The sequence below is a fragment of the Haematobia irritans genome, chromosome 1, assembly GCF_050003625.1.
Source record: "Haematobia irritans isolate KBUSLIRL chromosome 1, ASM5000362v1, whole genome shotgun sequence".
Lineage (NCBI taxonomy): Eukaryota > Metazoa > Arthropoda > Insecta > Diptera > Muscidae > Haematobia > Haematobia irritans.
In genome coordinates, this window is record NC_134397.1 from 180,106,568 (window position 1) to 180,250,746 (window position 144,179).

Consider the following 144,179-nt stretch of genomic DNA (forward strand, 5'->3'; position numbering starts at 1 on the left):
CAACGGAAATAAAATGTTGAATGTTTTTTATTGAAATTGCTTAAACTTTCCAGTGTAGACTTATAACCTTTAGTTCAAAGACATTTCAAATTTGTACGATACGTTTTGAATAAATACCAAATTCTTGAATTACTCCTAGTTTAAGTCGCTATTGTGAATTGTTAATATTTAAGAAACTCAACCAACTCTTTCCTTTTTATTTCTTGTCCATAATATCTCTTGTGAGAGATGTTCCACCACGGAATTTCTCCTCTTTGTTGAAGATCCCTCGCACCAACGGAATAAACACCAGTCCTCAATATACAGTCCACTATTTATTCGGACATCGGCACAAAGTATCCGTCTCTGGAATTGGAAATTTTGATATAAAATAAAATTTTGACAAAAGTTTCTATAGAAAGAAAATTTTTCTATAGAAATAAAATTTTGAGAAAATTTTCTATAGAAATAAAATTTTAACAGAATTTTCTATAGACATAAAATTTTGACAAAATTTTCTGTAGAAATAAAAATTTGACAAAATTTTCTATAGAATTAAAAACTTGATCAAATTTTGTATAGAAATTAATTTTGGACAACATTTTCTATAGAAATAAAATGTTGACAAAATTTTCTATAGAAATTAATTTTTGACAAAATTTTATATAGAAATAAAAATTTGAGAAAATTTTCTATAGAAATGAAATTGGGACACAATTTTCTATAGAAATAAAATTTTCTATAGAAATAAAATTTTGACAAAATTTTCTATAGAAAAAAATTTTGACAAATTTTCTATAGAAATAAATTTGACAAACATTCTTTTCCTCTGTTGGTTAAGCTACACTTGTAGTTTAGTCAATGCATGGTTTTAAGCTGAAATCAAAAAAACAACAACAATGAAATAAAATTTTGTCAAAATTTTTATCTTCCCTAATTTTCGTATATTTTTGAAGCAATTATTTGATTTTGTAGTAATTCATCTATTCCCTATAATGTCCTCACTAATTATATTTCCCATTGGGTGCTGTAGCATCAAACAGTTCAATCCCATTAAGATTAGGTTCGCCAACACTACCAAACATGTTGTGACTATTGGCCCCCCAAACCCCACACACAGACAAAAAATAAAACAAAAACAAAATAACACAGCAAACCATTCACAAGGGGTATGTCAGGATGTGCAATATTTATTGTCGGTCGGTTGTTTGGTCATAGAGATAGTCGTACACTGTTGCCGTAGTCATCGTTGTTGTCGTCGTCGTAGTGTATCGTTGTATCGTTTCTTTATATATTTTTTTTTTGTTTGGGTTTCTGTTTCGTGTGTGTCTCGTGTTAATTTTAGATTTAATTCATTTCATTTCTGTGACTGGTGCAAACGGGTGAAGTTTGGTTTTTGTAAGTGCGGAACAACGTCGATAGCGCGCATATCCCACACACAACACCACTACTACAACCACGAAGTGTAGAATTGCTTTTTGCCAAATTGTTGTTGTTGTTGTTTTTTTTTAATTTTTCCCCCCTATGTGAAATCATTTAATTAAACAAAAAATAACATACAAGCATACATATTTATGGGGAAAAAATTTAATATCAAAAGTGAAAAACAACGAATAAAAGCAAATGAAATTAAAAATCTGATATGAAATAAATGTGAGTGTATAAGAAACATAAATCAAATCCAAAACAAAAAAAAATGTTCCATACTCTTCTATGAAAATTAAAATGAAAAAAAAAAATTCGATTAATGTTATAGAGAAGAAGAAATATATATATGTATGAGTGTGTGTCTAGTTTGTGTGAATGTGACCTCCTCAAAAACATATGTAACTAAAAACGTGCTACAAATCCTTGAGGGAAAGGTCGTGAGATTAACCACTTGTAATACCGACTATTCGTTAGTTTTTCGGCCTCTTCATAAAAAATAAATCATTTGTCAGTTCAAATGTCAAAAAAGAGAAGTGGAAAATTCTCTACAAGTTGTTTTTTATGTTTTTGTCTCCCATGACATATTGCAAAAAATATCACGTTTTTGGAAAAAAGTAGAAATCCCTGAAAAAAAAATGTTTCTAAAAATTCTATGAATCAAAAGTGCAAAGTACATAGAATAAAGTTGAGTTTAAAAACCGGGCGGTGCCTTATGAGCAAGCAAAAAAAAAAAAAACAAATATTAATAAAATCCAAAAAAAGAGCAACAGCTAAAAGATAACAACAAAACAAACAGCAACAATACCAAAAGATACGTGTCGTGGTACGTTGAATATTAAATGCCAACCGCCGCCATCACATAGCCAAGGAGCCGCTCTACGCCCGCCGTTATTCTCCCCACACACAGTCCCCACCACACACCCCTTCTTCATACTATTCCTGAACACCAACCATCATAGCAAACAGTCAGTAGTCAGCAATAATAAAACGCATGGAAAATTCCAAAAGTGAAATATTTCTACAAGTAAACAAGTTTTTTGTTGTGCTTGACTCTGGCTGGCTGAGTAAGACAGCAAGAAATATAAAAAAAAAAAAAAACAAAAACAAAGTAAAAAGAGCAAACAACGGGCTGTCTGTCAGGCAGGCAGACAGGCTTGTTATTCTCATAGTTGAACAAGATTCGTTCACCACATAAATAACAACTCAAAAAAAAACCTCTACACTTTGTAGATACATACATACACACACACATTTATCACCAAACATATGCGCGGATGGGTGGTAGAGTGTGTATATGGAATTGCTGGGCGATGTGGTGTGTTGTACTCTGATTGGAATTATAAAACGATCACGTTTTTGTTAAAGTGACAAAAAAACCTGTCAAAAAATACCAAAATAAACAACCAAGTGTTTTTGTTTTGTTTCGAAATTGTGTGTGAATTTTCGTAAGACCTGAAAAAAAACGACTTATATTAAGTAAAGAGAAAGAGAGCGAGAGCGAGAGAGAAAAAAACAAACAAAATGCCTTTGCCTTTCAGAAATACGTGTGCAGGGATCACCGGATTTTTGATAAGAGTTTCACGACACGAACTTATATCTGTCACACACACACAAACACACTCCCAATAGTGAACAAACAAAAAGCAATAGCAGCTCACTTCACACAATAAACGCGTAGCCGTTATACATCAACATCGTCGTATCATTTCGGTGTTAAAGCCGTTTATTCGTAGTTGTTGTTGTTTTCTTTCTTTCGCCCGTTCTTTGTTTTGATTGAGAGTGTCTGAATCGTTATATATGTTGTTCTTGTTGCTGATTGTAAAATACTTGTGAGATCTTTTTACCACCGACCGCCCGCTTCCTCTCTGTCTCTCTCTCACTCTGCTATATGTGATAATAAAAGCCACTATGTGAATGAAGGCAACAAAAAAAAAAAAGAAATGCAATAAACGTAATTTTGTTTTTAGAATTTCCCAAGCAATTGAGACCAGTGCACTGTAATTAAAGAATTTATGAGATAGTCCAATACAATGATGATAGCCAGTGAAAAGAAATTTAAATCAATTTAATATGGAATGTGAAAGAAAATGAAATTTTGTGATGAGGTGGAATTATATCCGTTTAAAAAATACTAAGGAAAATTAAAAAAAAAAAAAATAACCATGAAAACAACTAAATCCATTTTAAATTTTAGTGCCTTGACATTATTTACATACCCAAATAGATATTATTCAGAATATAAATTATCTGTCATTTAAAAATGTCTTATAATATATGCCCAGTGTGACCAAAAACTCTGTTTTGGTCATCAAATTCACGGGGGGACTATAGACATTATATTTTCCGACTAACTGTAAATCCCTTCCTTAGTTGATTGATAAATATTAAACTGAATACCCATTTCGTTGAGAAATTTCTACCATTAAATGAGTCAGCTCTAAAGCACCCTTTAAAGAAGTTTTCCTTATTTAAAACGAATTTTTTATACCCTTCACCACTACTGTGGTATAGGGTATAATAAGTTTGTGCATTTGTATGTAACGCCAAGAAGGAGTAATCATAGACCAACCTTGTAGTATACGGATCGGCTTAGAATTAAATTCTGAGTCGATTTAGCGATGTCCGTCTGTCTGTCTGTCTGTTGATGTATTTTTGTGTGCAAAGTACAGCTCGCAATTTTAGTCCGATTGTCCAAAAAATTGGTATAGGGTCCTGTTTTGGTTCAAAGACGATCCCTATTGATTTTGGAAAACATCGGTTCAGATTTAGATATAGCTGCCATATATATTTTTCACCGATCTGGTCATAATTGGCGTGTATATCAACCGATCTTCCTCAAATTCCGTACATCCGAATATTTTATGAGTCTCGAAAAACTTGCAAAATATCAGCCAAATCGGTTCAGATTTAGATATAGCTCCCATAGATAGCTTTCGCACGATTTACACTCATTTGCCCACAGAGGCCAATTTTTTGCTCCGATTTTGTTGAAATTTTGCATAGGGAGTAGAATTAGCATTGTAACTATGCGTGCCAAATTTGGTTGATTTGGATATATCTCCCATATATAGCTTTCGCCCGATTTACACTCATATGGCCACAGAGGCCTATTTTTAACTCCGATTTAGTTGAAATTTTGCACAGGGAGTAGAATTAGCATTGTAGCTATGCGTGCCAAATTTGATTGACATCGGTTCAGATTTAGATATAGCTCCCATATATATGTTTTTCTGATTTCGACAAAAATGGTCAAAATATCATCATTTTCCTTATTAAATCGCCACTGCTTAGTCGAAAAGTTGTAAAAATGACTCTAATTTTCCTAAACTTCTAATACATATATATCGAGCGATAAATCATAAATAAACTTTTGCGAAGTTTCCTTAAAATTGCTTCAGATTTAAATGTTTCCCATATTTTTTTTTTTAATTGTGTTCCACCCTAGTGCATTAGCCAACTTATATTTTGAGTCTATAGATTTTGTAAAAGTCTAAAATTCTGTCCAAATCGACTGATATTTAAATGTATGTATTTGGGACAAACCTTTATATATAGCGTCCAACACATTTGACGGATGTGATATGGTATCGAATATTTAGATCTACAAAGTGGTGCAGGGTATAATATAGTCGGCCCCGCCCGACTTTAGACTTTCCTTACTTGTTTTTTATTTTTAATTTTTAAAAAATCAGAAAACCAAATTTTCACCTTTAGTTGGAAAATCCTAAAAATTAAACTTTTACAGTATTTGTAAATTGCTTTTGTTTTTTTTTTCAAAATTTTAAAAAGTCTACTTTAGCATATTAATATCAATATTTTTCACTTTCGAAAGAAAGGCTGGGAAGAAATAAAAAATTTGAAAATTCCAAATTGTATCCCAACACAAAACTTCTTCTTAATAATATTAATATAAATAACTATGTTTAAAACAAGTGTAAAAAATCGGAAATAATTAAAAACATCAAATCAACCTTCAATTTAAAGTAAATAAAAACAAAAAATCCAATTAAAAAATACCAAAAAAAATTATTACAAATATTTTAATCAATTAATCTTTCTATAAATTCTATTAATATAATATATTAATAATTATTTTTACTTTCCTTTATTATTTTAGTGAAACCGCCAATCAATTTTTATTGAAGAATTTGCATTTGAAGCAGAAATTGAAAAAGTGAAATTTTACCAAGTGAAATTAACAAAAGAAATGTTATGTTTTCAAATCTAAGATTCGCTATTAAGCAAAACGTGAAAGTGTTTATTTTCTATAGCAAAAAACTTTTATACATTGGGATATTTCAATAATAAAAAAAAAATAGAAAAGAAGATAAATCTACGTCTTTAAAACAAAAACCAAAAACGGTGTTAATCAAACCACCCACCTTAAGTTGTTTTCTTAAAAACAAAAAAATACCCACCACCAATAATAACAAAAACAAAAAAAGAAAATACAAACATATATATTTTGAATTAACTTCCTTCACAAAAAAAAAAACAAATACCACAGTCTGCAGCAGTGTTTTATATATCCGTTAGTCACCAGCAACAACCTGTTGTTTTATGTATATGTGAGACAACTTAAAAGAAATTAAAAACAAAAAAACATATATACACCAAACTGAAAAAGAAAATCCCACCTACAATAACAACAAAAGAATCTTGATACAATTGTATATACCAAAAAACAAAAACTAAAAGAATTTCTCAACATTCCATTCCAAACAAAAAAAAAGAGTAACTTATTTTATAACCTAAAGACAAAAAAAAATATTCTTTGATTTATCTGTGGTTTTACCATTGACTCCAATCATTCTTCAAACATTAATCAAAAAACAGCATAACCATTAACGGAGTCAACTACAATAACATTACTAGCGCTAGCTTTAACAGCAAACGCCCAACACAAATTAAAAACGAAATTATGGAACCCTATTGGGGAGAGGCAAACGGACATGCTCCGCATTCTGTGAAATATGAGAAGTAAGTTTATAATATATTGTGATAGTCTTAAGATATATTCTCTTTCTCTCTATGCATATTGCTCTCTTTTATGCGATGTAGTCTCTACATTGCTCTAATATACCGTTATGAATTCACTGTTTATCATCATATCGTGTACACAATGACATGTGTATAGATGCTTACAGTAAATTATGTCCTTAAGAAAAAACTCAAGGTCGACGAATAAGCAACAGCATAGGCCTTTCGTATAAATGATGGAATGTCTCAATTCAAATATGTATATGTATGTGTGTGGTTAGCGCGTAACATGGAGTAACCTCAATCCATAAGGTGGTGACAACTATTAGCTGATGAATGCAAAGAGATTACTCAGTAAGTGTGTCTGTAAGGCATCAATTGTGGATAACAGTGGCTCACTATCAATTTACAGTGGATCAAAACGATTGTGAAAAATTTGGAATAAAATGTATATTCCGAATTCTTGGAAATTAGAATAAACAAAATTCAATTTTCATAATTTTAAGCTCAGGATTATTTTCTATTAAAGCATATAGTTTACAACAAAACAGGAATTTCGTTTGTCTAAAAATTCGTTCGGGAGGAAAGTAGTTTTTCTTTAGTGTAGAATTCAAATCCCCTTTATAGAAAATTTGTATTTTATAACCCAACCAAACCAGTGTTACCAATAGTTTTCTGACTCTTCTCCCCAAATTAGGACTCTTTCGTTCCCAAAAACCTCCAATTTAAATCGAAATTCCTCAAAAATCCCCAACAAATTTTTGAAAAGTTTTTATGAAAAAAATTAAGAGATAGGCTCGGCGGTAAAATATCGGTAATAATTTAAAAATTTAGAAAAAATATATAAAACGTATGGTCATACCAGCTTGCGAGCAGCAATAAAATCATATATTTATGGACGAACATTTATTTCTAAATACTCAAATAATAAAATGGTACATAAATATGAAGATGAACTATCTTCATAATTTCTACATTTATGGGCTATATTGTCCAAATCAGTGATGAACACTGATGGGAAGGCAACATTTAGGCCCGAGTCCTCACGAAATGATTTCAGAATGTAGAAAAATGTCTAACAGAGTAAAATTACAATTGAATGCTTGGGCCTCCAAAAATAAAATCATGTGTCCGTTTCTAGTCCAAAAGCCTTTGTATCTTTTTAGAAATGTAGAAATAAACAGAAAAAATCCCCACAAAAAATTCCCAAATTTATGAAACTGCCCCACCAAATCCCTAAGACCCCAACTCAAAATGTTCATCCCCATCCACGATAAAATATTCCCAATTTGGGGAAAAATCCCCAATACTGGGAAACACTGCACCAAAACTCTAGGTTATCAGATTCAAAAAAATGTCATTTGATATTTTCTAAAATTAATAAGACAATGAACCAATTAAAAAAAAAAAACACATCAACTTTTATTAAATGCATTTAAACTTTATAATTGGTCTAGGTATCGTGATTTTAATGGTCCGCTGGCAATTGTGTGTTGTATTAGAGAACGGGTTGGGGTAAAACAATAATCGAATGTTTCATAACATGATTAATTACTATTATTTACATTGACGTCAATCGAAATGTCTAGTCTTAATTATATTAATTAATATTATATCTAGTTGTAGTTGTTTTTATTAAACGTGACCCCTTGAATTGACACCAGTAAATTTCCATAATAATAAAATCTAATTGAAAATATTAATATTCAAGATAATAAAAAAAGTGTAATTTGAAAGAACACGAAAAACTACTAAATATAAAGGACACTTTGCAATCGTATATAGGGAACCATGGCTATCATGTTTTATTTGCACATAGAGCTTCATTGATTCAATAGCAGACGGGGGGAAAACACCACACCGAAAAAATATTGTCATAAGCTCAAAGAAATTTCTTGTCTGTCGAATGCAATTTCTGCCTAGCATAGCAAATAAATTTTTCTCTGATAGAATGAAAACATTTTTTTTAATTCGATGACGAAATTAATGCAATTAAATTTTTAATTGAAATGTCTTCAACCACGAAAATGATAGTATCAATCACAGGTTTATTGCTTGATTAAAAAATTAATTGATTTCAAATATTTTTTTATTTACTATTTTCTGTGTACACAGTTTTTTTCGCTTGACCAAATGTCGATAAACTTTTCGTTTTAGGCATTTCGTCCTTAGAAGAAACGAGATTCGATTTTAAAATGTTTATCATAAAATTAAGAGAAAATTCTATTGAATCAAAATTGTCCTAAAAAGCGACACATTCAAGGAAACATTATTTTAAAGAAGCTGTTTTACTTGAAATATGTCATAGTTGAAGACTAATGGCGATTTCGATTGGGAAAAAAGGTGCAACATTCTCCAAAGTGATTGCTATATATGAAGGACACTGTCATAGATTTTGGATCCTGTATCCCTCACAATATTATGAATTAACAATAACTTTGGAATGATACTATCATTTAGGCGAAAATACAATGAGGGAAAAAGTAGTGTAACCCCAATGCAACATATTTTTTGCGAATCGAAAACGCCCTAACTTTAATTTTAAGTTGCGGTTAACATGTGAAAGAGCAAAACAAATCAAATCTGAATTCCCAGAAGAAGTTCCCTATTTTAATAGAAAATTGCATCTAAAATGTATTCTTACTGCAATTTTTCTTTTGCTCGGCCGATAAAGCTGTCGCACGCTGCATGAACTTGGCTCTTTGGTCCATTCCCGAAGAAACGCAAACTTGAAATAATGGGGACACTATGACAACCTTACTCTCCAAAATGGCTCAGGCGCAAACTTCTAACGGATTTGGAAAACGGTTGCCACTCGTGAGAAACATAATCTACGAAAATTTGAAGAAAATTTTACCAAAAATCTACCAAATTTAAAAAGACCTTATTTTGAAAATTTTAATCAAATTTTTAAGGTTAGTATGAAAAACTGTTTTTTTTTGTTTTGAAAAAAATGTTTTAGTTTAGAAGTTTATTTCAGTATTTGCAATATTTTATATTATGAGCTAATAAGAGACAATTTTTTTGGAGTATAAATATCAATTGAATGCTAAATGTACAAAATTTTAATTTTCTTACTATAGAAAATTTTATTTCTATAGAAAATTTTATTTTTATAAAATTTTATGAAAATTTTATTAACATTTTATTTTTATAGAAAATTTTATCAAAATTTTATTTCTATAGAAAATTTTGTCAAAATTTTATTTCTATAGAACATTTTATTAAAATTTTATTTCTATAGAAAATTTTATCAAAGTTTTATTTCTATAGAAAATTTTGTCAAAATTTTATTTCTATAGACAATTTTATCAAAATTTTTTCCTATAGAAAATTTTATCAAATTTTATTTCTATAGAAATATTTTGCCCAAATTTTATTTCTTTAGAAAAATTTGTCCAAATTTCATTTCTATAGAAATTTTTGTCAAAATTTTATTTCTATAGAAAATTTTGTGAAAATTGTATTTCTATAGAAAATTTTATCAAAATGTTATTTGTATAGAAAATTTTGCCAACAAATTTATTTCTATAGAAAATTTTGTCAAAATTTTATTTCTATAGAAAATTTTGCCAAAAATTTTATTTCTATAGAAAATTTTGCCAAAAATTTTATTTCTATTGAAAATTTTGTCAAAATTTTATTTCTATAGAAAATTTTGTCAAAATTTTATTTCTATAGAAAATTTTGTCAAAATTTTATTTCTTTAGAAAATTTTGTCAAAATTTTATTTCTATAGAAAATTTTGTGAAAATTTTATTTCTATAGAAAATTTTGTCAAAATATTATTTGTATAGAAAATTTTGTCAAAATTTTAGTTCTATAGAAAATTTTGTCAAAATTTTATTTCTATTGAAAATTTTGTCAAAAATTTATGTCTATAGAAAATGTAGCCAAATTTTATTTCTATAGGAAATTTTGTCAAGATTTAATTTCTAAAAAAAATCATCTCAAAATTTTATTTCTATAAGAAATTTTGTCAAAATGTTATTTCTATAGACAATTTTATCAAATTTTATTTCAATAGAAAATTTTGTCAAAATTTTGTTTCTATGGAAAATTTTGTCAAAATTTTATTTCAATAAAAAATTTTATTTCTTTAGAAAATTTTGTCCAAATTTTATGTCTTTAGAAAATTTTGTCCAAGTTTTATTTCTATAGAAATTTTTGTTAAAATTTTATTTCTATAGAAAATTTTGTGAAAATTTTATTTCTATAGAAAAATTTTATCAAAATGTTATTTGTATAGAAAATTTTGTCAAAATTTTATTTCTATAGAAAATTTTGTCAAAATTTTATTTCTATAGAAAATTTTATCAAATTTTACTTCAACAGAAAATTTTATCAAATTTAATTTCAATATTTCTAATTTTATTTCTATTGAAAATTTTGTCAAAAATTTATGTCTATAGAAAATGTAGACACATTTTATTTCTATAGAAAATTTTGTCAAAATTTAATTTCTAAAAAAAATACCTCAAAATTTTATTTCTATAGAAAATTTTACCAAAAATTTTATTTCTATAGAAAATTTTACCAAAAATTTTATTTCTATAAAAAATTTTGTAAAAATTTTATTTCTATTGAAAATTTTGTCAAAAATTTATGTCTATAGAAAATGTAGCCAAATTGTATTTCTATAGAAAATTTTGTAAAAATTTAATTTCTAAAAAAAATTATCTCAAAATTTTATTTCTATAAGAAATTTTGTCAAAATTTTATTTCTATAAGAAATTTTGTCAACATTTTATTTCTATAAGAAATTTTGACAAAATTTTATTTCTATAGAACATTTTATGAAAATTTTATTTCTATAGAAAATATAAGTACCTCTCAGTTGGAGAGGAATATTATACAAAATCTAACAAAACATCCGGAATTCTACCAATCTACAAAACAGTAAAAAAATCTTCCATTTTTGGTAGAATTCTATTAACTGTGGCAACCGTAATTGGGAATCGGAAATTTTGGTGGACATTGTACGGTAGATATGTAGGCAAGAAACTCCTTTTCAGCCATTTTTGGTTGATGCCTGCTACTAGGGGGATGGGGCTGAGTTCTTTTGGAATGTCCGTGGCCGAAATCTGCGCCTGCCCAGGGCTGCGGAGAGCGATCAATGGCCGTTACGGCGGCCCACACCATTAACATCAGCGGCTGAGTTCTTTTGGAATGTCCGAGGCCGAAATCTGCGCCTGCCCGGGGCTGCGGAGAGCGACCAGTGGCCGTTACGGCTGCCCACACCATTAACATCAGCGGCGCTTATGTTTTGGTGGCCTATCGATATGACTTTTTATATGACTCCTTTGCTAGTTTTTTTAGCAGTATTAGCAAATTTATTCACAATAGATGTTTATTATTAATTGGAAGTTTCACATAAAATAATGAGTAAAATCCATTTGTCTCTAACACAAAATGCCATCATATTTTCTGTGTGTATAAGCGCCTTTAATTGCTAGAATGAAAAACAAAAACGCTTAGACGCGAGTATCAAACCGATTTGCTGAGACGTTTGATAACAAAAGCGTCACAGAGCCATACATATATATGACTTTTAGATCACTGACACATGTACATATGTATGTATGCATGAGTGAAATCTACATATGAATGTATAATCAAAACAAAATACCATATTCATAACAACTCACGTTTTTTTATATACTTTCGCCCTCCATAAGCAAACAATTGTGTTTCGCACACACACTCACACATACATATGTATACGTTCAGTCAAAGCTACCTACCTTACGTTATTAAATAAACGCTAAAACCCCAGCTATAGTAGACCCACCATTAGGTGTTAAACAGTTTTTTATTTGTAATATTTTTCTTAGTATAAGTTCGCCATCTATGAGTCCCTTGTCCCCTGCCACCTACATTTTCATTTTATTGCATTATTTTCTAATAAATATGTTTACACGTTTCTATAGTCGTTGCTAGAAATTTCTTGGTGGTATAAATTATAATAAAGAATTCACAAAACAGCAAACTCACACACAATTAATGACAAGCAAGAGCAAGAAGAAAATATACAACAAACACAAAAATAATAATAACAACATCGTATGCCGACAATAAAAACAAAATAACGAAGACACGACTCAAATTCGCTTATTTTTAATTTACGTTTCTTGATAAAAAAAATCCCCTCGCTTTGTTGCTATGTAAGAAATGTTGTGGGGATAATTTTGAGTGTTGTGCACTTGGAGAAATTTGTGTTATTGCTATTATAAATCTAGCATTAGGTATTAGATAAGGGTTGCCACACTATATTCGACTATATCAATTAACAACAATTCAATACTCAAAGCTGTGATTATAGCGGAAGTGCAAAATAAGACAACCCTGGTAACAACACTCTAATACTAAGATCTCACTAGGCACGAAATCTCTTTAAATTCTCTTTACAAATCTGGCATCTGGTGTTCAGACTGCAAAATTATCGGTTTTAACAGCTGTTTTTCATTTTTCTAAAGAAATAAAATTTACCATAGAAATAATTTTACTATAGAAATACATTTTTAACAAAATTTTCTATAGAAATAAAATGTTGACAAAGTTTTCTATAGAAATAACATTTTGACAAAATTTTCTATAGAAATAAAATTTTGACAAAAATTTTCTATAGAAATAAAATTTTGATATAATTTTCTATAAGAAATAAAGCTTTGACAAAATTTTCTATAGAAATAAAATTTTGATAAAATTTTCTATAGAAATAAAATTTTGATAAAACTTTCTATAGACATAAAATTTTGACAAAATTTTCTATAGAAATAAAATTTTGACTAAATTTTCTATAGAAATACAATTTTGACTAAATTTTCTATAGAAATAAAATTTTGACAAAATTTTTTATAGAAATAAAATTTTGACTAAATTTTTATAGAAATAAAATGTTGACCAAATTTTTATAGAAATAAAATTTTGACCAAATTTTCTATAGAACTAAAATTTTGACAAAATTTTTTGTAGAAATAAAATTTTGACAATTGTTTTTAAATAAAATTTAGACAACATTTTCTATAGAAATAAAATGTTGACAATTTTTTTGGATAAAATTTTCGATAGACATAAGATGTTGACAAAATTTTCTATAGAAATAAAATGTTGACAAAATTTTATTTCTAGAGAAAATTTTTTTAAAATTTTATCTCTATAAAATTTTTTGTCAAAATTGTGTTTATACAGAAAATTTTGACAAAACTTTCTATAGAAATAAAATTTTGACAAAATTTTCTATAGAAATAAAATTTTGACAAAATTTTCTATAGAAATAAAATTTTGACAAAATTTTCTGTATAAACACATTTTTGACAAAAATTTTTATAGAGATAAAATTTTAACAAAATTTTCTCTAGAAATAAAATTTTGACAAAATTTCTAAAATTAAATTTTGACAAAATTTTCTATAGAAATAAATATTTGACAAAATTTTCTCTAGAAATAAAATGATGACAAAATTTTCTGCAGGAATAAAATGTTGACAAAATTTTCTACAGGAATAAAATGTTGACAAAATTTTCGATAGAAATAAAATTTAGACAAAATTTTCTATAGGAATAAATTTTGATAAAATTTTCTATAGAAATAAAATTTAGACAAAATTTTCTATAGAAATAAAATTTTGACAAAATTTTTTGCAGAAATAAAATGTTGACAAAATTTTCTATAGAAATAATTTTTTTACAAAATTTGCGATAGAAAACAAAATTTTACAACATTTTCTATAGTAATAAAATTTTTAACAGAAGTTTATATAGAAATAAAATTTTGATAAAATTTTCTATAGAAATAAAATTGTGACCAAATTTTTATAGAAATAAAATTTTTACCAAATTTTCTATAGAACTAAAATTTTGACAAAATTTTTTGTAGAAATAAAATTTTGACAATTTGTTTTTAAATAAAATTTATACAAAATTTTCTATAGAAATAAAATTTTGACAAAATTTTCTGTATAAACACAATTTTGACAAAAATTTTTATAGAGATAAAATTTTGACAAAATTTTCTCTAGAAATAAAATTTTGACAATTTGTTTTTAAATAAAATTTATACAAAATTTTCTATAGAAATAAAATTTTGACAAAATTTTCTGTATAAACACAATTTTGACAAAAATTTTTATAGAGATAAAATTTTGACAAAATTTTCTCTAGAAATAAAATTTTGACAAAATTTCTAAAATTAAATTTTGACACAATTTTCTATAGAAATAAATATTTGACAAAATTTTCTCTAGAAATAAAATGATGACAAAATTTTCTGCAGGAATAAAATGTTGAAAAAATTTTCTACAGGAATTAAAAGTTGACAAAATTTTCGATAGAAATAAAATTTAGACAAAATTTTCTATAGGAATAAATTTTGACAAAATTTTCTATAGAAATAAAATTTAGACAAAATTTTCTATAGAAATAAAATTTTGACAAAATTTTTTACAGAAATAAAATGTTGACAAAATTTTCTATAGAAATAATTTTTTTACAAAATTTGCGATAGGAAAAAATTTACAACGTTTTCTATAGTAATAAAATTTTTAACAGAAGTTTCTATAGAAATAAAATTTTGACAAAATTTTCTATAGGAATAAATTTTGACAAAATTTTCTATAAAAATAAAATTTTGACAAAATTTTCTATAGAAATAATTTTTTTACAAAATTTTCTATAGAAATAAAATGTTGACAAAATTTTCTATAGAAATAAAATCTTGACAAAATTTTCTATAGAAATAAAGTTTTGACAAAATTTTCTATAGAAATAAAATGTTGACAAAATTTTCCATAGAAATAAAATTTTGACTAAATTTTCTATAGAAATAAAATGTTGACAAAATTTTCGATAGAAATAAAATTTTGACAAAATTCTATAGAAATAAAATTTTTACAAAATTTTCTAGAGAAATAAAATTTTGACAAAATTTTCTATAGGAATAAAATTTTGACAAAATTTTCTATAAAAATAAAATTTTGTCAAAATTTTCGATAGAAATAAAATTTTGACTAAATTTTCTATAGAAATAAAATTTTGACTAAATTTTCTATAGAAATAAAATCTTGACAAAATTTTCTATAGAAATAAAGTTTTGACAAAATTTTCTATAGAAATAAAATGTTGACAAAATTTTCGATAGAAATAAAATTTTGACAAAATTTTCTATACAAATAAAATTTTGAAAAAATTTTCTATAGAAATAAAATCTTGACAAAATTTTCTATAGAAATAAAGTTTTGACAAAATTTTCTATAGAAAAAAACGTTGACAAAATTTTCGATAGAAATAAAATTTTGACAAAATTCTATAGAAATAAAATTTTGACAAAATTTTCTATAGAAATAACATTTTGACAAAATTTTCTATAGGAATAAATTTTGACAAAATTTTCTATAAAAACAAAATTTTCGATAGAAATAAAATCTTGACAAAATTTTCTAAGGAAATAAAATTTTGACAAAATTCTATAGAAATAAAATTTTTACAAAATTTTCTATAGAAATAAAATTTTGACAAAATTTTCTATAGGAATAAATTTTGACAAAATTTTCTATAAAAATAAAATTTTGACAAAATTTTCTATAGGAATAAAATTTTGACAAAATTTTCTATAGGAATAAAATGTTGGCAAAAGTTTCGATAGAACTAAAATTTTGACAAAATTTTCTATAGAAATAAAGTTTTGACAAAATTTTCTATAGAGATAAAATTTTAACAAAATTTTCTATAGAAATAAAATGTTGACAAAATTTTCGATAGAAATAAAATTTTGACAAAATATTCTATAGAAATAGAATTTTGACAAAATTCTATAGAAATAAAATTTTTACAAAATTTTCTATAGAAATAAAATTATGGCAAAATTTTCTATAGAAATAAAATTTTGACAAGTATTCTGTGATTATTCTGTGATTGTGGGAATGCTATCATCGTGACTGAAGCAATTTTAATAAAAAAAAAATAATTCGGTCAATTAATTTCGTGTTTGAATTAGAACAAAAATTTTTCTATGTAGATTTCCTATCTGCATCTAGTTATTGTTTCTCAATTTTTTTTCGCATACACAATTGATTTGCACGTTATATAAACCTATGAAGTGCAATTACAATAAATAATATAGAAAAAAAATAAATCGAATTAAAATCAAATTTTCTAGTGAAGTTGTTAGCAAACCATAAACCCCACACATTAATTCAAGCTTTTACTTTTTTTAACGAAAAAGCAAAATTCGCTTATATATTTGAACTCCGGATAAATAAAATCATTTGTACACATATGAATTTGTTTGCGTGTACTGAAACCACCTCGAAAATAATTGGGTCGAATGAGCTATGTTATTTTGTTTATGTAGCTATAAATTATTTCTTTGGATTGATTTCGACTTCCAAGAATTATATATGGTCGAAATAATCTTTAAAAGTGTATTAGTATTCTTGGGAATTCTGAAATTGATATGAGATATCCGAGATATTGGTGTACTTTTGAAATTTCTTTGAATTATAATGTTGAGACGTCATTTCCGTAGCCAAGTCTGAAGAGCAGATAATCTAGTGCTAAACCAAGGGTTTTTTTTTTGCACCAGGACCCTTTTTATTCCACCATTTCATTTAGAATAATATTTTGAATTACTAATAAAATAAAAAAAAATAAATAACAAATTAATATTGTTCTTGTCCAAAATAAGTTAAATATTCATTAGAAAATTAAGCTCTTTATATTATATAATTGATAATAATTTTCTTTACACTCGTTATTGTGAATTGAATTTATTTTATTATTAATTCACAATTCACGCAAGCTTCCTACCTTCCACTCTTAAATGCAAAATTCAAATAAAAATATCAAGTATTTTATGCAGTAAAAGCAACAACTTAACTATTTTGATAGATAGCACACTATATATTTGGCATTATCGGATGAAAATTGTAAAATTTAACATTTTCTTCATTCACAATAGTAGTTTACTGTGAATAACTTTCAAATAGAAACTAAACCAATATAATAAGTTTTTGCATAAAAACATAATGCATTTAAAAAAATCTAACTATGCCATAAATTCACATTCATAAACTTTCATGCTATGGTTATCAGGTGTTATAAAAACACGACTATCCCGTAGCCTGTAAATCAAACTTATCTCTTATTAGTTTATGGGAATTTTTCGCTGTGTACTTATTTCTATTCAATCATAACAAAATGAAATCATGTGCATATCAAAATGAAAGCACAGCAGAAAATTTTATACACAAACAAAATAACATCTAAAACGTGTATCCCATTATATTTAGTAAATTAAATTTTTGCCTATTTTTGTAAAATGTGCATTCGCACACTTGCTGCCATGATTCAAACTATTCGTAGAGATCTATTCAACAATTGGTCATCATCTAACCAATAGACATAGATATTTATATAGTGCTTTGTTTGATGATTACATGCTAATGAATGGCGTTGTTATATGAATAGGAAAAACCTCTTATATTCACGCTTAAATAAACGTGATGAATATAATTTTATGGATTTTTGCTCTATGGCTTAAAGTGTAAAGGCATTTCCCTTTTTAAATATGGATTTAAGAATAAATGTGACTTTATAAACACGTTTTTCAATTAGGCAGACCATTTAATATTTATTCGGGCATTTGAAAGTTTTTGGAAGTGATTTCGATTGTGATGGTATAAAATGCCATAATATCTTTTTCGAAGAGATGAAGACATTTGTAGCGATAGTTCTAATATATCTTTGCAGTGTGGCCAATTCTTACCGCGGCCAATAATTCCAGGATTGCATTTTGCCAAATTAACGGGGTTTTAATTCACAATAGCATTTTATTGTGAATTATGAAAATACCAAAATTAAAAAGTCTTAAATCGGAATGATTGGAATTAAGCTCTATTGCCAACAATTTATTATCATTGTTTAATTCAATTGCTAATATAAGAAGTACGGGATGATTGAACCAATTTCAAATTTTGAAGAGGCGTTCTTCATCAATCATCAGTATAAGAAATTGTTTTTTAGTTTTCTTTAGCAGATTATTGTGAATAATGCATATAAAACAAATCTAGAAAATTATAAAGTATAATGAGTGTATACCAATAATTTAATTTCATTTTTATTAGATTATAGAAATCTTTTTTTCTATATTCTATGGCCAAATTAGTATTAAGTTATTGCGAAATATGAGTATAATAAAATTACAGAATGTGATTGTAATAAAATAATATATATAAAAAGACGTCTCCTATTTTTTAAGTGTTTTTTTTTTTTGCTTTGTAGTGAAGATAAAAAAAGCTCGAACTTAATGATGATTTAATAAATGTTGAAGAATTTTTGAGATTGATTAAAACCAAGTTGTGCTACGTTCAATGAATTTTGTTCTACGTGAAGATATTCATTTAAAATCAATAATAAATAAACCCCAAAATCCTAAAATAACACTGGCAAAAATATCGCTGTTTGCTCGCTGTATACTTGAAGGAAACTTTATTTAATTTTCTCTTTGACACTTTATTTTATTTTATTGGGACCTTATATCGTGGAACTCAATACTGCATTGGATCGTTATTAATTACATTATTAAATTATTAACTTATCAATATAGCAACTTTTTTTGTTTATAATTTTACGACACTGAATTGTCTAATCGCTGATTTAAGAACTCCGTAACTATTGTGAATTATCAATTCACTTCGTGGCAAGTTTTCTTTAAGTAGAACTTGTCACCTACTTCAGAGAATTATAATTATACGACAACTTAATAAACTGAATTAAGACTCTCTCTCTCTTCTAATCCCCTCACTTTTTCCCATAATACATCTTTCTCCGAAATATTATGTTTGACAAAAGATTATTGCATTGAATTGCTCTTCTTCTTGTTGAAGCCCCACTCCCATACTTACTGGCCACAAGCACTCCCATAGTGAGTACAAGGCATTTATCTTCTGTTGACTCACTCTCTACTTACACCTAATCTCTGAGTATTACCTTTTCGTTTTACCATACATTTAAAGGTTTATTTCTAGCAGCAGAATTGCATTATACCATACGTTAATTATCTATTAACGTTTGATTAATTTTTGCATATCATTTAGAAAAAAACGTTTTCCTTTATAAACATGTATAGGGACTAAAATTAAACCTACGTAGTTTGATGATAGGCGTATAAATGCTTTGTCCTTGTTTTTGCATCTAAAAATAACTCTCTGAGAAAGAGAGAGCGTGATTACGCCAACAATACATAGAGTCTTCCTTTTAGTATTTTTACGAAATCGTATTATTAGTACATTTTGGTATAGTATCTGTGTGTGTGTGGGTGTGCGTACGTATGTCAACACTGACGCTCAACTATTGTTCACGTGAATATAAAATGTCCTTTAGAAGGTCGACACTGACCCCAAACATGTTCGAATATCATTATTTTGGTGTCTGATATCTACACGGGTATGTCTGTATGTATGTGTGTATGTGTGTGTGTGGGGGGGAATATCACTTAATGTATCTTCGTGTATCTATTCATACAAAATGGCCATTCATTTAAGTATTATTCATTCTCTCTTTCATTAAAACGAATTGGGCTTTGTTGGCATCTCTTTTTGTGAACATTCGAACCGCAATTCAATGCATTATTAGGTAGGTAAAAATAGGTATAGTATTATTGCCTATTTTTGGAATTCTTACAATTATCATGATTTATAAATAATACTATAATGTACTTAAAATCTATTTTTGTTTTATTCTTTAATTATTAATAGCTAAGTATTATTATATTTCGTGGTATTTTAGATATTTTTCTAGCTTGGATTGGATATATTTTTATTGCCGCTTGTTATTTATTTTTTTAAGTAATTTTGTGTTGTTTCATTTTTTGTTATTCTTTTCAAATGGGTCATTGTCATTTTCATTGAATGAATCTATACAAAAACACAAATACGTATCTGATTAATGCACTTAACGATATGAATCATTCATTCATTAACGTTTCTAAGAATTTTTAAAAATTTTAAAGAGAAATCAACATTCGCTAAAAATGATTTATAGATATCTACTTGTTGTTTGTATTGGTATAAGAAATGACGCATTAAATAAATAGAAAAATGTTGTTAAATATTTAATAAATACCTGTACTCTTAATGATGTAAAGCGACCAGGATATCATGCCGGTAATGTTGGGTGGATTAGGGGTCTTCTTTTTTTAAACGCAATATCAATTTATTGTAACAGTAAATTGAAAATAATTTTTGTTAAGTGAAATAAGTAAATATTCTCTACTAAAATTAGGAATAATAGCATTTTCTATTAACTCTTTAAAGATTTTTGTATATTAAAATTTAATTTAATTACGATGATTTTATTTAAACCGGGTTGCATATTTTTAATAATTATCTGAGTCTTTAAACTATATCTTTAACCCATTCCCTGCCATTGTACTCGCTTGAGTACAGAAAATTGGCAACATATAATCTCACAGAAATGAAATTTGTTTCTTTATGTCTTTTATATTTTTTAACTAAAGTTAATATATAAATGAATAATTTTTATACCCTCCACCATAGGATGGGGGGTAATTAACTTTGTCATTCCGTTTGTAACACATCGAAATATTGCTCTAAGACCCCATAAAGTATATATATTCTGGGTCGTGGTGAAATTCAGAGTCGATCTGAGCATGTCCGTCCGTCCGTCCGTCTGTTGAAATCACGCTAACTTCCGAACGAAACAAGAGTCTTGAAACTTGGCACAAGTAGTTATTGATGTAGGTCGGATGGTATTGCAAATGGGCCATATCGGTCCACTTTTACGTATAGCCCCCATATAAACGGACCCCAAAATTTGGCATGCGATTGCTCTAAGAGAAGCAAATTTCATCCGATCCGGCTGAAATTTGGTACATTGTGTTAGTATATGGTCTCTAACAACCATGCAGAAATTTGTCCATATCGGTCCATAATTACATATAGCCCCCATATAAACTGATCCCCAGATTTGGCTTGCGGAGCCTCTAAGAGAAGCAAATTTCATCCGATCCGGCTGAAATTTGGTACATGGTGTTGGTATATGTTCTCTAATGACCATGCAAAAATTGGTCCACATCGGCCCATAATTATATATAGCCCCCATATAAACCGATCCCCAGATTTGACCTCCGGAGCCTCTTAGAGGAGCAAAAGTCATCCGATCCCATTGAAATTTGTTACGTGGTGTTAGAATGTGGTCTCAATGAAGCACGCAAGAATTGATCCATATCGGTCCATAATTATATATAGCCCCCATATAAACCGTTCCCCAGATTTGATCTCCGGAGCCTCTTGGAGGAGCAAAATTCATCCGATCCGGTTGAAATTTGCAACGTGGTGTTAGTATAAGGCCGCTAATAACCATGCCAAAATTGGTCCGTATCGGTCTATAGTTATATATAGCCGATCCCCAACACACAAAAATTGGTCCATATCGGTTCATAATCATGGTCGCCAATCGAGCCAAAAATAATCTACTAATATTTTATTTTTATAGAAAACATGGTCAAAATGTTATTTCTATAGAAAATTTTGTCAAAATTTTATTTCTATAGAAAATTTTTTCCAAATTTTATTTCTATATAAATTTTTTTCCAAATTTTATTTCTATAGAAAATTTTTTCCAAATTTTATTTCTATAGAAAATGTTGTCAAAATTTTATTTTGTCAAAATTTTAATCGGCCTTTTCAGTTTAATCTATACCACGTATGGACTATGTTGCCATCAGCAAGTGTTACCGCAACCCAAGTAATTCGATTGTGGATGACAGTCTTCAGTATAAGTTTCTACGCAATCCATGGTGGAGGGTACATAAGCTTCGGCCTGGCCGAACTTACTGCCGTATATACATGTTTTTTTTTATGGTCTTGGCGTGTAAACGGATAAAGAGTTGCCAAGACCATGTCACCAGTACTGCCAAATTAATTTTTTTCCAATCACGATAGCACATTATTGTGAATATTGTTTATTGTGAATGCAGTAAAATTAGGAAAAAGCTTTGCAATGTAAAGTAAGTAGTCACTCTATGATATATTAGAAATATTAAAATCAACTTTAGATTTTTATCGTCTACGCGATTTTTGACCTTGATAACAATCGACTTTTTACAGTGACCAAGATCGACTAATCGAACTGTATCGAACAATTCGAAACGGCTAATTTGAATGGAAAAGGAATTATCATGGAGTTTTTCTATGCTGAAAAGTCAAAAGTAGCGAAATCAACTTTTCAAAAATTTCAGAAACTCGACTTTTAAAATTTTTAAAAATCGAAAAATCGATTTTTTTGTTTTATTTGGAAAATCGACTTTCCCAAATTTTGTACAAACCGAAAAATTGACTTTTTGAAAAAAAAAAATCGGCATTCCCAATATTTAACAAAGCCCTGAGGGACTAGAAGAAAACACTGTAACCGTCTATAGAGAACATGTATGTAATTCCCAATATTTAAAAAAGACCTGAGGGACTAGAAGAAAACACTGCCTATAGAGAACATGTATGTAATTGCGCAACAATGACATCAGCTATTTAAATACGAAGATGACTATTGTGAATCAAAGATACGTCACTTTATGTACCCAGCAAAAAAAGCGTCGCCAAAAAAGTATTGAAAATGTTCTTTTTGGATCAGGAAGTGGTGCAAATTGGCGCAGAAGCGATGAATTTAACATGGGCTTGTCCACCATTTCAGTTGCCATTGCACTGAGTTTGCATCACTTCTTAAGGTGTGATGCGAATTCAGTGTTTTGGATGTGAATTAAGAAAATATGTGATATTTTGATAAATAAATAAATTTTAAAATTTTTTATGATTTTTAATGCATTCTAACGCTTGTCTGCAAGGTTTGACATCAAATATTTTCAAAAACTTGCAAGTTTTCTTGAATGGATTTAACATTTTTTCAGGCATAATTTAAATAATTTGTATCATTTTATTAATTCTTAATTTTTTAACCTGTTTGAAACAAACAAAAAATTTAAGTTCCCGTTAAAAATATGAAAAAAAGCGAGTTATAAAAAATTGTCTCAAATGAACTTCCTGTGCAGTTAAAATAAAGAACATCTTTGGAAGAACATTTTTTAAAGTGTTTTTAAAGTTGTGCCTTTAGAAGAACTTCCAAATTTTTTGGCTGGGTAAATTCAACCTGTCGAGATTTCCACTGATGAAATTTTGTGGATAGAACACCAGTGCAGCGAAGTTTTGGGTAGTTCATACAATAATACAAGAAAAATGAACTAAATGTCGAAAATCGACTTTAAATCACAATAGGCGTCTATGCCTTAAATCACAATAGATTTCTATTGTGAATGTACAATACACGAAATATTAACGAAATGCATCCATAAAGGTCGAAAATCGACTTTTTGAAAATTTTAAAACATCACAAAAATCGATTTTTCAATATTGGAAAATGTCACAAAGTAAATTTTTGCAAAAGTCGCAAAGTAGACTTTTGAAAATCTACTTTTCGAAAATATCGATTTGTCTACTATGTTAAACATACCACATTTTACACGAATATTATGTCAATATTTCATATATAGATTTTGCATTTAATATTACTTATCTGGGGCTTATTTACTCGCTGCAATAAAATAAGTCAACAATTCCAAATCACAAGAGAATTATATTGTGAATGAATAATGCAAATAAACTGAAATGAATACTTATATTTTTTATGAACAATAATTGTAAGGGGATTAACAATAAATAATAAAAGTTTCATAAAGCCTCATTTAATATTATTTCAATGAAGTTAAGGTCACAATAATAGACTTTCTTAAAAAAAATTAATAACATTATTGAGGAATATAGTGTGGTAATTTTAAATTTTTGTCAGAAAATATTATAAAATATATTTTATAAAGGATGATAAACAAATTTCAACATTTTCGTCAATGCTATAAATCACAATAGAAATCTATTGTGAATGTATAATACAAGAAAAAAATTGAAATAAATTCATTTTATGGCAATTATTTTACAGGGGTTAAAAATTAATAATAAATGTTTCAGCAACCATTATTCAATTTTATTTTAATGAACTTCATTTTTTTAGCGAATACATAAAAGGTTGGCTGATAAGTCCTCGGTCTAACAAAGAAAAACACATTTTTTTGTCAAAATTCGCTTTTATTATTCAACATAGTTCCCTTCAAGAGCGATACAATGATTATAACGACCTTCCAATTTTTTGATACCATTTTGATAGTACTCCTTCGGTTTTGCCTCAAAATAAGCCTCAGTTTCGGCGATCACCTCTTCATTGCAGCCAAATTTTTTCCCTGCGAGCATCCTTTTGAGGTTTGAGAACAAGAAAAAGTCGCTGGGGGCCAGATCTGGAGAATACGGTGGGTGGGGAAGCAATTCGAAGCCCAATTCATGAATTTTTGCCATCGTTCTCAATGACTTGTGGCACGGTGCGTTGTCTTGGTGGAACAACACTTTTTTCTTCTTCATATGGGGTCGTTTTGCCGCGATTTCTACCTTCAAACGCTCCAATAACGCCATATAATACTCACTGTTGATGGTTTTTCCCTTCTCAAGATAATCGATAAAAATTATTCCATGCGCATCCCAAAAAACAGAGGCCATTACTTTGCCAGCGGACTTTTGAGTCTTTCCACGCTTCGGAGACGGTTCACCGGTCGCTGTCCACTCAGCCGACTGTCGATTGGACTCAGGAGTGTAGTGATGGAGCCATGTTTCATCCATTGTCACATATCGACGGAAAAACTCGGGTGTATTACGAGTTAACAGCTGCAAACACCGCTCAGAATCATCAACACGTTGTTGTTTTTGGTCAAATGTGAGCTCCCATTTTGCACAGAGCTTCCGCATACCCAAATATTGATGAATGAGGCCTTAAAGATATCACGTTCCTTTGATATCTTTAAGGCCTCTGCTATCTCGATCAACTTCATTTTACGGTCATTCAAAATCATTTTGTGGATTTTTTTGATGTTTTTGTCGGTAACCACCTCTTTCGGGCGTCCACTGCGTTCACCGTCCTCCGTGCTCATTTCACCACGCTTGAATTTTGCATACCAATCAATTATTGTTGATTTCCCTGGGGCAGAGTCCGGAAACTCATTATCAAGGCTAGTTTTTGCTTCCACCGTATTTTATCCCTTCAGAAAACAGTATTTGATCAAAACACGAAATTCCTTTTTTCCATTTTTTTTACAATAACAAAAGTTGCTTCACAAAAGACGCTCTGTCTCACAAACTAATTGACTTACAAACGTCAAATTTTGACACGAATCATTTGAAGGTTGGTACTATATAAAAATAATATGCATTGAATACTAGCGGCGCCATCTATGTGTCAGACCGGGGACTTATCAGCCAACCTGTTATTTTCCTAATTGTATGATGATTAAAATGTTGAAAAAAAACAATTACGCAATTTGGTCAATGCTTTAAATCACAATAGAGATCTATTGTGAATGTATAATACAAGCAAAATGGAAATAAATGCATACATTTTTATAAGCAATTATTGTATGGGGATTAACAACAAATAATAAATGTTTCAGCAATCCTCATTTTATTTTATTTTAACGAACTTAATATTACAGTAATAGAATTTCTTATAAAAATGATTGATAGTGTACACACACAAAAATTTTCAAAAATTCAATCACGAAATTAATTGATCCAATTAATTTTTTAATTGTAATGTCTTCAAGCACAGAAATGATAGTATCAATTAAAAAATTAATTGAAAGTCAATTAAGAAATTAATTGATACAATTAATTTTTGTAATTGATTTCTGTTCCAATTAAAAAAAAATATTGAATCAATTAAATATTTAATTGAAAATTTTTTTAAAACTCAATTAAAATTTTAATTGGAAAAATTTTCGTGAATTTTTTTCTGTGTGATAATTTTAAAATTTGTTTGAAAATAAAACACTTTAATAGTTTAGACTTTAATATAGTTCATATTTCATGATTTTATTTTTATTGCACTCACCTAATTCTCTACTCGTATAGCAGTGGTGTAGTGTATAACAGAAGAATTTGTTACCTTTTTTTATTTTGGAAAAAATTATCTCTGAAATTGTATTCTGATGACGATAGAGTATCACGCTTTAAATTTCCACTGATATCATAGGTGGTCTTATCAAGAAAGGCAATAAAGGTTCTTATTTATGATACTCCTTTCGAGTATAGATACGCCCGGTTGTGTATGCCTTAAGTAAACACAAATCTGTCTGATATTGAAAATGTGTACTACGTCAATGGAAAAATGTAGTACCCTGCTGCATAAACTCTATAATATGATGTTAAAAGTACATACGTAATATATTCCAATACATAGGTAATATAGATTGTTATTTATATTTACGTATATAGGTAAACACACAGAAGAAAACAAACTTGAATTTATGATATCAAGTCATGCGATTTTTATCACAAAAAAAATTCTTTAAAATATATTTATCAAATGACCAACATTAATTATATGCGTATTATTGTGAATAGAATAAAATGCAAGGATTTATCAACAATTATGAGATATATAGCATTCATATCAATATTCAATTTCAACCCCAGAAAAAAGACAACGAAATTTTTTATAGCCGATTTAACTGTATTTTAGTTCATGCAAATTTGTTAATTTAAGTTTAATTTTGCCAAATGTGAGAAAAATTTTCTTATGTTTTATTATCTTTTGCTTACTTTAATGACGTGATCTAAAAATGAGAAGAAAACAAGTATATACGGCCGTAAGTTCGGCCAGGCCGAAGCTTATGTACCCTCCATCATGGATTGCGTAGAAACTTCTTCTAAACACTGCCATCCACAATCGAATTACTTAAGTTGCGGTAACGCTTGCCGATGGCAAGGTATCTTAAAACCTCTTAACACCATCTTCTAAATTGTATGTAAGTCCATACGTGGTATATATTAAATCAAAAAAGATCGATCCAATACGTATATAATTCAGTTTGACAAAGTAGACATAAAATTTTGACAAAATTTTCTACAGAAATAAAATTTTAACAAAATTTTCTATAGAAATAAAATTTTCTATAGAAGTAAAAATTTTGACAAAATTTTCTATAGAAAGAAAATTTTGACAAAAATTTCTACAGAAATAAAATTTTAACAAAATTTTCTATAGAAATAGACTTTTGACAAAATATTCTATAGAAATAAAATCTTGGTAGATTATTTTTGGCTCGAGTGGCAACCATGATTATGAACCGAATAACATTTGAACAAAATTTTCTATAGAAATAAAATTTTGACAATGATGAAAATTTTATTATGAACCGAATAAAATTTTAACAAAATTTTCCTAGAATCATATCATAGATCATATAACAATATCATGTACCAAATTTCAGGCGGATCGGATGAAATTTGCTTCTCTTTGAGGCTCCGCAACCCAAATCTGGGGATCGGTTTATATGGGCGCTATACATAACTATGGACCGATGTGGACCAATTTTTGCACAGTTGTTAGAGACCATATACCAACATCATGTACCAAATTTCAGCCGGATCGGATGAAATTTGCTTCTCTTTGAGTCTCCGCAAGCCAAATCTGGGGATCGGTTTATATGGGGGCTATATATAATTATGGACCGATGTGGACCAATTTTTGCATGATTGGTAGAGACTATCTACCAACACCATGTACCAAATTTCAGCCGGAACGGATGAAATTTGCTTCTCTTTGAGGCTCCGCAAGCCAAATCTGGGGATCGGTTTATATGGGGGCTATATATAATTATGGACCGATGTGGACCAATTTTTGCATGGTTGTTAGAGACTATCTACCAACACCATGTACCAAATTTTAGCCGGATCGGATGAAATATGCTTCTCTTAGAGGCTCCACAAGCCAAATCTGGGGATCTGTTTATATGGGGGCTATATGTAATTATGGACCGATGTGGACCAATTTTTGCATGGTTGTTAGAGACCATATACCAACACCATATACCAAATTTCAGCCGGATCGGATGAAATATGCTTCTGTTAGAGGCTCCACAAGTCAAATCTGAGGGTCCATTTATATAGGGGCTATACGTAAAAGTGGACCGATATGGCCCATTTTCAATACCATCCGACCTACATCGATAACAACTACTTGTGCCAAGTTTCAAGTCGATAGCTTGTTTCGTTCGGAAGTTAGCGTGATTTCAACAGACGGACGGACGGACGGACGGACATGCTTAGATCGACTCAGAATTTCACCACGACCCAGAATATATATACTTTATGGGGTCTTAGAGCAATATTTCGATGTGTTACAAACGGAATGACAAAGTTAATATACCCCCATCCTATGATGGAGGGTATAAAAAGTTTTATACAAATGAAGTACACAATTTTACTAAATATGAAAATAGTTCATATTTTCCTAATATGGGTGAAGTTTACTTAGTTTAGGTTAGGTTATGTGGCAGCCCGATGTATCAGGCTCACTTAGACTATTCAGTCCATTGTGATACCACAGTGGTGAACTTCTCTTTACTTAAATTAAGTTCATAACTTTTTCAAATGAGTACATTTTTCTTAAATTGTGTCTGTCTTGAACTTCATATTGCGCTAAAGACATTTTAACAATTTTCAATTCCATTTTTTTTTCTTCCAAAAATTTTAATTTTATTAAACAATAGAAACAATTTATTATTTTCAATTTTTTTTTTAATTTGACAAAAATTATTAACTTATTTTTACCATGTCGCAATTACTAAAATATTTTAGTTAAAATTTTCTAATATAAACCTACATTTTTTTCATGGTGGATTCTTGTGCATTGGTGGATTTTTGTGCATTATATCTTTAAATGCATTGTCAATTATATTTTTAAGTAAATATGTGAGAATCTTAATTACCGTAATCAATATTTTTTTAATAATTTTCAAATATTTTCTTAAATAACCTTATATTTTAATTGGACTAAGTATTTAATTGTATCAACTTTTTAATTGGAAATATTTTGCTAATGTTTTTTTTCTGGTGTAGATACTTGAGTAATACTTGATTACAAATAATCACCGTCCAAAGTATAAATCACAAATATGCAATACTATGAAAAAATTGTTATAAAATAAAAATAAAATATTTGTGAAATGTGTGCAAAAAAAGGTGTCACATACAAAGTGGGTAAATGTCTCGTGGTGAAATGTGTATGAACGTGTGAAAAAACAAAAACAAATAAAATTATCAGTGTGTTGAACTCACCAAATTCACCAAAGATCTCGGGTTTGTCGGGCGATGAGGCAATTGTTGGGCAATGACATTATCTCTATCTCTCTCTCTCTCTCCATCTTCCATCAACTGTTAACAGTTGTTTGCAATTGAGTGGGGGAGATGTTGTATTGAGTTAACTGTATTGCCTATGTTATATGAAAAAAAAAATCAATTGTCTCTCGTTATATTCGATTTCGGGATCTTATTACCGCCATCATGTGAGCTTAACAGGAAATATAACTTGTCTCAAATTTTACTAACAGTATAGTTTTGTGTGAGTGAGATGTCTAGTGCATTGTAAATAATAAAAAAAAAACAAACAAACATAAGAAAATAATTAACAAAAAAGAAAATGTGATACAAAAATAATCATGTTTGTTTACTTACACAATAAAGATAAGACATATTTACTACGAAATATATATGTAAGTATAGCTACATATATATGTACATGCAAGTTATAAATCTATACTAATGTATGTATATACAATACCCACAGGAGGAGTGGTATTTGATGATAGTATAATATGCTTGGATGTGTGTGTGTGTGTATAGAGCGATAAGTAAGAAATGCTCATCATTGTTTCATTTCACAAAGAAAGGAAATAATGTTTTAACATTTTCAAGATATTTTTGCACCTTGTCTATTTCAAAGGGGCGTAAATGCATATTTTCAATTTGTTGCAGATTTTATTTGAGGAAATGCATTGTGATTCCGGAGCATGTGATTCATCTCAATGTCATACAAAGTCTAAATTTATAGTTTTTATAGATTATGGTAATAAAAGCTTTTTTTTTGTTTCTTACCTGGTTTTAAAAACTCGCATAGACATGACGTACTCTAAAATAAAGTTCAAACATGTTATATTTTAGTTAACAGAGCTCTGTTAGCTGTTAGAATATGTTAATAATTGAGTGCATCTGCACCGAAAAAAAGTGAACTGTTTTATAGGAAGAATGAACTACCACGCAGGAAAATTGAACTAAATTTTACTCCACATTTTGAGATTTCCACAAAGCGTTGTTAAAACCAGGAAATTTTAATGTCCTGTTGTACTTCTTAACTGCAGTTCACGAAATTACATCATCTCATAGAAGAAAAAATTAACTAAAAGTAAAGAAGAAAATCATTGGCGCCAAATCATGACAATTTTAACCATACAGTAGTAGTTCATTCTTACTATTTTTGGGAATCGTACGAAAATTTTCTTTTGTTTTAGTTCATATTGAACTTATGTGTACGGTCATTGAACTCTATACTCACGTTTAGTTCGTAAAATTTTTGATACATACTTAAAAAAAGTAAGATTTCATTAAGCTGTGGAAAATTTCGATAAAAATAATAAAATTTAACTACAAGCAAATAATTTTTTTCCCAATAAAAATAAGTTAAATTTAGCGTATGTTTAACTACGGAAATTTTTTTCTGTGTGAGGACAAAAATTTTAAAATAATGTGCAAACCTGTTATATTTTACAGACCTCTTTTAGCCGCTAGAGTATGTTAGCCTTTAAACATTGCTCTGTTAATTTTTAATTCTTTATACAGATAAATGCTATCCAATTCCGATGGGAAAACATAGGTTTAGTTTTGAAAATATTAACTAAAATATATTGCATGTGATACAAATGTTTTAATAGTTTTAGACAATTTAAGAAAATTTCGTATTTTGAAGAAAAAAAAATTGGAATTAAAATTTTTAACAATTTCCTTAACCCATTTCCTATACATTGTACTCGCTCGAGTACAGAAAATTGGCAACATTTAATATCGCAAAACTTTGTTTATAAATGAAATTAGGCAACGTTTCTTTTGGTTTTTTTGTTTTTTGATTTTACGTTTTGTTTATTTTTTTATATTTTTTAACTGAAGCTCATTGTATATATATAGATGAATTTAACATTTTTGTTTTTATTTTAAATTGTACTAAGTTCAAGACGGACATAATTTACACAAATTTACAAAGACTGTTTTTTATATGTTTGGGTGTAAAAATTATATGTTTGGAACTCAATTTTTTTAACACAATATTTTAAGTGCAAGCATAGAATGTTCATAAACTAGCATAACATGTTTGGGACATATTTGTTAATATGTTAGAACATATGTATTATGTTTGTTTGGGACATAAAATGTTTGTAAATATAATATGCTTGGATGCAAACATATACCAATTTAGAAGCAGGCTATAAACATATATGTGTTCAGAAAGAGGGACCTAGAGAGTAAGCTGCAAGTAAAAGAATGGAAGTAACCAATTGGCGCCATAAAAATATATCCACACAAAGAAAATTTCATTAATTTTTTTTACTACCAGGGTATGCCCTAAGGTTAAACATAATATGTTTGAACAATACAAACAATATTTTGTTTGGACCAATCCTGAAAATACGTATGCTTGAAGCAAAATGTGTTTGGGGTATATGTTACAGAAGCGATTTTTTTTGAGGGTGTAGGTAAAATGTACTAATTTTACAAAATTGATGCACTATTTTGTGATAATTTCGAATTTATTAATTGATTTGAGTTAAACATTTTTTTTATTTTGAGTTCATGTCATTAGACCTAGGTGGGAGCCACTGTGATGAAATGGCCCACCTTATATATAAAGGGTCATGGGTTCAACCCCAGTTATGAAATGTTGATGATATTTTTGAGGGGTTTAAAGCTTCTCTATGTGGTTTCAGCGCAATGTCAAACGCCGTACACACTCGGCTATAAAAAGGAGGTTCCTTGTTATTGAGCTAAACAGAAAATCGTATAACACTCAGTGAGAAGAAGTAAATAAATTGTGCTTATTTGCCTTTTGTAATAGTCCCGTGAAGGACTAAATGAAAACAAAGTACAGAACATATACAAAATTACCCAAAACTGGCATTAGAAAATAAGTTAAATTCTATACTTTTAAAATATAAACTATTCAAATAGTATTAAATATTTATCGTTTCGATTATTTCTTCAATAATTTTAACTTCAATTTATTGAGAAAAATAATCACATTAATAGCCATTGTGAATGATGGAAAAGTTAGGCTTACCAAATACAAATCTGGCAATACTGGTGGAATTTCCATTGATGAGTTTTTCTGTATACCAAACTACCAGAATACAGGCCTAATATGTATAAGCAAACCAGAACCAATCTGAAATTAATTACATTAATTAATAGACGACTTCTTGGGGAGGGTACAATTAAGTGAATTCGTATTTAAATTAATTATCTTTATTATTTGTGTTTTTTAGTTTTATGTTTCAAAAAAATTTAGAATTAAAACGAAAAAAAGAGAATAACATACAAAGAAAATGTTATATTTCTTAATGTGAGAGTAAGATGTACGACGTCATCATTGTGTTTGTGAGATAAGCAACGGAGTATTGAGGGCAATGCTATCAAAGATCATCTCAGTTTATGTTAACATTATAATGTTAACATACATAATAACATTTAATTCTTAACATGAATCACGTAAACCGTGATAATGATTTTAATGTCTAGGGCTTTAATTAGCATTGCTTCGGTATGTAATTAATTTAAATATTTCAAATATAATTTTCACTTGATTTTATTACAACACAATTTAAATCATGAAATGTAATATATTGATATTAAAATGATTTTCTTTTGCATTAGTTCGCATTGAACTTATTTGTATGGTCATCATCATTTTTATAAACCACTTTTAATACATAAAAGTTTTTGCTACGTTCTTAGAATAAAGAAAACTTCCTTGCGTTGGGAAATTTTAATTAAAGTCCTTTAAAACCAAAATCAATTTTTAGCAATCAAAATAAGTTAATTTTAGCATCAGTTTAATTATGGAGTTTTTTTCCCCAGTGTATTGTTATCAAATAACCACCATGGAGAACAATTAATTATAGAACATTGTATATATCGTCATAGCATTAAAAATGCAAGCACGTATACTATGCGCCACACCATCGAAGCGATGGTAACAATGTACATTCATGTCATTCAACACGCATTCAATGCTCACTCAGTCATCATCATCATCAGCACACAGAGTGTAAAAATTCCATAGGAGTCAAGCGGCGCTCTAAGTATCGCCATCACCACCACCGCTTCCACCAAGTAATACTTAAGAAATCTTTATTCTAATCTATACAGTATAGCTTTATGGTTGTCGCTTTACCGGACGGTCTGTCGGTCGGTAACAGCAGTTCATTTATTCTCATTGCATAAATATTGATTGTGCTGGGACTACTCGGCGGCTGGCTTTTGTTCGAAGTTTAAAAATAACTCACGGCACACTTGAGACAACGACTTCAATAACATCAAGCCATCAACCAATGAGCCATCATCAACTTCATTATCATGAAAAGCAAGTCGTTGAGTAAATAAAAAATAAAATGTATATATAATATAATTTTAGGTATTCATTTTAACGATCAAATGTTTCTCGAAAAGTGACGAAGAAAGTGGAATTAAAGGAATTAGTGGGAAAGCATTATGTATGGGTAAAAGCTTAAAAAAAGTGGTTTGGATCTCTCTGTCGTATCACGGAAAGATGACCTTTTGTAAACCTTTGCTTTATTTATGCCATTGCAAGAATAAAAAAATAAACAAAAAACACATTTTTTAACATTTTTATTACTCTTTTATTTTCTTTTCAAATATTTTTTTAAAATATTATTTTTTATGCTATAACAGTCTCAATTTTATTATATCGGTATATATATTTGTATTAACATATTTTTCCATTGACATTAAAACTATACAAAACCTGATTGTAAAAGCATACAAATGCTGTGCGATTTCTCTCAATGTGAGACTAAGATTGAGATGCACGAAGTTATCTTTATATTTATGAAATAACTATTTTATTACTGAGAACAATGATAGCAAGCATAACAGTTCTGTTTGGCAATACAAATTTAGAACTAAAATAAACAAAAAACACATTTTTTAACATTTTTATTACTCTTTTATTTTCTCTTCAAATATTTCTTTAAAATATTATTTATGCCATAACAGTCTCGATTTTATTATATCGGTATATATATATTTGTATTAACATATTTTTCCATTGACATTAAAACTATACAAAACCTGACTGTTATAGCATACAAATGCTGTGAGATTTCTCTCAATGTGATACTAAGATTGAGATGCACGAAGTTATCATTATATTTATGAGATAACTATTACTGAGAACAACGATAGCAAGCATAACAGTTCTGTTTGGCAATAGAAATTTATAACTGAAACACTTAGTTACTATCGGCATACAAATGTCTCTCAATGTGAGAGAGAGAGATGAGATGCTATCATAGTGTTTGCGAGATAACCAATTTTTTGATGGAGAATAACGATAGTGACATTTAACATAGATCGTCTCAACTTATGGTCAAAGATAATAAAAGAGGAAGATGGGAGATTGGCTTGCGTCATACCAAATGTTGCATTTACCAGATTAGTTTAATACATGTTTGTAATCTTTTAGTTGTTTTTTGTTTTTATTTTTTAAATGAAAAATTAAAATTTCGTAATGAAACAATGTTAAATTTTAGGCAACAACAAAAAAAATTACATTTTCCCCTTTATGGAAATTTATTTCGTGCTCTTAATTTCGTTTTATTTGCATTTTAATGCTATGTCAATACTTGTCGTATACGCGTTTGGCTCGAGTATTAAACTAATGTGGTAAATGGTTTGATGTGCTCAGTAGCCAATCTCCCATCTTCCTCTTTTATTATCTTTGCTTATGGTAACATTAGAAACAACATAAGCAAATAACATAAACAGTTGAGCAATCATAATAGATCTGTTAGAAAATACAAATTAAGTATCAAATACAAAGAGATTTCTCTCCAGTGTCGATATTATTATTTCGGTGTATATATTTTATTAACATATTTTTCCATTTACATTAAAAATATGCAAAACCTGATTGTTATAGCATACAAATACAATGTGAGACTAAGATTGAGATGCACGAAGTTATCGTTATATTTCTGAGATAACCAATTTATTATTGAGAATAATACAAATAACAAACATAACAGTTATGTTTGGCAATACAAAATTAGAACCGAAGCACACAGTTATTATCGGCTTACAAATACTATAAGATGTCTCTGAATATGAGAGAAAGATGAGATTCTATCATTTTGTATGGATCATCTTAACTTATGATAACAGTAGAAAGAACATAAACAAATAATAACAGTTAATGGGAAGCTTAACATGAAATATAAGACATGATAATGTTGTAAATGATTATGGCTTTAAATAACACTGCACAATACAATATTTTTGCATTTGATATCTTTAAAGAAAAATCTATCACAATTCTACAATTTTTTTTTTCATATTTAAACAAACTAGATTTCTTATGTAATATTGTAATTTATTTAATTGTTATATACTTTTACATATTAATAATGATTGATTAAAATGTCTACATACTATTAAACAGACCAGTATTTATCTAAATTTATTGGTTTTATTACAATTGTATGTATAATTAATATTAAATTATTCAACGATGAAATTATTTTATAACAATGCAAAAATCGTAGCTACACTTCAGACATGCAATGGAAAAATTTCACATATTCTATATATAAGCAATGCAGTAACCAATTTCGATTTTTAATTAAATTTTTATATCAATAAACATGAATGCTAGTTATCTGATTAAAAAAAAGTTATCATTAGTTACAAAAAAAATATATATATTACAATATTGTTAAACAACAAAAAATATTATAATATTATTATCTGATTAAAAAGTTATCAGTAATTAAAAAAAATATTACAATATTGTTAAACAACAACAAATATTATAATATCGATGTCTCCATTCCAAAATACGCTAAGTCTAAAAAGTGAATTTTACAAGAAACAAGTTCAAAGTTTTTTTTTTTTGAATTTCTCAAAATCGTATAAGATATAAATTCACTTTTTTCGGTCTTAAAATCATGTTTATTGTACATTTTTTTAGTATGTACAAATTCAAAATAGTGATAATAGAACATGGCTAAAAATGATTTAGACTACTTTAGACCGTACAAAGCTTTATGCCCTTTTTGGAAATTTTAAAAACTTTAGTCACAGGCTACGTACAATATTAACCATATCTTTTGATAGAAGTGTCCAATAAATTCGAACTTTTGACAGGATGCAATTCACATTCAATACGTATAAAAAACAACGAACTCCATCAAAAAATGCTAAGTCGACTTAGCATACTCTGGAATATCAATATGAAATCAAATCACATTTTATATATTGACAACATTTTGGGAAAATAATATTTCTATAAAAAATTTTGTTGAATTTTTTTTTTCGTTTTGCCATTGTTGATTTCTTCTTGTTTTTGCTTCAAAAAATTCCTATAGATCACATATATTATGTCAAAATTTCTTTTATGGTATTTTTTACCAAAATAGTATCATAAAACTTTTTTTCGGAGGGTTCAAGTGTGGTTCACTTTGGTTTAGTGAACTGCCTGAATTTATTCTGATAAATGGTTGATAGCTTTGCTGCATGTAGAGGATGCTGATGAGGAATGTGGTAATTCCGAAACGTGCGTCCCTCCAACCATCTTGCAGTTTATAAGGATTTGCCCAATAAAATTTGACAAACATTCTTTTCCTCTGTTGGTTAAGCTACTCTTGTAGTTTAGTCAACACATTGGTTTTAAAGCTGAGATCAAAACAAAACAGTAAATTTTGAAACTAAACAAAAAAAAAATAACAAGAAAATATTGCGAATTTAAAAAAGTAGATTGAAGTTGAAAATGTAATCAACTAAAAAATTAAGCTTTTAATCAAATTAACAATTTGGTTAGAAAGATTATGACAATTGTTGCATTTTCAATAAAGATATTTAGAAATTAAAAATATAATATAATATAATTTTTTTTTTCGGAAATAATTAGTTTCCACGTATATTCTATTCGTTGGTTCATTACAATTTGACTCAAATCCAAAGAAAAAATCCAACTATAATTAAAATCGGAAATTCTTAAGAAAGTATAAACTCTTGCCAGAAAATTTTTCACACAAAACAGGAAAAATATTATAAATAAATACATAATAATGCAAAAGCATTTTTGTTTGTCTCACGGCCATTTTCATGTAGCTCCATTAGGCTTTAACTGCCTGTTAACAGAAATTAAATTGCAAATATCTTCTTTCCCGTTAACTTTAAATGAAACATTTTCAACAGTTAAGTTCCTAACTGGCATATGGAATATATAGGGAAAATGACAGATATGTTTATAGAGCGGTTTAAAAGTTCGTTAGCTAACGTAGCACTAACGGAGCTTCATGAAAATGGGGGTCAATTAGATTTGATATTTACTATCATTTTCGTGATTGAAGCAATTTCAATAAAAAAATAATTGTATAAATTAATTTCGTAATTGAATCAGATTTTTTATGTAGTTTCTATATAGTAACTGAAAACTTTGTAAAATATAAAAAATATATAAAAAGAAATATATATTTTTTTAATATAACTAACATAGTTTTGAATATGCACCTCTGCTTTATGTTCTGAAGCATTAAATTCTTTATAAACCATTTTTTTCACGGAAATTTTATAATAAAAGCTTTTAAAACAAAACAAACCATTGTTTAATATTTAAATCCCCACGTAATAACCCAATTTACAATTGAAAAAATTAACATAATATTCGTTTAGAAATTCTAGATAGGAACAATGACAACGTAGAGCGAGAGAGAGAGAGAGAGAGAGCAAGAGGCCATAACTAAATACTGAAATTCACGTAACTGTAACCACAACTAATAGCAACCGGTTGGAATTTATCTGCAAATGAGTGAATGAGTATATTTACGAGAGTTCTTTAAACACACCACACTAAACGTTAGTTGTATATTTAATCCCATACAAAATTAATACATCTATACATAAGCTCGTTTGTTTTGTATTCTCATCGTTGTTGTTGTTGTTGTTCTTGATATACCAATGTTATCGTTGTCGTCAACATCGTTGTCGGTATCTATTGTTGGTGTTGTATCCGTGTGAGTGTTTGTGTGTGGGCATGTTTTTAATCTCAAGTACTAACGTTTCACGATTACGACACGTGCACACGTTTTTGCGGCAGTTGTTGTATTGACAGGCTTGGTGATTTGTATTGTGTTGTGACTGTTGTTGGCGTTGATTAGCGCAACGGAATAAATACAATACCCCACATTAGTTTTCTTTTTCGTTTCGTGTTGTTATTTTTCCGCTTGTACAAAAACAAAAATTATACGCCGGCATATATTCCCTCATACATCTTAGTGTTTATTACTCTCAAGAGTAAATACTTGACTTGTCGACGCGGCGCAGCGGCACCCTATTAATATTGGCAATCCAAGACATGCAACAAAGGCGACAACAATGCTACCAATGATGATGGTGATGATGATGACAGCAACACGCCCAGTATTTATTATTGCCATATTTTGTTTCATGTCTTTTCGCCTTTGGTGATAATTAGGTGTCAACAAAAGGTGTATTTTCTATAATTTTTATTTTGTATGTATGGATATTAAGAGAAAATATTTTCAAATTGTACTACTCAGTAATCTCAAGGTGGTAAAGAATTTGAATTAGGAATTTGTGCTTTTATGTGAACAAAATTGATATAGATTCGTGGTGTAAAAGTCATGTAACTTGATTGCGTTTTATAATTTGTTACCAAAAATTTTCAAGCCTTTATTTTCGTTGTAGATACTAATATTCTTTTGTTTATTGCATCTTAACCACCAACATTCCATGAGGAACATAAGGAACATATGTGATTTTCATCCCAATAAACAGGGACATACCTTTCGTGTATTAGACATTTTTTAGACATGAAGCCGCCAAGACGTGCTACCGCCGTAAAAGTCAGTCGACTGCGCTGCTGATTATGTAGGCTCATCTCGACTAAAATGTATCCGCAAGTCAATGAAAATATATTTATTAAAATATAAAAAAAAATGATTTATTTTTTTTTAAGTCATGGGCCACAGACCAGAGAATGAAGCCGACCCATTTTTGTCGACGGCGGCTGACACTAAATTTTTGCCTCCGGAGGCGGCGGCTTGACGGCTAAGCCGATAAAAAGTTGTCTACAATTATCTATTATAAAATCAATTTGAAGTTTTCCGAATTGTAATGAGACTTGACGGCTAAGCCGATAAAAAGTTGTCTATTCGCCGGCGTACAATTATCTATTATAAAATCAATTTGAAGTTTTCCGAATTGTAATGAGATTAGTTGTACAACCAATCTTACCATCAAATTTACATTTCATTTAAATTTTTTGAGCTAAATTTTTGTAAAACTATTATAGCAACTTGATACTAATTGATTGTAGATGGAAAGTTCAAAATTTTGGCAAAAACTATAACAAATATTATTACATTTTTCTGCTATAAATCAATATTGGCGGCTAAAATTGAGTCTAGATGAGTCGACATATTCGGCGGCGGCGTCGAATGCTAAAAACGGGTCGGCGGTGCGACATGAATAAAATTAAAATTTAATTGACAGATTGGTTGTACAACTAATCTCATAGAGGTTCGAATAATTTTAATTTGATTTTTTAAGAGGTAATTGACTTGAGCCAAATAGACAAATTTGTGTCGCCTAAGCCATACGTAAGCGACCGTCGACAAAATTACATCGCCTTCAAAGCAATTTCAAATTGCTACTTAACAAAAAATGTGAACACAAAAATAAATTAAAAGCTTTTTTCATATTGCTTTCGTACTCAACAAAAGATTTTAAGATTTTTCTTTTATACTTCATCGTTTTAAGTAACATTTTAAAAATATCAAGGCATCCAAAGATCCATCAGATACACGTGATTTTATCTAAGGATTTTTTATACTGAATGAAAACACAAACATCAATTTATTATGACAATACAATAAGCCAAATTGAGCCAATAATAATAAAAAAATTTATCAAAATTTATCAAAAAATTTTTAATAAAATTTATTAATAAAAATCCTAAAAAAAAATCAGAAATGTAACAAATTTGGATTATTTTTCGGGATCCCGAAAAATCCCGGGATCCATCAGATACACGTGATTTTATCTAAGGATTGTTTATACTGAATGAAGACACAAATTTCAATTTATTGTGACAATAAAATAAGCCCAGTTAAGCCAATAATAATAAAAAATAAATAATAATAATAAAAAATTAATAAAAATTTATCAAAAAAAAAATTAATAAAATTTATTAATAAAAATTCTAGAAATGCCAGAAGTGTAACAAATTTGGATTATTTTTCGGGATCCCGAAAAATGCCGGGATTCGGGATAAATCCCGTCCCGAAAATGCCGGGATTTCGGGATAGGATTAATACCGAATGACAGCCCTACTTGTAATTCATGGTGATTTGATTATAAGAATGAATATTTTCCGTGTGTCTGTTCAAAGCCAACATTGCGTATGATTGTTTCGAACATTTTTTGTATTATTCATACGCCCCAAGTGACAAGTTAGTGAGTTGCCATGTAAAATAAGGCTTCATACTAGGGGTTTATCTTAAGGGTAAAGGTGTGCGCGTGATTGAAATTTATCTCACACTCACGCACATTCACGAAGCAAAATGTTTATTCACGCACGCTCACACACGATACGTGTTGTAGCCAATCCCACTCACGCACATTCACGAAATGAAAGCCAGTACTCACGCACAAACTACTTTTAAAGACTCACACTCACGCACGATTCTCGACAATTCACCTGATTCACGACAAATTCACGAGACTCACGTGATTCACGCCATTTTCCAAACGGAAATCAGTAGAGGTAACAAAATTCAAAAGTAGAATATAGTTCGAGAGCTAAATATTTTCAGTTAACATACCATTATGAATTAAATTTTAATTTTTTTTCGTGAGTGTGATTTTGCAAAAATTTCATTCACGAACCGATTTTATTTCTCACGCACGACATATTTATTTTAGTCCCATTCACGAGAGTTGCTTTGGATTTTGTTCACGGCTCACGTGATTCACGCGTGTCACGCGCACACCTCTACTTAAGGGTAATTCACACACACACACACACACACCAATTCGTCGTTCAATGAAATTTACCGAAAATTCTCAAATTTCAATGCCAAATATTGTAGTTTTAAATAACATAAATTAAATAAATCTTTGCTATCGAATTTAAATTGCTGACAATCACGAACATCACAGCTGAGGTGCATCCATAGGTCAAATACACACAAAAATGGTTATCCTATAATAATAATTGTTAGTAAAATAAGCCATAAAATATGTTTGTTCATCTTACCCCCATTTTCATGAAGCTCGGTTAGTGCTCCGTTAGCTAACGAAATTTTAAACCGTACTATGAACATATCTGCCATCTTGCTTATATTTAACTGCTGAAAATTTTTCAGTTAAAGTTAACCGGAGAGAAGATATTTGCAATTTACTTTCTGTTAACTGGCAGTTAAAGTCTAACGGAGCTACATGAAAATGGCTATTAATGTGATAAATCTAATTGAAATGTGTCTGACAGATTCCATATACTATCAGTATCTCCAGTAGTTGTATTGTGGATGTGGCTTGTGTTTGTAAAAAAAGTACTTTGGCCTTTATTGTTTCAAATGCTAAATAAAATAATAATAAAATATATAATATTTATCTCAAAATCTAAAGTATTATTTTTCTAATAGCATCGTTCGAGTACCCAATAATTTGTGATAATTTTTACTTGCCAGCAAAAGAGAGATTAAATTTGACATTTGAGAAATAGAAAAGTTGCAAATTCTTGCTAGAGATTTTTTTTCACAAAAAGCTTCCAAAAGTTAGAACATAATTAGCAGCCGTTTTTTACTCATTAATAAATCATATAAGCAATATATTGTACAGTGTCAATTAGAAGTGTAGTAGAAAGTATGAATATGTTTATTGTTTTATTTGATTTAAAAACTGTAAAATCGTTCATGGTAAATTGGTACTGAATGGCGTTCGCGTACATTTCTACTCATTTTAGCAAGGAGAGTAAAATTCATTTTTACTCTCTTGCTAGTTTTTACTGGAAATGTACGCAAATATACCTACTGATATTTCTTTTCTTAAACTGATACTCTGGCAACTCTAATCCGTACACAATGCTTTTCTGACTATACATATACCGTTATTTATATCGATGTACAAACGTAGAGCAATCACCCACAGTGGAGGCAACAAACCGCAGTAATAACCGCATTATTTTGAATGAATACAATGATTATTATTTTTTTTTAATTTTCTGAATATAGGTGAAACCGTTTGAAAATTATAACTCAGTTTTTAAGGTTACTGTATTATCTACAAATAATTAGTAGAGATACAATACTTTGACCGATCGATATATTTTTGTTTTCTTTGCTTTATCTGCCAAGACTATAGATTTCTTTGTTATACACTGAAAAAACAGTGAACCCACCAGGAAGAAAACTTTTGATTAATTTTAGAAAATTTTGAATAGTTTTAGAAATTTTTAACTAAACAGTATTACAAGCGCTGGCATCACGCCGATATCACATAAATAAGTAAATATTTTTTGAAAAATTCAAGAAAATTTTTTAGACATAAATAATTTTTTTCACTTTTTAAAGAAAATTTTGTAGTTTGAAGGAAAAAATTGGAGTTCAAAATTGCAAGAATGTCTTTAGTGACATACGAAGTTCATGATGGACGCTGTTGTAGTAAAATTTACAAATTTAAAGAAAAAATGAACTATTTTGTGAGAAGTACGAATTTAGTAAAACTTTTTACTTCATTTGTGTATAATTTTTTCCCGTCTTTTAGTTCATTTAACTAACGTACGCAAAAAATTATTAGAATAAACGAAACTTTCTCCAAATATAATAATTTCATGAACTAAAATATAGTTAAATTGGCTTTAGTGAAATAGTGAGTTCACTTTTTTTTTGAGTGTATGTATTATTTTATTTTCCAATACAAGCACGTTCATCACGTTTTTGCATTGTTTCGCATTTGTTTTCAGCTTCTCTCTACTCAATATCCGGTTTCAGTGAATGATGAATGACACTTTAAATGGGAAATATAAACATAATTTAAATTTTGTATTTTAGTCTGTTTCTTTATTATCTTTTTTTCGTTTTTTTTTTCTTTTTTTTTATGTGGTACTGTTTGCCTTTAAAATAAACAACTTTTATTTTGTATGAATTAAAAAGCAAAAAAAAACTTTGACGTGAAATAAAATAAAATTTTGACAAAATTTTCTATAGAAATAAAATTTTGACAAAATTTTTTATACAAATAAAATTTTGACAAAATTTTTTATACAAATAAAAATTTGACAAAAGTTTTTATACAAATAAAATTTTGACAAAATTTTCTATAAAAATAAAATTTTAACAAAACTTTCTATAGAAATAAAATTTTGACAAAATTTTCTATAGAAATAAAATTTTGACAAAATTTTTTATAGAAATAAAATTTTGACAAAACTTTCTATAGAAATAAAATTTTGACAAAATTTTTTATAGAAATAAAATTTTGACAAAATTTTTTATACAAATAAATATTTGACAAAATTTTTTATACAAATAAAATTTTGACAAAATTTTCTATAAAAATAAAATTTTAACAAAACTTTCTATAGAAATAAAATTTTGACAAAATTTTCTATAGAAATAAAATTTTGACAAAATTTTCTTTGGAAATAAATATTTGACAAAATTTTTTTATAGAAATAAAATTTTGACAAAATTTTCTATAGAAATAAATTTTTGACAAAATTTTTTTTATAGAAATAAAATGTTGAGGACATTTTCTATAGAAATAAAATTTTGACAAAATTTTTTATAGAAATAAATTTTTTCTGATTATTAATTTTGTTCGGCTTGAGGTCACAGAAACAATCGATTATTGATTTGTTTTAATATTTATTTCCAATATTTCGGTTAGTGCCACTAACCATCTTCTGGGATTTTGTATCTACATAAAATACAAAAATTAAATTACATTTAATGTTCACAAAAATCACAATTATTATTTAATATATAATTTATTGAAAATACCTAACTTGAGTTCTTGTGCTGCTGTTCGTTTCGCAAGTTACCGTACACTAAACTTCGTTTGTGTCGATGCTTGTTTATGATATGTCTATACATTCTCGCACATTCTTCAGTGTCTTTTTTGAAATTCATTCTCTTTTCAGGAGAGAGATCTATTATATTGAGCATCTCAAGAGTGTATCTTCGTCTATGATTATTCTCTTGAGCAAGTATTTCGACGTCTGTAAAATTGGGCTTGTGTCCTGTTGTTGTACAGTGAGCTGCCAGTGCTGCTCACTATCTGTGCAGTGGCTTCTCTCACTAGGCCCGAAGTATTCGCTCCCTTTGACGAAGTATTTTGAAGTATTAGCCTATATTTCAAGCTTTTTTTCTTGAATCTAAATATTCAATATTTGAGGTAATTATTAAGATTATTTCTTTAAATCAAAAATTGTTTCTCTGTGTTAAGGAAAATTTGAATACGACTTTAACAGATGGGCTTAAATTGTAAAGATTCATATCTCAAAATTTAATGAACAAATTTTAAAGCAAATGTTATTATCATTCTTCTAATTAAAATTTCTTTATTTTAAAGAAATTTGTCCTTAAAGTAATATTGATTTCGTTGCCTAAAATTTAGAATATAGAAAAATATTGACCTAATATGAAAAACTACACAGAAAAAAAATTCACGAAAATGTTTCCAATTATACTTTTAATTGACTTTTAGAAAATAATCAATAAAAAATTTAATTGATTCAACAAATTTGTTAGTTGAAACAAAAATCAATCACAAAAATGAATAGTATCAATTAATTTTTTAATTGGATCAATTAATTTTTTAACCTAAAATAAATTAGTTTAAATCAAATTTAATAAGTAAAAATTAAAATTGTTCCACGTTCACCGTCCATAAATAACATTGCGCTCGTGAAACAAATTTGGGGTGATCATATTCCTTCTCTGCTTGTAGAGTTATGTTAATGGCTTACATAGCTCTGTAGAAAATGCAGTTGAATGTGTGCGTGTGAAGATAAATTTAAGAAGTTAACTTTAACAGAAACTTTCACAAGTTTACAGTGCTCTTTTAAGTTATCTCCAAGCCTAATTTATTTAAACCTTCTACTCTGAACACTTAGGTACCATTAAAGCAATGGTCTGGGTTTTCTACAAACTACTAAATCACAAGTAATTGCTATTGTGAATGGAGTAACATAGCAATAATGATAATAGCCAATCTGTATCGAACCACATTCTTGACTGTTACATAGTGTAAACACCTATTCTGGAGTATTTACATGCAGAAAGTTTGTATGTGTGTTTGCTGTTTGTTTCAAACACCAATTATTCTCGTGTTGTGTAAACGTACTTGTCACCTGTCAATTGCCTACAACCACAAAAATGGTTATGCCATTAATGAGTAACCAAGAGAGCACAATACCTTTGAAAAATACACATCCTCGACCCCATAGGTATTTAAATACAGGTGTGTCCGTATGTTTGCGTAGAAATGTTTGTAGAAGAACACGTGCTTTAGCTGATAAGTGTGAACATTGTAACGTTATCATCATCATCATCTTTCACATTCTCTTTTTAATTTCTCCACAAACGATTGACGTCAGTTTGAAGAAAAAAATCTTTTTACGTTGGGCAACACATACATCCAAACACACATATCTAAGTACATATAAACTTATATACTTAGCATGTATTGGAGAATCGATAGGATGAGCGAAATTAATTTACAATGTTTGTTGCTTTTTTTGTGTGTATAAGATTTTATTATTTTCCCGTGTAAACACTCAAACAAAAGTAAACCCTCAGCGTAGTCAATGTAAGAAATTTTTAACTGAACTATATTACAAAAGGCCATATATATTTTCAAAATTTTATTTCTATAGAAAGTTTTGTCAAAAAATTTTATTTCTATTGAAAATTTTGTCAAAATTTTATTTCTATAGAAAATTTTCTAAAAAAACGTATTTCCACAGAAATTTTCTCATAATTTTATTTCTACAGAATTTTTTTTTTTATTTTCTTTAGAATTAAAATTTTGAGAAAATTTTCGATAGAAATAAAAGTTTGAGAAAATTTTCTATGGAAATAAGTTTTTTAGAAAATTTGCTATGGAAATAAAAGTTTGGCAAAATTTACAAATTCTCAAAATTTTATTTCTATAGAAAATTTTGTTTCTATTTTCTATTTCAAAATTTTATTTCTATAGAAAATTTTCTACAGAAATAAAAGTTTGAGAATTTGCAAATTTTGCCAAACTTTTATTTCCATAGCAAATTTTCTAAAAAAATTATTTCCATAGAAAATTTTCTCAAGCTTTTATTTCTATCGAAAATTTTCTCAAAATTTTAATTCTAAAGAAAATAAAAAAAAAATATTTCCATAGAAAATTTTCTCAAACTTTTATTTCTATCGAAAATTTTCTCAAAATTTTAATTCTATAGAAAATATTGTCAAAATTTTATATCTATAGGAAATTTTCTCAAAAATTTATTTCTATAGAAAATTTTGTCAAAATTTTATTTCTATAGAAAAAGAAAAAAATTACTTCTATAGAAATAATATTTTGAGAAATAGAAAAGTTTGTCAAAATTTTATTTCTGTAGAAAATTTCTATCGAAAATTTTTTTAAAACTTTGTGCAGACATTAGATAATGTTTGAGAAGTAGATAATGTTGTCAAAATTTTATAGCTGTAGAAAATTTTCTCACAATTGTATTTCCATAGAAAAATTTGTCAACATTGTATTGCTATACAAAATTTTGTTAACGTTTTATTTCTATAGAAAATTTTGTAAAATTTTATTTCTATAGAATATTTTGTCAAAAATGTCTTCAGCATTTTATTTCTATAGAAAATTTTGTCAAAAATTTAGTTTTATAGAAAATTTTGTCAAAGTGTTATTTCTATAGAAAATTAGGTCAAAATTGTGTTTCTATAGAAAATTTTTATCACAATTCTATTTCTTTAAAAAATTTTTAAAATTAGAAAATTTGGCCAACATTTTATTTCCATAGAAAACGTTCTCAAAAATTTTTGTCAAAATTTTATTTCTATGGTAAATTTTGTCAAAATTTTATTTCTATAGAAAATTTTGTCAAAATTGTATTTGTATAGAATTTTTTTAAAAAATTTATTTTTTAGAAAACATGTTTTCAAGATTTTATTTCTATAGAAAATGTTGTCAACATTTTATTTCTGTAGAAAATTTTCTCAACATTTTATTTCTTTACAAATTTTTACAAAATTGTATTTCCATAGAAAATTTTGTCAAAATTGTATTTTTACAGAAAATTTTGTCAAAATTTTATTTCTATAGAAAATTTTGTCAAAATTTTATTTCTATAGAAAATTTTGTCAAAATTTTATTTCTTTAGAAAATTTTGTCAAAATTTTGCTTCTATAGAAAATATTTATTTATTTGTATAGACAATTTTGTCAACATTTTATTTCCATAGAAAATTTGGCAAAATTGTACTTCTATAGAAAATTTTGTCAAAATTTTATTGCTATAGAAATTTTTCTCACAATTTTTTTCTATAGAACATTTTTTCAAAATTTTATTTCTCTAGAAAATTTTTTCAAAATTTCTATTTCTATAGAAAATTTTCTCAAAATGTTATTTCTATAAAAAATTTCGTCAAAATTTTATTTCTGTAGAAAATTTTCTCAAAATTTTATTTCTACAGAAAATTTTGTCAAAATTTTATTTTTACAGAAAATTTTGTCAAAATTTTATTTCTATAGAAAATTTTGTCAACATATTATTTCTATAGAAAATTTTCTCAAAATTTCGAAAAAATTAAGAAAAAAAATATTTGTGAAGGTTTTCCTATTGTTTTATGAAATCTGAAATGGCATCACATCTGAAGAACTAAAACTAACTCAATGTAGTGGTTGCTTACAAAAATAACATGCCCATTTCTTTTTGTTTGAAAAAGCCGCTATATTTTTCAACAAATTCAATTCATAATTAAAAAAATAAAGTAATCAAAAATTACTACACAAAAAAAAACAGTTTTCTGATTCAATCACGAAATTAATTTATCCTACTAATTTTTTAATTGAAATATCTTCAATCAAATAATAATATCAATTAAAAAATTAATTGAAAATCAACTAAAAAATCAATTGATCCAATTCAAAAATTAATTGACCCAATTAAAAAGATAATTAATACTATTAATTTTTGTTTCAATTAAAAAATTTATCGAATCAATTAAAGTTTTTATTGAATATTTTTTAAAACTTAACTTTCTATAGAAAATTTTGTAAAAGATTTTATTCCTATAGAAAATTTTGTCAAAATATTATTTCTATAGAATTTTTTATTTTTCAAAAATTTATTTCTATAGAAATTCAAATTTTATTTCTATAGAAAATTTTGTCATAATTTTATCTCTATAGATAATTTTGTCAAATTTTTATTTCTATAGAAAATTTTGTCTACATTTTATTTCCATAGAAAAGTTGGCAAAATTGTATTTCCATAAAAAATTTTGTCAAAATTGTATTTCTATAGAAAATTTTGTCAAAGTTTTATTTCTATAGAAAATTTTGTAAAAATTTTACTTCTATAGAAAATATTTATTTATTTCTAAAGAAAATTTTGTCAAAATTTAATTTCTATAGAAAATTTTGTCAAAACTTTACTTCTATAGAAAATATTTATTTATTTCTATAGAAAAATTTGTCAACATTTTATTTCTATAGAAAATTTTGTCAAAATTTTATTTCTATAGAAAATTTTGTCAAAATTTTATTTCTATAGAAAATGTCCTCAACATTTTATTTCTATAGAAAATGTTATTCCTATAGAAAATTTTCTCAAAATTTTATTTCTATAGAAAATTTTCTCAAAATGTCGAAAAAATTAAGAAAAAACAAGTAAGTAAAGTAGAAAGTCGGGCGGGGCCGACTATATCATACCCTAAACCACCATTACAGAATTAGTAATCATAAGCATTTGTGGGGTAACATATAGGTCTGGGAGATAAACCGCAGTTAAATATTTAAGAAAATTAAGGGGTACATATAGCTCATAGTCAATGTTGCCAGGGAAAATGTTCGGTTTACCCTACAAGGACAAAAAAAGTTCCCTACTTTCCCATACATTCCCAAACAATTTTTGCTGCTATATTTTTCGTTAAATTTAAAAAATTTTACAAAACAAAAATGGTTCTAAGTAATTTATTATTATAAAACATGAATATGCAACGTATATAACTTAGAATATAAATTTGTATTACCACCACGGTTGCCACAGTTGGTAGAATTCTACCCAAATTAGTAACCTTTTTTGTTAAATCTCTATAAAAATAAAAGTTTGGAAAAAGTTTCTATAAACAAATTTTTATGAGAAATTTTTCTATAGAAATAAAATTTTGAGAAAAAATTCCACAGAAATGAAATTTTGAGAAAATTTTTTATAGAAATAATATTTTGAAAAAAATTTCTATAGAAATACAATTTTGACAAAATGTTCTATAGAAATAAAATGTTGACAAAATTTTCTACAGGAATAAAGTGTACCACACATTATTAAAGATCAAGCCTTGCCGGCTTCTAATTTCCTCTTCTATAAACAAATTTTTATGAGAAATTTTTCTATAGAAATAAAATTTTGAGAAAAAATTCCACAGAAATGAAATTTTGAGAAAATTTTTTATAGAAATAATATTTTGAAAAAAATTTCTATAGAAATACAATTTTGACAAAATGTTCTATAGAAATAAAATGTTGACAAAATTTTCTACAGGAATAAAGTGTACCACACATTATTAAAGATTAAGCCTTGCCGGCTACTAATTTCCTCCTCTAGAGCCACCAAAATGTAAAAATTATTACAAATTATGTTGAGTGAAAATGTCCTACATTGTGGCCCTACCCGTCCCTACAAGACGCTAAATATTAGAAAAACCCTACATATAGGGAATTTCCCCTACTTCTAGCAACACTGGCTGTGTTGATATTGCACCTACGGAGTTAGTATGCCACTAATATTGAGCCCATTATTAAAAAAGAGAAAATCGTTAAATTAGTGTGGGTAATAAATCAAAATTTGTAAAAATCGAGCAATATTCTTATGTAAAAGCTACAATTACGTATAAATGCGATCGGCTAGTACATCAAAATTTGAAATTTGAGTAACATTGGTTAATAAATAAGAGTATTATGGCCAAATTTGGGAAAATAGAGCGATGCATATATATGGAAGCTATATCTAAATCTGAACCAAATTGCATAATATTTTGCGGGTTTGATTAATACCACAAAAGGTTACCTTGTGCAAGATTTGAGTAAGATCAGTTAAGAAATGAGGCCTGTATGGTCAAACATAAGGTTATTAGGGGCGAATTTTTCAAAATCGGGTGATACATATATGGGAGCTATATCTACACCTGCACCGATTTCGATGAATTTTTGCACATATAGTTAGTACTATAGAGAACTGAATCTAGCAAACTTTTAGTAAGATCGGTTAATAAATAAGGGTTCTATGGCCAAATTTGGGAAAATCGGACTATACATATATATGGGAGCTACATCTAAATCTGAACCGATTTCGATGATTTTTTGCACATATAGTAAGTGCTGTAGAAGACTAGATTTAGCCAAATTTGGGTCAGATCGGTTGATAAATAAGGGTTTTATGGCCAAATTTAGAAAAATCGGGCGGTACATATATATGGGAGCTATAGCTAAATCTGAACCGATTTCGATGATTTTTTGCACATATAGTTAGTGCTATAGAAGATTATATTTAGCAAACTTTGAGTAAGATCGGTTGATAAATAAAGGTTTTTTGGCCAAATTTGTGAAAATCTGGCGATACATATATATGGGAGCTATATATAAATCTGAACCGATTTGGATGAAATTTTGCAGACTTGAAGGGCGATGGAAAAGATTACCTTTTGCCAAAGTTGGTGACGATGCGTCTTAAAAAACGCGCAACGTTACCCCATTTGTCGAAATCGGGCGATACATATATATGGGAGCTATATCTATATTTGATCCGATTTCTTCCAAATTCAATAGCGTTCGTCCTTGTACCCAAAAAACTCCCTGTACCAAATTTCATCAAAATCGGTTAATAATTGCGACCGGAATCCTGTGAACAACAAATACCCAATCAGACGGACGGACGGACACCAAGCGCTAGATAGACTCAGGAGGTGATTCTGAGTCGATCGGTATATATTTTATGGGGTCTAAAATCAATATTTCTGGTAGGCACATTTTTTGGCCGATCAAACTTATTATACCCAAACCACTATGTGGTTTAGGGTATAAAAATATTTTTGAGGTTTTCGTATTGTTTTATGAAATCTGAAATAACATCACATCTGAAGAACTAAAACTAGCTCAATTTAGTGGTTGCTTACAAAAAGAACATGCCCATTTCTTTTTGTCAAGGCTTTGTTTTTGTGGATATTTCGAAGCAATTCTGCATGATATATAAGTTGAAATCTTGTCACATAAAATATATATGTAAAATTGGCAACTCTGAAATCACAAAACCCAAATAATTTTTGCTGTCACTCTTTCCATTTTCCCAAAATCCACTTGTAGTGCTCTTATGATAAGTAATGGTATTATATTAGATAACTAAATTAAATACCATGAAGTTGATGAGAGGGACTTCCTTAAGTTAAGATAAGAAAATATGTGTGGTTTATCGATTAAAAATTTCAATTAAATTTGTAGATAAAACAACAATATTATGTGTAAATAGGAAAGTGAATAATTGTCAACGTTGACATTGAGATTATCTACAGATAGATAGATTGTAATTGAAGTATTGAGCCCCTAATTAAGAAATTACAATAACGGAAGATTATAAATAGATGAATTATGAATATTATGAATAGTCATATATCAAGGTCTAATCATTTTATGTTCACAAGCTTGATAAAATAATGGAGGTTATTTTATTAAAAAATAAACAACATTGTTGTTCTCTAAAAGTTAATAATTTAATCTTTCGGTTACTCTGGGTAAACTGTGTTTCATCTCAACTGCTTATCCAGTGTTTGCTGGCTACAAATAAACGTAAGAAAGTAAATATAAATCAAAATTAATGTGAAAGAGTATATAATATTCCTTATTCATTTAAGGTATATTATAATTCACAATAGTTACAATTGTGAATGACAAATCTTTCGTAAAAAATATTTTATTTGATCGATGTGTTTTTAATGCTGTTTTCCCCCTCTTAATTCATAGTATAATGATTCACAATAAACCACCACCAAAAAATAAAATTCATTCAAGGCATGTTATAATTCTCTATAGGTTATAATTGTGAATCCTATACATTCTATAAAATATTTTATTTAATTAATGCCATTATAGAAAATGTACACAGAATATTTGAACATTAAGCAACTAAAACTTACCAATCTTTTAATAAATCAAATATTGATACTCGAAACTAGTACAACAACAATAATAATATGCGTACTATAAATTATTATTGTTTTTTTTTTTTTTTTTTTATAAAATTATATTGTCATTAATTTATCATTAGAATAGATAAGATAGAATATCGATGATGAAAACGCGTATATGATATGTGATTGCATGTGACATTCGTGTGTGAAATGATATACACTGAAAACTAAATTGATATAATATGAACGATTATGCAATCTAAATATTAGTATATGTAATTTTAAGTATAAATAAATATCTTTAAAAAAAAATATAAATAAAAATAAAGTTAATATCCTTTCTTTTAAAAAATATTTTTTTTTTTTCAAATATAGGATTCACATGTTTAAAATGCCTTTGAAATAATAAAAATTTTTCTTAGAATAAAATCATTTTTTATATAAAGAAATAATCTTTAAATTAACCGAGATATTAAATCTTGCGATGAAATATAGGCTAAGACTTACTTTGAGGATTATGCATATTTGGTTTAAATATTTTTTTCCTGTTTTCGTTTCGCAAAAATTATGTCGCCTTAGTGTTATACTGCTTTTTCACTCATTATATTCTGGCCCAAAATATAGTGTCATTCCAGAGATATCCCTTTCACAATATTGAGAGGGATACAGGATATAAAATCTATAACAGGGAGCCACCGTGGTGCAATGGTTAGCATGCCCGCCTTGCATACACAAGGTCGTGGGTTCGATTCCTGCTACGACCGAACACCAAAAAGTTTTTCAGCGGTGGATTATCCCACCTCAGTAATGCTGGTGACATTTCTGAGGGTTTCAAAGCTTCTCTAAGTGGTTTCACTGGAATGTGGAACGCCGTTCGGACTCGGCTATAAAAAGGAGGTCCCTTGTCATTGAGCTTAACATGGAATCGGGCAGCACTCAGTGATAAGAGAGAAGTTCACCACTGTGGTATCACAATGGACTGAATAGTCTAAGTGAGCCTGATACATCGGGCTGCCACATAACCTAACCTAACCTATAACAGTGTTCTTCATATGTGCCAGTCAATTTCGAGATTGTTGTACCTTTTTCCTAATCGAAATCGCCATAAGAAAACTTTTTTCGCATTGAAATATCTGTTAATATTTTGATTTTTAAACTTGAAATTATTTGTACTTGAAAAACTTTCTTAATATATCTGAAATTTAAATTTTACTGAACCTTTATTTTAAAGAATCCACACCTTTGCTTCGGAATTAATACCAAAATCTTTGTACAGTTTTTTTTTTTGAGTGTACGGTGTCGTCCCTTTTTCCTTTGTGTCCACGGATCAAAAGCGAGTTAAGTCATATTTACTCAGCTGCTCCGCAATTTTGAATATAGTCTCTGTGTAGCATAACAGATTATTGTGAATTAATGGGATATGCAATTTAATAATTACTTTTACTCTTTATATGCAATTGAATAATTCCCTTAGCTCTTTAGTATGGCAGCCGTTTCAAAAGTGTCATGTGTTCATAGCCCAAATGCGTACACAGAAAAAAATTTCACGAAAATTTTTCCAATTAAAATCTTAATTGAGTTTTAAAAAATATTCAATTACAAATTTAATTGATTCAACAAATTTTTTAATTGAAATAAAAATTAATCACACAAATTAATAGTATCAATTAAATACTTAATTGGATCAATTAATTTTTTAATTGACTGTCAATTAATTTTTTAGTTGATACTATCATTTCTGTGATTGAAGACATTTCAATTAAAAAATTAATTGGATCAATTAATTTCGTGATTGAATCAGAAAAAATTTTGTTTGTGTGTATGTATCAATATCGACTGTCTTATCTAACTCAAAATAGCAAAGAGTCACATATTTGTGTGGAATTTCACGATTTCTGATAATAAACAATTTAATTCAATTTAAATATTCACATCCCTTTTTTTATCACATTGACTAATGTTTACACTGTCATTATTTACGCAACTTCACATAACGTCATTCATACGTATACACACATACGCATGCACTGATGTATTATCTTGATGGCCTTCTGACAGTTCAACAATGATATGACCGGATATTCGAACTTAATACCTTGATGGGAAACCTGTTGTTGTTGTTGACTTCAATAATAATAACAACAACAACAAGAAAAATAATAATAAGCAACACTGTAATTACAGTCAATATGTACATAATTACACATACAGTGGTGGCATGCATGCGATTGAGAGCAAAACGTTTTAGCTGAGCTATTAACTCATTCATTTTGGGTACACTTACATACATTGGATTGGTATGCATGTGATTGAGAGCAAAATATTATTCACACACTCACTTACTCTCAGGCCTATTGACAAATCACGTGAATAACATGAAAATTATGACTGAACATGGTGTGCTATTTATTACCACAAACAATTTCATGGGTCGTACAATACAAACCCACATACATACATACATAGGCTTTCGTAAATTTGTATACATACTCAACACAAATGCCAATTAATTATAAAAACAATCATCTGTGATGCAGACCGCAATAACGTTTGGCCCTCTTCACACCACAACAGTGGCCACTGTTTATTCATGTTTTACGAGGAGATCTATTTTAAAACGAGTGCATACGTCAATTTCAAACTATACGAAGAATAAGAAGAAAAAAAAACAGAACGTGAACAATTCTCCTTGTCAATACAACGTCAGCATTGAAACGAAAATGAAGAAAGATCTATCCATCGATCTATTCTCTTTTGCTTAGAAATAGAATAACGTCATAATGTAGTGTAGTTGCTAATATACTAATACGTATCTACTGCATACCGGTAGATGAGTCTTCGATATCACTCGTTTAATTCATGAAAAATGTACGTTCTCGATTTTGTGATATCTATTTTTAGTTCAGCTCTTAAAGAACCCATAAACGTTTCAATATATTACAACTAAATTGAATCGGTATAGTGTAGGCAAAATGTAATATCAAAAATAATATTATATTTGAATTGCATCAATATAAAATTCACAAAAATTTATGGCTCATAGATTCAGTCTTCTCACAGCACCAGTCTGCATAAATAGCGATATCTTTGTCTATACCCATTTAACACATTCATTAAGATTTATTGTAATACAATCACGGTTGGTATAATTCTATCAAAAATGGTAGATGTTTTACTGTTTGTTTTCTATAGAAATAAAAATTTCGACAAAATTTTCTATAGAAATAAAAGTTCGACAAAATTTCTATAGAAATAAAATTTTGAGAACATTTTATATTATAATAAAATGTTGAAAAAATTTTCTATAGAAATAAAATTTTCTTTTGTAATAAAACTTTGAGAAAATTTTCTTTAGAAATAAAATTTTGAGAAAATTTTCTATTGTAATATAATTTTGACAAAATTTTCTATAGAATAAAATTTTGACAAAGTTTTCTATAAAATACAATTTCGACAAAATTTCTATAGAAATAACATTTTGAAAAAAAATTCTATAAAATAAAATTTTGAAAAAATTTTCTATTGTAATAAAATTTTGAAAAAATTTTCTATTGTAATAAAATTTTGAGAAATTTTTCTATAGAAGTAAAATTTTGACAACATTTTCTATAGCAATAAATGTTGAGACAATTTTCTATAGAAATAAAATTTTGAGAAAAATTTCTATAGTAATAAAATTTTGAGAAAATTTGCTATATTTGTTTTGTTTTGTTACAACAAAAAACAACAAAAATTTGCTATAGTAATAAAATTTTGAGAAAATTTTCTATAGAAATATAATTTTGAGAAAATCTTCTATGGTAATAAAATTTTGAGAAAATTTTCTTAAAAATTTCGACAAAATTTTCTATAGAAATAAAATTTTGACAAAATTTTCTATAGAAATAAAATTTTGACAACATTTTCTATAAAAATAAAATTTCGACAAAATTTCTATAGAAATAAAATTTTGAAAAAAAAATTCTATAAAATAAAATTTTGAGAAAATTTTCTATAGAAATACAATTTTGAGAAAATTTTCTATGGCAATAAAATTTTGAGTAAATTTTCTTAAAAATTTCGACAACATTTTCTATAGAAAAAAAATTTTGACAACATTTTCTATAGAAATAAAATGTTGACAAAATTTTCTATAGAAATAAAATTTTGACAAAATTTTCTATAAAAATAAAATTTAGACAAAATTATCTAATTCGGAAAATTTTATTTCTATAGAAAGTTTTAACAAAATTATCGATAGAAAAGTTTCTACAGAAATACAATTTTGACAACATTTTCTAATTCTCAAAATTATATTTATATATTTTTTTTTTTCTTTTCTATAGAAATACAATTTTAACAAAATTTTCTATAGAAATAAAATTTTGATATAATTTTCTATAGAAATAAAATTTCGACAAAATGTTATATAGAAATAAAATTTTGATATAATTTTCTATAAAAATAAAATTTTAACAACATTTTCTATAGAAATAAAATTTAGAAATTTTGATTTTATTCGATCTTTCTATTGGAAATAAAATTTTGACAAAATGTTCTATAGAAATAAAATTTTGACAAAATTATCTAATTCTCATTTATTTCTATAGAAAGTTTTAACAAAATTATCGATAGAAAAGTTTCTACAGAAATACAATTTTGACAAAATGTTCTAATTCTCAAAATTATATTTATATACAAATTTCTATAAAAATAAAATTTTGAAATAATTTTCTATAAAAATAAAATTTTAACAATATTTTCTCTAGAAATAAAATTTTAACAATATTTTCTCTAGAAATAAAATTTTGACAAAATATTCTATAGAAATAAAATTTTGACAATATTTTCTATAGAAATAAAATTTTGACAAAATTTTTTATAGAAATAAAATTTTGACAAAATTTTCTATAGAAATAAAATTTTGACAAAAATTTCTATAGAAATGAAATGTTTACAAAATTTTCTATAGAAATAAAATTTTGACAAAATTTCCTATAGAACTAAAATTTTGAAAAAAAAATCTATACAAATAAAATTTTGACAAAATTTTGTATAGAAATAAACAAAATTTTCTATAGAAATAAAATTTTGACAAAATTTTTTATAGAAATAAATTATTGACAACATTTTCTATAGAAATAAAATTTTGAAAACATTTTCTATAGAAATAAAATTTTGACAAAATTTTCTATAAAAATAAAATTTTTACAGCATTTACTATACAAATAAAATCTTGAAAAAATTTTCTATCGAAATAAAATTTTGACAAAATTTTGCTATAGCAGTAAAATTTTGAAAAAATTTCTATAGAAATAAAATTGTGACAAAACTAAATAAGTAAAATTTTGACAAAATTTTCGAAAGAATAAAATTTTGACAAAACTTTCGAAAGAATAAAATTTTGACAAAATAAAGAAAGAAATAAAATGTTGACAAAATTTTCTATAGAAGTAAAAGTTTGACAAAATTTTCTGTAGAAATAAAATTTTGACAAAATTTTGCTATAGAAATAAAATTTTGACAACATTTTGCTACAGAAATAAAATTTTTCAAAATTAGATTTTTTGGTCAAATTACCTCCAAATTTTGATAGATTATTTTTGGCTCAAGTGGCAACCGTGATTCGCATACATTTCTGATCATTTCAGCAAAACCCATTCTTATGGCCAGTTTTTCATACTTCCATTAATATTTAATGGGTTGGTTCGTTTTGTTTGTTATTGTTGGCTTCTCTTCAATCGTTATTGTTGTTTTTTTGATCTCAGCTTAAAGCCATGCATTGACTAAACTACAAGTGTAGCTTAACCAACAGAGGAAAAGTATGCTTGGTAAGTATGGTTGGTAAAAATTTTGTATAGGATCAACTGTTTTATCGACACGACATTGTGTAACCGGTTCTCACTCTCTTACATGTTCTTACCTGATAATTTCCACTGGAAAAGTACGAAAACATAGGTTTTGGTCATAAATCTCTGGTTCTTTGGAGTTGTAGAATTTTTTTTCTAAACTAACATCTTCATTCACAATAATGGAATAACAATCCCATTGCCACTATAATATTTTTGGTCAGTTGTAGGCCCATTTTCTTTTAGTACTGGATGCAGCATTTGTATGAGCTATCCAAAACTTTTTTGCGCAGATTTTCACTCCAAAACATCTAAGCAGTGTAATCCTCGCGGGTATTGCCAGTTTAAATTGACGTCTTATTTCTATTCACAATAGTGATTTATTTTGAATGCTTGACATATAGTAGTTTGTTTCTTGTCATATTTTTTAAACAAATATTGCAAATAGGGTGCCTTACATTTTTTTTGGTTTTTTTTTTTTTTGTTCTTTTAGTCCCTTATGACTTGACTATTCAATACGACAAGAAAACAGACCTATTAACTCTAAACACACAATAATATTCAATTGTATGAATATACTTCATTCCTTCGTTATTCTATAGTATATACATACAATCCAATTAACCACTTTTGCCGCTGCTGTCGCCAAAGATTAAATAATTTCCTTAGTTGCGATTTAATTATTGGTCACTTCTAATGTTTCGCCATATACAATTGGCAATGATGAAATGTTTGTTAGCCGGCCAACTAAAAATACATATTTGGGGGGGGGGGGGAGGGGGCGTACAACCACCATACAGGGCAATGTATATATGACGCCGGTGACGGTGTTGTAGTGATTCTATGATCTCGATCATTTATTTGTGACGTTCTAACATCAGTGATCACTCAGACAAGGTCTGCTCACTTGAGACATGCTGTGTATTCGTGCCACACTTTCATTTGAGACACATTCGACTATTGGCCCCATCAATAGTGGCACATTTTCACATAAACGAAAAGTTTGTACTCGTATAACATCTAGAGGAGGTTGCTTTGGTTTTTCTACAACTTGTATGCTCGTTTAGTTGACATATTGCTATTCAATGAAATAAAACATTACTTTTGTTTTTCACAAATCTACAACAAAATCAAAGCAATATTTGGTTTAATTATTAAAAATGAATAAAAATCGGACAATGACAAAATTAAAATATATGTAAGTAGTATATCGTATTTTTGCTTTTATACACTTGATTTAGCATTAGTATGGGAGCATAAGGCGTTTTTTAGTATTTGATCGAAGTTTTGTTTTGTCCTATCCACATTGACTCTTATTTCACTATATATATCACACAGATATTGCTATATTCAATTCACAATAGCATTTTATTGTGAATACAGAACAACTCTAATAGTATATATTTCCATCAGAAAATTTTGACAAAATTTTTTTATAGAAATAAAATTTTCTATAGAAATAACATTTTGACAAAATTTTCTATGGAAGCAACATTTTGACAAAATTTTATATATAAATAAAATTTTGACAAAATTTTTTATAGAAATAAAATTTTGTCAAAATTTTCTATAGAAATAAAATTTTGACAAAATTTTCTATAGAAATAAAATTTTATCTAATTATACAATTATTCTTCGAGCTTTATGGACAGATATAGATTAAGGAACATGGTTAATAGAGCCATTGAAAAGAAAACGCCAGATACAAATCTATACACGCCTGGACTGTACATGTTTCGGTTCTGGCGAATGAACCTTTCCACAGACTTTAGTATAGATCTGGCTGGGCGCCAGAACCGAAACATGTACAGTCCAGGCGTGTATAGATTTGTATCTGGCGTTTTCTTTTCAATGGCTCTATTAACCATGTTCCTTAATCTATATCTGTCCATAAAATTGTGACAAAATTTTCTATGGAAATAACATTTTGACAAAATTTTCTATAGAAATAAAATTTTGACAAAATGTTCTATAGAAATAAAATTTTGACAAAATTTTCTATATAAATAAAATTTTGACAAATTTTTCTATGGAAATAACATTTTGACAAAATTTTCTATAGAAATAAAATTTTGTCAAAATTTTCTATAGAAATAAAATGTTGACAACATTTTCTACAGAAATAAAATTTTAACAAAATTTTCTATAGAAATACAATTTTGACAAAATTTACTATAGAAATAAAATTTTGACAAGATTTTCTATAGCAGTAAAATTTTGACAAAATTTTCGAAAGAAATAAAATTTTGACAAAATTTTCGAAAGGAGTAAAATTTTGACAAAATTTTCGAAAGAAGTAAAATTTTGACAAAATTTTCTATTGAAATAAAATTTTGACAAAATTTTCTATAGAAATAAAATTTTGAAAAAATTTTCTATAGAAATAAAATTTTGAAAAAATTTTCTACAGAAGTAAAATTTTGGCAAAATTATCTACAGAAATAAAGTTTTGACAAAATTTTCTATAGAAATAAAATTTTTGACAAAATTTTCTATAGAAATAAAATTTTGACAAAATTTACTATAGAAATAAAATTTTGACAAAATTTCTAAAGAAGTAAAATTTTGACAAAATTTTCTATAGAAATAAAATTTTGACAATATTTTCTAAAGAAGTAAAATTTTGACAATATTTTCTAAAGAAGTAAAATTTTGACAATATTTTCTAAAGAAGTAAAATTTTGACAATATTTTCTAAAGAAGTAAAATTTTGACAAAATTTTCGAAAGAATAAAATTTTGACAAAATTTTCTGTAGAAATAAAATTTTGATAAAATTTTATACAGAAATAAAATTTTGATAAAATTTTCTATAGAAATAAAATTTTGACAAAATTTCTATAGAAATAAAATTTTATACAAATTTTTATAGAAATAAAATTTTATACAAATTTTTATAGAAATAAAATTTTGATAAAACAAAATTTTGACAAAATTTTCTATAGAAATAAAATTTTGACAAAACTTTCTAAAGAAGTAAAATTTTGACAAAATTTTCGAAAGAATAAATTTTTGACAAAATTTTCGAAAGAAGTAAAATGTTGACAAAATTTTCTGTAGAAATAAAATTTTGATAAAATTTTATACAGAAACAAAATTTTGACAAAATTTTCTATAGAAACAAAATTTTGACAAAATTTTCTATAGAAATAAAATTTTGACAAAATTTTCTATAGAAATAAAATTTTGACAAAATTTTCTATAGAAATAAAATTTTATAAAAATTTTTATAGAAATAAAATTTTAATAAAATAAAATTTTGACAAAATTTTCTATAGAAATAAAATTTGGCAAAATTTTCTATAGAAATAAAATTTTAACAAATTTTTCTATAGAAATAAAATTTTTACAAAAATTTTTATAGAAATAAAATTTAGACAAAATTTTTATAGAAATAAAATTTTGACAAAATTTTCTATAGAAATAAAATTTTTACAAAAATTTTTATGGAAATAAAATTGTGTTGAAACAAAAATTTTCAATAGAAATAAAATTTTGACAAAATTTTCTATAGAAATAAAATTTTGACAAAATTTTCCATAGAAATAAAATTTTGACAAAATTTCCTATAGAAATAAAATTTTGACAAAATTTTCTGTAGAAATAAAATTTTGACAAAATTTTCTATAGAAATAAAATTTTGACAAAATTTACTATAGAAATAAAATTTTGACAAAATTTTCTATAGAAATAAAATTTTGACAAAATTTTCTATAGAATTAAAATTTTGACAATATTTTCTACTGAAATAAAATTTGGGCCAAAACTTTTATAGAAATAAAATTTTGACAAAATTTTCTATAGAAATAAAATTTTGACAAAATTTTTTATGGAAATAAAATTTTGACAAAATTATCTGTAGAAGTAAAATTTTCTATAAAAAGACTATTTTCCTTTAGAAACCAGCAAAAAAAAGCGTCGCCAAAAAAGTAATGAAAATGTTCTTTTTGGGTCCGGAAGTGGTGCAAAATTGACGCAGAAGCGATGAATTTAACATGGGCGTGTCATAGGACGGAAGTCCTCCATTTCAACAGCCGGTGCACTGAATTTGCATCACTTCTTTAGGTGTGATCCGAATTCAATGTTTTGGATGTAAATTAAAAAATTCTGTGATATTTTGACAAATAAATAATTTTTATAATTTTTTATAATTTTTAATGAATTCTATCTCTTGTCTTAAACGTTTGACCTTAAATATTTTCAAAAATTTACAATTTTTTCAGATTGGATTTAGAATTTTTTCAACCACATTTAAATAATTTGTACAATTTTATGAATTCTTAAACTATTTTTAACCAATTTGAAACAAAAAAAGTTAAAAGTACCCATCAAAAATATGAAAAAACCATGCTATAAAAAATTGAATGAAAATAACTTCCGGTGTAGTTAAAATAAAGAACATCGTTGGGAGTACGTCTTCTGAAGTGCTTTTAAAGTTGTGCCTTTGGAAGAACTTCCAAATTTTTTTGCTGGGAAATGAAAAAGTCAATTAAAAAACTCTACTTGAAACGTACACTCTGAAACATTTGTATACTTTCAGGCAAATAAAACTGTGTATCGAGAAGGGAAAAAAGTCACAATTAAAGAATAGGTCAAATAAACTCGATTTCTTCTTCTTGATTTCTTCAACATTTTCAATTAATTTTCAATTGCGGCAATCATTTATAATAATTATTTCACATTTACTATTAAAATTACAAGAAAATTATCTGTTCTAAGGGTGACATAATTAAAAAATTTAATGAAACAGTCAAAAAGGTATAAGAAAAGGAAGTGAAATTCAATACATAATTGATTGCATCAATTAAAAAATTATTTGAGTTTTAAAGTGCATTATATTTTTCGAAGAAAACAATTAATCAAGTGTATTTTTTATACCTAAATAATACTGTGATTGTTTCTATAATTTTCATGATTGAAACAATTTAAATTCAAAAAAAAAATGGAATAAATTAATGTCATGATTAAATCGGGGGAAAAATGTTTCTATTTGCCTTCACTTAAAAAAAAAAGTGAACCCTATATTTCACTAAAGCCAATTTATTTCTATTTTATTTCATGGAATTGTTACGTTTTAAGAAAGTTTCCAATGACTTTAATAATTTTTTGCGTACTTTACTTAATTAAGATAGAGGAAGCATTTATACACAAATGAAGCATAAACGTTAACTAAATTCGTGTCCTCCACAAAATAGTTCAATTTTTTCTTTTTAAATCTGTGAATTTTACCAATAATGTACCCATTATGAACTTCGTGTGCCACTAAAGACATTTTTGCAATTTGAACTCCATTTTTTTATTAAAACTACAAATTTTCTTTAATAAGTGAAAAATAATAATTTTGTCTAATCAATTTTTTTTAAATTTGTAAGTAATTATTTTTGTGAAATTTCTGAAATTAACTAAAATTTTCTTTCCGGGTAGGTTCACTGTTTTTCAGTGTTAAATTGGTAGTCACCAATGTACGTCGTTATCATCTAACACTGTGTTGCAATTTCTTCGCATGGCAGACAATGAAATAAATGACTCAACTTTTCAGTGACTTACACAACAATAGTTCATATGATCATGTAATTGGATATATGCATGTGAACATGATAATATACATGTAAATTATATTATCGTCTATATTGAATTGCAATTTACAGTACACAGAAAAAAAATCACGAACATTTTTTCAATTAAAGTCTTAAGTGAGTATTAAAAAATGTTCAATTAAAAATTCAATTGAATCAACAATTTTTTTATTGAAACAAAAATCAATCACAAAATTAATAGTATCAATTACTTTTTTAAGTGATACTCTCATTTCTGCTATGAAGACATTTCAATAAAAAAATAACTGGATCAATAATTGGATCAATTTTTCCAATTTAAGTCTTAAGTGAGTTTTAAAAATGTTCAATTAAAAATTTAATTGAATCAACAATTTTTTTATTGAAACAAAAATCAATCTCAAAAATTAGTATTATCAATTACTTTTTTAAGTGATACTCTCATTTCTGCTATTGAAGACATTTCAATTAAAAAAATAATTGGATCAATGAATCAGAAAAAAAATGTTTGTCTTCAATCACTTAATATATATCAATTAAAAAATTAATTGGTACAATTACTAAGAATATAATATTAATTGCTACTATAAATTTTTGTAATTGATTTTTGTTTTAATTAAAAAAAATTTGTTAAATCAATTAAATTTTTAATTGATTATTTTTTAAAACTCAATTAAGACTTTAATTGGAAAAATTTTCGAGAATTTTTTTTATGATTTTTTTTTTATGAAATCTCAATTAATTCAAAGATTATTTCCTTGATAAAAAATGTGTTTCTTTATTTAAGGAAATTTTTCTTTAATCCAAAGATATATAACTTTAATGGAAGAATGCAAATTTCAAAGACTGCTATCCTAAATTGTAATGAAAACTTTTCTTGTTATTAAAATGTCTTTATTCCCAAATTTGTATGCAACAAAATCTATCATATTAGGCCTATATATTTTTCAGTGTACATATGTAGATGCACATAAACATAAATATGCAAATGTATTTGATACAAAAGAAGAGTGTGAGTATGTGTGTGTGTCTGTGTGTCTGTGTGTATTTATTTGCTTCTAAATTTATTAATGAAAAAGAATGAGGTCATTGGAAATTTGTTCTCAAGAATATTGCAAAATATCGCCAAGCAGCCAATCATAGATTTTTATGTAAACATTAATGCAAATATATATATATACACATATTACTTGGGTATATCAACAATTAATTGTATATCATTTATATTCTTGGCAATCAAAAAACGTGCTGTGAAATGCTGTGAAATATGATTTTATTTCTTGTTCGGAATAGAAATGTAGATATATTAAAATAATCCTTTGTCATGAAAGTATTTAAGATTGTACGTGGTTGATAATTTAAAACAAAAATATAACAAAATTATTCGGACGATACTACACTGCAAGAAAATATTGATCTAATATGAAGTATTGTGCAACCTACACAGAAACAATATCAACAAAATATTTCCAATTAAAAAGTTAATTGAAGCTCAAAACTTTTTCAATTAAAAAATCAATTAATAAATTTTGTCAAAATTTTATTTTTATAGATTTGTTTTTTTTTTTATTTCTATAGAAAATTTTATCAGAAGTTTATTTCTATAGAAAATTTTTGTAAATATTTTATTTCTATAGAAAATTTTGTAAACATTTTATTTCTATAGAAAAATTTGTCAAAATTCAAATTTTATAGAAATTTCGTCAAAATTTTATTTCTACAGAAAATTTTGTCAAAAATTTATTTCTACTGAAAATTTTGTTAAAATTTTATTTTTATAGAAAATTTTGTAAAAATTTTATTTCTATAGAATATTTTTGTCAAAATTTTATTCCTCTAGAAAATTTGATCAAAACTTTATTTCTATAGACATTTTTTTTCTATAGAACCATAGGATAGGGCGTATATAAACTTTGTCATTCCGTTTGTAATACATCGAAATATTGCTCCCCATAAAGTATATATCTTCTGTGTGGTGGTGAAATTCTGAGTCGATCTCAGCATGTCCTTCCGTCCGTCTGTTGAAATCACGCTAACTTCCGAACGAAACAAGCTATCGACTTGAAACTTGGCACAAATAGTTGTTATTGATGTAGGTTAGCTTAGGTTAGGTTAGGTGGCAGCCCGATGTATCAGGCTCACTTAGACTATTCAGTCCATTGTGATATCACATTGGTGAACTTCTCTCTTATCATTGAGTGCTGCCCGATTTCATGTTAAGCTCAATGACAAGGGACCTCCTTTTTATAGCCGAGTCCGAACGGCGTTCCACATTGCAGTGAAACCACTTAGAGGAGCTTTGAAATCCTCAGAAATGTTACCAGCATTACTGAGGTGGGATAATCCACCGCTGAAAAACTTTTTGGTGTTCGGTCGAAGCAGGAATCGAACCCACGACCTTGGGTATGCAAGGCGGGCATGCTAACGATTGCACCACGGTGGCTCCCTATTGATGTAGGTCGGATGGTATTGCAAGTGGGCCATATTGGACCACTTTTACGTATAGCCCCCATATAAACCGACGCTCAGATTTGGCTTGCGGAGCAAAATTCATCCCAACCGGTTGAAGTTTGGTACATGGTGTTAGTATGCAAAAATTGGTCCACATCGGTCCATAATTATATATAGCCCCCATATAAATCGATCCCCAGGTTTGGCTCGCGGAGCCTCTAAGAGAAGCAAATTTCATCCGATCCGACTGAAATTTAGTACACGGTGTAAGTATATGGTATCTAACAACTATGCAATTTTTGGTCCACATCGGTCCATAATTATATGTGGCCACCATATAAACCGATCCCAGATTTGAACTCCGGAGCCCCTTGGAAGAGCAAAATTCACCCGATCCGGTTGAATATTGGTACGTGGTGAAATTTGGTACATTGCGCTAGTATATGGCCGCTAACAACCATGCCAAAATTGATCCATATCGGTCTATAGTTATATATATATAGCCGATCCCCAAAAGTAATCTAGCAAAATTTTATTTCTATAGAAAATGTTGTCAAAATGTTATTACTATAGAAAATTTTGTCAAAATTTTATTACTATACAAAATTTTGTCGAGATTTTATTTTTATAGAAAATCTTGGCAAAATTTTATTTCTATAGAAAATTTTGTCAACATTTTATTTTTATAGAAAATCTTGACAAAATTTTATTTCTATAGAAAATTTTGTCAACATTTTATTACTATACAAAATTTTGTCAAGTTTTTATTTCTATAGAAAATTTTGTCAAAATTTTATTTCTATGGAAAATTTTGTCAGAAGTTTATTTCTATAGAAAATTTTTGTAAATATTTTATTTCTATAGCAAATTTTGTCAAAATTCTAATTTTATAGAAATTTTGTCAAAATTTTATTCCTCTCTCTCTCTCTCTCTCTATATATATATATATATATATATATATATATATATATATATATATATATATATATATATATATATATATATATATATATATATATATATATATATATATATATATATATATATATATATATATATATATATATTATATATATATATATATATATATATATATATATATATATATATATATATATATATATATATATATATATTAGCTTTTTATAATTTTGAAAAACATTTCATGTTTTAAAAAATATCTCAAAAATTTTATTAACGTGATTTGGGTATAAAAATCAATGACCAAACCCAAACCAAAAAATTTTCCTCCTAAACGAAATTTTAGACAAATGAAATTCCCCTTTCCTACAAATTATTTTCATTTAGATCAAATAAAATCGAGAAGCGAGACAATTATTGTCCCTAAATTTTTTTTTATTTGCTTCACGCTAAGTCAAAAGAAAACGTTGCTTGTCTAAAATTTCATTCCTCACAAAAGAAAACTCTTCTTTCAGTACATACAAATACATTCAATGCAAACTAAAGCTAAAAAAAAAACATTTTCCTAAAATTCTCCAAAATTTTAAGAGTGAACTACGGTGTAGTTTAAATGATTTTGTGCCAATGATGTTTTCTTTAATTTTAGTTAATGTTTGCTTATGGAAGGATGGATATAATTTATATAAATTTTCCGACAAATTAAACAATTTTGCACATAAATGTTTACTTTTTTTCTGTGTAGGGAGATCTTATCGACAAAGTTTTAAGTTTTAGATGTATTTTAATGAATCTGTTGCCAATCACAACTTATTCTGTTGGTATCATATCTTGATCTCTCACAATCGTTTTTGTAGTTTTTTTTTACATACAATCGTAGGTTGTTTGTTTTTTTATGTTATTATGGTTTTGCTTCTGGCATCATCATAATTAGCACATTTAGCGCCATGTTTCAGTCAGATTCCACTCACTTTAGTTTGAATATATATACAATGATCAGCAGCCATAACAAATTCTTCTCTTACCTCTTGCTTATTCATCTGCCATCATACATATAGAGCACAATTATTTTAGTCACCAGTCACCCCTGTCATCACGTTGACAACTTGTGCCAAAATGAACAATCAATTGAGAACTCACACAGTGGGCAAATGACTCAAATTATGGCAGTGCTATTTTATTGCCCTCTACACAAAAAAATATTTCTTTTCTCTGTAATAAAATTGTTAAACGAAACCTTTCTAATATTGGAGAAATTTTAACTAAACTATAATAATTCCCATGAACTAAAATAAAGGTAAATTGGCTTGAGTGCCCTAATGGTTTCTCTCTCTTTTTTTTTTTTTTTGAGTGTACATATATTTCATTTTAAATTAAATTATATTAAGCTACAATTAAATTGTAGTTCCATTTTTAGTTATTTTTTATATATAATTTAATTTATTTAAATCTAATTTCATTCACTTAATGGTATAATGGTAAGTATGACAGTTGTACTTACAGAGTATCCCAGGTTCATTCTATGAAAATAAAAATTATATGGATTTGAGTGTACTCAACTTAGAAGATATATTTAGTTTATTTTATTGTTTTTTGTTTTTCACCGAAAAACTATAAAAGCTTTGCCAAGATATAAAAAAAAAAATATATATATACATACATAAATAATTTGTAGTACAAAACGTGTTTTTCAATATTCACTTTAAACGTTGGGTCTATTTCATGTGATAAAAACGTGCTTGCTTATATGAATCTTATTCATTTTTCATTCATTGTGGTTTTCTCTTTGTTGTTAAGCGTAGTCAATTTAAACAAACTATGAGTCAGAATATATTTTTTAAATGTTATAAAAAAACATGCCTGTATTTATAGTTTTGAGGAGTTTCGTACTCTCATAGAAAAAAGGCTGTCAAAACCCCATAGTCTGGGTCTACTATTATAGTTTTGTACTCTATAGTCTAGCGAATAACAATTAGTAAAATGTCACCTCAAGTATGTTAAAGTATCACAAATAGTTTTTTTTTTGTATATTCCAGCCCTATTTGTTTGCTATTTCAGCAAGCAATGACTGATTTCTCTTTTTCAGCAGAGTTTTTGCTGTTTTAACATATTTTTTACTGTGTCTATTAACCAATTTCTTTGGGAACAATATGTATGTGTGTATGCTATTTGCTTTTTTGCCTGTTGCTTGTTTAGTACTTGAAAACTTAGGTATCGACTATCGATAACAGTGTCATACTAGTGTGAAATAACTTTTTATAAAAAGTTTTCCCAAATCGCTATTGGCATTACCCAATTGATTATGAACTACCCATAAACGGTGTTATCGATTAATTTTTACTTGCGAAAAGAGGATGGAAATATGAATTTTTCGCAGGAGCTACATACAGGAATTTTTCATTTTATTATTATATCAATGTAATGTACCTGATGTGTTACACGGTATTATCGATATATCGTTTAATTGTTACTTGCGAAAAGAGGATGGAAATATGAATTTTTCGCAAGAGCTGCTTACAGGACTTTTCCATGTACCTGATGTGTTACACGGCATTATCAATATAGTGATCATTTTTATACCGGAAACGGGAAGAAAATGTTAGAGGAATTGCTATTTTCTTTTTATAGTACTTGAAAACTTAGGTATCGACTATCGATCATACTAGTGTGAAATAACTTTTTTTAAAGTTTTCAAAAACCGTTATGGACATTACCCAATTGATTATGAACTACCCATAAACGGCGTTATCGATTAATAATTACTTGCGAAAACAGAATGGAAAAATGAATTTTTCGCAGGAGCAGCATACAGGAATTTTCCATTTTATTATTATATCAAGGTAATGTACCTGATGTGTTACACGGTATTATCGATATAGAGACATTTTTTTAAACACGAAGGAAATGTTAAAGGAATTCTACGATTTCACTTTATTATATTAATGGCATGTATCTGAAGTGACCAATTTGTTAATGACCGATAAGACAGTTTCGTCATTCCCCAAAAAAGACATCACAAGTTTTACTAAGGAAAATTTCGTGAGGATTTTCCCTTGAAAAATCTTCACGATGAATTTATTATGGTTAGCGGAAATTTCATTAAAGGTACATACCGGGCTTAATAAACTGTATTACCGTAAAGTAGATTCAAACTTAGCAACACGTAAAAGGTACACAGGTGCTGCATGCAGACTTTTAAGGAAAAATAAAATTAATATTTTAGACGTATGTCAACAAATTATTTACTAGCCGATAATGCAGTGTAATATTGTGCAAAATACATTTCTAGTTCTACTACAGAAAATTCCGTTTTGTTGGTCTTGAAAAATTCCCGATGCATGTAACTGATGTGTTACACTGTTTTATTGATTTTGTGGCAATTTTAATACCAGAAACGGGAAGAAAATATTACAGGAATTCTACGAATCCATTTTATTATTATATTAATGACATCTGCCTGATGTGACAAATTCTTTAACTGCCGATAAGACAGTTTCACGTTGTGTTTCTAATAAGACGAAATATATTCGTCATTCTCATAAAAGGCATCACAAGTTATTACTAAGGAAAATTCCGTGTGGGTTATCCCTTGAACAAACCCTTATGCATCACGATAATGCCGTATTGGTGAGAAAACATTATTTTCCTATTAAACAGTCGTTAGTAACGCATTACGGAATTTTCCTTAGCAAAATACCAATGTACTTATTATGGGTAGTGGAAATTTCATTACAAGTACATACCGTGCTTAAGAAACTGTATTATCATCAAGTTGAATCTACTTGATGATAATACAGTTTTACACAGAAAAAAATTTCACGAAATTTTTTCCAATTAAAGTCTTAATTGAGATTTAAAAAATATTTAATTAAAATTTTAATTGATTCAACAAATGTTTTAATTGAAGCAAAAATCAATCACAAAAAAATTGATAATATCAATTAATTTTTTAATTGACTTTCAATTAAGTTTTTAATTGACTTTCAATTAATTTTTTAGTTGATACTATTATTTCTGTGATTGAAGACATTTCAATTAAAAAACTAATTGGATCAATTTCGTGATTGAATCAGAAATTTTTTTTTGTGTATAGCAATACGCAGGTGCTGCCTGAGAAAAATAAAATTAAGATTCCATTTTAAATTTATGTCAATGAAATATTCCTAGCCTAACAAATTCGTTACCGGCTGATAATGCAGTTTGGTCTTGTGCAATACATTTCTAGTTCTATTACAGATAATTCCGTAATGAGTTGTTATCAATTATATCGATTTGTAGGTCTTGAAAAAAGCATGATAGTTACGTGCCGATAACACAGTTTTGTAATGTTTATGTAAACCATCGATAAAATACCTCACGGAATTTTCGTTAGCAAAAATACCAATACATTCGTTATAGATAGCGGAAATTTCGTTAGAGATAAATACCGGTCTTAAGAAATACCCGATGACCATATTATCGACAACCATAAGGGATTGTTTTACTTTATGTATATAGAGTCCGTTCTATCAGTATGAAATATTCAGTTGGTTTTGTTAGTGAAACATACTAATACTTAACACCGATGTTATCGACATTACAACAAATGTTTTCAAAACTTTTACTTTTTAGTGGGAGTTAATGGAAATCAAAAGCTAGATAACAAAAATTATTATATTATGTCTGTATACACTATACATTTGTATAATCTCTTCCATTGTACAAGGAAAACAAATTTAATACTTAACCTTTGATATTTACACATTTCTTATGTTATGAATTCCTTTTTGTTTTCTTTTTTGCTTTTAGTAATTTTGTGAAAATTTTTTGAATTTTACAAAAATGCGGGTATGTTTTGCATTTGACTTTTATACAAAAGACAACAACATAAATATTAAATACTCCTTGCAGCTTTATGATTTTCGTTTTTATTTTTATTTATTTTCCTTTCCAAAACGACGAGATGTCCGTATTTTGTGTGGCATGGTCGATTGAAATATGTTTACTATGTTAGCACTCCTTGGTGATCCAAGATGACCAATAGTCAATCACAAATTTCGTATTGAATTGAGACATTCCGGAGTGATACACCCCCTATGGACCTGGTGTCAAACTGAGCCCTGAGGGTATATGAGCCCCGATGCCTAATACGAATGCTGTTTGTTTCTTTTGTGAATGATGAACATTTTCTGTATAAGAACACATACATACATATATACATATTTAATAATATAAATAAATCGACAATGTACATATATGCAAATAAACATATAAACTAAAGCATTATGTCTTTTCTTTATTTCTCTTTTCTTCCATAAACCATCATTGAACCAAATCGAAACATAATGATATGATGAATTACCATATTGCAGTGATGCAGCCGTATCCAGTTTTCCATATTGTACAGAATCTAGTTTAAATTTCTCCACAAATGCCACAGGATATAGTGAAGATGATGCTGAATATGCCACCGGAAGGCGTAATAAAACATCGAGGGTAACTATTAACTAATGTTTAAGAAGTCAAGGATTACGATTAAGAAGTAAAATAAAATTTGAGTTTTGGTTTTAAATATTCCATCATTTGTACTATATAAGGGTTTTTTTTGCGTTGCCACGATTTTTTTTTTTCAAATTTCCCGAGATCTCGCTGAAAGTAAAACTCTCTTTGGTATGGTATCAATTTTAGAAAAATCAACAGAGAGAATAAAAATACAAGAGAACGAAACTGTGAAGCGAAACTGCGTCAGTAGGTGGCAGTCATGAGGAAAATTTCTCTAATATCATGCAGTTTTTGTCAGCGCTTCTCTCAAATATCATACAATTTGCGTCGGCGTCACCCAGTTCAGTTCTCTGCCGACTTTACGAAACGTAAAGAAAATAGGATTTAAAACCTACTTTGTTGTAACAAATGTTCTTTTTTATAAATGTTATCATTCCATTGAATTTTTTGCCGGACAATTTGAAATTATAACTGCCGATGCCTTTATAAACAATTTATAAAAACAGCGCTTCGACCGCAACGTCGGTAATACCAAAGCTGCAGGCATTGTGCGACATCTATACGGTTGACATTTGTTGTTTTTGTACACTCATAGAAAAAATCGTGCACGGCGTGCTCATTTCAAAACGATTCGTTCATGAAAGTGAATCAACACACATGTGGTGTCAAACTGAGAACAGGCGGTGTCAATCTGACAACGATAAAATGACACCATGCGTTGTCAAAACAACAACCAGTGTTCATGATCTGAAAACGTTATGGTTACGACTTTATAAACAAAATTAAAAAAAGATTTCCGCTGGCGTGACTCGAACCTGTGTTTTCTGCACCATACGTGTTAACAGTCGCATTAGCACATTGCACCACCGAGGGAGTTGCCATAATAGCGTCTAAATATTATTTTAAGACATTTCATGGCCCAAGAAAAACGAATGCCGTTCATGAAATCGTGAACGCCCGTGGACGAAATTGTGAACATTCTGTTTTGATTTTTTGTGAACGTTTCCGTTTCATTTTGTCACCGTCCGTTCACGACTATGGAAAGTAATTTTTTCTATCAGTGTAGAAGAGAAATTTTCGTCCTCTTGTATTTTTATTCTCTCTGAAACCAAAGCAAAAGAGTCTATATGTGAGTGAGTGCATGTGTGATTATCCAAATCAGAACCAAATATTTTCGAATAACAGAAATTTTACAATCACATGGTTTCAAAGGACTAGCAAAGGCATGCCTCGTGATGTGAGGCGAATGTTCACCCTTCTGAACCCAGCAATTGAAATATTGGGTTCAGAAGTAACTGTTCAAATACCTGGAGATACCAGATCCTAGTTCGCAAGGGCATGCCTCGTGATGTGAGGCGGATGTCCACAATTCGGGCAAACACCATGAATGCTGGGTTCATAAATTAGAGGCAAATGGAGATACCGGATCTTAGTTGGGATAGTACCGACCTGATCTCTCTAGGCTGCCGTCTCTCGTCATCGCTCCAGCACAACGCTGTACTGGTAGGACAGTACAGACAGAAGGCAATATCTACGCCTTCTGAACCGGTGCCGTGTGTGTGTGACCTCCGATGTCACCCTTATTCGCTCATCACTTTCATCACCGATCTTATGACTAATGAGATGTTGGTCTTTTCTGAAGTCCAGCATCATGGGCTTGGCTCGTTCAGATCATGAATGTGGCATTGTTTGGGTAGTTTGCCCTCTGCACTTTAGCAGGTGCTGGTGAACCGTAAGCATGTTGGACTCATGCGGCAGATTCTGTTCTGGTATTCTGCACCGTTTGTAAAATACGAGGGTTAGACATTTAAGGTTCTACAACCAGTTCGCGAAAGCGAGCTGACTCTACTTGATGAGTCCAGATTGAAGTAGGTATCAAATCTGTTGTGATGCAAGACGAACGTCCACAATTCGGGCAAACACCTTGAATTGCAGGGCTCAGAAGTTAGAGATAACTGGAGATGTCGGATTTTAGTTGAGACAGCACCGTCTCTCATTATCGCTGACAGGTGGTAGTCGTCCACCCAGCACAACTCTGTACTGGTAGGATAATTAGGTGCTGCCTTCTGAACCGCTGGCGTTTGTGCGAACTCCAATGTCACTCTTATTCCCTCTTCATTGTCATCGCCGATCTGGTAATTGAATGTTGGACGTCCAGCAGCATGGGCTTGGCTCGTTCAGATGGTGCTATCGCGCATGTGGCATTGTTTGGTTGGTTTTTCCCTCTAGACTTTATCTGGTACTGTTGGATGAGGATGTTTCAGTGTTGGACTCAATCTGTAGATGCTGTTCTGGTGTCTTGGAGTGATATGCAGTGACAATCCGTAGCGAAGTATTCTTCACCGTTTGTAAAATACGATGGTTATAGATTAGAATCGTAAATGTTCGCAAAAGCGAGCTGCCTCTACTTGATGAGTCCAGATTGAAGTAGGTGTCCAATCTGTTGGTTTCGCACGACAAGCAAGAGCATACCTCGTGATGTAAGGCGAATGTCCACAATTCAAGCAAACATCTTGAATTGGTGTGCTTAGAAGTTAGAGGTAACTGGATATGTCTGATTTTAGTTGAGACAGCACCCACCTTGAGTCTCTAGGCATCCGTCTCTCGTTATCGCTGAAAGCTGGTGGTCTTCCACTCAGTATAACCCCGTACTGGTATGATAGTTAGAAAGATATTGTCTTCTGAATCGCTACCGTATGTGCGACCTCCAATGACTCCCTTATTCCCTCATCATTATCATAGCCGATCCTGAGATTAATTGAATGTTCGGATATTCTTAAATCAAGCCGCATAGGCTTGGCTCGTTCAGATGTAGCCCTCATACATGTGGCATGGTTTGGATTGTTTTCGCCTCTGCACTTTTTGAGTTGCTTGTTATTGAAAAGGTTTTTGTGTTCTAGCATTTTGGGAATCATGCTGCAGATGCTGTTCTGGTGATTTGGAGAGATATCGAGTGACAATTCGCAGCACAGTATTCTGCACTGCTCTAAGATTTCTCCATTGGGTATCGCTTAACGCTGGAAGCCCATACGGGGGTCACATAATCGATAAGGGGACGACCAATAGACTCATAGGTCTTTTGAATCGTCTGATTATCTTTACCACAAGTGTTACCAACCAATGTCTTCAGGATCTTGTTTCTACGCCCAACGTTTTTAGCAACCATTTCCGCTATCTTTCCAAAGAGACTATCAAAAATCATGCCATGAACCCTGGGGTTATTGCATGTGGGGATGCTCTGTCCACGAATTTTTCCATAGATTTAGGGGCAGAAAGATTCAAATACCTGCTGGCAAAGAAATGAGGAACGTCGCCATTTATCTTAACCTTATGTTCCTTGTTGTATCTACTTGTCTCTACTTGTTAGAATCATCGGGGTGGTAGTATAGGGGGGCTAAGCCCATTCCAGAAATAGTTTAGTCATTAAATTTTAGAATCAGTTAAGATTTTGGTCATGAATTATGGCCAACAAAGCCATCACACGCTGAATGTGGCTCTAGGGTATTTTTCCATTCCCACTGAAGCGTCGTCTTGTTGTTGTTCTAGTAAGAGTGTGTTGTGCTTTCATCCATTTTGTTTTGCGCTTTGGTACATCAGCTTGTATCCAGATCAAGGAACCCTGGGACTAAAATGGGACGCGTCCAGAGTGATCTGCTGTTAAGTTGGATAGGTTTGGCTGGCCCAGCGAAAAGTTGACACGCGTGGCCCTTAGTTGCATATGAGACGCACGTCAACTACGCTGTTATCCTTCATTTATAGGTAGAAATTGATCTTAGTTAGACCATAACTGCCCTGGTCTGCCGTGGAAGGTCTTTTTGCTTCGGTGCACTGGGCGGTGGTCAAACTCCGAGAACAGGAACTTGTCACTTCTTACCGCTTCTGTTACAGTATCCTCATGAATCCTGTTCTGGTATGCTGAATGATCGAGAGGCTTGTTACGCTCGACCTAGCGCTCTAGAGGGTGAAGATGGACTTCTACACCATCTTGCGTTTTCCAAGATGGTGGTGGTGGTGGCTACTGCGATAACATCCCAAGAGATACTGCTTTGACTTGTAATTGTGTCTACACCCAGGGATGATCTTTATCTCCGCGTAAAGATGATCCAAAGGAGTACCGCGGAGACACACTGAGGCAGTTTTAAGGGTAGTGTTCTTACAGGTCTTTATGATATTCCACAATGTGTCACTTGTCTGAGGTGTCCATACTGGCCCTGCATAGCTTACCACTGACCGGTCAATTGCCTTATATGTAGTCAATAAAGTTTCTTTGTGCGTCCCCAAGTGCTGCCAGCAGATGGCTTGAAAAGGCTGTCGAATGTAACCCCAAGAATCCTGGGGTTAGGTTAGGTTATGTGGCAGCCCGATGTATCAGGCTCACTTAGACTATTCAGTTCATTGTGATACCACATTGGTGAACTTCTCTCTTATCACTGAGTGCTGTCCGATTCCATGTTAAGCTCAATGACAAGGGACCTCCTTTTTATAGCCGAGTCCGAAAGGCGTTCCACATTCCAGTGAAACCACTTAGAGAAGCTTTGAAACCCTCAGAAATGTCACTAGCTATACTGAGGTGGGATAATCCACCGCTGAAAAACTTTTTGGTGTTCGGTCGTAGCAGGAATCGAACCCACGACCTTGTGTATGCAAGGCGGGCATGCTAACCATTGCACCACGGTGGCTCCTGGGGTAGTTTGTATTCGGAATTATCTTGTCATCGACTCGGACATTCAACTGCCCGCGTACTTCTGCCATGTAGTGAATGGTAAGGCTAAGAATTTGGCAGCGGATATCGTCAAATTTCTGGCAGTAACAATGTGGTATTTTTAGTGTCAACCTAACTTTCAAAAATGTCCCAGATGGAAAAGTCCAACGGATTGAGATACGTAGATTTTAGTAGTCATTGTGTAAGACGCATCTCCTAACTCTAGAAAACGCCGTCATTGAAAAGTTTATGGACTTTTGGTCAAGGAGAAAAACTTTGTATCAGAGAAATGCATCTTCTATGCAAAGCAAAATTCGCATACTTATTTTAAGGACCTGAAATTTGTGTACTCACAACTATATTTTTTTTCAGTTTAATATATAATTTTATCCTATTGATGACCACTACCCGTCCTCACATTTCCAGAAGTTTACAATAATCGATCTTTCTAACCCTTTCAGCAAGATCCACTGTCACATCGGATTATTGAAAAACGTAGAAGGGATCGGATGAATTCATGTTTGGCCGATTTGTCACGACTTATCCCACCACAATATCAACGTAAAGGTCGTGGACGCATTGAGAAAACAGAAATCATTGAAATGGCCATCAGACACTTAAAGCATCTGCAAAGTGAATGTATGCAAAAAGAAAATGACTATCGTATGGGCTACACGGATTGTATGAAGGAAGCAGCCAAATTTCTCTATGACAGTCAAATGCAAGAATTCTGTTATCGGCTTTTGGCACGTTTACAGGAACATTGCGAGGAGGTTATGAAAAGTAAGTAGAATGTCAGAGGCTCTGATTGATATGAAGAATATAACGAAGTTTCTCTTCCTCTCTCTCTCTTCCAGATGATTGTTTTCGTAGTCGTGGATGCCATGCAACTGCTGATAATATTAGTGCTTCTAGTGGTAGTCCTCATCAGACATTTCATGCGGTACCCCCACTATGTCAATTGCGTGATATGTTGGCCACGACATCAGATATAGAGCACAGTAATGATCACAATGATGTCAAAGATCTCAGTTTCCGCAATCATTTAAATCAATTACAGCGTAATTGTACATCAGCCATCCATATGGATAGTAACACTAACGAGGCACATCACAATAGCAGTGCGGGTAATGGAAATGGTAACACCACCAATGCATCTACTACCAGTAGCACAGCCACCGCCGGTGGTCTTACCAATAACATTAGCCTACCAAATGTTGCTAGTAATTCTACAACATCCTCTACAGGATCGGTAATCACTTCAAATAATGCCACTAGTTCCACGGGACCAGCGGGGAAGGGTATCAATGTAGCCAGTAGTTCGTCTAGCCAACAACAGCAACAACAACCGCATCAGGCACCGGTTATCACATCTACGGCACCATCATCTCTACATCACCACACCGATTCTAGTAACCATGACTTTGATTCATCACGTGAACCTATCTTACACACAGACACCTCAAACATGCATTCTCCTCCGCCCCGGGATACTCTACTCGGTCATGGACATAATCTGCATCATCATCACCATCACTCGAACCACCATTTAGCGCATCATCACCAGGATAGTTTGCTGCAAGGTCGTCTACGTAATTTCTCCGAATCTTCTCATGATATTGAGCACAACAATAACTACAAGTACAAAAATCACATAAAGGAACGTTTCAATCATGAGTTACACGATGAGGAAACCTCAAGTGAACACTGTCCCGCCCCACCATTATTGCAAAATGAGAATTTGCATGCCCATTCCGACCATTCTAAGGATGGTACAGAACCCGAAATTGCCCCTATTATGGCTAAGAAGCGTAAAATGGCGGCCGAAGCAGCCAATACCCATTGTGAGAATACAGTGGATGAGGCAGACATTAGAATACCGGCCAGTACAACGCAGGGCTCAAATAATACAGTGGCTTTGTTGCCATCGGCCATTCGAGAAGAGAAGCCATTTACTCCATTTAGTGAAATTAAAACAGAAATACCCACAACAGCAACAGCGTCCACAATAAAGAGTAGCATAAGTGCTCCAACCAGTACCACCGCCCCACTGCCAACACGCAGCTTTGCTGTACCCATATTTGCCCTGCATAGCCATGGCACCTACTATGTTCCCCTTAATGTTGACTACAATGTTTTGATACCTTTCCTTAATGGCATAGATTTGTTGGAGAAGAATTTCACCAATATGCCCGTGGTACATCCCATTAATATCAATGTTAATTTTATGCCCTCCTCAACATCGGCTAGCCTTTTGGCAGCTGCAGCGGCTGTAGTGGCCAGTAAACAACAACAACACCCACCGGTTTTAAATGGCTCCTCTGTGTCAGCAGCAGTGGCCAAGGCTAAATTGGAGGCCATCACAAATGCCACAAATGGTTGGTAAAACTAAAGCTACAAAATATCGAATTATTCCTAGAATTTATACAAAGAAAAATACGAAATGTAATTTGATTTCATGTTTTCGTTATCCAAGGAATTGTGGAACAACTACGTTGTATTATGTAATTTACCTTGAAGTGAACGAACTTGAAAACAACCAACCGCATACACTGACAAGATGCATACATGCACCCAACTAAATTCGAGATATGTACTAAATATGTTTTAAGCATATACAATAATATGTACATAGAAGTATGTATGTGTGTGTGTGCATGCCAATATTGGTGTATATGGAACAACTACCTCAGACTTCTGTGAAAAATAATCATATAATGGTTTTATAGCTAGAATCTAAAGGTATACCAACAAAAAGCTCTAATAGAATAACACACAAAACCAATCAAATCCTTTTCATATACATTGTTTTCTTTTCGTGGTGAAATAATCCTGATGATCCCGTATTTGTTTTCAATTTAAAGAGCAGGTTTCTCAATCTCCAACCATGGTTAGAAAATGTCTTGTATTCGAATTTCGGTTTTATTAATTACCATATACAGCAAAACGTTTAAAACTTGGACACACTTAAAACGGGTCACAACTCAAAAATAAACAATTGTCCGAAATTGTCCACAAATAAAACTAACCCCCCCTATAGCTAGACAACTCCCAAATTTTGAACAACATTTAGGCGACTGTAGGTGTCCACTTCTGAGGGGTTTCACTGTAGATGACAGTGAGAAAACTAATGGTGTTTTCTTTTCTGAAAAAAGTGCTTTGCCTTCATTTTGTCTGTACAGAATGCGCATTTTTAAAATGTTACCAGCAACCTAAAAAAATGCAATCATTTCAGCGGGCAGAAAAGAATTCAAGGAAGGAAACAGGGCAATCGCAGCACTCTCGTTTGTTGGCAGTGCTGAAAATGCCCGTAATTTGCCCCTATGCGTGGCGATATTTTCACAACATAATTCGAAGCCTTTTCGCACTTTTGCCTGTTTTTTTTAGAAAAGAACCTAAAAAGTACATTTTCCGGGCAAAATGCAAAAAAAGTGCGCATTTTTTACAAGAAAAGAAAACGCCATAAGTATTTAAATTTGTCGCAATATTCTAGTCGCTTGTTGCGTATGATTTATATTAAAAATGGCTACAAACGAACCATGTGACGTATGAGTAATAGACACCTTAGAGAACATGGGATAGTAAAGATCGTATACGTAACGCGAACACGGTTGCCACAGTTAGTAGAATAATACCAAAAAATTGTAGATTTTTTACTATTTGGTAGATTGGTAGAATTCTCGATGTTTTGGCGGATTTTGCAAAATATTCCTGCCCACATAAGAGGCATTTCACAAATTTGTAATAGCAATAAAATTTCGAGAAAATTTTCTATAGAAATAAAATTTTAACAAAATTTGCTATAGAAATAAAATTTTGACTAAATTTTCTACAGAAATAAAATTTCGAGAAAATTTTCTATAGAACTAAAATTTTTTTACAAAATATTCAATACAAATAAAATTTTGACAAAATTTTCTATAGAACTAAAATTTTGACTAAATTTTCTATAGAACTAAAATTTGTTTACAAAATATTTTATACAAATACAATTTTGACACAATTTTCTAAAGAAAATTTTCTATAGAAATAAAATTTCGAGAAAGTTTTCTATAGAAATAAAATTTTAACAAAATTTTCTATAGAAATAAAATTTTGACAAAATTTTCTATAAAAATAAAATTTTGACAAAATTTTCTATAGAAATAAAAATTTGACAAAATTCTCTATAGAAAAAATTTTAATAATATGCCTACATATTTTTTCGTGCGAAAAATCCAGGGTTGTATAAACGTGTGTTTAAAAATGCTAAACACATTTATTCCACACTTACGTTCTTTTTTAACAAAATTTTAACAAAATTATCTATAGAAATAAAATTTTAAAAAAATTTGCTATAAAAATAAAATTTTGACTAAATTTTCTACAGAACTAAAATGTTTTGCCAAAATATTCTATAGAAATAAAATTTTGACAAACTTTTCTATAGAAATAAAATTTTAAAAAAATTTTCTATAGAAATAAAATGTTGACAAAATTCTTTATAAAAATAAAATTTTGACAAAAATAGAAATAGAAATAAAATTTCGAGAAAATTTTCTATAGAAATAAAATTTTAACAAATTTTGCTATAAAAATAAAATTTTGAGTAAATTTTTTACATTGTTGTTGTTTTTTATTTCAGCTTAAAACCATACATTGACTAAACTACAAGAGTAGCTTAACCAACAGAGGAAAAGAATGTTTGTCAAATTTATTTGGGCAAAGCCCTATAGAAATAAATATAGAAATAAATACAGAAATAAAATTTGGAGAAAATTTTCTATAGAAATAAAATTTTAACAAAATTTTTATATAAAAATAAAATATTGACTAAATTTTTTAGAACTAAAATTTTTTTACAAAATGTTCTATACAAATAAAAATTTTCTATAGAAATAAAATTTTCACCAAATTTTCTAAAGAAATAAAATTTTGACAAAATTTTCTATAGAAATAAAATTTCGAGAAAGTTTTCTATAGAAGTAAAATTTTAACAAAATTTTCTATAGAAATAAAATTTTAACAAAATTTTCTATAGAAATAAAATTTTGACAAAAATTTTCTGAAGAAATGATTTTTTTTATTATAACGTTGCTATCGACAGATTCTCTCATGCGTGATGAAACCATTAAATGTTGTTTACTGAAATCAGCTGACCACAGCTTATTGACGAAAATGTAATCAATTGTCTAAGTGTGTAAACATAACCCTAGCGATAGACGAACACTTGTTTATGTGTATTTCTTCTGGGAAACCCAAAATCGGCCACGACACACTTAGTATTCTCAATATTCACGGAATTGTCCGACTCTGGCAGATTTTTTTCTTTGCCTACCGATAATGCAGTTTTGTGGTATATAACTTATGCAAAAAAATATAAACAATCGATATGATTGCCGAATTTTCGCAAAATTTCCCATGCATTTATTATGCAGGACCTTTACTCACCACGTTTACATTTACTTTAAATTTTTACCAATGATAGTTAAAAGTTTCATTTTCTAAAAAGCCCTTAGTAGCAAATAATGTTGCCAGATTTGGATGCCACTCCTTCGAGTACAAAATTTAGTTTTTGTAAAAGTGACATTACCTTTTACATTTTAATAGGATGCAATAAAGGTAGCACCGCTAAACTAGAAACAATGTTTCCGGGAGAGATATATACAGGACTTAAAAAGTACATTGTGAAAATGTTTTATCGCTTCCCAAAGTTTGTACGGAACTTTATGGGCGATCGAACGAGTACAAGATTTATTTTACTAATTTTCGTGTGAACTAAAGTCCATTAGTAAAATGCCCCTATACAATCAGCTGTTGTACTAAAAAACATACATTAAAATCAGAGATTGAGAAAACCTCCTTAAATAACAAATTGTGCATTTTGTTTAGTAGATTTTTTTCTATTTTCTAGAAGGGAATGTGGTTATCATATTGGTTTTACAAGACTTTATATTTTAAACTCTTGGCATGTGGGTTCTTGAGATTCTAACCTTAAAATATAACCTCAATATATATCCGAAAATAAAACACCTTCATGTATTAAGTATATATGTATGTAAATTGTTTTGACATATTAACAAATATTGTGTGTTTGTTTATAACAAATCAAAATCTATCCCTAAAATGTATCTTTTAAAGATCAAAGAAAAATAATGCGTTTAAACAAACATCCTAAATATATACTAAGCTAATGAATGTATCTAATTATCATAATTCTAGACAATTTGAAATTGTAATAAAATTCACAAATGATTATTAAAGAAAATTTGATATGAATGTAAATATATATATTTTTTTATATATAAATAAACACATATGTTATAAATTAATTATATATATATACGATTATATTTATTTGTACCTGTTAAAAATAGTTTTTATTTTGAGAACAAAAAATAATATTTTATGTCCTTATCAATCGCAGATTATTTTTATTTAATATCATTGGGATATAATAATAATGCAAAAAGTGATTTTTTCCAACTGTTTTACAATTATTTAAGCACAAACAACATTGTGGCAATATTTTATTGCTTTTCTTATTATACAATAATAACAAAACACACCAAACACATACTTAAAAGCACAAAAACTGAGATATTTCTTTTATGTGTTTTTTTTATTTTTAATTAAATTCAAATTAATTAATTTTTTTTAAAATGAATTTTATTATAATTTCAAACCGCCAAATGAAATGTTAAAATTGTTTATAAGCAAATGATTATGTAAAATTTTTAAATGTACCGTTCAAATGATTTGTTGGATCCATATTATGAAATGCCAATTGATGTGTCTATAGCACGGTTGCCACAGTTGGTAAAATTCTACCAAAAATAGTAGACTTTTTACTGTTTGATAGAATTTTTAATGTTTTTAGATTTTTCAAAATATTCCCTTCCCACCAAGGGGTAATACATAAGTATAAATAAAATTTTGACAAACTTTTCTATAGAAATAAAACTTTCACAAAATGTTTTATAGAAATAAAATGTTTACAAAATTTTATATAGAAATAAAGTTTTCACAAAATTTTCTATAGAAATAAAATTTTTACAACATTTTCTATAGAAATAAAATTTTGATAAAATTTTCTATAGAAATAAAATTTTTATAAAATTTTCTATAGAAATAAAATTTCGAGAAAGTTTGTTATAGAAATAAAATTTTCACAAAATTTTCTATAGAAATAAAATTTTCACAAATTTTTCTATAGAAATAAAATTTTCACTAAATTTTCTATAGAAATAAAATTTTGACAAACTTTTCTATAGAAATAAAATGTTGATAAAATTTTCTATAAAAATAAAATTTTGACAAAAATTTCTATAGAAATAAAATTTTGACAAAATTTTCTATAGAACTAAAATTTTCACAAAATTGTCTATAGAAATAAAATTTTGACAAAATTTTCTATAGACACAAAATCTTGACAAAATTTTCTATAGAAATAAAATTTTGACAAAATTTTCTATAGAAATAAAATTTTGACAAAATTTTCTAAAGAAATAAAATTTTGACAAAATTTTCTATAGAAATAAAATTTTGACAAAATTTTCTATAGAAATAAAATTTTGACAACATTTTCTATAGAAAGAAAATTTTGGCAAAAATTTCTATAGAAATAAAATTTTGATAAAATTTTCTATAGAAATAAAATTTTGACAAAAATTTCTATAGACATAAAATTTTGACAAAATTTTCTATAGAAATAAAATTTTGACAAAATTTTCTATAGAAATAAAATTTTGACAAAATTTTCTATAGAAATAAAATTTTGACAAAATTTTCTATAGAAATAAAATTTTGACAAAAATTTCTATAGAAATAAAATTTTGACAAAAATTTCTATAGAAATAAAATTTTGACAAAATTTTCTATAGAAATAAAATTTTGACAAAATTTTCTATAGAAATAAAATTTTAACGAAATTTTCTATAGAAATAAAATTTTGACAAATTTTTCTATAAAATTTTTCAATCAACGATTTTTTGATTTGGAAGTTTGTTGGTAAAATTTTCTAAAAATGTTTTATTGGCTCGTGTGGCAACCGTGGTCTATAGGCGTGTTTTCTTTTAGTACTCGTTGCAATATTTGTATGATCTATCCAGAACATCCTTGCACTGGTGGTTTAAACAGAACGCGCTATCCAGATGGTGCTTTTTGTTGTGCAAAATAATGATTTTTAATATGTGTCTATGTTTTCGTTCCTTTCTTCTTTTAATAAAACACCAAATTTTGTACTTTGTGACTTGAGATGTCTATATCTGCTTTGGTCTTTTTAACTAAAATAGCTAGCATTTTTCGATGAAAATATTTTGACCAAAAATATTGTATAAGTCATTTATAATAACAAATTAAACAATTATCTGCATACTTTGTTATAAATTTGTAATTGAATATATATAAAAATATGAATATTTTCGAATATTAGATTTGCTGGCAATTGGAGAACGGCCCTACTACTTTCCATAAAATTCCCATAATTTTCCCAACATATCATACACTAACGAACGGCATATTATTTTATTTATTTGTTTTTTTTTTTACAAAATATAAAAACTCGTCATCTTACATTAAAACAAAATAAAACGTTATGTTGATGTTATTACATGTTATAAGTGTTATTAAAAAAAAATATAAAAATAATCTGTCCTATATGTTGAAAATAAAGAAAAAATCTTTAAAAGATTAAAAACACATTCGTGGAGAACAAGATTTAGTAGCAACAACTTAAATTTACAATTAAAAAAAAAAAAACAAACTAAATAAAAACTAGTCATAAACTGCGTTATTTGTTAAATCAAATAGGAAAACAATGTAATTTTTTTGTATGTTATTAATAGACGTACAATTACGAAAACAAAATATTTGTTCATGGTATTTCTATGTGCTGATAATATGATAAACTATGTAAAAAATATATATTTACTATATACAAAAAAAGAGGAAAACATTTAAATAGTATAAAAAATTACTGTAACAGTTTTTTATGTTCTAATTGCTACTAACCCTTTAAAGATTTAGTTCAAACTATATTATTAATAATATTTTAATTTAGCTTTATGTTCATTAAATCTAAATAGAGAAATAAAATTTTCTTATTTTCCAAAACATTTCTTTATATTGTACTAAGTTAAAAATTTTCTACTCTTTATTATTAAGCTGTTTTTTCCCTTCTTTCATATTGATAACTAGTTAGTAAATTGTTTTTAAAAATATTTAGTTAATAACTTTATTTTGATTTTTTTAAGATAAAATTAAATTTAAATTAAATTTCTTAAAGTGTATTGTATTTTAGTTCTAAGGTTTAAATATAAATAAATAAATTTATATTGAATGTTTATTGCTTGTGTTTATTATTTCCATGAGAGGGTCAGAATCTGCTAGAGCAAATTTTTTTGATGTTATAAACGATTATTATCGTATTTGGCCTGTATTTAGTTTTTTCCATTGATAAAAACTACCTTGAGCTCCTTAATAATTTCTAAAATGTAATCAAAAAGTTTCAAATATATTTTATGAAACACTAAAAGCAAATAGCTTCTTTTAAATTATTTCAAATAAAACCAAAAAGTTGCTGATATATACTTTTCAAAACATACTCCCTCGATCAAAAATAAAAATACGGTCAATGGCTTTTCAGCATCTATTGGAAGTAGATATTGGAGACCTATATATTATTTTCTATAGAAATAAAATTTGAAAAAATTTTCTACAGAAATTAACTTTTGACAAAATTTTCTATAGATATAAAATTTTGACAAAATCTTCTATAGAAATAAAATATTGGCAAAATTTTGACAAACTTCTCTATAGAAATAAAATTTTGACAAAATTTTCTATAGAAATAAAAATTTGACAAAATTTTCTATACAAATAAATTTTTTCACAAAATTTTCTATAGAAATAAAAATTTTACAAAATTGTCTATAGAAATAAAAGTTTGACAAAATTTTCTATAGAAATAACATTTTGACAAATTTTTCTATAGAAATAAAATTTTGACAAAATTTGGTAACGAAATAAAATTTTGACAAATTTTTCATTGAAATAAAATTTCGACAAAATTTTCCATTGAAATAAAATTTCGACAAAATTGTCGATAGAAAAAAAATGTTGGCTAAGTCTTCTATAGAAATAAAATTTTGACAATACTCTCTATAGAAATAAAATTTTTATATTGACAAAATTTCGACAAAAATTTATATAGAAATAAAATATTGACAAAAATCTCTATAGAAATAAAATGTTGACTAAATATAAAATGTTGACAAAATTTTCTATAGAAATAAAATTTTGACAAAATTTGGTAACGAAATAAAATTTTGACAAATTTTTCATTGAAATAAAATTTCGACAAAATTTTCTATAGAAATAAAATGTTGGCTGAGTCTTCTATAGAAATAAAATTTTTACAAAACTCTCTATAGAAATAAAATTTTGACAAAATTTTCTATAGAAATAAAATATTGATAAAATTTGGTAGCAAAACAAAATTTTGACAAAATTTTCTATAGAAATAAAAGTTTGACAAAATTTTCTATAGAAATAAAATTTTGACAAAATTTTCTATAGAAATAAAATTTTGACAAAATTTTCTATAGAAATAAAATGTTGACAAATTTTTCTATAGAAATAAAATTTTGACAAATTTTCCATTGAAATAAAATTTTGACAAAATTTTCTATAGAAATAAAATGTTGACAAATTTTTCTATAGAAATAAAATTTTGACAAATTTCCCATTGAAATAAAATTTCGACAAAATTGTCGATAGAAATAAAATGTTGGCTAAGTCTTCTATAGAAATAAAATTTTGACAATACTCTCTATAGAAATAAAATTTTTATATTGACAAAATTTCGACAAAAATCTCTATAGAAATAAAATGTTGACAAAATTTTCTATAGAAATAAAATTTTGACAAAATTTTTCTATAGAAATAAAATTTTGACAAATTTTCCATTGAAATAAAATTTCGACAAAATTTTCGATAGAAATAAAATGTTGGCTAAGTCTTCTATAGAAATAAAATTTTGACAATACTCTCTATAGAAATAAAATTTTTACAAAATTTTCTATAGAAATAACATATTGACAAAATTTTGTAACGAAACAAGATTTTGACAAAATTTTCTATAGAAACAAAATATTGACAAAATTCTGTAACGAAACAAAATTTTGACAAAATTTTCTATAGAAATAAAAATTTTACAAAATTTTCTTTACAAATACAATTTTCACAAGACAAGATTTTCTATAGAAATAAAATTTTGACAAAATTTTCTATAGAAATAAAATGTTGACAAAATTTTGTAACGAAACAAAATTTTGACAAAATTATCTATAGAAATAAAACTTGACCAATTTTTCTATACAAATAAAATTTTGACAAAATTTTCCATTGAAACTATTTGTTTACAAAATTTTCTATAGAAATAAAATTTTGACAAAATTTTGTAACGAAACAAAATATTGACAAAAATCTCTTTAGAAATAAAATTTTGACAAAATTTTCTATAGAAATAAAAATTGTACAAAATTTTCTATAGAAATAAAATGTTGATAAAATTTTCTATAGAAATAAAATGTTGACAACATTTTGTAAGGAAACAAAATTTTGAAAAATTTTCTGTAGAAGTTTTATTTCTACAGACAAATTTTTCTATAGAAATAAAATTTTGACAAAATTTTGTAACGAAATAAAATTTTGACAAAATTTTCCATTGAATAAATTTGTTTACAAAATTTTCCATTGAAATAAAATTTCGACAAAATTTTCTATAGAAATAAAGTTTTGGCTAAGTCTTCTATAGAAATAAAATGTTGACAACATTTTCTATAGAAATAAAATTTTGACAAAATTTTCTATAGAAATAAAATGTTGACAAAATTTTCTATAGAATTAAATTTTTACAAAATTTTCTATAGAAATAAAATGTTGACAAAATTTTGTAACGAAACAAAATTTTTACAAAATTTTCTATAGAAATAAAATGTTGACAAAATTTTGTAACGAAACAAAATTTTGACAAAATTATCTATAGAAATAAAACTTGACCAATTTTTCTATAGAAATAAAATTTTGACAAAATTTTCCATTGAAACGATTTGTTTCAAAATTTTCTATAGAAATAAAATTTTGGCTAAGTCTTCTATAGAAATAAAATTTTGACAAAAATATCTATAGAAATGAAATTTTTGCAAAATTTTGTAACGAAATAAAATTTTGACAAAATTTTGTAACGAAATAAAATTTTGACAAAATTTTCCATTGGAATAATTTGTTTACAAAATTTTCCATTGAAATAAAATTTCCACAAAATTTTCTATAGAAATAAAATTTTGGCTAAGTCTTCTATAGAAATAAAATTTTGACAACATTTTCTATAGAAATAGAATTTTGACAAAAATATCTATAGAAATAAAATTTTGACAAAATTTTGTAACGAAGCAAAATTTTGGCAAAATTCTCTATAGAAATAAAATTTCGACAAAATTTTCTGTAGAAATAAAACGTTGATAAAATTTTCTATAGAAATAACATTTTTACAAAATTTTCTATAGAAATAAAATGTTGACAAAATTTTGTAACGAAACAAAATTTTGACAAAATTATCTATAGAAATAAAACTTGACCAATTTTTCTATAGAAATAAAATTTTGACAATATTTTCCATTGAAACGATATGTTTACAAAATGTTCTATAGAAATAAAATTTTGACAAAAATATCTATAGAAATAAAATATTGACAAAATTTTGTAACGAAACAAAATATTGACAAAAATCTCTTTAGAAACAAAATATTGACAAAAATCTCTTTAGAAACAAAATATTGACAAAAATCTCTTTAGAAACAAAATATTGACAAAAATCTCTTTAGAAACAAAATTTTGACAAAATTGTCTGTAGAAGTTTTATTTCTACAGACAATTTTTTCTATAGAAATACAATTTTGACAAAATTTTGTAACGAAATAAAATTTTGGCAAAATTTTCCATTGAAATAATTTGTTTACAAAAATTTCCATTGAAATAAAATTTTGGCTAAGTCTTCTATAGGAATAAAATGTTGGCAACATTTTCTATATAAATAGAATTTTGACAAAAGTATCTATAGAAATAAAATTTTGACAATATTTTGTAACGAAAAAAAAATTTGACAAAATTCTCTATAGAAATAAAATTTCGACAAAATTTTCTATAGAAATGATTTTTGTCCAATTTTGGTAGATTATTACAACACAATCAATAATGCAGTTTAATAATGTCATAACCACATTATAAGATGTTTTACAAATACACTCATTTGGTGTGGACAAATTAAAATTAAAACTTAATTGTTTGTATACTATATACTGATTAACCCAATAGACAATTTTGTATAGACTCAGTCGTCAAACTGCCGGTAGTAAAAATTGGGTGTTATCGCCATCGCTTAATGCAATGGAAAACAGAAAGATGAACGAGGCCATTGCATTTGCAATAGTCATTTACTACAAAACATGGCAACACTGCCAACTTGCCACAAAATTTAGTTATACGTATCAATTTATGTGTGCCCACTTATATATATATTGTAATAAAATAGAAAAACAAATGAGACGCCGGTTCCTGAGATAAACATCCAATAAATATGTATCAAAAATTGGAAGAACCGAGACAACCACAAACTCTATTAGGAAAATATGTAAAAGTATTTGTGGTTGTCGCCTTGTATTGGTATGCATATTGGATATCAACACGTTCTTATCAATAATCTATGTACCTTGTGTTCGCATCTCTTTATTCCAGGGTAATATCCATATTGACGGTGTTTGTAAATAAACATTTATTAAGCAGCGAAAGTGTTAAATTGGAGGCACCATTATTTGTTACATGGTTTCAGTGTGTGGTCAGTGCCCTAATATGTTTCCTTATGAGTCGTCTATCCAAACTATATCCAAGTGTTATTACGTTTCCAGAAGGTAATCCATTGGATATTGATACGTTTCGTAAGGTAAGCAATAAAAGAAATAGTTTTTATTTTTGATCCCCATAAGAAAATCAATTTGAAATGTTGAATACCGACAACAACCATAGTTCAGTGCATCTGCTGGTTGGTTAAGAAGTCAAGTTGTCATAGTGTCCAGATGGAGGATCCATCCATATCTAAATATAAAAATAAATATAGTCTTGTAACAGTGTTGTTAGGCTCACTTAGACTAATAAGTCCATTGTGATACCACAATGGTAAACTTCTCTCTTTTCACTGAGTGCTGCACGATTCCCTGTTAGCTCAGTGACCTTCTTTTTATAGCCGAGTCCGAACGGCATTTCACATGGCTGTGAAACCACTTAGAAAAGCTTTGAAACACTCAGAAATGTCACCAGCATTATTGAGAGGGGATAACCCAACGCTGAAAAACTTTTTGGTGTTCGGTCGAGGCAGGAATCGAACCCACGACCCTTTGTATGCAAGGCTGGCATCCTAACCACGGTTGCCACTGTTGGTAGAATTCTACCAAAAACATTTTTACACAGTAACATTTTTACACAGTATTCTATAGATATAAAATGTTGACAAAAATTTTCTATAGAAATAAAATTTTGACAAAATTTTCTATAACAGTAATAAAATTTTGACAAAATTTTCTATAGAAATAAAATCTAAAAAAATTTTTCTATACAAATAAAATTTGACAAAATTTTCTATAGAAATAAAATGTTGACAAAATTTTCTATAGAAATAGAATTTTGACAAAATTTTCTATAGGAATAGAATTTTGACAAAATTTTCTATAGTAATAAAATTTTGACAAAATTTTCTATAGAAATAAATTTTTGACAAAATTTTCTATAGAACAAAATTTTGAAAAAAGTTTTCTATAGAAATCAAATTTTGACAAAATTTTCTATAGCAATAAAATTTTGACAAAATTTTCTATAGAAATAAAATTTTGAAAAACAAATTGTTAGAAATAAAATTTTCACAAAATTTTCTATAGAAATCAGATTTTCACAAAATTTTCTACAGAAATAAAATTTTGACGAAACTTTCTATAGAAATAAAATTTTGACAAAATTTTCTATATATATATTTAATTTAGACAAAAAATTTTATAGAAATAAAATGTTACAAAAGAATCTTTAGAAATAACATTTTGACTAAATTCTCTATAGAAATAAAATTTTGAAAAAACACTCTTTAGAAATACAGTTTTCACAAAATTTCTTATAGAAATAAAATTTTCACAAAATTTTCTATAGAATTAAAATTTTGACAAAAAGAAATAAAAAGATTTTGGGAAAATTTTCTATAGAATTAAAATTTTGGCAAAATTTTCTATAGAATTAAAATTTTGGCAAAATTTTCTTAGAATTAAAATTTTGGCAAAATTTTCTATAGTAATAAAATTTTGACAAAATTTTCTATAGAAATAAAATTTTGACTAAATTCTCTATAGAAATAAAATTTTGAAAGAACATTCTTTAGAAATAGAGTTTTCACAAAATTTCTTATAGAAATAAAATTTTCACAAAATTTTCGATAGAAATAAAATGTTGACAAAATTTATTTTTATTTTATATTTATTGTAAAAGTAACCAAGCCTTTAGGCCAATACAAAATGGTAACAAAAAAAAACTACAAAAATAACTTTAAATATATAAATAGTTGACCAAAAATAAAAAATAAAAATTCTATAGTAATAAAATTTTGATAAAATTTTCTATAGAAATAAAATTTTGATAAAATTTTGTATAGAAAAAGAATTTTGAATAAAAGTTTTCTATAGAAATAAAATTTTGACAAAATTTTCTATAGTAATAAAATTTTGACAAAATTTTCTATAGAAATAAAATTTTGACAAAGTTTTCTATAGAAATAAAATTTTGACAAACTTTTCTATAGAAATAAAATTTTGACAAAATTTTCTATAAAAATAAAATTTTCAAAAACAAATTGTTAGAAATAAAATTTTGAAAAAATATTCTTTAGAAATAGAGTTTTCACAAAATTTTTAAAGAAATAAAATTTTCACAAAATTTTCTATAGAAATAAAATGTTGACAAAATGTATTTTTATTTTATATTTATTTTAAAAATAACCAAAAAAAAAATAAAAAAGTGAGAACAACTACTAATAAACAATAGATAGAAAAAAAAACTGACATAAAAAAAGAACTTATTACAACTAAAATATCATAAATTTTCTATAGAATTAGAATTTGACAAAATTTTCTATAGATATATAATTTTTTGGTAAAATTTTCTCCAAATTGTGGTACATTATTTTTGACTCGAGTAGCAACCGTGATCCTAACCCCCTTTGATTTGTATGTTTATTAACTTTTCTCTAAAAACTCGAAAATATTGATAAAACATAATAGTAATAATAATAATTTAACACAATTTAATAATTTTTCCAGATCCTACCCCTTTCGGTTTTATTCACATTGATGGTTGGCACTAATAATTTGTGTCTTAAATATGTTGGAGTTGCATTTTACTATGTAGGACGATCGCTAACAACCGTATTCAATGTGTTCCTAACCTATATCATACTGAAGCAGAAAACAAGTTTCCCTAGCATTCTTTGCTGTGCGGGTATTGTTGGAGGTTTTATGCTTGGCGTCGATCAGGAAAGCCTAACGGAATCGTTCTCATGGCGTGGCACAATATTTGGTGTTTTAGGTTCTTTGGCCTTGGCGATGTATTCCATACATACGAAAAAAGCTCTTCATCATGTCAAGCAAGAAGTGTGGTTACTATCCTATTACAATAACCTGTATTCATCGATAATATTTTTACCTTTGATCATACTAAACGGTGAACTGGAAGCAATAATAACATATCAGAATATATTTGAATTTTGGTTTGTTATCACGATGCTGATTGGCGGATTATGTGGTTTTGCTATTGGCTTTGTTACAGCATTACAAATCAAAGTATGTATTTTATGTTTATCATTTTGATATATTGTATATAAATTTTGCAGGGATGTTCGTGAGATAAATATTGCTTAAAAATTAATTACAGTTATTTAAACATTTTTTTTTTTTGCCGAAATGTGTTCTAAAAACAGTAGTCAGTGTCTGTAGATATTTTTTTGTACTTCATAGCCTAGCGAACAAAAATAAAATTTGCGCTAAGCCTTCAATAATGAAATTTGGCACAAATTTGTTTTTTATCCGATGTGCCAGAAATTGAAAATATTAATGTCCACAAATAGATCCACAAATATATGTCCCGAATATGGTGTTTATCGATCCATGTTTTGGTATAGCCCCCACATAAATCGATCTCTCGATTTGACCTCTTGGGCTTCTAGAAACCGCAGTGTTTATTAGATTTGCTTAGATTTGGAATTCTTTTTTATATTATCATCATATGCACTAGTCTCCCGATTTAACTTCTCTAGAATATAGAAGGTGCACTGATCAGCCAAAATGCATGAAACTGGAAGGAAAATTCCCGATATTAAATCTCGTTCCCAATCGTGTAATGTGGGTGGTATAGAATTTTGATTTCAAAACATATGAAAGGCGTTAGGTTAGGTTACGTTATGGAGGATGAGACCAGCTCGTAGAAAAAAAGGGCTGGCTCCCACTTAGACCATTTTGATCCATAATGCTTCATCATAGTTGTTCTTCTTCGTCCTCATCAATCATTTGCGGACGAGTTCCAAAGAAAGTTTGCTAGATCTTGCATCCTGAGGCCTTTATGAAGGCAAGTATATCCTTTATGTTGCAGTTCCGTACATCCGTTATATCCTGAAAGAAAATGGAGCCCAGTATCTTGTTTCTTCTAAAGGATATCGCTGGGCACTGGCACAGAAAATGGTAGGAGTCTTCTGTTGCCTCTGGGTCCAGACATCATCTACAAATATCGTCAGTCATTAAGCCGATCCTTACCATGTGTTTTCCAAGGGTGTTGTGTCCTTTTATGATGACTCTCAATATTCTCAGATCATCTCTGCGAGTCGCCATCAGAAAAACAGATTTCTTGCGGCTCTTGTCCCATATCAGTTTGGTTTGCTCCCAGGTCGCAGAGTAGGCCCAACGTTCCTTCCATAAATCATCTTATCTTACATTGATCCTATAAGTATATAAAGATAGCGGGGGAAGACATCTGTAACGATGTTGTTCGTCCCGCGTGCGCCTTCTTTAGCCAACACATCCGCCTCCTCATTAGAGGTGTGCGCGTGACGCGAAATTTTCGTGAGTAAAATCCAAAGTAACTCTCGTGAATGTGCGTGAATGGGGCTAAAATAAATATGTCGTGCGTGAGAAACAAAATCGGTTCGTGCATGTACGTGAATGAAATTTTTGCAAAATCACGCTCACGAAAAAAAATCAAGATTTAATTCTTACTGGTATGTTAACTGAAATTAATTTAGCTGTCGAACTATATTCTCTTTTTGAATTTCGTTACCTTTTCTCACTCCTGGTTGGAAAATGTCTTGTATCTCGTGAATTTTTCGTGAATCACGTGAATTGTCGTGAATCGTGCGTGAGTGTGAGTATTTAAAAGTAGTTCGTACGTAAGCGTGCGTGAGAACAGTTTTTTATTTCTGAATGTGCGTGAGTGTGATTGGCTACCACACGTATCGTGCATGAGCGTGCGTGAATAAACATTTTGCTTCGTGAATGTGCGTGAGTGTGAGTGAAATTTTACTCACGTGCACACCTGTACTTCTCATTTCCCATTATTCCATAATGTCCAGGTACCCAGCACAGAGTGATATTATGCTGTTCAGTGAGAACTCTAAGCTCTCTACGACAGCGGCTGACTACCTTCGACGTTATGTTCGGATTTCCTAAGGCTTTTATTGCTGCCTGTCTGTCGATGAAGAAGCTGATATCGCTTCTGAATATCGGCCTCATCAACAGTAGTTCCGCCATTGTCTTCGCAATGGCAAATACCTCCGCCTGAAAGATGCTGCAACCGTCATCCATCCATCTTGTATGAATCCCTGATACCCAAATCTTCGCAGTAGATACCACTGCCCGTGCCCTCATCCATCTTCGAGCCATTCGTATATATATTCAGGTCTCCAAAATGTATGCGTCCCTCTCTCCACTCCTCTATACTTGGTATAATCGATCTCAGCTGTCCCTCATATACATGCTGTGTCCCCATAAAGTTCATCCTAATATCTCGCCCAACTGAAGCAACGAGTTCCGTGTGTCTGCTTACTGCATTTTCGAGCGAGTCCAGTCTCTTCAGCCTCATGAGTATAATCTCCGCTGTACTTCTGATATGTAGATCCAGCGGGGTGACTCCAATAAGTACCTCTAGTGCTGCTGTGGCCGTTGTTATATAAGTTTTTTTTTTAAAAGATTCGGCCCGGCCCGGCCCGGCTATATACTTGTTTTATTTCCATGTCTACCCTCTAATTTGGGAAATTTTTAGATTTTGGAGCAAATACAAGACATTTTTTCAAATATGGTTTTTATCATGTTATAAAAGCCCCTAGTTTAACATTTTTTAACCCATTTTTTGCCGCGATGGAAAAAATTTCGAATCTATACGCAAGAGTTACTTTTCTAGGGTAATTAGTACCCAATAAATACAAATCCGTCGTCAAAATTGTTCTACCTGTGATAGTTTTGCCAGGTGAGACTGTTCGAGTAGTCGAACAATGGCCGTTGGCGAAAGTTTTTGTTTCTCTGAGAGTAATTGGATGTACAAAACCAAAACACAAAGCTCACTTACTGACTATTTTCGACCTTTGCCTACAAAATAATTTACAATTACATACTATTTTGTTAAAGGGAAATAAGTCTTAATGTGCTAGGCTAAGAAGTTTACGAACTGCCCTCGTATTGAAACATATGCTAAGTAAGTTGCTACATTTTCATTCTCCAAACCATAATATGCTATATGTACTTAGATGACCAATGCCAGAAAAAATTTTCGATAAAACTATGCTAAGTCCACTTAGATGAACAACGCAAAAAGCATTGTTCATTCCAAAGTGGTCTAAGTAATTTTTAGCCATGTTCTATTATCACTATGTGCAATTCGTACATTCTAAAAAATATGTAAAAAAATATATAATTTTATCACCGGAAAAACTGAATTTCTATCTTATACGGTTTTTGAGAAATTCCATAAATAAACTGTGAACCCGTCTCCTGTAAAATTCACTTTTTAGACTTAGCCGCACTCTGGAATGTAGACATCGATATCATGGAGTAGTTTTTATTGTAATTTATCCTATATCGGCCCATGGCTTCAAATTAAAAAAATCGAGCAAATCAAATAAATCAAAGTGTTAAACTAGAGGCTATCGAAAGACAATAAAAAAAGAATATCTCCATAAAAATCTAAATAGCTAACAAATTAAGGCATAACAACAAACAAAATGTTTGCTAATCGTATTCACTAACTTTTAAGAATATTATAGGGCAGGATTTTGAGAGAAAACATTTTTTTTTTTGTTTTATGAAAATACTTTGAGTAAAATTTTACGAATTGTTTTCCGCCAGCCCACAATGTACAAAAATATATAGCAGCAAAGAACGGCTGCTGAATTTCTGAAACTGTTTACAATCAAAAAATTCTCACCAAGTTTTTCCGTCATTTTTAATTTTGACAATTTTTGTTTTTAGATTACATCACCTTTAACGCACAATATATCGGGAACAGCCAAAGCTTGTGCCCAAACTGTGATAGCCACCCAGTGGTATAATGAGCACAAATCCTTCCTATGGTGGACATCAAATATTGTTGTTTTAGTCTCAAGTGGGGCTTATACACGTGTCAAACAACTAGAAATGCATAGGCAGCACAATCGCTCCATGGCGGGAATTGCACAAAAGGCATGATAAATACTGGTTTACAAATGCAAAGCATAACATTCAGCAAATAATTTTAATTAATATACTATGTATGTAATTTAAGATTTACTCTATATTTATTGCATAAGTTTATCTATGATTTTATTATAGTATATAGCTTATATTATTCGATTGTATCCAAAGCTTTTATTGTGTAGATCTAATTAAAATTCAAGAAAATTTCTATACGCAATCCTATTGTGACACCAATTCTTATTGTCATCATTTTCATTAAGACTAACAATTTGAGAAAGAAAATCATAAAAATAATGTAGATTTTCTCAGATCTCATGAAACGATGTACTGGCCTTCAGCCTAAATTTTATTTTCGGCACTCGTTACAGCCCGGTATGCATCCGCTAATGTATTGCTATATTTGCTAGCGAAAGTTCTGTAAGACTTTGTTTTCGATTTTTTACATTTTGCTCCCATAAGTCCGAAGGCATAAGAGTAAATGAGTACAGACTATAAGTTTTTCCGGACGGAATGTCTGTGTTTGTAAAGAATCTTACATTGTGTCGAATCGATACGACTTGTCGGCGATGACTAAATTATCGATAAATGTGTTATCGATCCCATAAACATGCAGCAGTATCGATTATGCCTTCGGACTTAACTTATAATGTGCACAATATATGGGATATGTTCGACAGGAGCACTGTCGTCCGGAATAACTGATAGTCTGTAAAGCGCATAATGCGCGTTACAGACTATCAGTTGACAATGAATTTTTATTTTGGACTAAGATTTTTCCAAATTTGGACCAAAATTCCTACCAGCGGACAATTTTTCCAAATTAAATTAATTTCATTTAAAAGTTAAAATTTGTCCAAAATTTTAATTCGATTGAAATTTTTGTCAAATTTTTATTTCTATAGATTTTTTTTAATTTTATTTCTATAGAAAATTTGTCAAGATTTTATTTCTATAGAAAATTATGTCAAATTTTTTTTCTATAGAAAATTTCGTAAAAATTTTATTTCTATAGAAATGTCACAATTTTATTTCTATAGAAAATTTTGTCAATATTTTATTTCATTCTTTTGTTTTGTTATTGTTGGTTTTGTTCTTTAAGCATTGTTGCTGTTTCAGCTTAAAACCATGCATTGACTAAACTACAAGTATAGCTTAACCAATAGAGGAAAAGAATGTTTGTCAAATTTATTTGGGCAAAGCCCTATAGACTGCAAGATGTTGGATGGACGCACGTTTCGGAATTACCATATTCCTCATCAGCATCCTCTACTTGCTGCAAAACTATCAACCAATTATCGGAATAAATTCAGGCAGTTCATTAAACCCAACAATGAACCACACTTGAACCTTCCGAAAAAAGGTTTAAGAGTTGGAAATATCTTGGAACAAACGGGAAAATATAAGTTTTAATTTATTGCTCAAAATTTAACATAGTTCAATTTAAAAAATTAAGTTTTTCATTTAAAAAATGCAAATAAAAAACTTACAAACATGTATGGACCTAGCGCCGTCAATGCAACATTTGGTATGACGCAAGCCAATTTCTCATCTTCTAAAGTATATTGTCTTTGGTACGATACAAACTTATCGTTTATGATTTTTTGTTCCACAAATTAAACTAGGAATATCAGGAAATGACGTAGAAAAATCGGTCAAATGTTTCTCCTTATTATTTACTCAAAATTTATCACCATTTGTGAGTTTTTAATAAAGAAAGAAAAAATTGCAAATTAAAAATGAACGAACGTATATGTATCGAACACAGTAAATGCAACTTTTGGTATGATATCGGCCAATTTCCCATCTTCATCTTTTATTGTTTTTTGTATAAACGAGCAGCGTTGCCACAATAAAATTTTATTTTGGACCAAATATTTTCCAAAATCAGACCAAAATTCCCGCCAGCGGACCAAATTGCCAATTTCGTAAAAATGTCTAAAAAGAAATTTATTGTTGTACATAGTGCTTTTATTAAAAAAAATAAAGTAAACCAGAAATGACTAATATGATTTAGCAATTGACATCGGAGTTAAAAGGTGGACTTTTCAACTTTTTTAAAATTTAGAAAATTAGACTTTATGAAAAGGTCAAATTTTTAAAACCAATTTAGCTTACATCAAAAGTGGAAATTCAATGTTCCTAAAAGTTGACTTTCGACTTGGAGGTACATTGACACCACAACAGACACTCATTTGGTCTATATTGGTATAGCCCGATGAAGACCGATTTTACTTCTTGAGGGAATACAATAGATTTCGGAATTTTCATCCGATTTTGTGCGGATTTGCATCCATAACTTGATACATCACGTGTGGTTCATATCGGTCAATATTCCTATGTAGTTCAATCTCCCTAGACGTAAAACGCGAAAATTTCTTACCATTTTTTTCAACGTTGTAGGTGGGTACTATTTAAGATTTTTCCATCAAAACACTAAATTAGAAGTATAAAAATATATATGAAGACGGTTATATTTTTATCAAATCTTGGAGGGAAAAGTTTTAAAGCATTGATTCCGTCTTAAGGTGAGTACTAACAGGTTGGCTGGTAAGTCCCCGGTCTGACACATAGATGGCGTCGCTAGTATTAAATGCATATTATTTTTTACCTTCAAATGATTCATGTCAAAATTTGACGTCTGTAAGTCAATTAGTTTGTGAGATAGAGCGTCTTTTGTTAAGCAACTTTTGTTATTGTGAAAAAAATGGGAAAAAAAGGAATTTCGTGTGTTGATAAAATACTGTTTTCTGAAGGGAAAAATACGGTGGAAGCAAAAACTTGGCTTGATAATGAGCTTCCGGACTCTGCCCCAGGGAAAACATGGCTCCATCACTACACTCCTGAGTCCAATCGACAGTCGGCTGAGTGGACAGCGACCGGTGAACCGTCTCCGAAGCGTGGAAAGCCTCAAAAGTCCGCTGGCAAAGTAATGGCCTCTGTTTTTTGGGATGCGCAAGGAATAAAGGGTGATACGGTCAAAATTTGGTCAATATAAACTTGACGTATTTCTTTCAATTTTGCATTTAAAAAACCTGAACACCCCTCATTTTGAAGGTGTGTGTGTGTAGAATGTTGCTCCTATTTTGATTTTGGAATTCACTCTTCAGTTGTCAAAATGCCGTCCAAGCAAGAAGAGCAGCGTATCAAAATTTTGCTCGCGCATCGCGAAAATCCGAGCTACTCGCACGCAAAGCTGGCAAAATCGCTAAAAGTTGCCAAATCAACCGTTACAAATGTAATTAAAGTGTTTGGGGAACGTTTGTCGACAGCCAGGAAGTCTGGATCGGGGGGACATCGAAAACCGGAAGCCGCTGAGACGACAAAGAGAGTTGCTGGTAGTTTCAAGCGAAACCCTAACCTCTCTCTCCGAGATGCCGCAAATAAGCTGGGTGTATCGTCTACAACCGTGCATCGAGCCAAAAAGCGAGCCGGACTATCGACTTACAAGAAGATAGTGACTCCAAATCGCGATGATAAACAAAATACGACGGCCAAAGCGCGATCCCGGAGGCTGTACACGACGATGGTGACGAAGTTTGACTGCGTGGTAATGGACAACGAAACCTACGTCAAAGCCGACTACAAGCAGCTTCCGGGACAGGAGTTTTATACGGCAAAAGGAAGGGGAAAGGTAGCAGATATTTTCAAGCACATAAAACTGTCAAAGTTCGCAAAGAAATATCTGGTTTGGAAAGCCATCTGTACCTGTGGCTTGAAAAGCAGCATTTTCATAGCTTCCGGGACTGTCAACCAAGAAATTTACGTGAAAGAGTGTTTGAATAAACGTCTGCTGCCTTTCCTGAAGAAACACGGTTGTTCCGTACTGTTTTGGCCGGCATCTTGCCATTACGGTAAAAAGGCCATGGAGTGGTACGCCGCCAACAACGTGCAGGTGGTTCCCAAGGACAAGAACCCTCCCAACACGCCAGAGCTCCGCCCAATTGAGAAATACTGGGCTATTGTCAAGCGGAACCTAAAGAAGACCAAAAAAACTGCTAAGGACGAGCAGCAGTTCAAGGCAAACTGGCTTTCTGCGGCGAAGAAGGTGGACAAGGTGGCTGTACAAAATCTGACGGCAGGTATCAAGCGTGAGGCCCGGCAATTCGGATTTGGATAAGCGAAAGCCTGACTGAATATTTTTCCTGAATTTTATACTAATTGAACTTGAAAAAGAAATTTAATTTGATTTTTTAAATAAACGATTTCACCGATTTACACGCGTTTTCCCTTGACCAAATTTTGACCGTATCAACCTTTAATTTTTATCGATTATCTTGAGAAGGGAAAAACCATCAACAGTGACTATTATATGGCGTTATTGGAGCGTTTGAAGGTGGAAATCGCGGCAAAACGGCCCCATATGAAGAACAAAAAAGTGTTGTTCCACCAAGACAACGCACCGTGCCACAAGACATTGAGAACGATGGTAAAAATTCATGAATTGGGCTTCGAATTGCTTCCCCACACACCGTATTCTCCAGATCTGGCCCTCAGCCACTTTTTCTTGTTCTCAGACCTCAAAAGGATGCTCGCAGGGAAAAAATTGGACTGCAATGAAGAGGTGATCGCCGAAATTGAGGCCTATTTTGAGGCAAAACCGAAGGAGTACTACAAAAATGGTATCAAAAAATTGGAAGGTCGTTATAATCGTTGCATTGCTCTTGAAGGGAACTATGTTGAATAATAAAAACGAATTTTGACAAAAAAAATGTGTTTTACTTTGTTAGACCGGGGAATTATCAGCCAACCTGTTATGTTTGGGGTTTTCACCAAAACACCAAATTAAAAGTACAAATATATTTGTGAAGACGTTTATATTTTGCTCAAATCTTACCAAATAATGGATGGAAAAGATCCAAGGAATTGATTGCAAATAATTTTATATTTCTAAATTCATTAGATTTAAAAAAGTAACCGTGAAAACAAGCTGGTTTTCAGCTTGAAAACTGAACATAGTACTCTGCTTTATAAAATTAATTGATTAAAAAAAAATAATAATCGTGGAAATATTATGGTTTTCGACGCGGAAGCCGATCATACTATCCACTTTATCCGAAGAATTTAAGATTCCTCAACAACCAAATTTATGAAAATTTACCAAAATGGACAAAATTCCGTTTGATCCGACCAACAGACCAAATTTAAAAATTAGTGTGTAAATATAACCATAGCGATAGGAGGTAGGCGAAACATTTTTGCCGCAACGGCAAATACAATAAGCTTGACGGCGAATAATTCCCTTTTTCACGTTTCCTACCGTTTTTTGTCAATACAGCATGCTTTGACAATATTAAACAATGAAGTCCAATAAAAACATACAATGGCTTGTTATTTGTTGAGTTATTTCAAGAAAAAATAATCTACACGTGTCCAGGTAACAGCAATTCCTAGTGGTGAGTTAAAAAAAATTGATAAGCGATGGCAACACTATACCAGTTTTCGCCAAGGAGTTAGAATAAGTTTTAGTTTAGCGACACGCCGCTAGCCGTCGCGGATTTTGGGCTTCCCATAAGAAATACACGTAAATAAGTGTTCGCCTACCGCCTATCGCTATGGTTATATTTACACACTTAAAAATCTTTTGGACCAATTTTGGTCCGATCGGACCAAAATGGCAACGCTGTAAACGAGGGAATCCCCGGTTTCAAAGCAATTTTGTTCACCATTGTGTTAGCTCGAGTCATCTTCTACTGAAGTCAATAAAAAGTATTGTAACAATCTACATTTTATTTTCTGCAAAACAAAAAACAAAAGCGAAAAATGAATAATACTTTCTTTTTCCGAATCACTCGGCACGATTTGAAATCATTTGAAATTTGTAAAGTTTTTATGCATCGTCCAAATCTTCTTGCTTTTTATACCTATGACCAAGAGGACGTTACAAAAGCCGAATATATTAAGTATTTCAAAATGCCAAAGCCACAGGATTATCCCCTTAATCTGAATTCTACATTTTTCGTGGATGACATACAATGGCAACTTTCACCTGGACAGTCGAGGTTATTATTGCCTCTAAGTTATATGATGTCTACCGAAGGATCAAATTGCAGCAATGCTGTTAAAAATAAACATAGTACGGTGAAAGTGTACACTGGACGACGTGCCTTGACCCAAATAATGGAATGGCCTTATGAAAATAAATATGATTTCAATTTATGGATTTCTCGTTACAACAATGAGCTTTACATGACTGGCGTGTTGTCGTATTTAAATAATACATGTTCTCACCATGATCGACTGCAACAATTGTTATTTTCAGGTATGTTGAAATGTTTATTTTTTGCGAAAACTTTAATTTCATGGATGATCTCATTGTGTTTGTAACACTTATAAATCTTTGCCTGCCCGCTTGTTCGGGTAAGTAGTGAATGCAACCAGAACAAAGTTCCTTCGAAAAAATGTTCATCAATTTAATTTAGCCATTTTATTTCCATTAAGGGCGTTTTCGTTTCGTTTCCGGCGTGTTAGTATATGGTCTCTAACAACTATGCCAAAATTGGTCCACATAGGTCAATAATTATATATAGCCGCCATATAAACCGATCCCCCGATTCGGCTTGCGGAGCCTCTAAGAGAATCAAATTTCATCCGATCCGGCTGAAATTTGTTTCATGGTGTAAGCATACGGCCTCTAATGGCCATGCCAAAATTGGTCCATATCGGTCCATAATTATATATAGCCCCCTTATAAACCGATCCCCAGATTTGACCTCCGGAGCCACTTGGAAGAGCAAAATTCATCCGATTCAGTTGAAATTTGGTACGTGATGTTTGTATATGGTATCCAACAACCATGCAGGAATTGGTTCATATCAGTCCATAATTATATATAGCACCCATATAAACCGATCCCCAGATTTGACCTCCGGTGCCTTTTGGAGAAACAAAATTCATCCGATCTGGTTGAAATTTTGTACGTGGTGATAGTATATGATATTTAACAACCATGCTAAAAGTGGTCCATATCAGTCCATAATCATATATAGCCCTCATATAAACCGATCCCTAGATTTGGTTTTGGAGCCTCTTGGAGGAGCAAATTTCATCCGAGTCAGTTGAAATTTGGTACATTGTGCTAGTATATGGCCTTAACAACCATGCCTAACTAGGTCCATATCGGTCTATAGTTATATATAGCCCTCAGATAAATCGATCCCCAATCACACAAAAATTAGTCCATATCAATAATTGTACATAGCCCCCATATAAGTAGAAGATCATAGAAGTTTCTACGCAATCCATGGTGGAGGGTACATAAGATTCGGCCTGGCCGAACTTACGGCCGTTTATACTTTTTTTAGTTGGAATCGTGTTGTTATGGTATGGTAATATAATAATAATATAATAAAATATATAAAATATTTGTTATTTAAATTAGTGAGAAAAAATTTCGTTTTTTGAAAATTATTAAACATAACAAACAATAAGTCTATCAATGTCCATGATGGTGTATAAAGAAAGAAAACACCAGCAGAATAATAACCCCTTCATTCGTCTTCATTTTGGAATCTTCAATTATCAGGTAATATTCAGTAACGCTAACCTTTTGTGAAAAAATTGATTTATAATTTTTTTTTATATTTGTAGGTATTGAAAGGACAAAATCGTTAGGCAGCAACTTATTAAAAGTGTAAGGTACAATAAGAAGAAAAAAATTACGTTCTACAGTTGATAACATTACATGGAAACAGTGGAGAATAATAAACTAATATTTCGATGCGTTTGATTCTTAATAAGTATATTTAATATATTAATAAAACATGTATTTTATTGAAGAAAAAATTTCCTATATAAATAAATAAAATTGTATTTAAAAATGAAGGTAAGCAATTCTAATTTTGAAGTAAAAGGTTTACCACAAATATACAAGATTTGTCCAAATGAATGAAAAAAGTTCAATAAAATCATTCCATATATGAATTCAATTCAATTATTTTTTCCATTCTGTAGTATAGTGGTACATAAATGTAGGAAAATGTTAACTAATACGAGGGCAGTTCGGAAACTTCTTAGCCTAGCACAAAAAGCGCGGTATAAACGGAAAAAAGTTAAGTGTTTTGGAAACTTCCATCTCTATTATGAACACATGTTAAATTTTGTTTCGAGCTTGCAACTCCTTCATATAGAAACAGGTGTTCAAAAAAGACGCATCCGCAATTTTTTTACAATGGAAAAATTAGAAATGCGTTCTGTCATTAAATATTTACATAAAAAAGGTTTATCGGGACAAGAAATTCATATTGATATGGTGAAATTGCTAATATCATGGGCATCTCAAATGATCGAAACCATTTAATTTTGCATGAAGAACTACAGATGAAAAAGCTTTCTGCAAGATGGGTGCCGCATTTGTTAACAGTCGATCAAAAACGCATAAGAATGAACATTTCTCAAGCTTGTTTTGATCGTTTTAAGCGTCGTTTCATAACAGTTGATGAGACATGGAACCACCACTATACTCCAGAGACAAAAGAACAATCCAAACAATGGACTGAAGCTTAAGGAAGTGCCCCAAAGAAGGCAAAAACAATTCAATTGGCTGGTAAGGTTATGGCAACGGTTTTTGTGGGACTTCAAAGGTATTTTATTGATTGACTATCTGCAAAAGGGTAAAACAATAAATTCAGAGTACTATTGCAACCTTTTGGATCAATTAAATGTACAAATTCGAGAAAAACGTCCTGGCTTACAACACAAAAAAATAATTTTTCATCAAGACAAAGCACCAGTGCACAATAGTGTTTTAACAATGGCTAAAATAAAAAAAAAAAAACGAATTAAAGTAAGAGTTGCTTGACTACCCACCATATTCTCCTGTTTTAGCTCCCAGTGACTTTTTATTGTCCCCAAATCTAAAAAAATTCCTTGCTGGCAAGCGTTTTACCTCAAATGGAGATGCAATTACAGTTGTAAACCACTATTTTGAAGAACTATTTTAATCAAGGGATAGAATTACTAGAAAAGCGTGTGTTAAAGTTTCAGGAGATTATATTGAAAAATAAAAATATTTTTGAAAAACTAACTATTCTCTTTCATTGATAGGCTAAGAAGTTTCCGAACCGCCCTCGTATATGGAATCCATTCTACCTTATTTCTATGAAAATCACATCGTTCAAACAAATAAAAATTTCTTTGGTGCTATACGAAGTTCAACTTTCTTCAACATGAGTTCAATTTAACTTAAAGAAGGGGCCACTTTTTTCTGGGTGCAGCAGCCAATTTCCCATCTTCTAAAGTGTATTGTCTTTGGCTAGCATGCCCACCTAGCATACAAAGGTTTATGGGCGCGGTTGCCATGGTTGGAAGAATTCTATAAAAAAAAATGGTAGATTATTTACTGTTTGGTAGATGGTAGATTCTATAGATATAAAATTTTGACAAAATTTTCTATAGATATAAAATTTTAACAAAATTTTCTATAGAAATAAATTTTTGACAAAATGTTCATTTGTGTAAGTCATGTGTATGCCGATTACTTTGTATGCCATCATTGTTTTGTATGCCCAGTAAAACTATTGAAAAACATTTTGACATATGTGGAACCAAAACCAAATAAAATCAATCAAATCAATAGATTAAGAAGCTGAGAAATTTTCCAAATATTCCATATAAACCAGTAGGTCATGTAATCCGTTTGCCATATGCATTTGTGTTTTTTTTTTTAAGGAAAATCTCACGAAATTCTTAATTTTTTTCTTATCTCCTGTTTATTTTATTTTTTTTTTTCTTCTTCATCTTAGTTTCATTTGTGTTAGAAATTTGTATGCAACATGTGTGAACCTATAGTCGTCAATGATTTCATAGTTTTACGCCGCTAATTTTCCCCTTATTTCTTTTCTAGTCTCATTAGTTGCTAGCACAAATATATTAAGGTGAATCACCGGACTGGTGTTGTTGCACCCATAGAAAAAAAAGAACTCATTTAATAATAACAAACGCCTATTATCTATTTCTAAGAAGGGTAGTTATTGGTATTTTGACAGTTTATATACACGCACAGAAAAGAAACAATCAACACACGACTGACGCGCAAAATGAAAATCGTGTGTACATACTCAATGTTTTTATAAAATTCTTTTCGCTGCAAAAAACTTAAAAAATTAAATGGTCACGAAAAAAATGTAAATGGTCTTTATGACCATGTAATGGTTCTAGACATGTCTATACTTAACCTATAAAAATACTTTTTTCCCTGTAAAAAAGTAAAAAAATATGAATGGTCAGGTACATGATTTTCCCGACCATTTAATGGTCTCAAATTCTATCATTTAAATGATAGAACATGTTTGCGGTAAGTGAGAACCATTCAAATGCTTATTGCCACCATACATTTTTCTCCGCTCGAAAACTATTTTTACAAAGATAAAATACATGGTTTTCGCGACAATTACATGCTCTAGATAAGCATTAAGTGGATGCGGCAACCATGTCCAAACATGGTTTTTCTGTGCGTGCATGGAATCTCGAAATTCCCATTTACTCTAAATTCACATATATGCAACGTATGTTCAAATAATTACTGCGAGCGCAAAGGGAAACAAATTTCTAAGTTATTTTCACATGTCCATGTTCTTCAAAGCCTTTGTTTATTCCTTTTTTTCTATGAAATTTATTTCAATATTTTGACATATATTGTGAAAAGTGTATGTTATTCGGGGTATATTCCAAATTAGGTGGGTTCACATTCTAAAATTGACGTGTTTTAGAGGAAAACTTGTTTTGTGCTATGTTCCCACCAACTCGTTTTCCTCATTCGTTGTTCCAAAACATTTCACCGTTCACACCAAGTTGAGATATTTTAGTTTGACAGTTACCATGGAAACTAGAAATTCACATTTACTCGAAATTCACATATATGTAACCTATGTCCAAATAATTACCGCGGGCGCAAAGGGAAATAATTTTTTATGTTATTTTCACATGTCCATGTTCTTAAAAGCATTTGTTTATTCTTTTTTTCTATGAAGCTTATTTCAATATTTTGACATATATTTTGGATAGGGTATGTTATATTCCAAATTAGGTGGGTTCACATTCTAAAATTGACGTGTTTTGGAGGAAAACTTGTGTTTTGAACTTGTTTTTTAGTATGGCGAAAACGACTCGTTTTGAAGTGCTTATAAAGGGAAAACATTTCAAACCCCAAAACATGCTTGGTGAGAACACCGTATTAGTTTCATACTCGAAGCAAACGCGTATACGACAAGTACACGAAATAAATTTCCTTAAAGGGGAAAATTTATTTTTTTTTTTTTTGTTGCCTAAAATTTAATATTGTTTCATTAAGAAAATTAATTTTTTCATTTAAAAAATAAAAACGAAAAACAAATAAAAAAATAACGAACATGCGTGAAACTAACATGGTAAATGCAACATTTGGTATGACGCAAGCCAATTTCCCATCTTCTAAAGTCTATTGTCTTTGATTACTATCAAGAAAATTCAATCTCTTCTTCGAAAACGTAACATTATAGTCTTGAAACATGTTTGAGGCGATCATATTGAATAACTGCGTATAATTTTCACAGATCATACCACCGACTTTCGACAAGCAAATATGCATTTTATCATACCCAGATATTTTGTCTGATTCAAACAAGAAATATTTTTTTTATTGATATTTCTTCAATCACGAAAATTATAGTGTCAATCAAAGCATAGTTCGGATGGTAGTTACTTGCTATTTTTGCATTTGAGCAAAACTTTGATTGTCGCTATTAGATTAATGGCATAGGCGTAGCTACAGGGGTTTTATGGGTTTGTCATCTCCCCCTACCCAATTACCATGCGGTATTTCTGCAAACTATGTTTATATATAATTGAATTAAATGTTCTGGTTTCTTCCCATTTACAGGAATTTATTTTTTATATTTTTGAGGTATATTCATAATGAACAAACATTGTAGATTTTACCCCTTACGAAAATGTTGTCACAATAGTCAATTAAACATTGATGTAGTTTAATTGACTATTATGACAAATCAAATATTTTGAGATATTGAATTCATTTTTGACAGAAAAGTATCGAAATAAATGGTCCTCACAATTGATGGTAAGAATTACTTCAATTAATCTTGCGAACCGTAACACATTTCCTCACCCTCAAAAAAAATCGCTTCTCTAACATACATATGTTCCAAACATATTTTGCAGGAAACACATATATTATTGGATATTGCCGAAACAATATTATGTTTGTTTTATCTGAACATATAATATGTTTGGAAGCATTTTGGGCCCAAACATATTATATGCTTGGAAGAATTTTCTCCCCAAGAAGATTGTGCTCAATCCCTTACATAATTTTCACTTCCACGAAATTTTTCGTTCTTGGCACCTTTTTCTGTAATACAAATAATGTTGAAGAAATTATTAAATTTTATAATTTTTTTAAATTTTACCTTTCACCTGGACGGAGAATCGAACCGGGAACCATGCAATTTGTAAGCCAACACACTATCACTGAGCTACGTAGCTGTTATAGTCACCAATAGACAATTATCGTTATAAGTTACATTTATATAGCATAGTTTGCAGCGCCCACGAGCCCATGCAAACATAACATTATTTAACAGAAACATACATTTGTTGGCCACGTGGAGCAGTGGTTAGCCAAAGATAATTGAGTATAACAAGATTAAGCATCGTGCTCTTATAAAGAGAAAACAAATGTCAATGCGTAGAGGGCTATGAGAAAAAAAATTGTTTTATTTGTCAATTTTTTCCAAAGCAGCTCTGCCCAGGAATAAATTTAAACGGCAATATTCACATAAAACCATAATGAATATTCGCTTTAATATACACATACGTATTATTTTAATTTTCTACAATCGTTTTGGTATTGCTTTTGTGGGATTTTATTCAGAAATTTATGAAAAACACAAATGTTATGATATTTTCCGACGCAAACGGCAGTACATTTGAGAGACACGTCGACGCAAACTTTATGATATTTTGTTGGCAGAGTCCTCTGGTGTTTCAGTTTTGCTATGACAAGACTGCATCTTCTTCTCAATTATCTTTGGGTTAGCATACGTCAGTGTTGCCAGGTGATTTTTGATTCTTCCCCCAAATCTTAAGAAAAAAACCCCTAAATTGGTCTAAGCTTTTTTCAAAAACCCCCAAAAAAATTCAGAGTATAAAAGTACAAAAAGTGGTCCCAAAATTACATGAAAAAAAAATCCTGTAGTGATACACTTTAAAAATTAAATTTAACACAAATATATATCCTGAAAGAAGAGTTCTTTCCTGAGAAACGACATTTTAGAAAAACTAAGTTTTCTTTTGATGCTAAAATTTTTTTTCGTTTGAAGTAAATAAAAAATAAAATTTGCTATTTAAGAAAATACTTTAAAACAAAATTTCATCCCTGAGGAAATTATTTTTTTTATGGATGTAATAGTACAATATGTATATCAATTTAAAAAGCGGGCTTACCCTTAAAAAGCTTTCAGCTGCTAAGTTAAAATACGATTGTTTTTAATTTTGTCAAATATTAAAAATGCCCTTTCAACAGAAGAGTTTAAAAAAGATAACGAAAATAATGCTATTGGATACTTGTTTGTATTTAGGATCTTCTTGTTGACTTTCCGCATCTTTTTCTCATAACTCATGCTAGAATTGTTCCGAATTTGCTTGAGAATTGCTCCACTTTATAAGGTCTGAAATAATTGTTTACCCCCAAAAATCCCCCCAAATAAATTTTACCCCTAAAAATCCCCCTAAACGTGAAAAAACCCCCTAAATTTGGGGGGAAAACCCCTAACCTGGCAGCACTGGCATACGTTCCGATTTCTTTTAACGAACCAAGAAAAAAAAATTGTGCCCATAATGCCAAAATGATAAACAAAACACATGTCCACACATACATAAAATGCTGCTCTCAAGACGAAAACACACTCTGTTTTTTTTTTCAAATGTCTATTCTCTTGGTTCCGAATGTTTATTCTCTTTACTCCGAATACTCATTCTAATATTCAAATTAAATAATATTTAGACTTAAGCATATCAAATTTTTGGCCTTATCATGAAACAGTTTTCCGAAACAACATACAAGCGGTTTCACAGAAATTGCTCTCTTTTCATTCTCTCGCTGTGTTATGTTGATATCTTTCGTCAACCCTCCCGTTTCCATCTCTATACTCTCTTTCTCTCTGTCGCCCTCTGAATAAAATATCACAACATATATATGTTTACTCGAAATTTGTGAATTTTTATATGTTTACATTCACACATATTATTTTTATAAAACATTCATGCCCCAAACATAATATATTCTAACTTATTAACATATGTGTCCTAAACATTAAGTGTTAGTTTAGGAACATTACATGTTTGCACTTAAATATATTGTGTTTAAAAACTGTGCCCGAAACACATATTGTTTATATCGGAACATATGAAAAACATATTTTTCTAACAGTGCTCACATTTCGAAGCATACATCGATACATTTCCAGATTTTGTCTATTTTAAATTTCCCAATTGTTGAACAATATACAGACCAAATTTAAAATATTAAATTTTAAATTTGGTCCGATGGTCGGAAGTTAGTTGATTTTGGTCCATTTTCGTCAAACCGATAATTTTTCAAATTTTGACAAACTTTTCTGTAGAAATAAAATGTTGACAAACATTTCTATAAAAATGAATTTTTAACAAAATTTTCTATAGAAATAAAATTTTGGTTAAATTTTCTATAGAAATTAAATTTTGGCTAAATTTTCTATAGAAATACAATTTTGACTAAATTTTCTATAGAAATGGAATTGTTACAAAATTTCCTGAAAAAATGAAATTTTGACAAAATTTCCTAAAAAATGAAATTTTGACAAAATCTTCTATAGAAATAAAATGTTGAAAACAATTTCTATAGAAATTGTAAAATTTGGATCAATTTTTCTATAGAAAAAAAAATTGAACAAAATTTTCTATAGAAATAAAATTTGGACAAAATTTTCTATAGAAATAAAAATTTGACAAAATTTTCTATCGAGAAAAATTTTAAATTATATTAATTTAATTTGGGAAAAATGGTCCGCAGGTACGAGTTTTGGTCCAATTTTGGAAAAATTTTGGTCCACAATAAAAATTCATTGTGGCAACGATGACTTGCACACCTCTTATCTGATGGAATATGAGAGCGTATACTTTATGATAATTATTAATGCTTATACGACAACTTACCACTTTTTTGATGTCATCCAGGCCTGGTAACATTGCACAATGGTTCCAAATCGCTCTTTTTTGATCTACTTGTTATTTACCTGTGTAGAACTGACACTACCAATTTAGTATGAAGGGGGCGTAAGGCGCCGCCTTTCAACTTTATTTTTAAATAATTTAAATAAATCTTGTACATTTGTATTTATATTCTAGATTCTCCTGATGAAATTCCAAACATCGACGACATTCCAAATCGGACCATGGGACAGTCTGTACTACATCAAAGCAAAATTGGAAAATATACTCTTTTGTATGCCGGTGAAGCTCAGGGTATCATATCGGATAAAAAAATTGAAAATTTGTAAGTACTGGAAGCCATAGTCAATTATTGTATAATTTGTATCTATTCCAACTTATTTTATGAGAGCAGTCTGAGTTTCAATGTTAGATAAATGCCTTTAATAACAAATAGCTCAATCGGTAGTTTATCCCCTCTCAGTAATGCTGGTGTCATTTCTGAGCGTTCTAAAGCGCTCTAAAGTGGTTTCACTGTAATGTGAATAGAATGGGGTTCCTTGTCAGTGAGTTTAACATATGGGCCACGTGTGATATCACAATCAGCATTGCCAGAATTGTTTCACCAAAAACCGCTAGATTTGCCAAAAAAAAAAAATACCTAAATATATTTTGTATAAAAAGTCAAATTTTTATTGAAATTAAAAAAAAAAAATAATAGTAATAATAATAATTAAAAGCTTTACATAAATTTACAATTCTTATATGAGCTTATTGGACATGAAGATTAAGAAATTGGTATTAGTACGTTATTGAAAAGAATTGCCATATACATTATTTCATTTAAAAATGCATATTAGTTAGATTATATCTGTGGAATTATCTTATAAGCGTCCTCATCCTCCGGAGCTCAGGTGGTATTTGCCATTTTAAGAGCTTCCTGCAGGATTACCTCATATTAAAGGGTGATACGGTCAAAATTTGGTCAATATAAACTTGACGTATTTCTTTCAATTTTGCATTTAAAAAACCTGAACACCCCTCATTTTGAAGGTGTGTGTGTGTAGAATGTTGCTCCTATTTTGATTTTGGAATTCAGTCTTCAGTTGTCAAATGGCCGTCTAAGCAAGAGAGCAGCGTATCAAAATTTTGCTCGCGCATCGCGAAAATCCGAGCTACTCGCACGCAAAACCGTTACAAATGTAATTAAAGTGTTTGGGGAACGTTTGTCGACAGCCAGGAAGTCTGGATCGGGGAGAAATCGAAAACCGGAAGCCGCTGAGACGACAAAGAGAGTTGCCGATAGTTTCAAGCGAAACCCTAACCTCTCTCTCCGAGATGCCGCAAATAAGCTGGGTGTGTCGTCTACAACCGTGCATCGAGCCAAAAAACGAGCCGGACTATCGACTTACAAGAAGGTAGTGACTCCAAATCGCGATGATAAACAAAATACGTCGGCCAAAGCGCGATACCGGAGGCTGTACACGATGATGCTGACGAAGTTTGACTGCGTGGTAATGGACGACGAAACCTATGTCAAAGCCGACTACAAGCAGCTTCCGGGACAGGATTTTTATACGGCAAAAGGAAGGGGAAAGGTAGCAGATATTTTCAAGCACATAAAACTGTCAAAGTTCGCAAAGAAATATCTGGTTTGGCAAGCCATCTGTACCTGTGGCTTGAAAAGCAGCATTTTCATAGCTTCCGGGACTGTCAATCAAGAAATTTACGTGAAAGAGTGTTTGAATAAACGTCTGCTGCTTTTCGTGAAGAAACACGGTTGTTCCGTACTGTTTTGGCCGGATTTGGCATCGCCAAACAACGTGCAGGTGGTTCCCAAGGACAAGAACCCTCCCAACACGCCAGAGCTCCGCCCAATTGAGAAATACTGGGCTATTGTCAAGCGGAACCTAAAGAAGACCAAAAAACTGCTAAGGACGAGCAGCAGTTCAAGGCAAACTGGCTTTCTGCGGCGAAGAAGGTGGACAAGGTGGCTGTACAAAATCTGATGGCAGGTGTCAAGCGTGAGGCCCGGCAATTCGGATTTGGAAAAGCGAAAGCCTAACTGAATATTTTTCCTGAATTTTATACTAATTGAACTTGAAAAAGAAATTTAATTTGATTTTTTAAATAAATGATTTCACCGATTTACACGCGATTTCCCTTGACCAAATTTTGACCGTATCACCCTTTACTTAGCTCCGTAGACCACAATGGCGGTCGAGTTTTCCTCCTTGGCTTTTTTCTAGGGCATACAGCCGAAGGCCTTTGTAATCCACTCCACAGTTTGTTCGATATCTAGCACAGTGCTCATATTTGAATTGTGTTCAGACCAGCCTGATCTAGAGGCTGCCGTGCATCAACCCATACATTTCTGGGTGGAAACTTTGATGATAACCCAGGAGATATTGCTTTGGTAACATGTAATAATGCTAATAACGGTGAAGATCTTGGTCTTCAAATAAAGATGATTCAGGGGAGTACTGCGGAGACACATTGCAACATTATTCCATTGCGTGTCGCTGACATTGGCTGCACATGCATAGTGTCGCTAAGGATTTTGTGGCAGATATCCTCAAATTGCTCGAAGTTAAAAACTGGTAAGGTTTGGAAGATAGATGTTTTTGCCATGACTTTACGGTCGTCCACATATAATACAATATTAACGAGGGAGTTGAGGAGAGAGTAAGATAGCTAGGAGTTGAACAGTGCCCGAGATATCTCCCCGCCTTGGAGAACTCCCTTTTACACTATCTTGTTTGTTATTTACACGTACGACTAGCACATGTACCGAAAATTAAAATAATTAAAAATCCGACGGCCTCTAACTGGGAGGCATGGCAAACCTTATGGATAGGTCAAGAGTCACGAGGAACGTCCTGTGACACGGCTTGGAATGGATGAGTCCTCTATTTATGTATGTCGTAATGGTTGCAAAGCTGTTGTTGTACTATGAACTTGCATATATATGCATATTGATGGTTTGCATCAGAAAAATTCTTCTTCAGTGTATTATATTGGCTACTGATCGCTCTTTACGGTTCACCCTTGCTCGAGTCATTGTCTGGATTCAGTATTGTAATCACCCTATTACGGATATAATGAATGATTCCAAGAACTTTTCGAGGAGTCTGGTCGAGTACTTTCAGTATTCCCAGATGTTTCAATGGTAGCATTGAGATTCATTCGGGTACCAACGCCTGAGATCGTTTTGATAACTGTTGATGACTCGGCTCGGAGACTATGATGCACTCCTATCCACTGTTGTTGTGATGATTAATAAATTTTTATACCCTCCACCATAGGATGGGGGGTATATTAACTTTGTCATTCCATTTGTAACACATCGAAATATTGCTCTCAAACCCCATAAAGTATATATATATTCTGGCTTGTGGTGAAATTCTGAGTCGATCTAAGCATGTCCGTCCGTCTGTTAAAATCACGCTAACTTCCGAACGAGACAAGCTATCGACTTGGCACAAGTACTTATTATTGATGTAGGTCGGATGGTGTTGCAAATGGACCATATCGGATCACTTTTACATATAGCCCCCATATTAACGGACCTCCAGATTTGCCTTGCGTAGCCTCTAAGAGAAGCATATTTCATCCGATCTGGCTGAAATTTGGTACGTGGCGTTGGTATATGGTCCCTAAGAACTATGTAAAATGGTCCACATCTGTCTAAAATTATAATATAGCCCCATATAAACCGATCCCCAGATTTGGCTTGCGGAATGAAATTGAAAATTGGTACGTGGCGTTGTTATATGGTCTCTAAGAACTATGTAAAATGGTCCACATCTGTCCATAATTATAATATAGCCCCCATATAAACCGATCCCCACACGGATGAAAAATACTGTTTTTCAAGAACATATTTAAAAGCTTCTTTAAATCTATGGATGTTAAAAAAAAAAAAAAACAATTAGTTGAAAGCACTAACTTTAAAATAGAATCACTTACAGGCAATGCACTTCAGGCAATGCTAAACGACTGATTTTGTCCCGAATATTTTTCCTTATTAATGCCACTTTGTACTCATCCTCTGAATCCGAAGACGAGGAAAACAAAAACACATGGATTCATAATAATTTTTACCCATATACATATTTTGATCACAAAAAGTTATTTTGAAATCATCTTTTGCTTCCAATTTCTTATTACCATATGTTTACAGCAATGTAAAAAAAGTAGTAGACAAAATAAATTACGATCGAATGCGGTGATCCAAAATTTTACAGCGATCGAAATGTTTCTCGATACGAAACAGGACTCGATGACGAATGCGGTGATTTGGCCCCCGGTTGAAATTTGGTACATGGAGTAAGGTTAGATTCAGGCTCACTTAGACTATTCAGTCCATTGTGATACCACATTAACTAAAAGTACCTATTACATATGGGCACTTCCAGTTTTAACCGCTGAGCCTTCTCGATTATTTTCTTCTGTTGAACCAACCAGATTGTTCCAAAAACATTAGCGGACTGCTTAAGTTAACGTTTTCCAGGTCCGCCAGTAATCTGAGCTATATGCCCCTAAAATTTGTTTACGCCTTACACAAAATGCAGAACACTCACACAAGAGGTGTTTTATTGAATCCTTTTCCTCCGCATCATGACAGCTCATACAATAGTCATTATACTTGGCACCAATAGTTTTTGCAAAATCGCCTATCAGGCAGCGACCCGTTATAGCAGATATCAGGAGTGATATCTGGCGTCTCGAGAACACTAGCATATCTAATGTGCGGTTTAAGTTTAAATGGGGCCATATTTGCTTGGTGTCGTTACAACCCTGGCAATTCTCCCATCCAACATTTGCCATCATGACAGCCTCACGCAGTAAGAGCTTGCAGGTAGCCCGAGGCATACCAGCAGATTCTAGTTCCCCTGGAATATGTAAGGTAGTTCCTGGCCTTGCTAGCTCATCTCCTTCGCAGTTCCCCGGTATGTTCCTATGGCCAGGCAACCATATTAGGTGAATATCTGCAGTCGATGGCCGTTTTCGTGTTGAGGAACACAGAGTCCAAGGATTTCCAGGTCTTTAGAATATACTCCGAAACCCACTTGGCCATCCAATTTGGAGCCATCAGTGTAGAAATCTATATATCTTTTATTCCCCGGGGTCCGTGCACGGATGAAAAGGACTATTTTTCATATGTTTGGCTATAAACATTATATGTTTGGAACACAAATTTTTAAACACAATATTTTTGAGTGCAAGCATATAATGTTCATAAACTAGCATAACATGTTTGGGACATATATGTTAATATGTTAGAACATATTATGTTTGGGACATAAAATGTTTGTAAATATAATATGCTTGGATGCAAACATATATTAATTTAGAAATAGCCTATAAACATATATGTGTTTAGTAGCTTGGAGCGCTATTTAACAGGGAGCGATATTGAATTAAGTTGGTGGTTGTTGCTTGTTATTACAAAATTAACATTTTATTTTTCCTTGGGCAATTGATCAGCTACTTCTTTGAACCTTACAAACTGTGTGGTCCGCTGTTCGAATCCCCGTCCGGCAAAAGGTAAAAGAGGTAAAAAATAAAAGGTAAAAAATAAAAAAAATTGAATAATTTCTTCTACAATGTTTGTGTTACAGAAAAAGGAGCTAAGAACTAAAAAATGTCGTGGAAGTGAGAAAGATGTGGGGGGAATATACAATTAGGCAGAAACAAAATTTTGAGCATTCAGGTCGAAAACCTATGTTGTTAGCACCTATATTACCTGTTTATTTTCATAATTCATTATGATTGTAAATATATAAATAAATAAATAAAATTTTGAGCACAATATTGTTTGGGAGAATTTTTTTAAGCATATAATATTTTTGGGTGCAAAATGCTTCCAAACATATTATATGTTCACAAAATAACATATTGTTTTTTGGAAGACAACATTATTGAATTTGGATGCAAAAATACAAAATGTTTGGAACTTAGACTACCCAAACATATATTGTTTAGACCAATATGCTTTCAAACATATTATATATTGGAAGAGATCAAACATATAAATGATTGGGCAATACCCAAAAATGTATATGCTTGAAGCAAAATATGTTTGGGAGTATATGTTACAGAAGCGATTTTTTGTGAGGGTGTGCACACCACGCCTCACTGTTGTTGGGAATTAGAGTCTCAAACTTTTTGTCGAAAAGTGGTCTCGCCAAAGTGTAATCCACTACGTTAGGCACATCTGGCATTATTTTGAGGACCGAACTGGGACCGTAACTTTTTCCCGACATAGCTCGCGCAACCGCACAGCCGTTGTTGCAGCTGACTGTTTGGCCAAAATGTCTAAAGGCAATAGATGCAGTATGACATTAAGGGAATTTGTTCCAGTCTTGCTGAATGCACCTGAGATACACAAGCACGCCATACGCTGAACTTTGTCTAAACTGGTGAAGTGCCGGCCACCAGACTACAACACCATATAGCATTCCAGGTCTAACCACTGCCGTGTATAGCCAATGCACAATTTTTGGTTTTAGTCCCCACTTTTTCCCTATTGCCTTTTTGCACGAGTATAAAGCTACCGTTGCTTTCCTCGCCCTTTCTTCAATATTAAGCTTAAAGTTCAGCTTCCTGTCCAAAATAACGCCAAGGTATTTTGCACACTCACTAAAGGGAGTTAGTATATGGTCTCTAACAACAATGCAAAAATTGGTCCACATCGGTCTATAATTATATATAGTCCCCTTATAAACCGATACCCAGATTTGGCTTGCGGAACGCCTTGGAGGAGCAAAATTCATCCGATTCGGCTAAAATTTAGAACGTGGTGATAGTATATGGCCGCTAACAACCATGCCAAAATTGGCCCATATCGATCTTTAATTATATATAGTCCCCTTATAAACCGATACCCAGATTTGGCTTGCGGAACGTCTTGGAGGAGCAAAATTCATCCGATTCGGTTGAAGTTTGGAACGTGGTGTTAGTATATGGCCGCTAACAACCATGCCAAAATTGGTCCATAGCGGTCAATAGTTATATATAGCTGATCCCCAATCACGCAAAAATTTGTCCATATCGGTTCATATTCATTGTTGCCACTCGAGCCAAAAATAATCTTCCAAAATTTTATTTCTATAGAAAATTTTGTCAAAATTTTATTTCTATAGAAAACTTTGTCAAAATTTTATTTCTATAGAAAATTATGTCAACATTTTATATCTACACAAAATTTTGTCAACATTTTATTTCTATAGAAAATGTTGTCAAAATTTTATATCTATAGAAAATTTTGTCAAAATTTTATTTCTATAGAAAACTTTGTCAATATTTTGTTTTTATAGAAAATTTTGAAAAAATTTTAATTCTATAAAAAATGTTGTCAACATTTTATTTCTATAGAAAATTTTGTCAAAATTTTATTTCTATAGAAAATTTTGTCCAAATTTTATTTCTATAGAAAATTTTGTCCAAATTTTATTTCTATAGAAATTTTGTCCCAATTTTATTTCTATAGAAAATTTTGTCCAAATTTTATTTCTATAGAAAATTATGTCAACATTTTATTTTTATAGAGAATTTTGTTAAAATTTTATTGCTATAGAAAATTTTGTCAAAGTTTTATTTCTATAGAAAATTTTGTCAAAATTTTATTTCTATAGAAAATTTTGTCAAAATTTTATTTCTATAGAAAATTTTGTCAAAATTTTATTTCTATAGAAAATTGTGTCGACATTTTATTTCTATAGAGAATTTTGTTAAAATTTTATTGCTATAGAAAATTTTGTCAAAATTTTATTTCTATAGAAAATTTTGTCAAAGTTTTATTTCTATAGAATATTTTTTTAAAATTTTAATTCTATAGAAAATTTTGTCAAAATTTTATTTCTATAGACAATTTTGTCGTTAGTATTGAATTGAGTACTTTAATAAGAAAATTAAAAAATAAAAAACACTTTGGGTACCTTTAATAATATTTTCTTCTTTTTAAAGTTTAAAATTCCATATAACGTTTGCTTGTAATCGTGGTATAACCTTTAATGTTTTGCCTTGCGAAAAGGTTTTTGTTTAAACTATTTCTCTGCATTTGTATTGTTGTTTTCAGTGATGATATCGATGCTTTGGACAAATGTCGTTTCGTCTTTACTAAACAATTGTGGAAAAATCTGAATCCTTGGGTAAAGCAGCGCAAATTACTCAAATTTTGGATACAATCGTATTTATCAAACGTAGATGATCTTTATGTGGCTTATAAGAACGATGATGGAAATGTGACACTTCCAATCGAATATATAAAAGTGTCTACTATACCACAGGTAAGCATATAATATCCCCTTCACACACATTATTGGTTTGTATATATTCTTGGGTAAACAATAGGGCTGTTTTCTTTTTGCACTGGATACAACATTTGTATGGGCTATCCAGAACATCGTTGCACTGGTGTTCTATCCAGAACATCTCACCAGTGCAAGTCGCGCCGATCTTGCCAGATTGCGTTTTGATAAAGTAACGCTTCATCGATTCACAATAGCAATTTATTGTGACTATTTTATCGAAAAACATGAAATTCAAAGTGATACAGTGTCAGAAATAATCGCAGCAGTAAATATTTATTACTAATTGAAGCATTTCATACATTAAAAATGCAAGATTTCACTTCTTTTCTGTGATTGTTTTTAAACAGCTGATGACAGTGTTGCATATTTTTGGAGATGTCCTGGATAAACGAGTACTCTGTTTTATTTTAGTCCTTAACGGCTTAGCATATCCAGTGCTAAAAGAAAACAGTCCTAATGAATCCGCCGATTCGTGCTGTCGACGATTTTTGGCACGTCGATTTCACGTAGACTGCACGCCAATTTGCTAAGAGAAAACCGATCAATTTAAATCTAGATTTCAGCCAAAATTCACTTTGAGAAGATTTCCATCATTCATGAGAATGGGATAGTACGCGCTCATTCCACAAGACTTGTAAAGCAAAGCCTTAAAACCATAAAAATTCCATTTCATAATGCAGTTAATATACATATGTTTGCTTTATTCTTTGCAGGAACAATTCTGGAAGCCCAGTGTATCCTTTGGATTTTTACATTATTTTTTGGAACAAGTTGAACAAGCAATGTCCAATGTCAATTGTTTAGACACGGTCTATGAATTTACATTCAAAGCTAGAGACAAAACAACTAGCTATAAAATATACGAAGGCAAATCGGAAAAATCGTTCATTCCTAAAAAGTATAGCGATTTTGTAAACAAAGAAAACCAAATATAATAATACATGGTTTTTCTATACGAATATTTGATCAATTTACACACGTCTAACAACAATTCTTTTTGCGCGATTTTAAATTTAAAATCGATTCATTACTTTAAATTAAATATATAATCAAAACCCTTATGTTATATAACATCTCACTAGTGGAGACAATTTTCAATTTTATCAAGTGGCAAAATTATATAAAATATATATTTTTTGTTCCAGTAAATCCACCAACTTTTTATTATAAGAATATATTTACATTTTTTTGAATTAATCGATTTTCTTTACTTCGAATATTTGTGTAACTCTGTGTTTATTGTAATTAATTGTACTTTTTCATGATTCAAATTATTCAGTATTCCCAGTTTTTAAGTGTAACAAATTTTTTGCCTTATTAGAATAAATAATTTAAATATGAGTATAAGAATTTATTTATAGTGCGAATGCACTATGGGCGAAATTATGATTTTAGCGGTAACAAATACTTCCCACCATGTTAGCTTCACAAAGTTTGGTGAGTAGATTTGTAGTAATAAAAAAAACCCCCGCCAGCATTTCAAAGTTCCATTTCATCGCTACCACAGACTCGTAAGTGACACTGCAACAATCGCCAACTGTGATGGGGGAAGCGTATCAGAAATTACAAAATGTACATGCACATATTTTGCCATCACTATTGTTACAAGATCCATTTTATATTTTGTGAAAGCGCAACTAGCTTATTATAATTTATTTAAATAAAAACGATAATAGGGCTGTTTTCTTTTAGCACTGGATACCCTAAGCCGTGAAGGACTAAAAGAAAACAGAGTACTCGTTTATCCAGGACATCACCAAAAATATGCAACACTGTCATCAGCTGTTCAAAAACAATCACAGAAAAGAAGTGAAATCTTGCATTTTTAATGTATGAAATGCTCCAATTAGTAATAAATATTTACTGCTGCGATTATTTGTGACACTATACCACTTTGAATTTCATGTTTTTCGATAAATTAGTCACAATAAAGTGCTATTGTGAATCGATGAAGCGTCACTTTATCAAAACACAATCTGGCAAGATCGGCGCGACTTGCACTGATGAGATGTTCTGGATAGAACACCAGTGCAACGATGTTCTGGATAGCCCATACAAAGTGCTGAAAACATAATTATTTCGCTTAAATTTTGACTTTCCAAATGGAATAAAGTGATAGTTTTTCAGATATTTTTCCAGATACGCTGCCTCCATCGAGAATAAAAACATAGACGCTGCAACATGTAACTTGCTACTTGTAACTCAACATCATTATTTTATTAATACAAAAATTTATGTTAAATGTGATGTGATAGTCGTTTAAATGTTGATATTTGTAAGAATTTATAAATGTTTAATCATCTCATAATATATCTAGCATTGCACATGACAGCTCATTCCTACGATCCCATTTAAGCCATTTTTAAATTATCTTGAAATGTAGATAATTTAAATATTGGTCATTTTAATTCACAAAGCTTTAACATTCAACCGTCATCATCCAAGCTGTCTAAAATAAAAAATATTATAGAAGGAAGTCTTTTGAATATAGTAGGTGTCAGTGAAATATAGCTTAAGCCTCACAATGTTAACGTAGACATATCAGGATACCCCGTTTACAGGAATGATCGGCCTGATCGAAGGGGAGAGGGTGTGGTTTTGTTTGCGTCCGGCGAGTTGAATTCCAAAGTGGTGCATATTGGCCAGAACTATAATGTTGTTGAATGTTTATTTGTGGAGGTAACTATTGCACGCGATAAAATGTTAATCGGGGTTGCCTACTTGCCCCATGGGGACTTTGAATCATTAGATGCAGAGGTTTTGGAATTGCTTGTACGCTATTCTCATGTCATAATAATGTGTGACTTCAATAATAATTTATTTGATTTGGCAAAGTCATATAATGTTAGGAGGGCATGCACCAGATTGCACGGATGAAAAAGGCTGTTTTTCATATGTTTGGCTATAAACATTATATGTTTGGCTATAAACATTATATGTTTGGAACACAAATTTTTAAACACAATATTTTTGAGTGCAAGCATATAATGTTCATAAACTAGCATAACATATTTGGGACATATATGTTAATATGTTAGAACATATTATGTTTGGGACATAAAATGTTTGTAAATATAATATGCTTGGATGCAAACATATATTAATTTAGAAATAGTCTATAAACATATATGTGTTTAGTAGCTTGGAGCGCTATTTAACAGGGAGCGATATTGAATTAAGTTGGTGGTTGTTGCTTGTTATTACAAAATTACCATTTTATTTTTCCTTGGGCAATTGATCAGCTACTTCTTTGATCCTTACAAACTGTGTGGTCCGCTGTTCGAATCCCCGTCCGGCAAAAGGTAAAATTAAAATAAAACAAGTATATACGGCCGTAAGTTCGGCCAGGCCGAAGCTTATGTACCCTCCATCATGGATTGCGTAGATACTTCTTCTAAACACTGCCACCCACAATCGAATTACTTAAGTTGAGTTAACGCTTGCCAATGGCAAGGTATCTTAAAACCTCCTAACACCATCTTCTAAGTATGTAAGTCCATACGTGGTATATATTAAATCAAAAAATCAAAAAACAAAATTTTCTATAGAAATAAAATTTTCACAAAATTTTCTATAGAAAGAAAATTTTGACAAAAATGTCTACAGAAATAAAATTTTAACAAAATTTTCTATAGAAATAAACTTTTGACAAAATTTTCTATAGAAATAAAATCTTGGTAGATTATTTTTGGCTCGAGTGGCAACCATGATTATGAACCGAATAAAATTTGAACAAAATTTTCTATAGAAATAAAAATTTGACAATGATGAAAATTTTATTATAAATTTATATTTTAACAAAATTTTCTCTAGAAATAAAATTTTGACAACATTTTCTATAGAAATAAAATTTTGGTAGATTATTTTTGGCTCTAGTGGCAACCATGATTATGAACCGCTATGGACCAATTTTTGTGTGATTGGACCAATTTTGGTATGGTTGTTAGCGACCATATACTAACACCACGTTCTTAATTTGAACCGGATCGGATGAATTTTGCTCCTCCAAGAGGCTCCGGAGGTCAAATCTGGAGAACGTTTTATATGGGGGCATATATAATTATGGACCAATTTTTGCACGGTTGCTAGAGACCATATACCAATACCATGTACCAAATTTCAGCCGGATCGGAAGAAATTTGCTTCTCTTAGAGGCTCCGCAACCAAATTTTGGGGATCGGTTTATATGTGAGCTATATATAATTATGGACCGATCTGGACCAATTTTTGCATGATTGTTAGAGACATATACTAACACCATGTACCAAATTTCAGCCGGATCGGATGAAATATGCTTCTCTTAGAGGCTCCACACGCCAAATTTGGGGATCGGTTTATATGGGGGCTATATGTAATTAAGGACCGATATGGACCAATTTTTCCATGGTTGTTAGAGACCATATACCAACATCATGTACCAAATTTCAGCCGGATCGGATGAAATTAGCTTCTCTTAGAGGCTCCGCAAGCCAAATCTGGGGATCGGTTTATATGGGGGCTATATATAATTATGGACCGATGTGGACCAATTTTTGCACGATTGTTAGAGACCATATACCAACACCATGTACCAAATTTCAGCCGGATCGGATGAAATATACTTCTCTTAGAGGCTCCACAAGCCAAATCTGGGGATCGGTTTATATGGGGGCTATATATAATTATGGACCGATATGGACCAGTGCATGGTTGTTAGGTACCGTATACCAACAGCATGTACCAAATTTCAGCCGGATCGGATGAAATATGCTTCTGTTAAAGGCTCCACAAGTCAAATCTGAGGGTCCCTTTATATGGGGGCTATACGTAAAAGTGGACCGATATGGCCCATTTTCAATACCATCCGACCTACATCGATAACAACTACTTGTGCCAAGTTTCAAGTCGATAGCTTGTTTCGTTCGGAAGTTAGCGTGATTTCAACAGACGGACGGACGGACGGACATGCTTAGATCGACTCAGAATTTCACCACGACCCAGAATATATATACTTTATGGGGTCTTAGAGCAATATTTCGATGTGTTACAAACGGAATGACAAAGTTAATATACCCCCATCCTATGATGGAGGGTATAAAAATCATAAAATTGAATAATTTCTTCTAAAATGTTTGTATTACAGAAAAAGGTGCTAATAACTAAAAAATGTCGTGGAAGTGAGAAAGATGTGGGGGAATATACAATTAGGCAGAAACAAAATTTTGAGCATTCAGTTCGAAAACCTATGTTGTTAGCACCTATATTACCTGTTTATTTTCATAATTCATTATGATTGTAAATATATAAATAAATAAATAAAATTTTGAGCACAATATTGTTTGGGAGAATTTTTTAAGCATATAATATTTTTGGGTGCAAAATGCTTCCAAACATATTATATGTTCACATAATAACATATTGTTTTTTGGAAGACAACATTATAGAATTTGGATGCAAAAATACAAAATGTTTGGAAATTGACTACCCAAACATATATTGTTTAGACCAATATACTTTCAAACATATTATATATTGGAAGAGATCAAACATATAAATGTTTGGGCAATAGCCAAAAATGTATATGCTTGAAGCAAAATATGTTTGGGAGTATATGTTACAGAAGCGATTTTTTGTGAGCGTGTGATAGACGATTGTGTTTGTCTTTTGTTTGATAGTTACTTCGTGTCTCATACGAAGTTTCGTCGTTGCTAAATCGAAGTAATCTATCTTCACTAAAAATGTTTTGATTTACTCGTATCGTGACGATTACTTCATATCCAAAATATTGAAAAGAACTGTAAAACGATTCCTTTTGAATGTGATGACTCTGCAATGCTTGACACTGTAATCACTTTACAGTGGTTTTGTTTTATTCATTAATCGAAGTATTCGTGGAGTGTATTGCCTTCACTAGAACATCGATTACTCCGAACAGGCTTGTGCAGGCCTTTGATTCATATTCATGTCCTATGACTTTACAGTGCCACAACACAATACTTATTGCGAATATTATGATTATGAAAATTGCGATGAGAATGTATTGCATTCTCATATTATGTCAAGTGACGTTTCCCCCATTCTTTTGACGTCTGATATTGACATCCAATTGAATATTTTAATGCACGGCATAAATTTTATTCATTCTGCTTTTCCAGGGTTAACGATGTTGAAATCGAAATAAGTTTCTTTCATTTCCAAACAGTTTTTTAGTGTTACAAAAAATCCCACTATATTAATAGTGTTCTTCTGAAAACTATACCGAAAGAGACTGCCTTAACCATTGCCAAAATGTTTTGTATTACAAAATATTTCGTATTTTAGTATGATTTATGGCTGATGTAAGAGAACAACATAACATGTATTGTTAGTTGTCCAGAGAGCGCCGTATATAACCGTAACTTTAGGCGATTTCTAATTTATTCAAATGTCTAAATGTATTCCACATCAAAGAAGGTTTCCCTTTGACCGGAATCCCGGGAAATCCGAAAAAAATCCCGCTTTCCCGGGAATGCAAAAAGTCCGGGAAAAAGAAAACCCTACCTAGTGTACGCTACAGTCAATCATTGTCTGACCTGGCCTATAGGGCATTTTTGGCAAACCGTGACCAGGAGAACTGGAGGGTTATTGTAGGGCAAGAAATAGGGCTAAGGCCGCAAAAAGGAGGGCAAAGAAAAAGTGCCACACTGAAATGTTTAGCCGTTGTAACGGTCCGAAAGCGCTTTGGGGGATAATACGGGAAAACGGGTTGATTGCTAAGGATAAGCGCGATTGTAGTACGGTCGATGAACTGAATTGTGCATTTTTGCAGAATCAGCTTAAAGGTCGGTACTCTGTTCGGTTTACGCGTTTAAACTCCATACAAAACCAAAAAATGCGAAAAACTAGCCAAATTTTTTCCATTTGTGGTACTTTGTTTTCTTCCGAGTTGAAAAACTGACGTTTATAGCATGGCACCATTTGCAATGTGAATTAAGAAATAATTTATTTATTAAAACTATTTGTGTGGGTTTTTAACGTAAACACGGATCATATTTTTGTTCCGAAAATATACAAAGGATCAAAGGAGTAGCAGATCAATTGCCCAAGGTAAAAGCGCATAAAACACGATTGTTTAGATGTTCATTAATTTGATTAAACATTTATAAATTCTTATAAATATAACATTTATACCACTATCACAACACATTTAACATAATTTTTTTCATTAATAATAGAATGATGTTGATTTGAAAGAAGGGTTTTAGACGATGCAATAATTGCATGCAATAATTGCACGCAATTCTTGTTTGTAGGCAAACGGGGTAGAGAAGCAAAGGGGGTAGAAAAAATTTCATGTTTTCCGTTCCTCTTGCAATTTTTTGACATTTCTGAAACTTGAAATTTCAAGCGATTGCATGAAAAATTTCAACGTATAAATGCTGAAGTTTTTAAGAAGCAACTTTAAAAGAGAATACAAAAAATTGCACGCAACCAATTGCATCGTCTAAAACCCCTCAAAGTGGCAAGTTACATCCCTGCCAACATTTTTTGAATTTGACGGCGCTTCTGAGAATCCCCACCACGTCGAAAACAGTCGTATACAATATCCAAAACTCTTCGCAAAAGCACCGTCACTACCACACCAAGTTAGTACAAAAAAGTATCGCATGAGTGCAATTATTAGGAGCTTTTTTTAAATAAATTTCGAACGACGAAAAAGTGAATTTTAAGATAGTTGTAAAATAATCATTGTGGTCAAGTAAAACACGATTGTTTAGATGTTTATTAATTTTGATTAAACACTTATAAATTCCTATAAATATATATTTATACGACAATCACATCACATTTAACATAATATTTTGCATTAATAAAATAATGATGTTCAGTTACAAGTAGAAAGTTACATGTTGCAGCGTCTACACGCTCATAAAAAATCGCTTCTGTAACATATACTCCCAAACATATTTTGCTTCAAGCATATACATTTTTGGGTATTGCCCAAACATTTATATGTTTGATCTCTTCCAATATATAATATGTTTGAAAGCATATTAGTCTAAACAATATATGTTTGGGTAGTCTAAGTTCCAAACATTTTGTATTTTTGCATCCAAATTCAATAATGTTGTCTTCCAAAAAACAATATGTTATTATGTGAACATATTGTTACGAATTTGATAATTATAGATATAAGTTTATTTAAATTAGTTTCCGTTAATTTAAAACTTCAAATTGTAACGATAAAATTTCGCTATCTCTTGTTGGAATCATCTATTCATTTTCTAGTATTTTCCTGAATTTCTTTTATGTTCTTTGGTTTGCTTACCGAAATGTTAGTTCTTACTCTCTCATAGAATAGCAACCCCTTTGCTTTGTTATTCTGCATTCTCATTTCATCTCATTGTCTATTGTCATTGTTGTTGTAGAATGCGAGCATATATCTATGTGAGTGTGTATGTGTTTGGCAGCCACCAGACGAATAACTTAATGATCGTAGATCCTTCTAGCATTGTCTAAGAATGTTCTGGCGTTGCCAGAATATTGTAGTGCTACCAGAATGTTCTCGTATTGCCACACCGTCATATATAAAAGCGCTCGCATGCTGCTAACGAGTCAGTCTTAATTAAAGCGTCAAACGAATAACTTCAGTGTGAACGAATTGTAAAGTGTGAAGTCATAGTAAATAAATTGTAGATTGTCGTTATTTAAAAGAACTGTGTTTTAATTGTCGGGTAATTAAAAACGCCTAAATATAAAAACGTAACAATTGGTGTCAGAAGTGGGATAACGAAAAAAAATCTACAATGAAGTTTAATGAGCTTCGTGTGGAAGACTTAAAAAAGGAATTGAGCAAACTGGAGCTGCCGACAACAGGCAATAAGGCCCAGCTTCAAAGGCGTCTACTGGAAGAGTTTGAACGGCGTAATATGGACATTGCGACGCATGAGTTTGATTATAAGGAAGACATTGATGAATCAATACTCGTCAATACAAGCAGTGCAGAAACTCCATCTGTGGCTTCGAGTGTTGTGGATTACACATCAATGGTCAATGTTTTGAGTAAAATGATGGAGGAAAACTCTAGAAAAATCATGGATGAGAATTCTAGAAAAATGGAGGAAAATTCTAGAAAAATAGAAGCAAATTCTAGAAAATTGGAAGAAAAATTCGACGAAAATTCAAAAAAAGATGGACGAAAATTCAAAAAAGATGGACGAAAATTCTAGAATTCTCAATGAAAAACTACAACAAATTTCTGAAGGCATGGAAAAACGTGTGGACCATATAGAAAATCAAATTGTGGAATTGGATAAGAAAGTTCTTTCTGTGGATGAGAAAATTATGGTTCATGATGAGAAGTTTCTGCACATCGAGAAAAAAATGTCAGAGCTGGAAATTAAAGGTGGTCCAGTGCGCGTCATCGAGGGCTCAAAAATCAAAACTCCTATTTTCGATGGCTCAACGTCATTTGATGTCTTCAAATTCCAATTCGAAATGGTTGCTTGTAGAAATTTGTGGAATGACGATGATAAAGCAATTGAACTTCTATTGGCATTAAAGGGCAATGCTGCTGATGTGATACAAAGCATTCCTGCTGCTTCTAGAAATAACTATAATGAAGTAATAGCGGCACTTCAACGCAAGTATGGTGGAGAGCACAAGCAGGACATCTTCAGAATGGAATTGAGAGGAAGAATCCAGAAATCGAATGAAACCCTACAAGATTTCGCAACAGAAGTTGAGCGGCTAGTGCTTTTGACATACCCCGGTGAGAGTCATCCTCTTGTGGACCGTATCAAGATTGAAACCTTCGTCAATGGAATTCGAGACCCAGATATAAAATGTGCAACATATGCGTCACAAAAGGCTACATTCGCTGAAACAGTAACATTCGCACTTGCACAGGAGACTGCGAGATTGCTAGCGCGGCCTCAAATTCACAAGGTACGTAAAGTAGAGACAGAGTGTGATGAATCAAAGTCCGTTATTGAGTCGATGAAAGAGGCCATGAAGCAGGCAATGCAAGAAATGAAGCAAGAGGCAAATAAATCCCGGATCAAATGCTATAACTGTGATAAGCCGGGACATCTAGCTCGAGAATGCAAAGCACGACGCAAACGGTCAAGGTCCACATCACCATCTCCATTAAACAATAGCCATAAGAAGGTGACCCCACAGTCAAGTGAGTCACCTTTAAACTAAATCGAGCTAGTTCAGCGGGGCAAGAGCTGGCTCCCACAGACGATGGCCCCACCATCTCCATAGCAATAGTTCAACAGAAAAATAACAATTTAACTATTGCGGGTGTTATTAATGGCGACAAGCGTACTTTGACGTTGGATACTGGTGCATCAAAGTCTATCATTAGATCTGATTTAGTAAAAGGAAAAGTTACACCACTGATTGGAGTCAAGCTACGCACGGCTACAGGGGAACCCGCAACGGTATATGGAAAGGTCACCGTAAAATTAACTATTGCTAACAAATCCGTTACTTATGATTTCATTGTGGCCGATATAGTGGACGAAGTTATAATTGGAGCGGATTTCATGATTGCTTTTGGCCTCAATCTGGATATGAAGCGTCGTGTAATGACATGGTGCGATGCCGAAATAACGGTAAACGTGGGATACGACGAGAATACACCTGTCAGACGTTTGACAACGAGCCAGTCAGAGTCTATACCACCGAATGCCGAAGCAATTATATGGGTTTCTATGAATGGAGATTGTGAAGTCGGCCAATTGTGGGTTGTTGAACAAGCAGAAAACAAAAGCAACAACATCTTGATAGCAAATGCCCTGGTAACAACGAACGAAGAGAGACTAATACCAGTTCGTGTCTTGAACTTGTCTGACAATCATGAGCAAATTGTAAAATTTTCTGATATTGGAAAATGTACACCAGCCGAGGCAATAGTCAATTTGGAAGGCAACTCATCAAAGACACATGGAGCAGTGAGAAAACATCTAGAAGGGTATTTCGAGGCTTGGACACGTCATCTATCGCCGTCAGAGAGAAATAAAGCCAAGCAATTGTTGTGGAAAAACGCCTCTGCTTTTGCTTCTGAAAAGGGAAATCAAGGAAGAACATCTGTAGTGAAACATGAAATTAAAACCGCAGAAGAAAGGCCCATAAAACAGGCACCACGAAGTGTTCCCCTGGCAAAAAGAGACGAAGTTCAAAAGCTCATAAAGGAAATGGCGGAGAGTGGAGTGATCGAGCCATCATCAAGTCCTTGGTGTTCCCCAGTTGTGCTGGTCAAAAAGAAAGATGGAAGTACCCGATTCTGCGTGGACTACAGAAAACTGAATGATGTCACCAAAAAGGACAGTTATCCGCTTCCACGCATTGATGACACGTTGGACACACTAGCCGGAACAACATGGTTTTCTACGCTTGATTTGCAGAGTGGATATTGGCAAGTAGAGATCGCCGAGAAAGACAAGGAAAAGACGGCTTTTGGCGTTAATGGCGGTCTCTGGCAATTCAATGTAATGCCGTTCGGGCTCTGCAACGCTCCGGCTACCTTCGAAAGATTGATGGAGCGGGTACTGAAGGGGTTGCACTGGAAGTCGTGCTTGATATACTTGGACGACATCATAGTGATGGGCAAAACATTTGACGAGCACCTTAAGAACTTGAAAGACGTTATCCGGCAATTGTCAGCCGCTGGTCTACGCCTTAACGCAAAGAAATGTTCCCTTTTCCAGCGGGAAGTTAAATACCTGGGTCATCATGTGACTGCAGAGGGCATATCCACCGATGAAGACAAAATCCAAGCTGTCATAGATTGGCCACGACCCCGAAATCTCCACGAATTAAGAAGTTTCCTTGGGTTATGTACATATTACCGACGATTCGTCCCAAACTTCGCCAGCATCGCCGCTAGTCTCCATAAATTGACGCAAAAAGGTCAGAAGTTCCAGTGGAGCGACGAACAGGAGGATTCATTCCAACATTTAAAAGAACTTTTATGTTCAGCTCCTGTTCTAGCGTATCCTATTCCGGGTGAAAAATTTGTTTTGGATACAGATGCTAGCGCGCATGGTATTGGAGGTGTGCTATCCCAACAGATAGACGGCAAGGAGAAGGTCATCGGATATTTCAGCCGAACGTTGTCCAAGCCTGAAAAGAACTACTGTGTAACGCGACGAGAACTGCTAGCCGTCATAGAGGGTGTAAAACATTATCATAAATATTTGTATGGACAACACTTCTTGCTCAGGACTGATCACTCAGCTCTACGATGGTTGCTCCAATTCAAGAATCCGGAAGCTCAACTGGCACGTTGGATCGAGAGGCTCCAAAGCTATGATTTCAGTATCGAGCATAGAAAAGGTGGAAAACACGGTAACGCTGACGCTTTGTCACGTCGACCTTGCAGTATAGAATGCAAGCACTGCTCGAAAGCTGAACATAAGGAGGAGATTGTTGATATTCGGCTGTTACACATCGAATCTGGAGTGGACTGGCCAACAGAACAGCGTAAAGATCCCATTTTGAACAAAATTATGTCGGCAAAGGAAGAGAACAAGAAGCCCAGTAAGAAAGACATCGCAGCCGAAAGTCCACTTATGAAATCATACTGGGCTCAATGGGATAGTTTAGTTCTAGTCAATGGATCCCTGCAACGTAAATGGGAAAGCGAAGATGGCAAGAGCAGCCGAAATTTGATCATCGTACCGGATTCCAAAATAAGAGACGTTTTGGCGGAGTTCCATAATGGTCCCAGTGGAGGTCATCTAGGAATAACCAAAACAGCCGAGAAAGTGAAGCAACGATTCTACTGGGTTGGATGCCAGAAATCAATTGCTGAATGGGTAGCCAATTGCGAGAAGTGCATGAAGGCGAAAGGTCCAACAAGGAAAAGTCGAGGTCCTATGCAAGAATATAGACCAGGAGCCCCGTTTGAAAGAATAGCAATGGACGTGGCAGGCCCTTTCCCAGTAAGTGATTCTGGAAACCGTTATGTCCTTGTGGTCATGGATTACTTCAGCAAATGGCCGGAGGTGTATGCAATTCCAAACCAAGAGGCAAAAACGATTGTGGATGTTGTCAACAAAAACTGGATATGTCGCTACGGTGTGCCGTCCGAGATTCACTCAGACCAGGGAAGAAATTTTGAATCGGCCATATTCAAAGAGATGTGTGAATCCCTTGGTATCAAGAAAACGAGGACTACACCATTACATCCACAATCCGATGGCATGGTAGAAAGGTTTAACCGCACTCTGGAGGAACATCTTCGAAAAGTAGTGGACAACGGCCAGAGGGACTGGGACGAGCATATACCAAAGTTTTTGCTGTCGTATAGATCTGCCATTCATGATTCCACCTCCCGAACACCGGCCAATGTTCTATTCGGAACTGAGTTGAAGTTGCCTGGAGATCTGATATTCGGCGCTAAACCTAATGAGCTCGCCATGGAAGAAAACAGAAACGACATCTCAAACACTTTCGGTGAAGTTCACGAATCAGTGCGCAACAAAATAAAAATGGTCAGCAACAGAATGAAGGCGAGATACGATCGTGCTGTAAATACTGAGGGCTTCCAAGAAGAAGAATTGGTTCTGCTATTTAACCCGCAACGAAAGAAAGGATTGTGTCCTAAACTGCAAACACAGTGGGAAGGCCCATACAAAGTCATCAAGAAGATCAATGATGTTGTATACCGGATTCAGAAGGACGACAGCCCTAGATCAAAGATGAAAGTTGTACATCTGGAACGATTGGCTCCTTACGGAACAGGTTCTGTGCCTGTTCGGGACGAACAGGCTTAAGCGGGAGGCAGTGTTACGAATTTGATAATTATAGATATAAGTTTATTTAAATTAGTTTCCGTTAATTTAAAACTTCAAATTGTAACGATAAAATTTCGCTATCTCTTGTTGGAATCATCTATTCATTTTCTAGTATTTTCCTGAATTTCTTTTATGTTCTTTGGTTTGCTTACCGAAATGTTAGTTCTTACTCTCTCATAGAATAGCAACCCCTTTGCTTTGTTATTCTGCATTCTCATTTCATCTCATTGTCTATTGTCATTGTTGTTGTAGAATGCGAGCATATATCTATGTGAGTGTGTATGTGTTTGGCAGCCACCAGACGAATAACTTAATGATCGTAGATCCTTCTAGCATTGTCTAAGAATGTTCTGGCGTTGCCAGAATATTGTAGTGCTACCAGAATGTTCTCGTATTGCCACACCGTCATATATAAAAGCGCTCGCATGCTGCTAACGAGTCAGTCTTAATTAAAGCGTCAAACGAATAACTTCAGTGTGAACGAATTGTAAAGTGTGAAGTCATAGTAAATAAATTGTAGATTGTCGTTATTTAAAAGAACTGTGTTTTAATTGTCGGGTAATTAAAAACGCCTAAATATAAAAACGTAACAATATAATATGTTTGGAAGCATTTTGCACCCAAAAATATTATATGCTTAAAAAAATTCTCCCAAACAATATTGTGCTCAAAATTTTATTTATTTATATATTTACAATCATAACGAATTATGAAAAAAAAAACAGGTAATATAGGTGCTAACAACATAGGTTTTCGACCTGAATGCTCAAAATTTTGTTTCTGCCCAATTGTATATTCCCCCACATCTTTCTCACTTCCACGAGATTTTTTAGTTCTTAGCACCTTTTTCTGTAATACAAACATTGTAGAAGAAATTATTCAATTGTATGATTTTTTTTTATTTTAATTTTACCTTTTGCGGACGGGGATTCGAACAGCGGACCACACAGTTTGTAAGGATCAAAGAAGTAGCTGATCAATTGCCCAAGGAAAAATGAAATGTTAATTTTGTAATAACAAGCAACAACCACCAACTTAATTCAATATCGCTCCCTGTTAAATAGCGCTCCAAGCTACTAAACACATATATGTTTATAGGCTATTTCTAAATTAATATATGTTTGCATCCAAGCATATTATATTTACAAACATTTTATGTCCCAAACATAATATGTTCTAACATATTAACATATATGTCCCAAACATGTTATGCTAGTTTATGAACATTATATGCTTGCACTCAAAAATATTGTGTTTAAAAATTTGTGTTCCAAACATATAATGTTTATAGCCAAACATATGAAAAACAGCCTTTTTCATCCGTGTATCGGCCAGTGTTTTTATTCTCGATGGAGGCAGCCTGTCTAGAGAAATATTTGAAAAACTAGCACTTTATTCCATTTGGAGAGTCAACAATTGTTCACCAATATACCTTTCACAATTTTAAGCAAAATAACTATGTTTTCAGCACTTCATTATCGTTTTTATTTAAATCAATTATAATACGCTAGTTGCGCTTGGTGTTTCACAAAATATAAAATGGCTCTTGTAATAATAGTGATGGCAAAATACTTTCATGTACATTTCATACTTTTTGATACGCTTCCTTTATCACAGTTGGCGATTGTTGTAGTGTCATTTAAGATGAGGATGAAATGGAACTTTGAAATGCTGGCAGGGTATTTACATATGTTTATTTTTATACAAATATTTAAAAAACAGTTTTTAATTTGCGCTGCTTTACTCTTGTTACAACCAGAGAATGAAGCCGGCCGATTTGTGTCGGCGAGGGCTGACACTAAAGTTTTGTCTCCGGCGAAGGCGGCTTATATATATAATTCAATCTATAATTCCGAAATTTATGAAATACACTCATTTGATTTGATAATTTTCAGAGTTCATGAGATTATGTGAAATTGTGTTGGCAGAGACATCTAGCGCTTTAGTTTTGCAATGACAAAATAGTGTCTTCATATGGAGCATGATACAATGATTGTAAGGTAGCCTCTGTAGAACAAAAATAACAACAAAAACATAAAAGCAGCTCATCATAACGTCAAACTAAATGTCGGTAAAAAGTAAATAAACAAATACAAAAATGTTTGTTTTGATTTTGTGTTGCTCATGAGAAATGTTTTTTTGTTTGGTATGGAAATATATTGTGAGTGGAAATATTCAAACGCGTGCAATAATTTTGGAATTTCTGTATCCAGACAACACTTTCGCATTTTCCGTTGAATTTTGCTTCTCCGAATTTCAAATACAATTTAAATTTAAGACGTTAATTACAACATAATTTAAAAATGTCAACAATATTTTTGACATTATGATGAACCGTTCAAAGTCACCTGACGGAATAAGGCTACCTTATAATCATTGTATCATGATATGGAGAATCTTTGGATTAATAAGCAATTTGAGTCACCCTGTGACGGAAATTATACTCAGTCACCCTGTGCTCCCTATATCGGGAGCAACTTATTTTCAAGTCGGCCGTGTTTTTTTTTATCAGAAATGTCGGTCGAAGATCGATTTAAATTCCTTCTAAAAATCGAAGACCTCAAATGGTACGAGCAGAGGAGGAATTTTTTTGAACGTCCTCGATTAACAGGCCTGTACAACGTTGACTACGATAAGTTTTATCCATCGGATACGATCAAATATCATTTAAAATCAAAGAACCAAATCGTCTATCCATTAGATTTGAATGGCACATCCGAATTCTCTCTTAAGTATAGAACACAAAAACATTTCTATCATGGTCTTATGCATACAATATTTGGTGGGACATCCATGTTCGCCAAAGAAAAAGAAGAGCATGCGGGCGATATAGAATTAACAAATGTTTATTCTCGACATGGGGTACTCGAAAATATTATGGAATTTTGTTATGGAAAGCTATACTTTAATGTGCTAGTGTCGCGTTGCAACGGGCAATTGTTTATTATAAAAGAGCTAGAAAAGGAAGAGGAGTTCGACCGCAGCCAAGTAGTATTCCATCATATGCGGTTATCTGAATTAGTCTTCAGTACGTAAGCATATTATGAATTCGGATGAGTTTTTATTTAATATTATTTTCTTTAGGGGATTCGCAGTCAGCTGTTGAAGATGGAAGAAAAGAATACGACGATAATAGATTTCAAATATTGACTCACAAAACTTCTTTAGGACGCTACAATCTGCACTATGTTGGCAGAACACAAGGTATACTTGCAAATGGACAAGACTGCATGAAAATGTAAGATATATTTTTATTTTGTTCCCACAACATAAACTGTACACAATGGGACATTTTCGTTTCACCATTTAAGTGAGGATATATCCACAATTGATTGGATTAACGCTCACCGGGCACCATCCCTAAAAAATATTTGTTGCAAAAGGATATCTCAACATATATAATGTAATGGATATAATGTAGTATGTTATTCTATTGCTATATCTAATCCGGACAATTAATCCGTGTAACAACTCATGAATCTGATTTTATAGGCTTTTTATCTGACGCTATCCGATATACAGTGAGTAAAAAAAAAGTTTTACACCAATATGAAATAAATTGTAAGATGCCAACTTTAATTTAAGGTAAAGTAAATAAATATTCACTTCACATTTTTCATATCGTTTAACAATTTATTTCATATTGGTGTACAACTTTATTTTTGCACACTGTAGGATCTGGACGTATAGCAGCTGACCTAAAGATGATCACCTTAGTTTCTAAAAGTTAATTCAAAAGGAACTATGGACTGGGTGTTGAATACCTAAACCGGCAACTAATTTTTTTTGATTCATTTATCATATCCCATGGGTAGGATTTTTCCGCTATTTGCAGTACCTGGCCAAACGCCTCAATTTGTCGCTAGATTTACGCATCACATCCATTGTCTGGGAAATGGTTAGTATATCGTTGAGCCTGATAAACTCTTAGGGAATGTAGGGTGTTACCATGGTGTAATGGTTGGCATGCTCATGGGTTCAGTCCCAGTTTTCTACCGAGCACCAAAAAGTTTTGTCAGCGGTGGGTAATCTACTTTCAGTAATGTTGGTGACATTTCTGAGCGTTTAAAATGCTCTCTAAGTGGTTTTACCCTAATATGAAAGTAGCCGTTCGGACTTGGGGCTATAAAAAGTGGGTCCCTTGTCATCGAGCTAAACAGAAAATCGGGCAGGACTCATTAATAAGAGAGAAATTCGCCAACAGTAATAACACAATGGACTGAATTGCCTACGAAAGCCCAAAGAATAACGATCTGCCACATAGAAAATGTTGAGAATAGTCTAGCTTCAAATCATAACCTCAATTTTCGACATGCCTCTGTAAAATCTGTGATCGGTAAAATCTCTACCTTGCTGATATTTACAGTTACTCTACTGCTCCAAATCCTTAACAACATTGTTTATTACATGGACAGCAGAACAACGAATTTAGTTGATGGCCTAACATTTTGGACCACAAACTACCCCTAGTTTCTAGGTGTCACCGAATCTTAGTTGGACCAAAACTATACTAGACTGTCGTGATTGATCTCTTTCCTCTGGTGCTATGGGCGGTGGCCGGACTCCGAGAACATGTTCAGATCTGCCATAATGTTCAGATCTGCCTGTTTGATCTAGAGACTCCTTGGATCTTGCGCCGTCGATAATGAAAATTAATCCTTACAGTCCTGGGTGATTGTTGTTTATCCATAAGATGGTAGTTTGAATGACTACAGTGTTATTAACCCAGGAGATACTGCTATGATACCATGTAGTTATGTTAACGCACGGGGAGGATCTTAGGTTAAGGTGGCAGCCTGATTAAATTTCAGGCTCACTTAGACTTATTGGTATCAACTTGAATCCATAGGTGTTCTACGGAGATATCCTCTAGCAGTCTCTTGAGACTGTGAGCAGTATTTTACTCCTCTGGGAGATATCCCCATTGTGTTTAGTTTATTCTGGGTTTCCAAACGGAGAACGTTTAATGAACTAGGTCAGCTTATAGTGGTCACCTTATAATACAGGCCCACTTAAACATACAATCCATTGTGATAACACATATGGTGAACTTCTTTCTTGCCATTGGTCTTGTTTCTCCTTTATATCGTCACTAGTTTACCCCCAAGTCCTATCAGTTATTTTTGGAAATCAATTCTTTGTGGAAGATAAAGATATCAAAGGACAGAGTTTAACATTGGACGTGGATATACGAATGTAGACATCGAGCTGCTGGTCTTCACCTCAAGCGTTTTGATCTGTTGTTAGTATGAATCAATCGACGGCTTAGGCTATCAGGGTGGTATATTGTTGTGGTAAAGCAGCGATTGCACTTTGAGTTAAATTTTCTTTGTTCATCCTGAAAAAACAAAAAAATATTTTGCTTCCAAACCCTCAATAGCATTGAAAGAGGGACACCTCCACAAAAATCTCCACTAAGACGGTGGTATCAGTCCAGTATTTATTTCTTTTAACTTTCTTTCGTAGAAATGATTTAAGAACTCTGAATAACCAACGATTTGTGGCTGTAAAACAAATGTGGGCAGAAATGAAAGGCAATGAGCAACGCCTATTGAAATATTGGCTTCAGGGATATTTATCCAATATTAAAGATTTGTTTATAGCCTACAAGGACTCCGATGGAATTGTTAGAGAACCAATGGAACATTTTCGTTTATGTGATATACCAAAGGTAAAAAGACTACTCATGTAATGTTAAATATATATATTTTAGTTTTCTTTTAATTTTTGCAGAAATGTTCCTGGAAACCTAATGTTTGTACTGTATTTCTTTTGAGTTTTCTAAATAAGGTTGAACGATTAATGCAGAACGTAGATTCTTTAGATACCGTTTATAAGTTTAGTTTTAATGGTAAGCATAAAACAGTTTTTTACAAAATTTACGAAGGAAAATCTGAATATTCATTCATTCCAAATGAGTATGCGGATTTTATAAAAGAAAGATTTTGAGGAGAGCAAGTTGCTTAGCAGATATGAATAATATTTAAAAAAAAATCGAATTTCTTACGAGTTGTCTGTCAGTGAGCTAGATAAACTTATCGATCAAAATTGCTTAGCAGTTTAAAAAAAGAAAATCAGCAAGTAACTGGAATATAAATTCAACAAATGATTGTTTTATGCAATGTTATAATAATACGTTGGATATAGTTGTAATATCTAATTGCGGATATATAAGTATATATCTTTCTTATGATATGTAAAAATACTTGTTACTCCATTACATATTTATTTATTTATTTATTTATTTGCAAAATATTTTATAAATAAATTTACAAAATATAGTTTAAAAGGTGCTTAATAACTAGATCATATGCACCTGTCGGTGTTTAAGCATATGCTGTTTGTTACAAAAGAAAACTAAACTATTCAGTTGTCGTAAATAAGAAGAAAGGTAATTTATATACTTAGAACACTAATTAATCTATTGATATAAGAAAAAGTAGAAAAAGAAGTTTAGAATAATTAATAATGTAGATACGAATTAAAAAAGATTATATGTCAATATCATCATGCGCACGAATAGCAACATGAATCTTTGGAAGCATGTCACCATTAGAGCAATCCAAAATCAACTGAATAGTTTCATCTATTCTAGACGAAGGGCATATTGAGAGGATATGCTCAACAGTAAGCAAATCGTTACAAAAATTGCACTCTCTAGGCTCCGAATCATCATAATAGTGACGGGTGTTAAATATCGCCGTGCCAACTCTAAGTCTGGCTAAGAAAATGCATTCGGATCTACTTAATTGAGGTGCATAATTCGATCTGATAATGGAGGGGTTTATAACTCTAAGAAAGGAGTGTGATCGATTCCAGGATTCATGACTACGAAGTGCCCTAAAGGATCTGTACTGTGAGATTATCGAACTAGGAAAGCATGGCGGCTCTACGATATCGGAAGAATTTAAGGCACGTTTAGCGGCCACATCCGCACATTCGTTGCCCTTTATCCCAATATGTGATGTCATTACATATTTATATATTTAAACATTTATATATATTTTGTAATATATACAAATAAATATTTTTCTATATATACTCTATGGCAATATATCTATAATTACTAACAATGTATACGTATTTTTGTAGCCGATAAAAACAAAAATATATATATTATCGGTTGGGTCCTTTTGAATGTTCGTTTGCAACCATTCTGATTTTCCAGTCTAACGGAACTTTGGCTGGTTCGAATTTTTCCTCTTGGGTTACCGTGCTTCATAAATTGATCATATTCGACTCTGAACTTTCGGTTACCATCATATTGCATAAATAATCCTGTAGGAGTAAGTTTTTCAAAATTTAAAAGTCGACATCCAATTTGGAGTACAGGAAAAATCGATTTTCGAAAAAATTGAAAGTCTTAAATTCCAAAAATTTAATAATCGACTTCTCCAAATTGCCTAGTATAGAGAGCAAAATTTCAAACTCATTCGGATCATCCAAACTATGAGAAATTGCAGATTATAAAAAAAAGAATCTAATCTTTATACAAACAATCGATTGGTCGAAAGTTTGATTTTTAATTCATGTCTTGAAATTTCACAAACTTGGACATTCTGAAAACCGGACACCTCTTTAAAAGTGGACAATCAGCGCGATACGTTTACTATATTCATGCCTTTTGATAACAACATAAATTCACCACTGTTGTTGTTTTTTGATTTTACATTGATAGCCGGCTTATGCCGAAATAAATTCGTACAAACATCTCTCTTTTCCTTTGCCACCATTAAATCATCGATTTGAGCGAAAAGTTGGCTGGGTTTTATTTTGAGCGTGCTTTTCTTTCTTGCATTCGTTTTGTTTTGTTGGTTTTTGTTCTTTAATCATTGTTGTTGTTTTTTTTGATTTCAGCTTAAAACAATACATTGACTAAACTACATTGTCAAACAATGTCAAAGTATAATTTCCGCAGAAACTAAAAAACCTCTGTTCTGTTGAAATTTACGATCCATACTGGTATAAATCCAAGACTATTCCACACATCTGAAATCCATTTGTGTTTTTATTCTTTTCATTTCATCATCTGAATATTGGTTTCTTTCTTACTCATAATATAATCCGGAGTACAAAGTCACCTTGCATACACAAGGTCGTGGGTTCGACTCCTGCTTCGACCGAACACCAAAAAGTTTTTCAACGGTGGATTATCCCACCTCAGTAAT

The 144,179-nt window shown here is 30.5% G+C and overlaps 4 protein-coding genes across 5 annotated transcripts; all 4 read left to right on the top strand.

Moving 5' to 3' along the window:
* Positions 1-1,317: 1,317 nt before the first annotated feature.
* cwo (transcription factor cwo) lies at positions 1,318-81,790 on the top strand. 2 transcript variants are annotated; one of them, XM_075292210.1, is made up of 5 exons: positions 1,318-1,632; positions 5,525-6,387; positions 73,133-73,256; positions 78,426-78,747; positions 78,822-81,790. In XM_075292210.1, the coding sequence occupies exons 2-5, from the start codon at positions 6,329-6,331 to the stop codon at positions 80,348-80,350; spliced, it is 2,034 nt and encodes a 677-aa protein (XP_075148325.1). In that variant the 5' UTR covers positions 1,318-1,632; positions 5,525-6,328; the 3' UTR covers positions 80,351-81,790. The 2 variants fall into 2 exon arrangements, with proteins under 2 accessions (XP_075148325.1, XP_075148326.1); XM_075292211.1 differs by having other exon boundaries at positions 1,335-1,377.
* A 9,712-nt stretch (positions 81,791-91,502) lies between these two features.
* nac (GDP-fucose transporter nac) lies at positions 91,503-98,981 on the top strand. The gene is made up of 4 exons (XM_075292212.1): positions 91,503-91,668; positions 91,741-91,945; positions 94,356-94,874; positions 98,544-98,981. Exons 1-4 carry the CDS (start codon positions 91,583-91,585, stop codon positions 98,757-98,759), a joined length of 1,026 nt encoding a protein of 341 aa, XP_075148327.1. The 5' UTR covers positions 91,503-91,582; the 3' UTR covers positions 98,760-98,981.
* Positions 98,982-104,402: 5,421 nt separating this feature from the next.
* On the top strand, positions 104,403-123,595 carry LOC142222199 (decapping and exoribonuclease protein-like). Its single transcript, XM_075292213.1, has 4 exons — positions 104,403-105,006; positions 114,126-114,273; positions 122,011-122,221; positions 122,959-123,595. The coding sequence occupies exons 1-4, from the start codon at positions 104,508-104,510 to the stop codon at positions 123,178-123,180; spliced, it is 1,080 nt and encodes a 359-aa protein (XP_075148328.1). The 5' UTR covers positions 104,403-104,507; the 3' UTR covers positions 123,181-123,595.
* Positions 123,596-138,463: 14,868 nt separating this feature from the next.
* On the top strand, positions 138,464-143,057 carry LOC142222201 (uncharacterized). The gene is made up of 4 exons (XM_075292215.1): positions 138,464-139,039; positions 139,096-139,249; positions 141,478-141,682; positions 141,745-143,057. Exons 1-4 carry the CDS (start codon positions 138,526-138,528, stop codon positions 141,958-141,960), a joined length of 1,089 nt encoding a protein of 362 aa, XP_075148330.1. The 5' UTR covers positions 138,464-138,525; the 3' UTR covers positions 141,961-143,057.
* Positions 143,058-144,179: the final 1,122 nt, after the last annotated feature.

Coding starts and splice junctions, on each gene's coding strand:
- cwo (XM_075292210.1), top strand. CDS start 6,329: ATGGAACCCTATTGGGGAGAGGCAAACGGACATGCTCCGCATTCTGTG. Junction 6,388..73,132: donor CATTCTGTGAAATATGAGAA/GTAAGTTTATAA, acceptor ACCATATTGCAG/TGATGCAGCCGTATCCAGTT. Junction 78,748..78,821: donor TTGCGAGGAGGTTATGAAAA/GTAAGTAGAATG, acceptor TCTCTCTTCCAG/ATGATTGTTTTCGTAGTCGT.
- LOC142222201 (XM_075292215.1), top strand. CDS start 138,526: ATGTCGGTCGAAGATCGATTTAAATTCCTTCTAAAAATCGAAGACCTC. Junction 139,250..141,477: donor GGACAAGACTGCATGAAAAT/GTAAGATATATT, acceptor TTTCTTTCGTAG/AAATGATTTAAGAACTCTGA. Junction 141,683..141,744: donor GTTTATGTGATATACCAAAG/GTAAAAAGACTA, acceptor TAATTTTTGCAG/AAATGTTCCTGGAAACCTAA.
- LOC142222199 (XM_075292213.1), top strand. CDS start 104,508: ATGAATAATACTTTCTTTTTCCGAATCACTCGGCACGATTTGAAATCA. Junction 105,007..114,125: donor GCAACAATTGTTATTTTCAG/GTATGTTGAAAT, acceptor TTTATATTCTAG/ATTCTCCTGATGAAATTCCA. Junction 114,274..122,010: donor GATAAAAAAATTGAAAATTT/GTAAGTACTGGA, acceptor TGTTGTTTTCAG/TGATGATATCGATGCTTTGG.
- nac (XM_075292212.1), top strand. CDS start 91,583: ATGTATCAAAAATTGGAAGAACCGAGACAACCACAAACTCTATTAGGA. Junction 91,669..91,740: donor GTGGTTGTCGCCTTGTATTG/GTATGCATATTG, acceptor TCTTTATTCCAG/GGTAATATCCATATTGACGG. Junction 94,875..98,543: donor TTACAGCATTACAAATCAAA/GTATGTATTTTA, acceptor TTTTGTTTTTAG/ATTACATCACCTTTAACGCA.